At 35.2% G+C, this 118,290-nt stretch overlaps 11 protein-coding genes, 1 long non-coding RNA gene and 2 pseudogenes across 18 annotated transcripts; 6 read left to right on the top strand and 8 right to left on the bottom strand.

Annotated features, from left to right (window-relative positions):
* The first annotated feature begins 8,483 nt into the window (after positions 1-8,483).
* Positions 8,484-10,504, top strand: LOC140827478 (uncharacterized). The gene is made up of 3 exons (XM_073190152.1): positions 8,484-8,982; positions 9,091-9,375; positions 9,636-10,504. The coding sequence occupies exons 1-3, from the start codon at positions 8,484-8,486 to the stop codon at positions 10,502-10,504; spliced, it is 1,653 nt and encodes a 550-aa protein (XP_073046253.1).
* Positions 10,505-11,458: 954 nt separating this feature from the next.
* Positions 11,459-12,793, top strand: LOC140827477 (uncharacterized). Its single transcript, XM_073190151.1, has one exon. The coding sequence runs from the start codon at positions 11,459-11,461 to the stop codon at positions 12,791-12,793; it is 1,335 nt and encodes a 444-aa protein (XP_073046252.1).
* Positions 12,794-21,382: 8,589 nt separating this feature from the next.
* LOC140827923 (serine/arginine-rich SC35-like splicing factor SCL28) lies at positions 21,383-25,517 on the top strand. 2 transcript variants are annotated; one of them, XR_012117063.1, is made up of 8 exons: positions 21,383-21,611; positions 22,424-22,501; positions 22,608-22,772; positions 22,882-22,940; positions 23,146-23,185; positions 23,999-24,199; positions 24,292-24,547; positions 24,805-24,888. XR_012117063.1 is itself a non-coding variant. In XM_073190878.1 (7 exons), the coding sequence occupies exons 1-7, from the start codon at positions 21,475-21,477 to the stop codon at positions 25,289-25,291; spliced, it is 750 nt and encodes a 249-aa protein (XP_073046979.1). In that variant the 5' UTR covers positions 21,383-21,474; the 3' UTR covers positions 25,292-25,517. The 2 variants fall into 2 exon arrangements, 1 of the variants encoding a protein (XP_073046979.1); XM_073190878.1 differs by lacking the exons at positions 23,999-24,199; positions 24,292-24,547 and adding an exon at positions 25,285-25,517 and having other exon boundaries at positions 24,805-25,068.
* Positions 25,398-29,054, bottom strand: LOC140827924 (uncharacterized). Of its 3 annotated transcripts, XR_012117066.1 has the most exons (5): positions 28,541-29,054; positions 27,626-28,437; positions 26,929-27,503; positions 26,614-26,675; positions 25,398-26,112 (listed from the first exon to the last, which is right to left on the bottom strand). It is a non-coding gene; the product is annotated as an uncharacterized lncRNA (long non-coding RNA). The 3 variants fall into 3 exon arrangements; XR_012117065.1 differs by lacking the exon at positions 25,398-26,112 and having other exon boundaries at positions 26,119-26,675; positions 27,381-27,506; XR_012117064.1 differs by lacking the exon at positions 25,398-26,112 and having other exon boundaries at positions 26,119-26,675; positions 27,381-27,503.
* Positions 29,055-29,320: 266 nt separating this feature from the next.
* Positions 29,321-77,304, top strand: LOC140827922 (uncharacterized; annotated as a pseudogene).
* On the top strand, positions 31,901-35,249 carry LOC140828452 (glutamine synthetase leaf isozyme, chloroplastic-like; annotated as a pseudogene).
* LOC140827921 (protein FAR1-RELATED SEQUENCE 7-like) lies at positions 35,627-39,656 on the bottom strand. Of its 4 annotated transcripts, XM_073190875.1 has the most exons (4): positions 39,553-39,656; positions 38,802-38,902; positions 38,533-38,635; positions 35,627-38,172 (listed from the first exon to the last, which is right to left on the bottom strand). In XM_073190875.1, exon 4 carries the CDS (start codon positions 38,162-38,164, stop codon positions 35,870-35,872), a length of 2,295 nt encoding a protein of 764 aa, XP_073046976.1. In that variant the 5' UTR covers positions 38,165-38,172; positions 38,533-38,635; positions 38,802-38,902; positions 39,553-39,656; the 3' UTR covers positions 35,627-35,869. The 4 variants fall into 4 exon arrangements, with proteins under 4 accessions (XP_073046976.1, XP_073046975.1, XP_073046978.1 ...); XM_073190874.1 differs by lacking the exon at positions 38,802-38,902; XM_073190877.1 differs by lacking the exon at positions 38,802-38,902 and having other exon boundaries at positions 35,627-38,152.
* On the top strand, positions 59,331-77,304 carry LOC140828448 (uncharacterized). Its single transcript, XM_073191414.1, has 8 exons — positions 59,331-59,384; positions 59,657-60,043; positions 60,547-60,664; positions 65,678-65,972; positions 66,353-66,425; positions 66,581-66,671; positions 66,752-66,831; positions 76,887-77,304. The coding sequence occupies exons 1-4, from the start codon at positions 59,331-59,333 to the stop codon at positions 65,914-65,916; spliced, it is 798 nt and encodes a 265-aa protein (XP_073047515.1). The 3' UTR covers positions 65,917-65,972; positions 66,353-66,425; positions 66,581-66,671; positions 66,752-66,831; positions 76,887-77,304.
* LOC140828585 (uncharacterized) lies at positions 63,418-65,405 on the bottom strand. Its single transcript, XM_073191526.1, has 2 exons — positions 64,233-65,405; positions 63,418-63,912 (listed from the first exon to the last, which is right to left on the bottom strand). The coding sequence occupies exons 1-2, from the start codon at positions 65,110-65,112 to the stop codon at positions 63,878-63,880; spliced, it is 915 nt and encodes a 304-aa protein (XP_073047627.1). The 5' UTR covers positions 65,113-65,405; the 3' UTR covers positions 63,418-63,877.
* A 449-nt stretch (positions 77,305-77,753) lies between the features above and the next one.
* LOC140828584 (acyl carrier protein 1, chloroplastic-like) lies at positions 77,754-79,782 on the bottom strand. Its single transcript, XM_073191525.1, has 4 exons — positions 79,589-79,782; positions 78,573-78,665; positions 78,221-78,343; positions 77,754-78,066 (listed from the first exon to the last, which is right to left on the bottom strand). The coding sequence occupies exons 1-4, from the start codon at positions 79,652-79,654 to the stop codon at positions 77,944-77,946; spliced, it is 405 nt and encodes a 134-aa protein (XP_073047626.1). The 5' UTR covers positions 79,655-79,782; the 3' UTR covers positions 77,754-77,943.
* A 2,795-nt stretch (positions 79,783-82,577) lies between these two features.
* LOC140827920 (uncharacterized) lies at positions 82,578-84,597 on the bottom strand. Its single transcript, XM_073190873.1, has 5 exons — positions 84,270-84,597; positions 83,834-83,934; positions 83,018-83,667; positions 82,740-82,937; positions 82,578-82,637 (listed from the first exon to the last, which is right to left on the bottom strand). Exons 1-5 carry the CDS (start codon positions 84,425-84,427, stop codon positions 82,599-82,601), a joined length of 1,146 nt encoding a protein of 381 aa, XP_073046974.1. The 5' UTR covers positions 84,428-84,597; the 3' UTR covers positions 82,578-82,598.
* A 1,694-nt stretch (positions 84,598-86,291) lies between these two features.
* Positions 86,292-87,206, bottom strand: LOC140828583 (uncharacterized). Its single transcript, XM_073191524.1, has 2 exons — positions 86,860-87,206; positions 86,292-86,742 (listed from the first exon to the last, which is right to left on the bottom strand). Exons 1-2 carry the CDS (start codon positions 87,120-87,122, stop codon positions 86,382-86,384), a joined length of 624 nt encoding a protein of 207 aa, XP_073047625.1. The 5' UTR covers positions 87,123-87,206; the 3' UTR covers positions 86,292-86,381.
* Positions 87,207-88,305: 1,099 nt separating this feature from the next.
* Positions 88,306-92,236, bottom strand: LOC140827919 (E3 ubiquitin-protein ligase MIEL1). Its single transcript, XM_073190872.1, has 12 exons — positions 91,679-92,236; positions 90,894-90,981; positions 90,667-90,723; positions 90,539-90,571; positions 90,367-90,444; positions 90,164-90,207; positions 89,995-90,035; positions 89,314-89,396; positions 89,148-89,239; positions 88,978-89,047; positions 88,734-88,775; positions 88,306-88,643 (listed from the first exon to the last, which is right to left on the bottom strand). The coding sequence occupies exons 1-12, from the start codon at positions 91,732-91,734 to the stop codon at positions 88,518-88,520; spliced, it is 810 nt and encodes a 269-aa protein (XP_073046973.1). The 5' UTR covers positions 91,735-92,236; the 3' UTR covers positions 88,306-88,517.
* A 7,119-nt stretch (positions 92,237-99,355) lies between these two features.
* LOC140827918 (serine/threonine-protein kinase PBL27-like) lies at positions 99,356-103,635 on the bottom strand. Its single transcript, XM_073190871.1, has 5 exons — positions 103,136-103,635; positions 102,142-102,338; positions 101,417-101,606; positions 100,602-100,993; positions 99,356-100,502 (listed from the first exon to the last, which is right to left on the bottom strand). Exons 1-5 carry the CDS (start codon positions 103,272-103,274, stop codon positions 99,921-99,923), a joined length of 1,500 nt encoding a protein of 499 aa, XP_073046972.1. The 5' UTR covers positions 103,275-103,635; the 3' UTR covers positions 99,356-99,920.
* Between the last annotated feature and the right edge of the window lie 14,655 nt (positions 103,636-118,290).

Raw genomic sequence — 118,290 nt, 5'->3', positions numbered from 1 at the left:
GCCTGTTTTTTTATTTCATTGTTAGGTTCTAACCATATTCCAGGAACCTGAGACACAGTAGGTCTGTTAAAAACTCGTTGGTCAGTAACAGGATCGACTTGCAAATCAATTTTATATTCATCTAAGTTGTCAACATTATTTAGACCACGGAAAAAATTTCCATATGGGTTTTTTTGATAAGATATAAATTAATTTCTATATGAGAGTGTCCTTAAATTTTGAGCTAATGCACAGACGGTTAGATAGTTCATGTTTAGTATCAAAGAAATATATTTGTAGGTTTGTGGGTGTTTCATTGTCTGACAATATTAATTGGCCAATAAAATGATAAAGTTGACCTTGTACACAAAATGTATAAATACCAGCATTTCTTTTAGCAAAAGATGTATCACAATGTACTCCCATTGATGTGAAGGCGAACATGTTATTATAGCTACGAATACATGTGTTGAATTCTTTTGCATCATCGACATACAGTTGTACTAACTCAGAAGGCATTTTTTAAGGTAAAAGATTTATTTCTCCTAACGAACAGCAAAATATTGGTGGTTTAGCATATAGTCGCGTTGCACCACAAAATTTACAATCCACCACATTAGGTAATACATCAAGAGCATTCGTTATATACATCAATGGATCAAGCTTAGTTTTTTTTACATCAAGCCCTTGTGAAACACATGTTTTATTTTTTTGGTTTCGACGCATATTTTTTTGCAGCCTACGATCTTCTAAGCAAGCATATTTTCGTTTACAAGAGTTTTTATTCTTGTTGATTTCTATTGTATTATATTTTCTTTCTCGCGGCATCATTTTTATTTTATAATAGCAAATAGATCAAAATATCTAATTTTTGTTGTGAAAAAGTAAAAATTTATGGTAAAAAGTAAAAAATATCAAACTCTCAAAATTTACGAAACTACACACTTTATAATATTTTTCTCTCTACTCAATTGTGATTTTCTTCACAAATGAGAGATCTATTTATAGAGTTTCATTACACATAATCCAAAAAATAAAATACATCATTGCCTACATCATCACACACAAATTTCTAATTTTACAACTCTTATTTTCAACATTCAAATATTCAACTATTACTTTTCAATATTCAAATCATTTATTTTCAAAACTCCCCCTTGTGATGATGATCATGATACGATGATGTCTTCATTACGTGTTTTGTACTGCCTCGTTAAAAACCTTACTTGGAAAAACCCATTGGGATAAAAACCATAGTAGGGGAAAAAGAGTGCAGTCACATGAACAATTCTTCACAAATTAGAAATTTGAATGTTGACATGAACAATTCTTCACAAATTTCGTAGATTGCGCATCCCAATATTATATATGTGCTTTCTGAATATTGACGTAGGAAGTGCATTTGTGAAGAGATCTGATGATTTTTCACTTAATTTAATGTGACGAACATCAATACATTTATTCTTCTCAAGCTTCTTGGTGAATGCGAAGAACTTAGGAGGAATATGTTTAGTTCTGTCGCTTTTTATGTATCCTTCTTTCATTTGAGCAACACATGCAGCATTATCTCATATAGTATCACAGGCTTCTCATCGAATGATAATCCACATGAAATTTGGATATGTTGGGTCATTGATTTTAACCACACACATTCACGACTTGCTTCATGTAGTGCAATAATCTCGACATGATTTGATGAAGTTGTTACGAGCGTTTGTTTCTGTGAACGCCAAGATATTGCAGTGCCTCCACGAGTAAATACATATCCAGTTTGGGAACGTGCCTTGTGTGGATCAGATAAGTATCCAGCATCAGCATAACCAATTATACTTGGATTAGCATCTTTTGAATACAAAAGTCTCAAGTCTGTCGTTCCTCGTAGATAACGGAATATATGTTTAATTATGTTCTAGTGTCTCTTTGTTGAATATGTGCTAAATCTTGCCAACAGATTCACGGCAAAAGATATATCAGGCCTTGTACAATTTTTAAGGTACATAAGGGCACCGATGGCACTTAGATATGGTACTTCTGGACCAAGAATATCTTCATCATCTTCACATGGACATATTGGATCCTTTTCTATGTTTAATGATCTAACAACCATTGGAGTACTTAAAGGATTTGCTTTATCCATATTAAAACGTTTAATGATCTTTTCTGTATAATTTGTCTGGTGAACAAACATTCCACATTCTTTTTGTTCAATTTGTAAACCTAGACAATACTTGGTTTTTCCAAGATCCTTCATTTCAAATTCTTCCTTCAAGTATGATACAACTTCTTGAATTTCCTTATTCGTTCCAATGATGTTTAAATCATCAACATATACAGCAATAATTACGCATCTGGATGTTCTTTTCTTAATGAAAACACAAGGGCATATTGAATTATTTACATATCCCTTTTTCATCAAGTGATCACTCAGTCGATTATACCACATTCGACCTGATTGCTTTAACCTATATAATGATCTTTGTAATTTCACAGAATAACATTCCCTGGGTTTTGAACTTTGTGCTTCAGGCATCTTAAATCCTTCAGGGATTTTCATATATATATATATATTACTATCAAGTGATCCATATAAGTAAGCTGTAACAACATCCATAAGACGCATTTCTAAATTTTCAGATACCGCCAAGCTAATCAAATACCGAAACGTAATTGCATCCATCACAGGAGAATACGTTTCTTCATAATCAATCCCAGGCCTTTGAGAAAAACCTTGTGCAACAAGTCGAGCTTTATATCTAGAGATGTAAACAAACCAAACCGTTCGCGAACTATTCGGAGCTCGGCTCGATAAAAAGCTTGTTTGAGTTCGTTTGTTAATCATATCAAACCAAGCTCAAGCTCGATTTTGAGCTCGACAACTTAATCAAACCGAGCTCAAGCCTAAGCGTATTCGGCTCGTGAGCTCGCAAACATGTTCGTTAATAGGCTCGTGAGCTCGAACTCGGCTCGTTTAGGTGGCTCGTAAGCTCGAGCTTGACTCATATGTTGAGTTGACAAATAAAAATATTAGTACGAATAAAAGTTAAACTTTTATGTCTAATATAAAATTAGTTCATAGATATATTTAGTTTAACAAGCTCGAATCAAGCTCAAATTCGAGCTCAATTGTATGTTTTACGAGCTCGAAAACGAGCCGAGCTCAAGTCAGACTTGTTAAATATGATAAACGAGCTATTAATAAACCAAGTTCGAGCCCGACTTGATTAACATGATAAACGAGCTTTTAACGAGTCGAACTCGAGCTTTTCACAAGCTTAGTAATTTCAAGACAAGTCGAATTCTAGCCTGATGATAAAAGATCGAATAAAGCTCGAGCTCGAGCTCTATCAATCTTAAACGAGCCAAACTCAAGCCAGATTATAAAAGCTCGAATCAAGCTCGAGCTCGAGCTGGAGCTTGAATTATTCTTAAACGAGCCAAGCTCAAGCCTGATACTGTTCGGCTTGGTTTGGATCGTTTACATCCCTATTTATATCTTACTATTTCATTTTTCTCATTTCGCTTTCGAATAAAAACCCATTTGTATCCAACAGGTTTTACACCTTCAGGTGTAAGGACTATAGGTCCAAAAACATTACGTTTATTTAGCGAATCTAATTCAACCTGGATGGCATCTTTCCATTTTATCCAGTCCTGCCGATTTTTACATTCACCAAAAGATTTTGGTTCATGATCTTCGCCATCATTTATGATGTCGATTGCCACATTATAAGAAAATATATCATCAATTTCATCTATATCTTTCCGGTTCCATATTTTTCCAGTATTAATGTAACTGATAGAGATTTCATGATTCTCGTCAGTTTGTGGTTCTGACAGAACATTTTCATCATCATGTGTTTCTTCAGGAACACCATTCTCTATTTTGTGATCATCATGTGTTTCTTCAGAAACATCATTCTTTATTTTGTGATCATCGTGTTTCTCTATGAATTTTCTTTTTCGAGGATTTTTATCCTTGGAACCGACTGGCCTTCCACGCTTCAGGCGTTTAATGACATCATGAGTATCTTCCATTTGTTTCTTTGGAATTTCAATTCGAGCAGGGGCATTTGCAGCATGTATATATGATTTAGTTACCCCTTTTGTGTCTACAAATGCATCTGGTATTTGATTTGCTATTCTTTGCAAGTGTACAATTTGTTGTACATCTTTTTCACATTGTTTTGTTCTTGGATCCAGATGTAACAATGATGATACATACCATGTAATTTCTTTTTTGATATGTTTCTGTTCCCCCCTAATATTGGGAAGATTTCCTCATTAAAATGACAATCAGCAAAACGTGCTGTGAACACGTCGCTTGTCTGAGGTTCAAGATATCGAATGATTGATGGACTATCATAACCGATATAAATTCCAACCTTTCTTTGAGGTCCCATTTTCTTTAGTTGTGGTGGTGCAATAGGCACATACACCATACATCCAAAAATTCTGAGATGAGAAATGTCTGGTTCTTTACCGAATGCAAGCTGTAATGGGGAGTATTTATAATATGCACTTGGTCTGATACGAATTAATGAAGCGGCATGTAAAATTGCATGCCCCCATATAGAAATAGGGAGCTTTGTTTTCATAATCATTGGTCTATCAATCATTTGCAGACGTTTAATCAATGATTCAGCCAATCCATTCTGTGTATGTACATGAGCAACATGATGCTCAACAATGATTCCCATAGACATACAATAATCATTGAAAGTCTGGGAAGTAAATTCACCAGCATTATCAAGTCTAAAATAAACATGGTGACCATCTGCTGGAGGCATCAATCAATACCATAAAGTATCTGAATGGTCCACATGGTGGATGGATTGGTCCACAAATATCACCCTGAATACGTTCAAGAAACATTGGTGATTCAGTTTGGATTTTGACTGGTGATGGTCTTATAATAAGTTTTCCAAGAGAACATGCTTTACATTGAAACTTATTATTCTGAAAGATCTTCTGGTCTTTCAGTGGATGACCATGTGTATTTTCTATAATTATTCCCATCATTGTTGAACCAGGATGTCCCAATCGATCATGCCAATTGGTTAATATCGAAGAATTATCAACTACCATGTTTGATTCAATGGGACTTATATGTGTATAATGCAATCCAGTAGGGAGCATTGGTAGTTTTTCAATCACATATTTCTTTCCTGATTTATATGTGATAAGACACATATATTTCTCACTCCCTTCATTAATTGTTTGAGTATCATACCCATGGGAATATATATCATTAAAACTCAACAAATTTCTTTTCGATTGTGGTGAATATAAAACATCATTGAGCAAAAATTTTGTACCATTAGGTAACAAAAATTGTGCTTTACCACATCCTTTAATCAAGTCTACAGGACCTAATATTGTATTCACCGTTGTTTTTGTTGGTTTTAGTTCCAGAGAAATCATTCATAAAATCACCAGCATCAAAATGAGTTGAATCACTCAAACGGTCACTGCGTTCAGTGAAGTTGGTCTCCTTTTCTTTCCCCTTTAATGATTCTTAATAGAGTTTCCAAAGGTGTTCAGGGGCTCGACAAACTTTGGACCAATGTCCTGGAGTACCACATCTGTAACAAAAACTTTCATATCTTTTTGAGTGATTCTCATTAACACTTGTATTCTCATGATGCCTTTTCAGTGGATGGTTTGGGACGCTCTTTTGAGATGAGTTATAAAAATAACTATCTTTATTTTTTTCAAAACCACGGCCGCGTCCACGACAACGACCAATTCCACGTCTACGTCCACGACCTCGACCAAAACCTTGTCTTTGAAATTGATTTTGGTTTCCAGGTTTAAATTCATTTTTACTTACAGCATTTACTTCTGGAAATGCTGTTGATCCAGTGGGTCGGGACTGATGATTTCTCATTAATAGCTCGTTGTTTTTTTTCCGCCACAAGAAGACAGGCGATGAGTTCAGAATAACTCGCGAATCCACGTACAATATATTATTGCTGTAGAGTAATATTTGATGCATGAAACGTGGAAAATGTTTTTTCAAGCATCTCAGATTCTGTGACCTCATGTCCACAAAATTTTAATTGCGAGATTATTCTATACATCGCCGAATTTTAATCACTGACTTTTTTAAAGTCTTGGAATCTCAATGTATTCCATTCATCCAGGCGGTCGGAAGTATAACTTCTCTTATATGTTCGAATCTTTCTTTTAATCCCTTCCACAAAGCCATGGGATTTTTTTTAGTCAGATATTCACATTTCATTCCATCGTCGAGATGTCGACGCAAAAATATCATGGCTCTTGTCTTTTCTTGTGACGTGCATATGCCATTTTCTTTAATGGTTTCGCTTAGACCCAATGACTCAAGATGCATTTCTACATCTAGAGTCCATGGCATATAATTCTTTCCCGTGATGTCGAGCGCAACAAATTCGAGCTTTGTTAAATTTGACATGGTGGTACTAAAAAAATTACGATGCATTTTATTAGTTAATAAATATTGCAATAAAAAGTAACGGATAAACAACAAGTACAAGAATTTGTAAAAAATAAAGAAAACGCACGAGGAGGATATTCTCCGATAAATACAAGACTCGTGAGTATGATAACCAAAATAATTAAAAATATCCTTGAGAAAACCATCTTCTTTTTTCTTCGAAAAAATTGATGATGAATAATTTTTAGAGAAGAAGAGAAAATTGGAGTGATTGAATGTGTTTGTGAGATCATATTTACAGGGCAAAAACTAGCCGTTTTTTTACCATTTATGACCGTTGGTGTACAAAAAAATAAAGGTATGCATTTGTATAATTTTATGGTAATAATATGGTATATATAATATTAGACATATTTAAGTATATATGTATATCATATCATAATATTATAATGAGTGTCATAATTTATTTTGTTTAAAAACCTTATAGGCTTTTATACTTGTCGTATCACTTACCGGGAGTGTGGGATGTCGTCTTAACATCCTCCCAGGATTTATAACAAGTTTATGAAAAATTTATTTTTATTATTTATAATAATAACATTATATTGTATATTAAATAAATACACAATAAATAAATAATAGTAAAATAAATATTATTACTTTTGTTACATTTTTCTTCTGTTTGGAGCTTGGAAAAGTATGTAGGACTTTTAGAGCTTCGTGCTGATAACGTGTTGTGAAAAAGTAAAAATTTATGGTAAAAAGTAAAAGTCTCAAACTCTCAAAATTTACCAAACTACACACTTTATAATATTTTTCTCTCTACTCAATTGTGATTTTCTTCACAAATGAGAGATCTATTTATATAGTTTCATTACACATAATCCAAAAAATAAAATACATAATTACCTATATCATCACACACAAATTTCTAATTTTACAACTCTTATTTTCAACATTCAAATATTCAACTATTACTTTTCAATATTCAAATCATTTATTTTCAACAATTTTAATATTACTTGGTTTACTGATATATATAAATTTTAACTAATGCTAGGTATGACACTTCTTAAAAAAAAAAAAAAAACAACCACACAAGAATGAGCTATAACATATAGTTTAACACCACAAAAGCTAATAGCTAAAATCTGCTTCCACATAGGGTGGCGCGTTGCTTAGAGAGAGATGCTCTCCCTTCTCACTACAATGACAAGGAGTGACACGCTTTTGCTACTGTGCTTGCGATAGTTTCTTGGCCTTTGCTACTGATTCTATTACTACTGTTGGTTCAGTCTAAGTTACTGATATCATCATCTTAATTTAGCTGCTACATTTCTCCACGCTGTCTCTCGTTTTGCGTTCCCTGGCTTATGGTTCGTTGTGTGAACGGTATTCTTACTTGCTGAATTTCTGAGCTATTTGTGGTGTTATTTCTGTGGGCTTTGCACCTTACTCAATTCTTTTACTGGGTTCTGTGATTACTGAGTCTTCAAATCGACTATTGTATTGGTTTAACAAATCTCACTCATCTCTGCCGGCCAAGTGTTTGACATATTGCCACAATGAGTACTTCAAGCACCAACACAGATGGTAGAGATGTGCTGCATAACACCAATGCAATGCCTACTGGTAAAGATAATGAACAGATGATGAATGAACAGTCTAAGCCTGGACAGAATGATGATAGCATTGACAATATGGATCAACAAACAGCAAATAATGGGAATCAACCACTCCCTAATCCGCAAAGAGGTAATGCTGGTATGGATACCAGAAAAACGCGTGCTTCCTATGCTAGCTTATTCAGGAATAATAGGATGGCAAATGTTAATTATAAGTTGGATTTTATGGCAACAGATGACTCCACGCTCACATTTGAAATGGATGATATTGACTCTATTGAAAAAACTTATGGCATTTGCTTATTGGGCTTTGTTCTTAGTGGAAAACCTCCAACTGCTGCATTATTTGATTTGGTTAGGAGGTGGGCAAAGATATACATTTCCAAACACATGATAGTGGATGGATTTTATTTACTTTCCCTAATGTGGAAGCTAAAGATCGAGTTTTGAATGGTGGTTCCTACATGGTTTTCGGGTATCACCTTTTCCTGAAAGAAATGCCGAGATGCTTCAGGTTTAGGGAGGATGATATGAATTCGTTTCCTGCGTGGGTTCAAATACATGGGCTGCCACCGGACTGTTGGAATTATAAAATTTTGAGCAAGTTGGCTTCTAAGATTGGTAATCCAATTCATATGGATATGCTTACGCATGATAGAAAGCGAGTTAAATATGCTAGAGTGTTGGTTGAGATTGATACATCAAAGCCAAAAATAGCAGAGTTAAATGTCCGGTTGCCAATTGGAATAATTGCTATCAAGCTTGAATATGAACATGATATCCCAATTTGTGACAACTGCCATCGTGCTGGTCATGCTACTAGCAACTGCAGTAGGATTGTGCACTCAAAAGTCCAGAATGAAACAGTTATTGAGGAAAACAGTGGTAAGAACAACAAACGTATTAGATCAGCTAGCACAGCAGGGAGGAAGACCACTTCTAGGGGGCGTTCTCATATGGGCCGTAATCATAATCATGCTCCCCCACGTTATGCATCTAAAAATCAGAAATCTGTAGAGAATCAGAAGGTGCCTTTGGATATTAATGAGGGCCAATAGAGTGGTCAGGAAGGAATTAAAGTTGATGGTTCTTCTCGTAGTGCAGAACCTAAAGCCCATCAATCTCCACTTAAGGATGCATCTACGGCAGCAGACAAGGGCAAATCACCTATGCTAGAAACTATTGATACGGCTCATGGTAAGTACTCAGAGCCACCAGTCATTGACGAGGGATATAAAGTAGTGACGAATAAAAAGAAGAACAAAAAGACCAATAAGAAAGAGAGTCAAACCAGTGCTGCACAAAAAGCAGCAATGCAGCAAAGAGCAGCGTTCTTCAATGACATGGAAGATACAGGTACTTGTGATACAGAGTATGTTGACAATGAGAATAAAAATATGAGATATTTTGGGAACCAAGAGAAGGGGCGACAACCCAAAATTGCCTCTAATTCTCAATGAAGCTAGCATTTTGGAATATTAGAGGTTTGCACAAACCTCTAAAACAAGGGAGTGTCCAATCTACAATGTCCACTCATAAAGTAGATATTTTTGGGATTTTGGAGTCTAAGTTTCATGACAAGGACTTACTGAATTTCGTTCGCATTCAATGTACAGGTACGCAATTTGTTCATTACTTTGATCTTAATAGCAAGGGTAGAATCTTTGTTTTGTGGAATCCTTTGAAGATAAAAGTTGATATTTTGCGAATTACTGAGCAATCCATCCATGCTAAAGTTGAATGCTTGGTGACTAAGAGAAATTTCTGTACATCTTTTGTGTATGGCTTTAATACGATTGTGCAAAGGAGAGACCTTTGGGATGATCTTAAATCATTTGGAACATTGTGTAATCTACCATGGATTGTGATGGGCGATTTTAATAATGTTTTATCCCAACATGAAAAGAAAGGAGGTTTGCAAGTTAAGAATTATGAAACTAAAGATTTTGTGGATTGTGTAGCATCTTTAGACTTGCTTGACCTTCAACATACGGGCTGCTATTTTACATGGTCCAGCCCATCTGTTTGTAGTAAGTTGGATCGTGTTCTAGTGAATCAAGCATGGCATTCTTCGAATTTTCATGGGTTAGTTGAGTTTGTTGCTCCGAGTTGTATATCAGATCATGCACTTGCTCTTGTTTCGGTGTGTGAACAGAGAAAACAACAGTCCAAGCCATTTAAGTTCTTCAACATGTGGACATTACATAATGATTTTCAGAAATTGATCAGGGACAGATGGACATTTTTTGGGTATGGAACCGCGCAATATGTCCTCAAACAGAAATTTGTAGCTCTCAAGAAGCCTCTGCAATCGATGAACAAATATTCTTTTAGTAGTATTTCAGCTAGAGCTACGGCCATGAAAAACAAACTGGAAAATCTGCAACTTCGATTACTGAAAGATGGGATCAGAACAGATGAATATGCCGAAGTCAAAAGACGCACCGAAATCTTGCTAGAGGCGGAGAGAATGTTCATAGCGTAAAAAGCAAAGATAAATTATTTGAAGCAAGGTGACCGATGCACTAAGTTCTCCCATGATGTGATCAAGAGAAATAAAAAACGGAATGCTATCTTGACAGTTATGCGAAGTGATGGCAGCTCATGTACTGTACAAGAGGATATCGCAGATTGTTTTGTTATACATTACAAGGGTCTATTGGGTACCAAAATAGACAGATCATATTTCGATCATGATATTCTCAATGAGGGTCAGTTTGTTATGGAACAAGATTGGGATGGTCTCACCAAAAAAGTAACAGTAGAAGAAATCGAAGCGGCCTTGTATGATATTGATGATGATAAAGCACCGGGCTCGGATGGGTTTGGGGCTAAGTTCTTCAAGAGTTCATGGAATATTATCAAAGAGGATGTTTGTTCAGCGGTTCTAGAATTCTTCTCCTCCCGGAAATTACTAAAACAATGGAATCATGCAATCATTGCTCTAGTGCCGAAGAAAGTTGATCCAAACTATGTCAATGACTATCGACCGATCTCTTGTTGCACGGTCTTTTACAAGCTTATATCTAAAATTCTTGTCAACAGGCTGTGCGTGTGTATGGATGCTATTGTAGATGATGCACAAGCGGCTTTCATTCAAGGAAGATCTATTGTTGATAATATTCACTTAGCTCAAGAGTTAATGCGCAAATATGCTCGTAAGCGTGGATCGCCGAGATGCATTTTCAAAGTGGACCTGGAGAAAGCTTATGATACAGTTGACTGGGAGTTTTTGCATGAGGTTCTTTTGGCACTGAAATTCCCTTGCTTGTTTGTAGACTGGATTATGGAGTGTGTCACAACAACATCTTATTCTATTGCCATTAATAGACATTATCACGGTCTTTTTTAAGGGATGTGTGGTCTCAGGCAAGGTGACCCTCTCTCACCCTTATTGTTTACTTTATGTATTGAGGTGTTGTCTCGTATGTTGAAGCGAATGTCTAGATCTCAAAATTTCAGATTTCACCCTAGATGTTTGAATCTTAGAATTACGCATTTGGCATATGCTGATGATTTGTTGCTTCTCTCTTATGGTGATCGAATTAGTGTCTCAATGATTATGCAATGCCTTCACAACTTTGGTAATACAGCGGGTCTTCGTGTCAATGCTTTGAAATCTAATGTCTTCTTGGCTAGCGTTGATGATAATATCAAGCAGGATATATTGTACTCCACAGGGTTCACGGTTGGGACACTACCATTTAGATATTTGGGTATACCAATTGCAGCAAAGAGGCTTTGTGCGGCAGACTACGGAGATCTCTTGGACAGTGTGACACGAAAGGTTAGTGCTTGGCCTCGTAACTCCCTATCTTATGCAGGGAAAATTGAGTTGATTAGATCGGTCATTCAAGGTATTGATTGTTTCTGGCTGTCTATTTTACCCATTCCGAATTGTGTTATTAGCTCGATTCAGTCAATATGCCGCAAATTCGTTTGGCCTACAAAACACCCACCGATTGCTTGGTCGTTCTTATGCAAACCACTTGCGGATGGAGGGCTTGGTTTGAAAGATTTAAAAGCTTGGAATCGTGCCCTATTAGCAAAAATTTTATGGAATATACATTCTAAGAAAGATAGCTTGTGGATTAAATGGGTTAACCACATTTACAGTTGCTTTGGTGGGGTATGGAATTGGAGTTTGAAAAAAGATGACTCACCCTTGGTCAAGAATATACTTCTCATCCGTGATGAAATCATTAGTGCTGAGGGTACTGTGGAAGCTGCTACTGCTCGGCTTCATAGTTGGTTCGGTAATAATGGGGGAATTGGGAGAGCATATGATTACTTTGTACATGCTAAAGGGAGGTGGCCGTGGAAACCTCTCTTGGCTAAGGCTTGCATTCTTCCAAAACACCGCTTTATCTTTTGGTTACTTGCCCATTCCAAACTCTTGACTCGTGATAGATTGGGCTACCTTGAAGATCGTAAATGTGTTCTATGTCACACCGAGGATGAGACAGCCCCGCACTTATTTTTCCAGTGCAAGATTTCCAAGCTCATTTGGGACAGTGTGCGCGCATGGTTGCATATGGATAGAGCAATGACTTCTCCCACTTCGATACTTCGTGCTTTCAGAGGAATTTACAGTGGGAACTCCATGCTCTCAAAGATGAGAATTACGGCATTATCAGCAACTATTTATCATGTTTGGAATCTTCGTAACAGAGTTATGTTTGAGAATGAGAAGATGGATATTGATGCTATCGGCCTTAAGATCAATATTCACACATACAGATGTGTTCCAGGGGCGACAACTTTTTGGGTGTAACTTCGATTTCTCTATGTAAACAGTTTTATATGACTAGGTGTATTTGTATTTGTTGATCTATGATCTTATCTATCTCCTGGGGATGCCCAGAGTATTTGTACTTCTAACTCTTTTTACCACTTAATTTGAATGCATTTCATTCAAAAAAAAATAAAATCTGCTTCCACTAACGAAGAGGGGGGAAAAACCACGGCTATACTAAAAAAAACAAGAATACTAAAAGGTAAACGAATGATAATGTAGATAAAGAGCGAGAGAACGAGCTCGCCATAGCTCTAAACTGTTTAAGCTTCTTATTGATCGCAAGATGTGGCTATATAACAAAAATACAAGAAAACAGAACAGAAGCCTATTTTAACGAGAAGCATGGGCATACACATCCCCAAAACAAAGGAAAACTAAAACTAAAACCAAGTAGGTCATAGTTAATAAAGCACAAAAAGCAAATCAGCCTAAAGGAGTTTCAAAGAAACCTTTAATTGTCCAGGCAAAAAATTATCAAATTAGTTTATTTAGTATATCAATTATATTAAATAACAAAAGGCACAAAAAAGAAAAGCCAATTGCTCCACTTTCAGACAAGGGGAAGACGAAAGAGCTCTACAAAGGCACAGGGGAAACGACACGGAGATAAGGTGGAGGGAGGGACGGAAGAAACTCGCTAAAACAATTACTGTAGCTGGAAAGAAGGGGGAACAAGAACAACACCACCAAACAAATTCGAGGGAAACACGCATCTAATCTACAACCAAAAAAAGAAAAAAAAAACAAAGGCTCTCTGTTTGAAGGAGGGCGAAAGGGACCTCGACAAAGAGGCCGTGAAAAAAACGGCAAAATAAATCATTCCGGGTTATCGAGCAACACTTCCCAGCACGATTAATACAGGTAAGAGAGGGAAAATATACACGAAGAACAACATAGGCAAAAAGAATGAAAGAGCGCACTCACTTGTTGAAGTGTTCAGGGTCTCGGGCAAGAAGAACAAACAGCAAACCAAAATTTCAAGGAAGAATGAGCACAAACAGATGGAGAAGTGAAAAAGCCCAAACAACAAATACAATTACCGGAGGAAAAGAAAAGCAAAAAAAGACAGATGGAAAAAAAACAGAAAAGTGGACATTGTTGGGAAAAATCCATAAACCGCAGAATCCATCACGTTAAATCATTAAGAATTTGACTGAAAACTTAAGCGGAAGCGTACCTGAAGCCATAATTCTGAATTGTTTAGAACGTGTCTTGATCTTCCAGATCTACGCGCTCTTTCCTTGAGAGAATCCTTTAGTTTTCTCTTCAGAACTATTTTCTTAATGGGGGAGAGAATAGTGAAAGTGATAACGCGAGATCTGGGGACCATACCCTTATTTATAGATAGTGTTTACCAATATCTTCTGATATTTCCGTTTTAGCCCATCATAAAAACAGAAATTACACTTATGTCTCTACACATTAAAGGCCCACAACCCATTAGATACATTAAAGCCCAATAACCCGAAACATTAATTGATCACTTTATTTTGGGCTTAACTTAATAGACAACCCACAACACATAATTATTCACATATAAGCCCATATAAATAAATTGATCCAACAATCTCCCACTTGGGCTATATGTGCAACTTTATAATTATGTTTGTGAAAATAACCTTATGAGCTCAAAATTGTTGTCATTCCGAAATGTATCTGTAACCAATCCGGTCCATCAATCACATCAACATAGGATCAAAGCAGTCTTCGCTACACTCAAGGTAACTAGACCCATCAATGGTCACATATGCCAACACAACTGAATGACATGGATCATGAAGTGGATGTGTAGCATGGAAATTTCATGCAATGTGACCGTAACATGCCTATTTCCAACTGGTCCTCCTTTTAACCTTATTGAGATCAAACTTTAAATAATAATCAGAGTATGACTTAACTTGAAATTTATTTCTGCAGAAAATAAATTTACATAACTGTAACTGAAAATGTCTACAACTAAAAAGCATTTAAAATAACAAACTCCCACTAAAACTGAATTTCCTCAATTGACATAACACACATACTAGCAGTGTGCTCATGAAACTGTTTGGGTGGTAGTCCCTTAGTAAGCGGATCCGCAACCATGGAGTTTGTGCCGATATGCTCAATAGACAACAATCCACTCTGAATTCTTTCTTTAACAACCAGAAACTTGATGTCAATGTGTTTTGACTTCGTCGAGCTCCTGTTGTTATTGGAATACATAACTGCTGATTTATTGTCACAATGTAATCTTAGTGGCCTTTCAATGCCATCAACAATGCGCAGTCCCGTGACAAAATTTTGCAGCCATATTCCATGATTGGATGCCTCATAACACGCTACAAATTCAGCTGCCATGGTGGAAGAAGCTAGAAGAGACTGTTTAGCACTCTTCCAGGAAATGGCACCTCCAGCAAGAAGATAGATGTAGCCCGACGTAGATTTCATACTGTCTTGGCATCCAGCAAAATCGGAGTCAGTATACCCAATGATCTCAAGCTGATCCAACCTCCGATATATGAGCATGTAATCTTTTGTTCTCTGTAGGTACCGTAAAACCCTTTTGACTGCTTTCCAATGTTCCACTCCTGGATTACTTAAATATCGTCCCAACATTCCTGTCACGTACGCAATATCTGGACGTGTAAAAACCTGAGCATACATCAGACTCCCCACTGCAGATGCATAGGGAACCTTCTTCATTTCTTTTTCCTCAAAATCATTCTTTGGGCATTGTTTGAGACTAAATTTGTCTCCCTTAGCCACAAGAGTATCTGTTGGTTTACAATCTTTCATCCCGTATCGCTTGAGAACTTTCTCGATATAGCCTTTCTGAGATAATCCAAGAATACCCCGAGAACGATCCCAATGTATCTGAATACCCAGTACAAAAGATGCATCACCAAGATCTTTCATCTCAAAATTCTTTGATAGAAATCTGTTGGTTTCATGCAACAACTCTATATCGTTGCTAGCGAGTAGAATGTCATCAACATATAAAATCAGAAAAATATGTTTACTCCCACTGAACTTATGGTACACACAATCATCGACCAAATTCATCTCAAAACCAAACGAGATGATCACTTGATGAAATTTGAAATACCATTGTCGAGATGCTTGCTTGAGCCCATAGATGGATTTATTTAATTTGCAAACCATATTATTTGTGTCTTTGGACACAAAATTTTCTGGCTGCACCATATAAATCATTTCAACAATGTCACCATTTAGAAACGCAGTCTTTACATCCATCTGATGAAGCTCAAGATCGAAATGCGCCACCAAAGCCATTATAATCCTAAAAGAGTCTTTCGAAGAAACCGGAGAGAAAGTCTCTTTATAATCAATGCCTTCTTTCTGTGTAAAGCCTTTAGCGACAAGACGAGCCTTATATCTTTCCACATTGCCTTTCGAATCCCTCTTGGTTTTAAATATCCATTTGCAACCAATGGGTTCGTACCTTTAGGCAATGGGACAAGATCCCATACGTCATTGTCCTTCATGGAATTTATCTCTTCATTCATGGCATTATTCCACTTTTGAGAGTTAGAACTTTCCATGGCTTGACGGAAGTTAATAGGATCATCCTCCATCAATCCAATGTCTGCCTTATGTTCTTGAAGAAATACAATGTAATCATCTGGCACTGCATTTCTCCGCTCTCTAGTTGATCTCCTTAATGGCATAGGTTCTGGAGGTGCTTGAGTTTGTTCATCTGGAATGGGAGGATCCTAATATTGTCTTCCTGTATTGTGTCTTGGTCAAAATGAGGAATATGATCCTGATCAATGTCCAAGACACCCGTGGGAATATTTACATATTCATCTTCAAAGACAATATCCCTGACTTTATCTCCCCCCGCAAACTCAACATCCTCAAAGAACCGGGCATTTCCCGACTCAAAAATCGACTTACTTGTGGGATCATAAAACTTGTACCCCCTGGATCTTTCAGAGTATCCAATAAAATAACAACTAACCGTCCTTGAGTCCAGTTTCTTTTCATTAGGCTTGTAAGGCCTTGCCTCAGCTGGACATCCCCAAACGTGCAGATGCTTAAGACTGGGCTTTTTACCCGTCCAAAGTTCATAAGGGGTTTTGGTCACTGCCTTATTTGGAACCCTGTTAAGGATATATGCTGCGGTCTTTAGTGCTTCTCCCCAGAGTGATTCTGGTAAGGTAGAATGACTGATCATACTCCTCACCATGTCCTTAAGCGTTCTGTTTCGTCTTTCAGCAACACCATTCATAGTGGGCGAACCCGGCATAGTGTACTGTGGGACGATACCGCATTTCTCTAGGAATCTAGCAAAAGGTCCTGGACGTTGTTCACCTGAACCGTCATATCTACCATAGTATTCACCACCACGGTCAGATCTAACGCTTTTAATCTTTAAGCCAAGTTGATTTTCAACTTCAGCTTTATAGTTTTTGAACACATCCAATGATTGTGCCTTTTCATGAATGAGATAAATGAAGCCATATCTTGAAAAATCGTCTGTGAACGTTATAAAATACTGTTGACCATTCCAAGAAGCCGAAGGGAATGGTCCACAAATATCAATATGTATAAGTTCTAAGACGCCTGAACACCTATTGGCTTCAAATCTCCTTTTGTTGGTTTGTTTTCCCTTCATACAATTAACACAATTATTAAAATCTGTGTAATCTAAAGGTTCGAGAATTTCGTCTGACACGAGTCTCCTTATTCTCTTTTCAGAGATATGACCCAATCTTTTGTGCCATAACGCAGCTGAATTCTCACAGGTTAATTTTCTTTTAGTGCCTCTACTTGTTTGCAGGGATTCATTAAATGAAGCAATAACATTCAAAGAATAAAGATTATCGTATCCTGATAAAAAACAAGAATCAACCAATTTTGAATCGAGAAACAAACTGAATATTCCATTTTCAAAAGAACAAGAATAACCAAATTTGTCCAATGCAGAAATGGAAATCAAATTCCGTCTAAAAGACGGAACAAAAAATGTTTCATAAAGATCCAAATATATTCCAGTCTTTAACAATAATCTAAATTTTCCTATTGCCTCAACTTCAACTTTTTGCCGTCACCAACATAGATGAATCTTTCAGCATCATTTGGTTTTCGGCAATCCAGGCAACCATGCATAGACACATTGATGTGAGTTGTTGCACCAGAATCTATCCACCACGTGTGTCTAGGCACTGAAGTTAAATTAAGCTCAGAACAAACCATATTCAGAAGCATACCTTTCTTAGCACGCCAAGCGTGATAATTACTGCACTGCTTCTTCATATGCCCATCACTGCCATAGAAAAAACAACCAGAACTTTGAGAATCACTAGGATTTTTCTGTTGTTTCTTCGGAGGCTGTGTATCCGCAGCTTCCTTATCCTTCCTTTTCTTTCCTTTATCCTTCGAGGTAGAGGCATAATGAGCACTTTCTGTCTTGTCTTGCTTCAACCTTTCCTCTTCCTGGACACAGTGCGAGATGAGCTCATTCAGAGACCAAGTCTCTTTCTGACAGTTATAGCTCACCTTGAACTGGTTAAACTGATGAGGAAGAGATATCAAAACCAGATGCACCAGCAAGTCCTCAGAGAGGTCAAGCTTCAGTGCTTTCAACCTTGAAGCAAGATGAGACATTTCCATAATGTACTCCCTGATGTTACCTTTACCCCTGTACCTCATTGAAACTAGGCTTGCCAAAAGTGTACCAATTTCAGACTTTTCACTTTTAGCAAACCTCTTTTCGAGGTCTTGAAGAAAAGCCTTAGCCGTAGCAATGTCGCTAGACATTGTGCCCCTGAATGTTTCTGGAATGGCCCTCTTCATGATCATCATACACATGCGATTCGATCTCTCCCACCTTTAAAACTCCCTCTTTTCATCAGAGGTACTCTTATCCGTAATGACGGGAGGAGAGTCAATCCTTATCGCAAGGTCTAAATCCATGACTCCGAGAACTATCAACAAATTCTCTTGCCACGATTTAAAATTAGAGCCATTTAACATAGGAATAGAATTTATGTTGGAATGAATATTTGCAGGAGTCAAATCTGAACAGAAAACAAAAAAAACCAAATATACATGCTCAATCAAATATCCAAATAAAATAATCAATAAATTCAAATAATGTAAACCCCCATAAACAGAATATCGAGCACTCCATTAATGTTTCATCTTTGGACAAAAGATTAACTTGTAAGTGATATCCTGACGCAGCAGTCAAACACTGATAGTAACTATCATGTCAAATAGCAACCTTCCTTTGGGTCGATTTATTATTCACATGAAAAACCGAACAAGTATCACATGTTTACCACCACAATTGCATATGTGATTATATTAAATATTAACCTTCTTTTGGGCCGATCAATATTCATATAAATCACATATACCCAAAATCCTTTTGTATTTCAAAATAAAATTAATTTCCATAAAAGAGGTCACTTTGGCGACATTTTATTTCAATTAATCAATTTTAGAACATATAACATTATCATTATTTGAATGAATGAATATTTAACCTTAACCGAATAAACCTGAACCGAAATTATTTTTTTTTAATTTTCGGAAATTCCGTACGGGTCGGCTCGGATCCGTACGACCCGACCCGGATCCATACGGTTCGAGTCGGACCGGGTCCGTACGACCCGACCCGGATCCGTACCTTTTTCTTTTTTTTAAAAAAAAAAAATCCGAATTTTCGATTTTCCTCTAAAATATTTTGTTAAACAAAAACCGGAATGAAAATCGAAATCTTATACCAAATCTTTACATTTTACAATCAAATCTTTTTACCAAAACTGAAGCTTTAAAAGATTTGGTTTTCAACCAAAGTATTTTCCAGATCTGAAATCTTTTCAAAAAAAATTTTCAAATCTAAACCAAAATAATTTTCAGATCTAAAATCGTATCAAAATATTTTCAGATCTGAAAACATATCAATATATTTTTCCAGATCTGAAGCCATATCAGAAAAATTTTAAACAAAATTTTATTTTTCAGATCTGGATCCAAATAGTATCCAAAAACTTTAAACAAATCTCAATGATTCAAACATGAATGACTCTGATACCACTTGTTGGGGAAAATCCATAAACCGCAGAATCCATCTCGTTAAATCATTAAGAATTTGACTGAAAATTTAAGCGGAAGCGTACCTGAAGCCATAATTCTGAATTGTTTAGAACGTGTCTTGATCTTCCAGATCTACGCGCTCTTTTCTTGAGAGAATCCTTTAGTTTTCTCATAAGAACTATTTTCTTAATGAGGGAGAGAATAGTGAAAGTGATAGCGCGAGATCTGGGGACCATGACTCATATTTATAGATAATGTTTACCAATATCTTCTAATATTTCTGGTTTAGCCTATCATAAAAACAGAAATTACACTTATGTCTCTACACATTAAAGGCCCACAACCCATTAGATACATTAAAGCCCAATAACCCGAAACATTAATTGATCACTTTATTTTGGGCTTAACTTAATAGACAACCCACAACACATAATTATTCACATATAAGCCCATATAAATAAATTGATCCAACAGACATCACTGCTTACCCTCCCATCGACATCACAAAGTTTTGATTGTTAGAGAAAGAAGCATGCGGCACGCGAAAAAAACACTAAATAAATACATAATTAAATATGAATATTTTTTAAAAAATTATTAAAAATTCAAATTTGAATTTGATTTTTATGAAAATATAAAATATATTTAAATTTTTATTTAGATTATATCATTTTATTTAATTTCGATTATGATTTTGAGTTTTGTGTTATTTTAATTTCAATTATATATAACATATTAAATAAAATATAATTTTTATAATAATATTTTTTCAACTTTTAAAAAAATATGGTTTGGAATTTTGATATATTGAATTTTCTTAAATTGTTCTTATTATCGTTATTATTATTTATTTTAATTAGAATTTTAACATAAATATTTTTTAACATGTTCTAAAAAAATAATAAATTTTTTTAATCAAAATTAGTTTATCTAATAAATTATAAAAATTATGACTTTCTGAAAAATATTTATTTGTTATTTAAATTTTGATAAAAAATAGCATATTATTTTTAATTATTTTTTAATTTATTTAATAGTAACCATTCTACTCAAATAATATAATAAAGTCAATTTAATGATAAAATATTGATATCCTCATTTAAAAACTGTCTCAAATGTCATAAACATTTTCATATAATAATTTATTAAATAATATTTAAATTTTAAATATATGAATTATATTATATCAATAAATTTAATTTTTCGATAGTTAAACGAAAAATAAGCTAGGAACAAGAAATTTATCGGTAAGGTTAAAATATTGGGCTAAGCCGCAATCTGAGTTTACATGGTCTATCTATTGTATTAAATTTCAATTTATTTATAAATTTTAATTAATCTGAATTACGTTGTTTATTGCTTATTTATTTATAAAATTTAATTAATTTGAATTACATTGTTTATTGTAAATTAACAAATATTGTGGAAATAAAAATAAAAAATAGCTATTGGGCCATTTTGAGATAGGCCCAACTAACTAATAATAGGTCGTGTGGTTAATATAGGAGCCTCCCCTTTGACTTACTTTGTCTTCCTAGGTTTAGGGTTTCCAGATTGCCTAAATTAGTTATCGGGGATTTTGAATAACTGCAAAATCAACAGTAATTATGCCGAGATACAGAAGCCGCAGTCGCAGCCCCGTGAGGCGTAGCAAGCACTACGACGACCCACGTGACCGCCGCCGCGAACGGCGCTCGCCCGCACCCTCTGGTCTCCTTGTTCGAAACATCTCTCTCAGTGCGAGGTCTTATTTTTTCGGTCCAGTTAGCCATCGTCATTTCTATGCTTCTGCGAATTTGTGCTATATGAATATTGCTGGTGTATTTTTTTTTTTTTTTCATTTTTCTAGTTAATTGAAATTTCGTTTTGGAATGCTTCGAAAACTTTCCTGAAATACAGGTTGTCATGAATTCGAATGGGTTTTCAATTTTTTGATTGGTGATCATTCAATTTATAAAAAAAGCTATTTTTTGTGGTGTAATCATGCGATTGGTGTATATTGTCATAGTTGAGTTATTCAGGGTGTTCGATTCTCTTTGTACACAATTTTCGGGCTCGCATTAAAGAAAATTATTTCGTTTGATTCTCTATATTCTTGTAGAATTTAAATCTTTGTATCATGTTGGGAAATAACGAATATTTTTTATTGTACAAGAATATAGAGAATATAGAGAATCAAACGAAATAATTTTTCTTTATTGGAACAACAACAACGAATATTCTTTATTGGAACAACGAATATTCTTTATTGGAACATTCTTTATTGGAACAACAACAACGAATATTTGTGCACCGTTGCCAACGTATAGATAGTTTATAATTTAGATATTTCCCATCGAAACGGTGCACGAATCTGTACAACAAAGAATATAGTTTACAGATGCACCATTGCCATCTGTAAACTATATTCTTTGATGTTCTTGTTCCCTAGTAAGCATGTTATTTTATGAAAGTCTGCCAGAACTGTTTGCTCTTCATTTGTTTCATTTCATTAATTCATTTCATAAATATGTATCTGCGAGAAGTGGAGAATTATCTTTATTTACTTGTTGGCAGGCCGGAGGACCTCAGAGTTCCTTTTGAACGCTATGGGCCGATAAAAGATGTTTATTTACCCAAAAATTACTACACTGGGTATGCTTTCATCTCTTGATGGCTTTACATGCTTCAGTCATCCTTGCTCCTTTTTCGTTTCTCAAATACCATATAAAATCTCCCACACATTTTTAATGAAATGTAGGGAGGCACGTGGCTTTGGATTCGTTAAGTTCCGTTATCCTGAAGATGCAGCTGAAGCAAAGAGCCAATTGAACCACACGCTTATCGGTGGACGTGAAATAAGAATTGTTTTTGCTGAAGAGAACAGGAAGACTCCTCAAGAAATGCGTAGGGTTTCACGAGTGAGGTTGGTGTCCATGTTGATGTTTACTGTGTTGATGGTTGCTTCTTTTTCCTAATCTGCAGACATGTACATCTTCGTTGCTAAGTCTTTTTACTTTTATCATCTGTTGAAGCTCTCGTGGAAGTTACCGGAGGCGGAGTCCATCACGATCCCCTAGGCGGCGATACCACTGTTAGTAGAATTTATACTCCTCTCAGTAGGCATTTTACTCCAAAAGTTTTGAGTAATATTTAATAAGTGCAATCATCTATCTGATTAAATTCCGATTGGACAGACAGATTCATCTAGAACATCTAAGAGTACAAAGAAAGAACGAAAATTAATACTCTTATGATATTGTTATCCTGCTGAAAGAGTTGTGTTTCATATATGGCAGCTGAATCACGCTCCCCTTCTCCAGCACGCCGTGAGCCAAGGTCTGCTTTATAATACTTAAATGTTATTTTTTCATCTGGTTTTTGGCTTCTTTCAACTTCTTTTCACGTCTTGTGCTGAGTTTCGAAGTTTAGAAATTTTTCTCATCAATCTTCTCTTTCTTTATCTTGATCTCGAGTTTTAAAATGTCTGACATGGTTCCACACGATGGCAGGTAAAATAGAAATTATTTTTGTTCTCGCATATTAGCTTATTATTATATCGTGGATCAGTCTGTTTCCATAACCTTTTTTTAAAATATATAGTGCCGTTCAATTGGAATTGGATGGCTATGTTTCTTATCAAATCACAGGACTTGAGAAGAAACTAGTGTACACTCTCAAAGCTTAATATTACTTAGTATTTCATTTATGTGATGAGTGAAGCTACTGTAATCCCCTGCATATCCTTTATAGTTTGGAATAAATACAAGTCTATCTGGAGATTTTGATAATAGTATGACATTTATCATATTCTTCTACTGGGAGGAAGGTGGTAAAGAGTTTTTTTTTTAATCTATTTGTTTGATTTAATTTATATTTGTTTTTATCTTTTGAAGACTACCCTATAAATAGGATGCAGGATCTATAGCATTGAAAACTATATTAGTGCATTAATACAGGAACACAAGCTACTGCTTGTTTTTTGTTCCAATTTCTGTGCAAAAATTGAAATTAATTCTTAGTTCTTTTACCTGGTTGGAAATTGATCTTTTACTCTTCATTTTCGTGAGATTACTATTTAAACTATCTCAAGCATCTGATGGATGACTTCCGGTAGAATTGAATGACGTGCTGATGCCCTTATCTATGCAGATCTAAATTGACAAAGACAGACATAAAGAACTCGAGACTAATAAAGGGAAATGAGAAAGGGATGAAAAGTCAACTTGCTTTATATTTTTGTGAATACCTTCCAAAATCATCATGGATAAATTTCAATTTGAAGAAATATTGTTTTATTTTGCTTTCCAGCTTGTAAGGTTTCTGCCTTGCATTGGACAACCAACTGACTTGGTATGGAGTATCACTGTTATTACAAGGAAAACAAAACTTTATTTGTTTTTTGTTAGCTTTTTAGTTTGATATCTATGTTGCATAATATCCAGTCAAAGAAAGAACATAGAGCATATAGTTGCCAAAGAAAGAAATCATCTTCAAAGAAGCAAAGCCTTTCAAAGTTATTACTGATTGAGATGATGTGAAAATGTCCAAGAAAAGATAGTGTGAGGTTTCTAATTGTTGGGCGCAAAGACAGCTATGAAGTTTTGAGATGCTGATGTACCTGTATACTGCTATAAAGCCTTAAACAGTGTGTGGATCAAAATATCCTTGTTTTTCCGAGAAATTCTGAAAAAGTTGCAGGTAAAAGGGTAATGCTTAAGTCACTAGATATTTCAAGGGAGATTCTCGTCTTGGTGCTGAGAATATTATATTGTTATTAAATTTTTTACTTGTGATTTTGTTATAAATGGGGGTTCTGAAATGCTTTCTGGGAAGGCATTCCTTTTTATTAGAATTTGGTATTGCTAGGCTATATTAGCTAGTTTGATGTGTTTACAGAATTTATTATTGTGCAGTGAAAAAGTTGCAGCAAATTATTTTATTTTATGAATTGGCAGGGGCCATGGAGCTAGGGATGATTACTTATCACCCGGCAGATCAAGATCTATTTCTGGATCAGTTCCTCCCGGGGATGATAGAGATCACAAGTATCATGAGAGATCTTCCCGACATTCCAGATCAGTCTCTCGTTCCCCTTCTCCACGTGGTGAGGAAAAACACAGCCCAAGTCACAAATCCTTGAGTCCTACAGCAAATGGTCGGACTGGTTATGCACCAGCTAGCACATCCCAGAGTCCTAGGAACTCCAGGAGTCCAGCCAGGTCTCATTCTCTCGATCTTACAGCTGTGTTGCGTTAAAATTATTAACTCTGAGAAAAATATGCTATCATGTACCTAAAAATGCTTTGAGGCCGGTTTGAATATGAATTTTTCTACTGCATTCCATGCTACTCTCTTCGGTGACAATTCTCATTTTAATGTATTTTATCATATCCTGCAGTTCAGTTGGAACTGATCACTATTTTTCTTATGTCCAGTCGTTGAAGCTCCGTGGGCCGCTGTAGTGCACTCGCAAGTGTTGTGTGAAGCATCATTAACCGAAAATGTTGGAGGGTTGCGCATGGGGAACTGCTTGATTTTTTATACTTCAATACTTCTATGTTTGATGTAATCATCATGTGCTAGGCATTGGGTTGGAGCGTGTAATGTTCGTGATTGTTCAACTGTTTTAAACTTTGAAGCCCTATCTATTTCACTTGCTATTCTGCTATGTTTGGGTTAAAATTTGTTACCCTTTAGATTTGGCGAACTGTGATTTGCTTTATCTGAAAAGTTGCGATCGCAAGAGAAGTTATAGTGTAGGATAAGGCAAGGCAGGTGCTCTATTTCAACAAATGTCCCATAATTTTTCTATATTTTCGTTTAGTGAATATTATTTTTTTAAAAACCGCGCATCCTCTCATGTTTCAGGTACTTGTCCATTGATATGGGTTCATTGAACTATATTTAAGAGTTTTCTTTATATGTGAAACAAATCACTGATGAGTACATTTGACTTGAAACTAGAAGAATGCTTATTGTCTTCTCAGGTGACTATCGCAGTTCAAATGGTATTTCCATGCAAGGTAACCTCAGAGTATTGTTAGTACGAAACTCCACATACCATCTGATAAAACATCCATCATAGTTGGCTAGGACAAGCCATATTCCCCTGATCATCTACACTCACTTTAAATTATCTTGTTCATCTAACTGATCGCTTTCTGCAAATGAACAAAGAAAAATGACAAAAAGACGAAGAAGAAATCATCAACGCAATGGCATTATCCATCTCTTCACTCAACTTTCAACGATTGCACAAACCCCTACATAAGGTACAAAAATAAAATTCCATTAGGCAGCAGCTAATTTTGCCTATATCGATGACATGTAGGTAATATATGCTCAATGTGTCTCAAGATTGTTTGCCTACTCCAAACATCCATTCAAAGGAGCTAACTCATACTCCTAGACGATGGATCTTCAGTGCGCTCAAAGGTTTGTCATTTAAAATTCAATAGTTCCAAAAATAATAACAATAAAAAAACAGGGTGACGAGGCAATAACACGATTAAATTATATACATGCTATAGAAAATACACCATGGAAACAAAACCACACTTATTTAGGTGAGCCTGATAACCAGATTCAGATGTGTTTTTCATATAATTCATCAACTTATATATTAAGAACTTCTTATACTAATTAAACTCAAGTAATTTCAAGAATGGAACATTGGTGGACCGGACCTTTGAAAACTGGCCCTACAAGCTTTTCTTGGCTTGTTTACCATGTTCTCTCCGGGGATTGAGGGCATCTCTAATTACCTGAGCTTCGGGGGTGCTCTCCCAAGACCTCTTCTCTGCTTCCAAAACTGTCACTTTATCATCTGCAATTATCCACGCAGAAAATCAAACAAAGTTGTGCATCTCAAGTGATTGACCTGACCAAACAAATGAACATTAATCTGAACTTGATAATTCACCCCAAGAATGATATTGCAATTATAAACAATCCTAGCCCTTCACAACGAAAAACAAGAAAATGGAAGTTTAAAAGAATGACATCCAAGATCACTCAAATGAAATCAATCTTAAGAGAGGCTCGCAGCTGCTATAGGGAAAAAAAACGTTGGGATCTACCTCGTGGCTAGAAGGAAGGTCATCAATTTGCATCACCCAATTCAGTACCTCAAAACAAATAATGCTATTTTTGACTCCTGATTATGAAAACAAGTATTATCTTTGGACACAGCAATTAAGCCGTGACACATTGTCTCATCTTCAAGTTCAAATCTAGTCCTCAAAAATGGGTTCGGGAATCGATGTTCAGATATAATGTTTTCAACAGGACCAGCATGAGTGAGCAATATCAACAATATTTCTAACATGTTATCCTAATATTTATGTAAGTGACACCACCGAGCCTCAATCCTGGTTTCACCTCTACTTTTTTCCAAGAACACTCAGTTACAGCCATAGTTTCGATGATACTAGAGATGGGTTCACATCATTAATGGGTAAAGCACAAAATCAAGAACTGAAAAATGGAAATCTGAAATGTGGAGATTGGATGTAAAAAGGAGGATTCTCACACAGAAACCAGTTTTGATCATGAAGTACTCCATGGAACCTCCAATCATGGCCGAAACAATCGCTATCTCAAGTACCAATCCACAAACTTCATCTTTTTTATTCTTCGAGCTTCCCACTAAGCTCTGCTGAATTGGGGATGAAATGCAATTTTATTAAGAAAATATACAATAATTCAAAATAGGATTTGAGTAAAGCTTTGAAATTTAAAATAGAAAATGGCAAATGTAAAATCGATTTCACTCACTCGGCGTTGTTGGTTTCAGACTCGGGATTGATGATGGAATGCAACCCTTTTTCCACGCAGTGATTAAATAAGGTGAAAATGTAGCGTTCTGGTGCAATTTCAGTCAATTCAGGATAAATATTCTTGATTGGTATGAAATTTGCATTTTTTTATTCTTTTTCTAATATTCTTGATTGGTATGAAATTTGCATTTTTTTATTCTTTTTCTATATTGTTTTTTGCCCGACTGACTGATTCTGGAGAGGAGGATCGTCCCATGATTCATGTTCAGGGTCAATACAAATGTGGTAATTGGAGTGGACTCTAATTTATTTTAATTTTTTTTTATGAAGTGGGAATTCGTTGTGTTTTTTTTTTACGTGTACTTATTAACGTTCCAACTACAGTTTGCAAATCATGTTATTGGGACAAACTTATCTGATGTTGGTAACAAAATCAAACTAGTGGTGCTTAAGTTATCATCCAAATGTTTTTGCCGTGGCAGTGTGCAAAAGGAATTTTTTTCTCTCTTCTTATAAAACATTATTGTGATCATTTTTACCAAAAAAATACTGTGAGAAAAACGACAGCCGCTGTCGTGGTGCCTTCGTAACCATCCAAACAAGACCAGAGACGAGATAATTTCACGAGACTGCCCATGTCCTACAAGTTTACTGTCGATCGTGCAGTCCAAAGTCTTGATTGTATTTTTCATTTTTTTCTGGCTCTTGTTCTGTGAAAATGGAGAATCCAAAAGAAAAGGATGGAGTGGATAATGCGATTTCGGAGGAAAAAATAGCAGAAACGCCAACTACAGCAACATCATCGGTTAGCTATTTAGATTTGATTGATGGGTTGTCTGGATTTTTAAGATATCTGTAATTTCAAAAGTAATATGTATATAATCTTTCTATATATGTACACATACAGATAAACAGATGATATCAAAGAAGATTTTCTACATATGAAGTTCCTGTGTACTAATTTGGAGCTAAGGCCTCTACTAGTTATTTTTGGTGAATATAAGGCTGCACCCATGTTTTCTTTACAGGGAAAGCTAAGAGAAATCATATTACATGCTGCCAAGCGATGACTTCTAATTTTTTTCCCCCGAACTTAAAGCATGCTTGAAACTTGTATCATCTTCCCGTATGCACCTTATGCTAACTATTTTTTTATTATATACATCTCCGTGAATGTCGTGGTAAATCTCATGTTTTTTAGTTTTACGTATGTTAATCGTGGTCCAGATTTGAATACAGTGACGGGGTCTTATGGTTGAAATAATTGCCATTTTTGTGTGCACTCAAGCATCAATCTTGTCCCTTGGAATGACAACCATGTCAAGATTATCATTTCTTGACTCTCTTCTAAATTTATTTATATTTGATTATGTCATGTGAAGTCAAATTTATATTAGGGAAAAGTTTCTTTTTCACACAGGCCGACTGTCTTGGCAAGGAATCCAGGAATACGAAGGCGAATGCCGGGTCTATCAACCGTTGTTCGGATTTAATTCTTCAAATACCTCCAAGAACTTCAAATACTTCGGGCGTCAGAAGTGGCAAGGATTTGCTCCAGTCACCAAGTGTCGTAAATGGAAATACTTCAGCTGGAGGGTTTTTTCGTGGTTTAAGCTTTAAAAAGAGGACTACGACATTAGATGGTGAAAGGAGTCATCTTCTAAATTCAGATGCTAAGGCAACTCCTGAAAGTCCCATCTTGAAAAATACTATGCGAAATTTTACTTGGAAATGTATGTCCCTTCCGGTGACTCCTGCATCAAACTTGTCCCCTTGATTACCACCCCTTCATCGACCACAACATTTAGTGAAAGAAAAAGAACTGAGGTAATATGAGTTATATACCTCTTTGTGGTTGATGTGAACATTCTCGTTCAAGTTTGGTGTCAAAGATTGATGAAAAGTTCTATTAGCGTACCTTATTTTCAAATTTGTATTCAGTATATGTGGAATATGATTTAAATTTATTTTTTCAAGATTGGATGCCCAATCTTCGTGTGATTATAATGTTTCTAATTCTTGTTTCCATTGTTGAATATACCTTTTAAAAGTTGTTGTTCACTCAATGGACTGTGGAATGTTAGTTCGATTATTTTACATTGTTGTTCTGGTTAACCTCATTCAATATTTTTAGATGGATATAACAAAAAAGAAGTATCTTTTGCTCTTCCTTATGGCTGGCTTTCCTTCGAGTCCATTCCCTCTTTCCATGCCTATTTGAGCGTTAAGAAAAAGAATTTACTGTTTATATATCTTAAAATTGACTAGAAATCAATTAAGAGCTGTGCTGAACCTTCACATTATTTGGCATATTTTTTACCATAGGCAAGCACATCTCAAGCTGCTGTTTCACGATCTCTCTCTATGCCTAGGAAGAATTTTGTCATTATAAGATCTTCATCTTTTGCCACCAAAGAAAATCTTGCTACAGAGAACGATGTTGGTATGTTTCATAAATATGCACTTTGTTATTTATCTCTCTTTTAGCTGTCTTGGTAAATTTCATGCATACTTTGTTAATTAAAATATGATTTCTCCAGGTTTATTTTATTTTGATATGACACTTCGATTTTTTTGCTAAAGCTTTCATTATCTTCCATTTGTGAAATTGACGGCTTTGTGCAAGTTAGATCAAATAACACCTGCGCTTGTCCCGGAGGATCAAGAGATTGAGATTCCAGAAGAGGAAGCTGTCTGCCGAATCTGTCTTGATACGTGTGATGAAAGAAATATACTCAAGATGGAATGCAGCTGTAAAGGTGCCCTCCCAACTAGTTCATGAAGATTGTGCAATCAAATGGTTTAGCACGAAAGGAAACAGATCTTGTGAGGTCTGTGGGAAAGAAGTTTCGAATTTACCTGTTATAATACTTCGAGTGCCAGATGCTACTCAGAGAGAGAATCAAGAACAGAGCCAACCAAATTCAATTAGGTGATCTTTATCTATCACATAAAGGCTTATACTTCCAGATTGTCGCTATTCTTGTTTAGTTTTGACAATTGAAGTTCATCAAATTCGCTATTTTGCCATGATACAGATTATTTTCGCTATATCAAAAGCTGTTGATTTTTTCCAATAAAAATCAGATTATTTTACTTGGTTCAAAATTAATTTTATTTATGATAAAAGAAAATTTTAAGTTCTAACTGTCTATATAAATAAAAAAGTAAGGATATTTTGATAAATTCGATCTTTGAGGAACCAAAGATATCAAAGAAAACCTTTTGCTTGATATGTAGCATGAATGCTGGTATTTCTAATCATTAAACTCACGTTATTGAAAAGTGTCTATGGTATTTTGATAATTTTATATATGTCACACCAAAATACACCAAATTTCTTCCTCTTGTGTGACATACGGTTATAGAAAAATGATTGAGGAACTTGACTATGCTTATTCAACATGTTCCCAGCGCTTGGCAAGACTTTGTGGTGCTCATCTTGATTAGCACAATTTGCTATTTCTTCCTCCTTGAGCAGCTATTGGTAAGTTATTTAGCAATGAGACGCAAATAATTTGGTTCACTTACATATTTCCCCCATCGAAAGATGGAGTAGAAACTAAGCCATCTGACAATGCATATTTGGGGTTGACATTTTTATGTATTTTTACTGTATAAGCATTCTAATTTATGTCACAGATCCCTGACTTGAGGACTAACACACTTATAGTTTCTGCGCCATTTGCTTTCACATTGGGATTTACGGGATCTGTCTTTGCAGTTATCCTAGGTATGCAAATATTCCATGACGTTTTGTTTGGTTGGTACATCGACGGCATGTATTTTGGAGTCTACCTGTTTTTGTTGCAGCTGTTAAAGAGTACATATGGACATATTCAGCTGTTGAGTTTGCACTTGCAGCCTTGTTTCTCCATATTTTCTATGCACTGGTGAGAATCATTTAATTACAGCTCTAACTCGATGCCTAAAATCAGTTTCAACGTGAATGTCAATGTTTTTTCCCATTTGGAATAATCGTTTGGAGGATTGTTGGTCCCTCAGGCCAATAATTTCTCTCTTTGGCCTCTGGCATAATAACAGAGACATATTGAAGTGAGCTAAATACTTCTCGTCCGTCTAAATTTGATCTCGAGCTCGAACTTTCTTTGGGAGCTCGGAATTTAGCTCAACTCAAACTCAAACCAAGGATTGAATTTTACTTCAAGTTGAACCAAACCCTTAGGTTTAAAAGTTACTTGAATTCGTAAGCTTGATTAATTTGAAATATGTTCATGAATGATAATTTGCTGAAGCTCACGAGCTGTCGAACATGATAACTTTGTCTCGAATTTGGTTCGAAATATTATCTTATATCTTGCTGGATTTTGACAGGATTGGAGGATCTGGAACTGATGTTCGTAGTAAATCAAGGGTACGGAAAACAGTGATACACTTCTTGATCTATGCAGCATTTGCAAAACCTAAGTTGCGTGTTAACCATGTTTAATTGTCAATTTGTCAGACAATATCAAAGCCAGTCGAGCACCCTTCTGAGCTACCAAAATGGAACTATGATGGATCCAAGTACAGGGCAGGCCCCTGGAGAAGATAGTGAAGTCATCCTATAGTAAAAATCATCCAGCAAAAGCTAGAAATATATAGAAACATTCCATTTAATATTTCTGATGAAAACTTGAAACTGTCATTTTTCAATGTAGCCCTGAAGCAATCTTTTAAGGATCCATTTCGTGGTGGCAATAACATCTTGGTGCGTCCAATAATTTGATTCATTTTGCTGCTCTGCTTCCTAGTTTTCTTTAAGTGTCTTTTTACATGGATTTAAGTTTTCCATATATGTATGTGGCTTCAAACAGGTCATCTGTGATACATATACACCTGCGGGTAAGCCTATCCCCACATACAAGCGCCACAAAGCTGCTCAGATATATTCAGTGATCCTAAGGTTGTTGCCGAAATTCCATGGTAATTACTTGGGACATTTGGTAAGAGAATCTTATGGACTTTATCCGAAAATGCAGCAGACATTCCTCCGACACTCAGATGGATAACTAGAAGCCGACCAAAAAAAAACTTGATAGCCTTTTATTGAAATCGAAACCCTAACTAAGCGAATAAGGTTTCGCCTTAAGTTAGAAAGAGCTCACTATTATTTGTTTTTTCAGTTAGTTTCTTACTATAGAGGTTCTTGCTCAGTCTCCTTTTCTTGTACATGTTACTCGATCTCCTCTAAAATTTGGCAATCTTCAATTAGGCATGGCATTGAGCAAGAGTACACTTTACTCCAAAAAAATGTAAAATGGCCATTGGGCTGGCGGCTGGCCTGTCGGAGGCTACCCCGGCCCTCAGGTATAATCTTTCCAGTCTAATACTCTCCACGTAACCTGAAAGAAAAGTTCAAGTAAATCATAAGCAGGCTTCACGCAGTCCTCACGTCCAACGGACATTCATAAACTTGGTTCCTTATTTTTTTGGTTCAAAGCAGCACACCGTGCTTATAAATCAGCAATTCAGCTCGGATATGCCACATCAGAGACGTTTACTGATCCTAATGTGCCGTGTTTAGGGACCTTACTACTGTGGAGCAGGGGCAGACAAGTCATTTGGTCGCGACATATCCGATGCTCATTACAAAGCTTGCTTGTATGCAGGAATAAATATCAGTGGCACCAATGGAGAGGTCATGCCTGGACAGGTATCTTCCCCAGCTCGTCATGTTTCAGAAATGAACATATATTTTTAGTCCTCCAGTTACAGGATCGGCCCTTGATTGATGCATCTTGCAGTAGGAATTTCAAGTAGGTCCGAGTGTTGGAATCGAAGCCGGAGATCACATCTCGTGCGCAAGATACCTTCTCGAGGTAGACCATATTTTCACTTGATGGAGTCAAATGGAGATTTTCTTTTTTTTTTTACTTTTTCTTTTCCAAGGACGAACTTTAACAAAGTAATGCCAGAGACATCAGGGGAATGCAAGAAGTTTGGTTAGAGAGTGCGCAGAAGAAATTAGCTCTGATTGTCATGAAGTGAAAATGGAAGCTTGTCACAGAAAGTTAAAAGAGAGTTTTAACAAAGAATCTTGGTTAAAAAGAGAGACACCATAATTTTAGGGACAACCGCCTTTTTAACCCCGCCATGCTTGGTCCTCCACGGATCATATAGTTTCATCACTTCAATAGAAGAAAAGTGGCAATCCCCGTAATAGTGATTTCTGTGAATATTATATTCAGAAAAATATAGAACACGAACAAATGTGTAATTATATTTTAGATATGTTATCTATCCAGAGAATAACAGAACAAGCAGGAGTTGTTCTCTCGCTTGACCCAAAACCAATAGAGGTACCATTTACATTAAGATAAACATGAGATTTCTTTCTGGGAAAAAGCAAGAAAATCTAAAGTAGTTTCTTATTGGATCATTCAGGGTGATTGGAATGGTGCAGGATGCCACACCAATTACAGGTATCCACTAATTTTATTAAACCTAACAGCCCTTCAGCATGCTGAGGTTATTTGGTTTGGACACGGGTAACAAACAATATGTTGGTATTTTTCAGCACAAAAAGTATGAGAGAAGGAGGTTTTGATGTAATAAAGAAAGCGATTTTGAACTTGTCGTTTCGCCACAAAGAGCACACAAGTGCTTATGGAGAAGGAAAGCATGAAACAGCCAGTATCAACACATTTTCTTGGGTATTTGTACTTAAATTACATATGTATACGGAATCGAACCCAAGATTTAGGCATTGTGAAACCAAATGCTTTACCAGCAAAAGTTCCACCTTGAATTCATACAAGATGGAACACATTATCTTGGGGGTGTATGCTTATATTACACATGATACACCGGATACCTACAGTGCTATGCCATTGCATATGACTCGGATCCATGATTTAAGCATTGCAAAACCAAATTCTTTACAAGCAAAATTTTCATCTTGAATTCATACCCATCTTGCTTTATATTTATATGCAGGGTGTTGCCAACCGTGGATGCTCAATCCGTGTGGGGCGTGACACTGAGAAGAATGGCAAAGGTAATAGACGACACACCCTACATTTACCTCAGAGAAAGCAAATCGATATAGATTTCATTTATGCCAAAGTTAGGCCTAAGCTTTCTTTAATGGAAAATAAACCTTTCATCTACCAATCCTAAGGTTTAGAAAATTTTAAACTGATATCAAATGTTAACTATTATTTTCTGATAGGTTATTTGGAAGATAGACGTCCAGCTTCTAACATGGATCCATACGTTGTGACTGCACTGCTTGCCGAAACTACGATCTTGTGGGAGCCAACACTTGTGACTGCACTGCTTGCCGAAACTACGATCTTGCTGCTCAAAAGCTCTCATTGAAAGTCTAAGCCATCATATTCAAGTAAAATGGCATGGAGTTAACAGGGTTTATGGGCCAAGGTGCAAAATCGTGTTCTGCTGTTGACTGATCCCTTATGTAAGATATTTGTAAATAGGGGATTGAAATAAGGGTCATGCTAATGTGCTAAAGGTTCCTTCAACTTGTATTGTTTGAATTGGTTTACAGGAATATCTTGATCTTGGACTGTTTGGCACAATTCATTCTTATTTGGTTACCATAATCAATTGTGTTTAAAACCTAAACTGTTTTGCAGCATCCCCTGTTAATTGCTCTAAGACCAAGTGAAACTAAATTGGTGCCTCGTGAAGCTTAATCTAATTACATGAGAATTATTAAGGTTAGAATGAAACAGACACCCTGTCATGGGTGGTTAATCTTACATTTAAACTTATTGTAACTTCACAAACAACATTTTGAGTGATAGTAGTGATTATTAGGCATTGACAAGTGCTTATGTAACACCACACTCAACAGATTGCCTGACGTAATTTACCCTAAAGAATACTACGGTAACGATGGGAAACAAGGAAAGAAAATAGTGAAAACAAAAAATATGGTAAGATGGAAAGCAAATAAATCATCCTGTAAACAGCTTAATGCTACAAGTTTCTTGCCTCTGCATCCAAAAAAGAAAAGGAAAAGAGCCCATTGAGGTTGACACAATACGTTCTGTAGTGATGATATATTCAAGATCAATGATACATGAGATATAAATCAAGCCAGCTAATTTGTTTTTAAAGAAGAGAGAAAAAGAGCTACAATCAGTGATATTACATGGTGTCATGGCTGAAAATGTGCAAACCAAGAACATTACGTAAGAGTTACCATGTTTGAAGATCAGATGAATATTTTATTAGAATGACAAAAGATCACTCTAAACTGTTTTTGTGATATTCGCTAGTTCTGCCAACAGAAATTCCTTCTACCCTCCTGCATGATCTCGAAGGCAAGTTTGTATCTTTCTAAAGATGCAACTCCTGCTTCGATATAATTCCGGGCCTCTTCTCTTAAACTCCACAGCATCAAAGGTTTCAAATCTTGCAGCACACCTCCTGAATCGGTATCTCTTATTATACCATATTTTGCATTTTTACTCCATCGATGCAAGATATAGCGAGACGGAAGTTCCTTTATATTCATTATTTGAAACACCTTCAAAGCATGCCTACAAAGAATACCTTCAAACTCAAACATTCTACAGCTACAACTGATATTCATATTTGACACATTAAAGGCAATCGTGTTCCTCTCATCACCATTTCCACACTTTTGCACCAGATATCTATTAATGGATCCTTCAACATTTATCTTTATTCCAACATAACTAAAGCATTCCAGAAGCTCTTTCTGAAAAACTTTGAACATTGAGACTGTGTAAAGAGTTCTACATTGCTCTTCTATCGGGTCTTTCGTGTGCAGAATTGCTTGCAAATTATATGAATTGAAATCTTCCTTTTTTTCCTCTTCACGGCAATTTTCCAGAGCTTTCTCATACCGTACAACAAATTCACTCAGAGGTGTTTCTGCAGTCAAAAGTGTACCAAAATATGACTTTAAGCTTCCGTCCACTGGGATTCCAGCAAAGAATGTTCCCTTTATGTACAAGGGAACCCAACTTTTACGCATTCTATACATCTCTTGAAGCCATGCATTCTCTCTCAGATTATATTTGTTAATAATCATGTTCCAAGCAGAATCAAACTCACTGGCTGTCTGACTTTGGAAAATGCAAGTTTCATATTCATATTTGAACTCAGTATTCATGGAGAGTAATGCACCCAAATTCTCCTGCTCTTTAGCGAGAATTTGCCAGGCAGAAAATCGATGATGTGTCCCAGGAAAAACTTGTGCAATTGCACGTTGAATGTTCGTGTCCTGATCGGCTATTATAGACACAGGGCGGCGTCCCAGCATTGCTGTAAGCCAAGCCTTGAAGATCCAAGTAAACGACTCCTCGGATTCATCAGCAATTAAAGCACAACCAAGAAGAACAGGTTGGCGATGATGGTTGACACCAACAAATGAAGCAAATGGCACCAAATAATTACTTCTCTTGTATATTGAATCAAACACAATTGCATCTCCAAACTGAGCACAGGAAAACCTAGATCGAGCATCAGCCCAGAAAATATTCATACCTTTACCATGACGGATTTCCACAGAGTAAAAGAACCCTGTATCTTCAGATTGCCGAGATTGAAAGTATTCAAGAAGCGTATTATACCAATCATTTCCAATTTTGCTTTCATGAACTCGTTTGACAAGGCTAAGGCCTCCATTTGTTTCGACTAAATCCAAGTTTTCCAAAACGCTGCTTCCTTCCTCTCTATATCCCTTCGATGCCACAGTCACCATTCTACTAGGAGCTGTTGGACTGTCAAATTCATGATTGTGTTCTTTCTGGAGACGATCAACCATCCACCTTCCCGATTCTTGTCTTTGAATTCTCATGTATGCTCCACAGCCAACCCTTGAAGGATGCTGACGCCCTTCCTTTGAGCACACAAATCTTCTAGATGTAATTGATCCATCATGTTTAGAGCGGAATAATTGGCCGATCCTGACTTTGAACCCAGCACTAGCAGCAAAAGTGTTGTAGAATTTGTATGCTTCATTGGCAGAATTAAATTCAAGACCTTTGTAAGGTTCACAGGAGGAACCTACATATTCATCCATCCCTTCATTTCTGCGCCTTTTTACATCAACGTCAGATAGATCATCATTCTCATATGATCTAATTCCTGTCCTACTAGCTCCACCAGCAGATGATCGTGGAGTTGGAAAACTCTTCCTCTGTACCTGTGGTGGAGAAAGTTCTCCAGAGACTTCAAACTCATGATTGTGTTCCTTCTTTATATTAGCTAAGATCCATTTCCCAGAATCTACCTTCTGCACTCTTATGAAAGCCGGACAACCAGTTCTTGAGTTCGTTTGAAATCCCTCCTTCGAACACACAAATTTCCGGGAAATGATAGCACCATCAACTCTGGATCTATACAGCTGCCCTATCCTGATTTTGAACCCCAATTGACTAGCATAGGTATTGTAAAATTCTTGTGCCTCTTCAGCCGAATCAAACTCTAACCCCACATAAAGTTCCATCTTAGATTCTCCATCATTCCGATGCCCATTAACTAGCGGTGAAAGCTTTGTTCTAACAGTCATGATATTTCCCAGTACCTCCAAATTCATATCAATTTCTGCAAATGTCAGTAACATAAGAAATTATAAAAGCAAAATATGCTACGTGCATATGTATTCAAGCTTATCTAACAGTAGACTGCTTTTGAAAAACGAGTGCAATCACGGAGGTAATAGGCAGATACGAAAACAGAAACATTACCTCAAAAGGCCAAAATCCACATAAATGCAGGAACCATACAGTGTTATGCTAAGGACTAAATAAATAAATCTTAAAGCAATTTAACCTTAGTAAAGTTCAACATGATGATTTTGAACAGAATAATCAGTCTACACACAACGAGTTAACAAACTTCTTAGAAACTGAAGAATGAAAGAAAACCAATTCCAGAGAGGTCATAGGGTTCAGGGACACGTACCAAATTACACCCAGTTTGAAATCCACATAAACTGAAATTTGTTATAAAGAGTGCAAGATTGTATATCAGCAGAAACTGGCCACCACGTTTTCTGGAGGACTACCTGCTCAGCATACAATATCATCAACTTACAAGTGTAACAGGGAATAAACTGAAACTGACATCAAATATAGTAGGTGAAACCAAACTTTAGAAATAAGGATTGCTGATTTGGGTGCCAGCAGATTAACTGAAATGTACAAGTGTAACAGGGAATAAACTGAAACTACCATCAAATATAGCTGGTGAAATCGAACTTTAGAACAAGGGTGACTGATTTGGGTGCCAGGAGGTTAACTGAAATTGTTGATGGAGTTCAACTGTCCGAAAACTACATGATAATTATTATGTTACAATTTAAACCTGGAGTTCATGCCGAGTTGCCCACCAATAAAATAAATTTCAATTCACGGATCCATCTTGCAGAGGTAACAATAATAATCAATAAAACAAATCTTTACGCCCAGAAATTGACATACAAGATGGAAAAAGCATAAACCCCGTGAATTAGATCCCATCACAGAATTAACTACAAAAAACTTTCATACACTAAATAGATTCCAAAGCTACAATTTACATTTCTTCTTTCCTCCCAGCTAAACTCTACCAGTTAAAAAAATATAAATCATAACGGCTAGCCATAGACTCAGCAATTGGCAGACCTAAAAGAAATCAACCAAATTCCAAAATCCTGACCAACCAGTTCAGTACATACAAGAAGCGTCACAAATGCACAGAAAACAGTGACGATCAAATGTTTGGAAACAAATGAGGAACACCGAAAAAACAAGGAAATAAGCAATCAAAGTTCACAAATAGCCGTGTACCCACTAGAAAGGAGTTAAAAATCCAAACTTTTCAGTTCCCAAAAAAAAAATGAAGATCGATTCAATTTCATCAAACTCCAAAAAAGATCACACACATAGGCACAAAGATCAAGAAAATACATGAGTACAAATTAAGAACCAATTAGGGATTTACCTATTGCACACCCAAGGAGCTGAATCAAACTCGCATACAAAGGGTTCAACCCATGTCCAATATCACAAAAAAAAATGGGCAAGCAAGTGAGCCACTCGCTCGCTATATATATATATATATCAAAATTAGGAAAACAAAAAAGGGCAAAGTTGGAAGATCAAAATTATATTTTTGTTTTTATTTTTTTTATTTCAAAAAACATTTTGTTTTTATTTTTTTTTTTAAATTACAACTATTCAAATAGCACTTTAATCCCTCGACAATTTGTCGAATTTCACTTTAATCTATAAATAATTATAAAAAAATGTACACACATGCACCATATATATATATATATATATATATATATATATATATATATATATATATATATATATATATATATATATATATATATATATATATATATATATATATATAAAATTAAGAATCTGTCTAATAGAGACAAAATTGTCGGTCTGTTTTTTGATCGTCCAACTTTGCCCTTGTTTTCCCAATTTTTCCTCTCTTTGGTCTCCAAATTACATTTTTGTTTTTATTTTTTTATTTCAAAAAACATTTTTGTTTTTATTTTTTAAAAAAATTACAACTATTCAAATAGCATTTTAGTACCTCGATAATTGTCGAATTTCACTTTAATCCATAAATAAATATAAAAAAAATATACACACGTACCGCGTGTGCAAAATAGCTAGTATATATATATATATATATATATATATATATATATATATATATATATATATATATATATATATATATATATATATATATATATATATAACAGAAATTACTATTATTAAGAATATGTCTAATAGAGACAAAATTGTTGGTCTGTTTTTTGATCTTCCAACTTTGCCATTGGTATGTTTTTTGTTTTCTCAATTTTGCCCCCATTTGTTCTCAAAATTACATTTTCGTTTTTATTTTTTTATTTCAAAAAACATTTTTGTTTTGGTTTTTTTTTAAAATTACAACTATTCAAATAGCACTTTAGTCATATATATATATATATATATATATATATATATATATATATATATATATATATATATATATATTTAACTCCCAAATTTCCTTACCCACGTACCACGGTAAGAAGCTTCAATTGAGCGTAATTCTGGAGATCTAGTGCGGTCTATTCCGACATCAGAAGATAAATCGATGTAGTTTTAAATTTCATATTCCCAAGATATTTCCAATTTAGGATTTTGAAGGTAAATCTTGTGTTTGAAAGGTAAATCTTGTGTGTCATTCTCGTGAAGAACTACTAATCTTTTTAAAATAAAAACAAGATTGTAGATTACTGGTGAACATGTTTAATTTGTGAGTGCGTTCACGTCACCTGAGTTTATTATTAATTGATTTATTGGAATAGTGCGGGCAATAATGGAACCCAAGAAAGTTATCTTTATGGTTTGTGAATGAAGTCAGCTTTCAAAAAGTTGGTCTAGTGGGTTCGTTGGTAAAAAAAGAAAATACAATAAGTTTTGTGAAAGAAAATTGAAAGTGGGGGCTTACATCTTGAATCATTTGATCAAGAACAGGCAAGGCAGGACCTTCTCCGAAGTCAATTTTGATAAAAGTAGTATTGAACGCAGTCAAAGTAGAAAGAAGCTGGGAGAGTAAATAGTCACACCCTTTTAAGCAGGCAATAGAGTACGTTAGATGAATTGTTTGCCGAGCTAGCCAGCATGTTATGTGTATCAATTTTAATTTTGTTATTTTCATATTTATAGAATGGACGAAAACAGCGGCGAAGAAATGTCATACATTACCCAAGTTGGAGACAATTAAAAGCCAAAGATAGGGATGAAATTCGAATCTTTAGAGGAGGCGTTTTCGTTCTACAACCAATATGTATGAGAATCTGGTTTTAGTGCAAGAACGAGCAATAGCAAAAAAAAGTAAAAAAACAAAAGAAGTTATCTGGAAAAAATTTGTATGCTTTAAAGAAGGACATACAGATGCAATCAGATGGAGTAAACAATCAAAAAGTGATGAACCAATAGAGGAAAGAGCTCGTGGTGAGATTAGAACTGGATGTAAGTCAAAGATTTCAGTTGTAAAGGAACAAACTGGTCGTGGTTGGGTTATTAGTACATTCATGGAAAGTCATAATCATCCACTATCAACTACTTCAAAGGTGCATTTGTTACGCTCACATCGTACTGTTTCTGCAGCAAAGAAAGCACTGAGTCAACAGTATGCAGAAGCGAATGTACCTATTTGTCAACAAATGCGATGGTTTGAAATAGAGTCTGGAGTGCCTGAACATGTAGGTTGCACAGAAAGAGATATAAGAAACTACGAGAAACGCTTAGGGATGAGCACAAGGGTATTGATGCCGAAACATTGATTGATTTCTTTATGTCTGAGAAAGACAAGAGTTCAACTTTTTTTTGATTACGAGACTGATTCAGACAATAGATTTATTCGGTGTTTTTGGGCGGATCCTGTTTCAAGAAGGGCATACACTGCATTTGGTGATGTAGTGGTGTTTGATACAACGTATAATACCAACAAATATGGGATGATTTTTGCACCATTTGTAGGAGTTAATCATCATCATCAGACCATTGTTTTTGGTTGTGGATTTTTGAGTGATGAGAAAACTGATTCTTTTGTTTGGTTGCTTAATAAGTTTCTAGAAGCCATGCCTAAAGGAGCACCAAACTTGATCGTAACTGACCAGGATCCTGCTATAACGAAAGCCATAGCTGAAGTTTTACCTAAAACAATACATCGATATTGTTTGTGGCACATTCTAAACAAATTCCCAGATAAATTGAACCTGGTGACTTTCCGTGACCACTATCAAAGCATAAAAAATGTCATCGTACATTCTACGACTTCTATTGAATTTGAGAGATCATGGGAAGATGTTATGAATTGTGCTAACTTGGTAGAAAATGATTGGATGTCATTGATGTATGAGTTGCGGCATAAATGGGTGCCGGCTTATTTCAACCATGTATTTTCTGCAGGAATATCAAGTAGTCAGAGGTCTGAAATTTCACATGCATTTTTTAAGAGGTACGTCTGTAGCAAGAACTCATTGATGGCTTTTATAATTCGTTTCAATAAGGCACTACGACGCCAAAGACACAATGAGTTAGTTGCCGATCATACTGATATGAACGAGCGGCCAAAGGTTAAATCGAACTGGCCAATGGAATTGCAAATGGTGAATGTATACACGAAAAACAAATGGTTGGAGTTTCAAAATGAAATTAGTATGAGTCATGGTTATTATGTGCAACAAGCATCTATCGGAATTGAGTTTGGGGTTTACAATGTCATTAATTTTCAAGGTTCTTCTTCTGCCAAACATAGGCTGCTTACGCATGACATACAAAGAGACGATATATCATGTAGTTGCATGAAATTTCAATTTGAGGGTATTCCGTGCATGCATATGTTAGCATTCTTTCGTATCAACCAAGTGTTCCACTTACCTGATCAAAATATACTGAAACGGTGGACAAAAGATGCAAAGATTGGCGTATTATACACTATGGCTGAGCAAAATGTGGTCGACGATCCAGAAATGTGTTTGATGTCTAGACATATGAGATTATCTTGTAAAGCTTCAGCTTTAATTGATGTTGCATCTTTCAGTGATAAGGGGACAAACTTCTTGGCTGATGAGTTTGATTCTATTGATAGCAAAATGAAGGAGATGAATATTAATAGAACATTAAGCAGTGGAATTCAAAGTAAGGGTACCTTGGATGGAGCCATTGGTATCATTAATCCTTCAGAAATAAGAACAAAAGGACGTGGGAAGAGACTAAAATCATCGAAGGAGAAGTCAATATCAAGGGGCAGACAGTGTCGTGGATGCGGGCGTCGAGGTGTGTCACATGACAAACGCAACTGTCCAAATTTGAAAGACGGGTATGTATTGATTAATTTTTTTAAAAGTTAATAATTTCTTTAATATTAGTACGGATGACAAAGTTCGTTTGTCAGGTCAACTGTAAATAATTATAAAACAGATGAGAACTCAGATGAAGAAGATTTTGGATCAATAGATGGTAACTCAAATACATAAATTATTTTTTGCATTTAAATTTTGTTTCTTTGATTATATATCACTAATCATCGTTTTCATATTTACAGGTTGTACAAACATGTGGACAACTGGAATGGACTTCGATGACTGAAATTAATCTGTATGTATTTATGTTGGATGGTGCAAAATTTTAATTAGATAGTGCTATGCTAAAATGTTTGTGCTATATTAAAGTTAAACTTTAATTACATATTTTGTTGAAAAAACATTGTGAAGTTGTGTTCATATTCCTTGAATAATAATAACATAGTGCTCTGCTGATTTCTGAAGCAATATTTTCTGCAGGAATGGGGCTGATCGAAACTAGCAAACTAGGAACATATGTGCCTGGAAAAATGCCAGGACTTGCTAGTCATTCATTTTCATAGTAGAGGATTCCTTTTGTAATCAGAATATACTGTGTTGGTCTGAGAAAGTGCGAGCTATACTAGATGCTCGGAAAATTTAGTCGACTTATGGGAGTTCAGCTACCTATTTTGATATTGCTGGTCATTTTGTGAAAAGATGTTCAGGAAATTTTGTGAAAATTTAATTGACTTATGGGAGTTCATCTACCTACTGAAATTCCACGCAATGTTCATTTTATGCATTGGATCCACTTGTTATTTCTGGAGAAAAGAATCCTCCAGGCAGAGACCTTATTGAAGCATTATCAAAAAAATTGATAGTAGAGTTGATTGAACTTGGCGAGGACCCCTATCAGCCATGATATTCCAAATTTGGTGGTCGTGACTCCTCGACAGAAAATACAGACTCTTAATTCATTTGACAGAGGAAGCTCACAAGATGTTTAAATGACACCAGGAGATTAGGTGTGTACCATGAAATGTGGCCATAAAATGCAACTTCACTAATTTTGCAAGACATATAGAATTGCATAGCTAATATTGATATTCCATAACATGAGTGCCACAACATAATAGTTAAACATGGGAACAGAATCAAACATATATTGTAGTAATCCATTGAGTAGATGAAATTTGGATGAATTAATCATGGTCACTAATTTGTAGAGATTTCAAATTCTCTACAATCGCTTCCAAATTCTTCTTTATCTCATCCAAGTCCTGTTCTATCCCTTGCAACTTCTTTATTTGTTCTGTCTACGAAACGTTACCCCTCGTATTTGAACTTGAAAATGTAGTTGAACTTGAACTTTCATTTGCACTAGAGTTGGAAGAAGTGCATGCAGCTTGTTTTAGCATAAATGCGTCATAAGCTCTTTCTACCTCATCTCTATTTTTGAAAGACTGGTGGATCACCCTTATGTCCGGTAACTTTAGAAGATGCTTCTCCCCACGTATCATAAATACTTGGTTCACGTCCAATAAAGACAACATATGTTTTCCCCTAAAATGTACAAAAATTCACAAACTTTTTCAACACGCAGACAAAAATATTATAACTAACAACAATTAATAATTTATAACTCACCATTGTCAAAACTCAGCAAAACAAGTACAACAATGATTCTGGTCCTGTGCATAGCAAAATGAGTTGAATATAGAACATGTATAATATTTCAATCCAATCATGTAATCACACGTAAAAAAAAATTGCATGGGCCAAAAGAATTCATACCATTCAAATTCCACCTTAAATCAAATTAGAAAATGTCAAATCTTCCATTTAAGATTTTTAAATCTTACATTTTGACTTTTCATTTCTAATGACCTTAAATTTTGTTTTCTTTTTCAAATTATATATAGTTTTTTTTAATATTTAATATTCCCCAATTACTTAAATTCTATATTCCTATTTTTTTCAACCCCACCCACTCCATAATACAAATGTTTTTAGGAGACTTTATTATATTCTCCGCCACAAAATGATTAAATCATTTAACTTTTTGATACATTTTGATTTATTCTATGATGAGGCTGAAACTTCTACTGCTATGTTCATGTCAAGTCATTTCATTTTCCCTCCAAGTCAGCATGAGAATCTGCCTTTGAAACCTGAATATCTTGTAATGCCCTAGATTATAAATTGAACAATGAGATTATGAAATGTGGCATGAGACAAGGACCGCACCTGCGCCTAGAGAAGGAGTGCACCCGCGGTCATTAAATGTGAATTTGTGAAGGTGAAGCCGAGGGGACACCGAACCCGCGGTGCTAGAAGGACCGCACCCGCGGTCGATGTCCAGTAGGGTAGGAAATTTTATTCGAAGCAAGACCGCACCCGCGGTGCATGGACATAAAGTTGGCAAATTTTACCGAAGCAACACCGCACCCGCGGTCGTTGAATTTTGGAAAATGAATGGATTGCCGAAGCATGAGCGCACCCGCGCTAAAGACGTTACCGCACCCGCGGTCATGCGTGTTACTTGAAAAATGATAACACTTGTCCCTTTCTATGCAAGATATATATAGAGGTGGCTCTTTCCCCTTCCATTTCAGAAGTGAAAAACGAGAAGAGCTTCAGAGTTCTTTTAAACTTGCATCCTAGCTTAGATTGTGAGTTTTGAACGATCCGGCCAACCGATTTTCCATCCGAGCATAGATTTGTAATCCTTGTGCTACTAGCTTCAAGGGAATGTAAGTTTCATTAAATTCCAGCATGTTTTGAATTGTTGACGTTGGGGAAACTTTGTTATGATTGTAGATATATGTTCTTATGATTTTAAGTAACGGTTATTCGCAACCGGATCGAAGAATGGATATTGTATGCTATTGCTACTATTTCCAGCATGTTTAGAGTTAAAGAAGGCAGATTTTGAGTACTATCATATGCCTATGATGATGATTATGCGTTGAGAATTAAGATGCATTGATATATGTTGAGATTTAGGATTGAACGGTATTGAGAAAGTACGTCGTTACGCCGTCAAATTGTACCGAGATCAAGTATTGAATTGGATATGTGTTGATTGAGTTAGAGATTGATAAAATGTGTATCAACATTGCCATTTCAGATTGAAATTGACAGATTCGTCTTCGAGACTTCGACTACGACAAGACTACAACAAGAAAGGTATAATTCATGTGATTGTGGGGAAGATACGACTCGAATCAGATTTGATTGGAGTTTCCCAACAAAATCACATACTAGATTTGTTATTGTATCTTTTGATATGATTTGGATTTGTTTATAGATTTATATTCAAATCTCTTGATATGATCATGCTTTGTCTATAGATTTATATTCAAGCATTTAGATAGGAGAGTCATTGACAGATTTGTCAAACTAGACGTTCGGTGTATCGACGCATAGGAGCAGACTTCCTCCGATTGTAGACATTCGATACAGACACGGCCGAAGTCTAGGAGTAAGACGTACAGTTACCCCGACTGGGAGGGTAGGTAACAGACAGTGATGTCTTATTCACCCCGGGATCCCTAGAGTAGAGTCGAGTTGAGTCAAAACATGAGTTGATTTGCATTGCATGTTTTTATAGATTGGTTTCATAGACTATGGAACCCATGATTTATGTTACATGCATGATATGGTGTTTTATGATTTTATTATGCATATGCATGTATACATGTTTTATACTGGGATTTGTTCTCACCGGAGTTTTCGGTTGTTGTTATGTCTGTATGTGTGCATAACAATAGGTGGGGCAGGATCTGGGTCACGACAGAGATGAGTTCGAGATAGAGTGGTGACTACGGGCGCAGAAGATCACTAGTGGCTTTTATTAGACTTGGACTACTTGTATTTTGATATTTTGTATTAAACACTAGTTGGATTGATGTATTAGAACGAGACATGTTTGTATGTTTGTAAAATAAGTAAAGACCTTATGCTTATTTATATACATTAGAATTAATGTTGAAAAGCGAAAATTTGACCCACATTTTCTCACAGATCCACTTAATCCCAGACAGAATTGAGTTAGAGCCCGGGTCCCCACATATCTCGAGATACAAAATGAAATGGGAGGTAAAAATGATGTTTCTCAGTAGATTGTGGAGGAAGGGAAAAAATCATATATGAAGGATGAAGAAAACTTGAGTATCAAAGGATTGATGCCCGATGAATATTCTGGAACTCCAATACATGAGTAGCAAAAGAGGCAAATACATTTTGGTCTATCTGCATTGTTGTGGCTGTTATGGGGCTTGTGATTATTCTATGATTATTATCGTTAGTATATGCTAATTCTAATGTTTGTGCAATATTTTGCTAATGTATATTTGAACAAACGAGGAAGAATTACAGATAACAACAACAATAACAAAAAATGATTTCCAAAAGGACTTAGTTAATTTTCCATTTAAATATGTGATTTGGGGAATATTAAGCTCTAAAGTCAACTCCTTCCAACTCTAAAGCCTAAACGCGGCGTCTCAAATATACAATGCTACCTCAACAGCAGCTTTGCAAACAAGACCATGCGCTTCAGAATATCCTGCAAAGATAAGCAAAAATAATATCAATATACCGGAAACCTTAAACTGTCGAAAGAAGTGATTCTGTATCCATACTGTAGATAAATTGAGATCAAACAACAAAATGCAAAATTTCTCAGATGTGCAGGCTGTTTCATTGTTCGGTAAAATTTGTAAATCAACCTTTTCTATCGGCATTTTTTATTCATCTTTCATATTTTTGTTTGAGCTTCAAACAGTGGCACAATTGTATAAAAAAAGGTTTCTATAGGTTGTTCATGATTTATAGGACAACCACCGAAACCGGATTTATTATCCAACAACGCGACCCTTGATTTTTCAAACACAAGATTTACCTTCAAAATCCTAAATTGAAAATATCTTGGGAATATGAAATTTAGAACTACATCGATTTAAATTCTGATTTCGGAATAGCCCGCACTACATCTCCAAAATTACGCTCAATTGAAGCTTCTTACCGTGGTAGGTGGGTAAGGAAATTTGGGGTAGGGAAATTCGGGCGTACAAATTACTTCTGGTATGTGGGTTATCTTTCATTTTCTTGTAATTTTGTTTATAAATTTTTTTTAAAAAAAAAGAAAGAAAGATTCCAGCTGGGCACCTAGCACAGCGCCAGCTGTGCAGGCGCCCATGTTACCCTGCATCCCAGGGTAAAAAGCCTCTATCTATAATTAAATATGAATATATAAAAAAATATTTTAAAAATTCGAATTTGAATTTGATGTTCGTGAAAATATAAATTATCATTTTATTTAATTTCTATTATAATTTTGAATTTTGTGTTATTTTTTATATATTTAATTTTAATAATATATAACATATTAAATAAAATATAAATTTTTTAATAATACTATTTTTTCAACTTTAAAAAAAATAATTGTGAATTTTGATATATTGAACTTTCTTAAATTTTTCTTATTATCATTATTATTTTTTTATTTCAAAAAACATTTTTGTTTTTATTTTTTAAAAAATTACAACTATTCAAATAGCACTTTAGTCCATCGATAATTTGTCAAATTTCAATTTAATCTATAAATAATTATAAAAAAAATGTACACACGCACCGCGTGTGCAAAGTAGCTAGTATATATATATATATATATATATATATATATATATATATATATATATATATATATATATATATAGTCTGTTTTTTTATCTTCAAACTTTGCTCTCGTTCTGTTTTTTGTTTTCTCAATTTTGCCCTAATTTGGTCTCAAAATTAGATTTTTGTTTTTATTTTTTTAATTTCAAAAAACATTTTTGTTTTTACTTTTTTTTAAAATTACAAATATTCAAATAGCACTTTAGTCCCTCAATAATTTGTCGAATTTCACTTTAATCCATAAATAATTATAAAAAAAATGTATACACACGCACCGCGTGTGCAAAGTAACTTATATATATATATATATATATATATATATATATATATATATATATATATATATATATATATATATATATTATATATATATATATAAACAGAAATTTAAATTTCTTAATATTAATAAATTCACATTTTATATTAAATATTTGAAAAAAAAACACTAAATAAATACATAATTAAATATGAATATTTAAAAAAAATATTTTAAAAATTCAAATTTCAATTTGATGTTTGTGAAAATATAAATTATCATTTTATTTAATTTGGAGTATAATTTTGAATTTTATGTTATTTTTATATATTTAATTTTAATAATATATAACATATTAAATAAAATATAAATTTTTTTATAATAATATTTTTTCAACTTTAAAAAAATCATTGTGAATTTTGATATATTGATTTTTTTTAAATTGTTCTTATTATCATTATTATTATTTATTTTAATTAGAACTTGAAACTAAATATTTTTTAGGATGTTCTAAAAAATAATAAATTTTTTTAAACAAAATTAATTTATCTAATAAATTATAAAAATTATGAATTTCTGAAAAATATTCATTTATTATTTAAATTTTGATAAATAAAATATAAAATTATTTTTTATTTATTTAATAGTAATCATTCTACTCAAATAATATAATAAAGTCAATGAATCTGTCTAATAGAGACAAAATTGTTGGTCTGTTTTTTGATCTTGCAACTTTGTCCTTGGTCTGTTTGTTGTTTTCTCAATTTTGCCCCCATTTTTTCTCAAAATTACATTTTTATTTTTTATTTTTTTATTTCAAAAAACATTTTTGTTTTTATTTTTTTTAAATTACAACTATTCAAATAAAACTTTAATCCTTCGATAATTTGTCGAATTTCAATTTAATCCATAATAATTATAAAAAAAATGTGCACACACGCACCGCGTGTGCAAAGTAGCTAGTATATATATATAAACTGAAATTACTATTATTAAGAATCTGTCTAATAGAGACAAAATTGTTGGTTTGTTTTTTTATCTTCCAATTTTGCCCTCATTTGGTCTCAAAAAAACATTTTTGTTTTTATTTTTTTTTTAAATTACAACTATTCAAATAGCACTTAGTCCCTCGATAATTTGTCGAATTTCACTTTAATACATAAATAAGTATAAAAAAAATGTACACACACGCACCGCGTGTGCAAAGTAACTAAAAAAAACTATATATATATATATATATATATATATATATATATATATATATATATATATATATATATATATATAAACAGAAATTTTGAAAATTTCTTAATATTAATAAATTCACATTTTATATTAAATATTTGAATAAAAAACACTAAATAAATACATAATTAAATATGAATATTAAAAAAATATATTTTAAAATTGGGCGCCTATGATGTTGGACAGAACATTGGGCGCACATGCACGACCTGTATACTCGCACATGCGCGAGAAGTCCAGAGAGTTGGGCGCACATGCGCGACTTAGATTCGCGCACATGCGCGAGGGTACCCGAGAGGTCTGAAGAATTCCTCGCGCATATGCGCGGAAGAGGTGCGCGCATATGCGCGAGCTGCCGTGTTGGGGACGCGCCGAGACAGAATGTCTCGCGCATATGCCCGGAAAGTGGTCGCGCATATGCGCGAGACGTGCAGTGTGCACATTGAGCCACTCGTCCATTTGCATGTGCTTGTATATATATATGTATATATATATATGTATATAAAACAGAGATGTCTTGATTTGAATAGAATATTGATACAGTATATTGTCATTTTTAGATTAGACATTGACAGACTTTGAATCGAGACTTCGATTGTACCAGAGCGACAGAACGAAAGGTATAAATTAATGTTGAGTTGGGATTGCACAACTCGAGGGAGATGTGGCTCGAGTTTCCCTAAATCACATACTTTATTTTATTGCATTGACATTTGCAAATTATCAGATTGATATGTTTAGTCTATTGAATTATAGCAGAGCAAAAGTTTGAGTCTAGGGCAGATCAGCCTAGCTAGGGCAGAACCGCCGAGTCTTTGACAGATCCGCTAAGACTCTAGACTTACGGACAACAGGTGGGACAAGTTCAGGGTCACAGAGGTGAAGAAAGATCGAGATTAGAGTGGTGATTCCGGACTTGGATATAGATAGGTTTCATTACTTGATTGTAGTAGTTGAAGCTTAGTTCTGAACTAGATGTACGTTATACAAGATTTGTATTATTATACTCGTTTGTATAATAGAATGATTCCATTACCTTCCGCATTTTAAAAAAAATAATAATTTTAGACCCTGTTTATTCTAATTGATTAAATTAGTCCCAATGACGATTAAGAAGATGATTAGCGTCCGGGTCCCCACAACAGGTGGTATCAGACCGACAGATCTTTAGATTGAGATAGAAGAGACTAGTGAGCGGGGTAGATTGAGGTTTTCTTTCCTGCTTTTGAATGCTAGCATATCTTACTGCTTTAATACATGTTACTTTTTTTATCTGATTTGAATATAGTAATATGTTTTATTGAGACTGGATCAGCACCGATTCTAGATCAGCAGTAAGATGATCAGAGGAGGATTGAAACAGAATTGTGGTATTTGTTACTAATCTATTTGATTATCAGATATGCCTCCAAGACGAGTACCAGAACAAGGTATGTACATCAAATCCTCCAATGGATGTAACACCGACTCCAATGGATTATGGAAACGTTACTGAAAAGATTTCAGTCATTTCACCCGCCAACTTTGAAAGGAACAGAGAACGCTGTGGAGTGCGAGAGTTGACTTGATGATATTGAAATGATGTTTGAATCATTGGCGTATACAGATGAGCGGCGAATTCGATTGATTGGACACTAGTTACACGATGTTGCAAAGAACTGGTGGATTACGATAAAGAGGGCCTTGGAGCATAGAGGTACGACTATCACCTGGAATGTATTTAGAACTGAATTTTATCAACGATTCTTTCCAGTGTCATACCGAAAGGACAAGGGGGCGGAGTTTGCCAATCTAAGGCAGGGACAGATGAACATAGAAGAGTACGTGTCCAAGTTCTCCACCTTGTTGAAATTTGCTCCACATGTGGCTGACAGCGAGGAAGCTACTGCTGACCAGTTCATCAATTGCTTGAACCCAGAGATTTTTACATTGGTGAACACAGGGCGACCGAAGAACTTTACTGACGCCCTGAACAGAGCTAAGGGAGCAGAAGCCAGTCTGATGAGACAAAAAGGGGCTTCATTTGTGCCTCCAGCACCGAGACCACAGCAACCACCTCCCAGATTTGAGAGTGGCAGCAGCAGTGGAGGGAAGAAGGAATTTTTGAAAGCCAAAGGAAAGCAATTTAAGAAATCGGGCAGCAGCTCTTATAGCTCCGGTGGTTCCAGACAGAGCCAGAGTTACACTGGAGTTTACTGTAAGACTTGCGGAGGAAGACATGCAACTGAGCAATGCCAGGGAGTGACTGGTAGTTGCAACATCTATAAACAACCGGGACACTTTGCTAAAGTATGTCCACAGAGAGGTTCTCAAATATCTCAGGGAGCCGAGTCATCAGGATCAGCAGCACAGACTGAGAGACGATCAGCTGCTGTTCATACATTTCAGCCAGCGCCAACTCAGTCACAGCAAAGGCCAGGAGGTAGCCAGACTGTTAACCAGCCTCCTAGACAGCAGGCCAGGGTATTCGCTTTGACAGAGGAGCAGGCCTAGGAAGCACCAGATGACGTTGTGGCAGGTAACTATTCTTTATGTGGTTACCCTGCTTATGTATTGATTGATACCGGTGCTTCACATACATTTATTTCTGAACGATTTGCATTAAGTCATGTATTTCCTGTAGAGTCTTTAGCTACTGTAGTGTCTGTCTCTTCGCCTATGGGGACGGGTTTGATATCTGTAAATTCTGTTAAACATTGTGTACTACAGTATGACGGGCATGAGATTGAATTAGACTGCTTCGTACTTGGGTTGTCTGATTTTGACTGTATTATCTGTATTGATATGCTGACCAAGTACAGAGCTACAGTTGATTGTTTCCACAAGATAGTGAGATTCAGACCAGATATGGCTGAAGAGTGGAAATTTTACGGTAAGGGTTCTAGATCGAGAATTCCTCTAGTATCCGTACTATCTATGACTCGATTGTTACAGAAAGGAACACAGGGCTTCCTTGTATATTCAGTAGATTTACTGAAGTCGAGTCCATCATTAGCTGATTTGCCAGTAGTACGTGATTTTGCTGACGTCTTCCCAGATGAGATCCCGGGATTACCTCTAGTTAGAGAGATAGACTTCAGCATTGAATTGATGCCAGGTACAGTGCCGATTTCTAGAGCTCCATACAGAATGGCACCAGTTGAATTGACAGAATTAAAGGATCAGCTGGAAGACTTACGGGCCAAGGGGTACATCAGACCGAGTGTTTCTCCTTGGGGTGCTCTAGTACTGTTCGTAAGAAAGAAAGACAGTTCGATGAGACTCTACATCGACTATCGGCAACTAAACAAGGAAACGATAAAGAATAAATATCATTTGCCTCGTATTGATGATTTATTCGATCAGTTGCAGGGTTCTTCGGTATATTCCAAAATTGATTTGAGATCGGGATATCATCAGCTGAGAGTCAGAGATTCTGATATCTCAAATACAGCATTCAGAACCAGGTATGGACACTATGAATTTATTGTCATGCCATTTGGTTTAACGAATACTCCAGCTGTGTTTATGGGATTGATGAACCGTGTATTCCAGAAATATCTCGATGAATTTGTGATTATATTCATCGATGATATTTTGATTTATTCAAAGAATATAAGTGAGCATGCTGAGCATTTAAGAACTGTGTTGCGAATTTTAAGGGCTGAGAAGTTATATGCTAAAATGTCGAAATGTGAGTTTTGGTTAAGACAGGTAGTATTTCTGGGTCATATTATATCCGGAGACGGGATATCAGTGGATCCCAGTAAAGTGGAGGCCGTGATTTCTTGGCCAAGACCGACGTCCGTGCTCGAAATTTGCAGTTTTATGGGTTTAGCGGGATATTACCGTCGTTTCATTAAAGATTTCTCAAGTATAGCTAAACCAATTACTCAGCTGACTCAAAAGAATGCTCCATTTGTTTGGTCTGAAGAATGCGAGACCAGTTTCTGGAGCTGAAGAAGAGGTTGACCAGTGCCCCGGTGTTGACTATTCCATCCGGTACTGGTGATTTTGTGGTTTATTGCGACGCTTCTCACAGAGGGTTGGGATGTGTTCTGATGCAGCGAGGGCATGTTATTGCTTATGCCTCAAGACAGCTTAAACCGCATGAGACCCGTTATCCAATTCATGACCTTGAATTGGCAGCTATTGTCTTTGCATTAAAGATATGGCGACACTATCTTTACGGTGAGAATTTTGAGATATATTCTGATCATAAAAGTTTGAAATATCTGTTTTCACAATCTGAATTGAATATGAGGCAACGAAGATTTCTTGATTTGCTTAAAGACTTTGATTGTGAAATCAAATACTATCCAGGAAAGTCTAATGCAGCAGCTGATGCACTAAGTCGAAAGGTATGTTCCTTATCCTTATCGACGATCGGTGTTTCAAATTTGATAGAAGACTGTTGTTTGTCTGGATTAGCATTTGAAACAGATTATAGACCGTTGAGACTCTATACGGTACAAGTGGAACCCGAGCTGATATTAAGAATAAAGGCAGATCAGAAAGTTGATCAGAATGTACAAAAATCAGTATCGTTGGTCAGAACAGGGCATCGATCGGAGTATCAGGTACGTGATAACGTCTTGTATGCGAATAATCTTCTGGTTGTGCCGAATGTTTCAGATTTGAGACGACAGATATTATCAGAAGCGTACAACAGTCGATTCAGTATTCATCCCGGTGGCAGAAAGATGTATAATAATTTGAAAAGACAGTTCTGGTGGAAACAAATGAAGATTGACATTGCTGAATTTTTTTCCAAATGTCTAAATTGACAGCAGGTGAAAGCAGAAAGAAAGAAACCAGGAGGATTATTACAGAGTTTGTCCATTCCTGAATGGAAATGAGATCGCATTTCCATGGATTTTGTGACACAATTGTCGCGTTCCTCCCGAGGGTGTGATGCGATTTGGGTCGTAATTGACAGATTGACCAAATCCGCATGTTTTATTCCGTACAAGATGACGTACAGATTTGATCAGATGTCAGAGATCTATGTCAGAGAAGTGGTCAGATTGCACGGAGTACCGAAGTCAATTGTCGTGATCCTCTATTTACTTCGCACTTCTGGCAGAGTTTGCAGCAGGCTCTCGGTACGAAGTTACATCTGAGTACCGCGTATCATCCACAGACAGACGGACAGTCAGAGCGGACTATCAAGACACTGGAGGATATGCTGAGAGCAGTAGTGCTTGATTTCAGCACTAATTGGCAAGATGCATTGCCGCTTTGTGAATTTTCGTACAACAACAGCTATCAGACGAGTATTGAGATGGCACCATTCGAAGCGTTGTACAGAAAGAAGTGTTGATCCCCCTCTCTATTGGAATGATATTTCTGAAGTGCCTGAGGTTGGACCTGACATGATCAGAGATATGACAGAAAAAGTGAAGCTAATTCGAAAGAAAATGAAGGTAGCGCAAGACAGACAGGCCAAATATGCCAATGTTCGACGTAGACCGTTGGTATTTGAGGTAGGAGACCGAGTATTTCTAAAGATTTCACCTTTCAGAGGAGTTGTCAGATTTGGCAAGAAAAGAAAATTGTCTCCACGATACATTGGACCTTATGAGATTCTCGAGAAGATAGGAGATCGTGCCTATCGACTCGCCCTACCGCCTTCATTATCCGGGATACATGATGTCTTTCATGTATCGTTATTAAAGAAATACCTTCCTGATGCTTCACATGCTATTCAACCAGACGAGGCCGAACTGGATGAAACGTTGAGCTATGTTGAAAAACCGATTCAGATTATTGATCGTAAAGAAAAACAGCTCAGAACGAAGACTATTCCACTTGTAAAAGTTCAATGGACTCATCATGGCACTGAAGAAGCAACCTGGGAAACTGAATCAGATATGAGACAAGAGTTCCCAGAGTTATTTCGATGATGTAAATTTTTATGCAGTTTTTGTATATATACTCCTTATTGATACGATTGATTGCCTGTGATTTCGGGGACGAAATCGTATCTTAGGGGAGGAGAAATGTAATGCCCAAGATTTTATATCGTGTTAAATTACGATTATTGATTTTTAATCAAGACAATTATGAAAGGGCTAATCGAGACACGAATTGAAATTTTGCATGTGAGATTGTTGGTGCGAGTGCCGAAGGTCTCGCGCATATGCGCGAAGAGTAGGCGCGCATATGCGTGAGTAGTGCGGAAGCCTATGATGTTGGACAGAACATTGGGCGCACATGCGCGACTTGTATACGCGCACATGCACGAGAATTCCAGAGAGTTGGGCGCACATGCGCGACTTAGATTCGCGCACATGCGCGAGGGTACCCGAAAGTTGTGAAGAATTCCTCGCGCATATGCGCGGAAGAGGTGCGCGCATATGCGCGAGCTGCCGTGCTGGGGACGCGCCGAGACAGAATGTCTCGCGCATATGCGCGAAAAGTGGTCGCGCATATGCGCGAGACATGCAGTGTGCACATTGAGCCACTCGTCCATTTGCATGTGCTTGTATGAATATATATATATATATATATATATATATATATATATATATATATATATATACATACAACAAAGATGTCTTGATTTGAATAGAATATCGATACAGTATATTGTCATTGCCAGATTAAACATTGACAGACTTTGAATCGAGACTTCGATTGTACCAGAGCGACATAACGAAAGTTATAAATTAATGTTGAGTTGGGATTGAACAACTCGAGGGAGGTGTGGCTCGAGTTTCCCTAAATCACATACTTTATTTTATTGCATTGACATTTGCAAATTATCAGATTGATATGTTTAGTCTATTGAATTATAGCAGAGCAAGAGTTTGAGTCTAGGGCAGATCAGCCTAGCTAGGGCAGAACTGCCGAGTCTTTGACAGAACCGCTAAGACTCTAGACTTACAGTGTATCGATGAGCTTAGATATAGATCGACTTCTATTGTAGACATTCGATACAGCATGCCGAAGTCTAAATTAGATCGGGATCCCTAGATTAGAAATGAGTCCTTGATTTTAGTACAGAGTTGTATTGATTCATGTAGTCAGATTAAATATATGTTTTAATGTTTATTTATGCTCTTATATATGTTTTATATGATTGCATTGATACATTGTTTATACTAGGATATTTATATCTCACCGGAGTTATCCGGCTGTTGTCTTGTATGTATGTGTGCATGACAACAGGTGGGACAGGTTCAGGGTCACAGAGGCGAAGAAAGATCGAGATTAGAGTGGTGATTCCGGACTTGGATATAGATAGGTTTCATTACTTGATTGTAGTAGTTGAATCTTAGTTCTGAACTAGATGTACGTTATACAAGATTTGTATTATTATACAGGTTTGTATAATAGAATGATTCAATTACCTTCCACATTTTAAAAAAAAATAAAAATTTAGACCATGTTTATTCTAATTGATTAAATTAGTCCCAATGACGATTAAGAAGATGATTAGCGTCCGGGTCCCCACAGATATCCTCATTTAAAAACGGTCTCAAATGTCATAAACATTTTCATATAATAATATATTAAATTATATTTAAATTTTAATTTTTCGATAGTTAAACGAAAAATAAGCTAAGAACAAGAAATTTATCGGTAAGGTACTAAAGTTAAGATATTGGGCTCAACTGCAATCTGAGTTTACGTGGTCTATCTATTTTATTAAATTTCAATTTATTTATAAAATTTAATTAATCTGAATTACGATTGTTTATTGCTTATTTATTTATAAAATTTAATTAATTAATGTGAATTACATTGTTTATTGCTTTATTTTGTTATTATAATAATAATTAATTATCATAAGGAAACAAATATTGTGGAAATAAAAATAAAAAATAGCTATTGGGCTAGTTTGAGAGAGGCCCGACTAACTAATAATCGGTCGTCTGGTTAATATAGGAGCCTCCCCTTTTACCTATTTCGTCTTCCTAGGTTAAGGGTTTTCAGATTGCTGGGTCAATAAAAAATATATTGCTGCGTCAATAAAAAATATATGACTCCTTTAAAATTTAATTAAATAAAAGGGATCTTGACTTTTTTAAATCGAAAAAAGGGAGTTGATTGTTGTTAGTTAGGTGATAGTTAGGTGAGTTCATTAATTAGTTTGTTGGATTTTACTTTTTCAAAAAATATTTTTTAATTGATATAGTTCTCTAGTCCCATTATTTTTGTTTTCTTCATGACAAAATAATCAAAAATCATTTGAAAATTTGTAGAAAATTAAGTACTCGAATACTGTATTTCTAGATTTGTTGATGTTTAATTTTGGTTGTTTTTTGTTAGAGTTTTTGTTAATGGAATTTGTGTGAGTATTTAAAGTGAAAGGTAGTATGAGTTGATTGTGTGGGTCGAGAAGATGAATGCAGTGTGCTGGTATGAGTCGAGCATGATCGTATTTGCTAGATAGTGTGTTGGTGAACACGTGTAGGTGTATATAGGCGAGTCGAGGTGCACATGTGGGTCGAGGTTCGACAACATTTGGGTCGAGGTGTGTAACATTTGGGTCGAGGCAGACACCTCGACCCACATTCATCTCTACCCACAGTTGTGAATATTGATGTGTGGGTCAAGGGATATGATATGTTCTATAATATTCTTATATATGTTTTGTAGGTTATGCTTTTTTAATACAATAGTGAAAGGGAAATTAAAGAAGATAATATATTTAAATGACGTTCATGGCCGAGTGGCAAGTGAGCAGCTATTCCTTTCGATTCTTTTGGCTTGGGCTGTTGTTGATGTAGAATACATTGCTTCATGGAGTTGGTTTTGACAAAGCTCTTGGAAGTAGTGGTTGATGAGGAAAAGTTGGTGATTATCTCAGACAGACATTCGGGCATCATTGCAGCAGTTGCAGACGTTTACAAAAATGCACATCATGATCATTGTATATGGCATTTGTCACAAAATATGAAAATTTGTTGCAAAAAGAAGGGTTGTACCAAAATGTTTATGCGGTTAGCAAAAATTTAGAAGCAAATTGACTTTGACTTTGAGTACGAAAAGTTTAAGAAAATATATCGAGATGGTGCAAAGTTTTTAGATGAAAGTGATTCATTAGATCGATGAACTCGAGCATATAGCACAGGAATACGAAGGCGAATGCAGGATCTATCAATCGTTGTTCGGATTTAATTCTTCAAATACCTCCAAGAACTTCAAATACTTCGGGCGTCAGAAGTGGCAAGGATTTGCTCCAGTCACCAAGTTTCGTAAATGGAAATACTTCAGCTGGAGGGTTTTTTCGTGGTTTAAGCTTTAAAAAGAGGACTACGACATTAGATGGTGAAAGAAGTCATCTTCTAAATTCAGATGCTAAGGCAACTCCTGAAAGTCCCATCTTGAAAAATCTTATGCGAAATTTTACTTTGAAGTGTATGTCCCTTCCGGTGACTCCTGCATCAAACTTGTCCCCTTTGATTACCACCCCTTCATCGACCACAACATTTAGTGAAAGACAAAGAACTCAGGTATTATGAGTTATATACCTCTTTGTGGTTGATGTGAATATTCTCGTTCAAGTTTGGTGTCAAAGATTGATGAAAAGGTCTATTAGCGTACCTTATTTTCAAATTTGTATTCAGTATATGTGAAATATGATTTAAATTTATTTTTTCAATATTGGATGCCCTTTTTTGAAATCTTCTTGTGATTATAATGTTTCTAATTCTTGTTTCCATTGTTGAATATAGCCTTTAAAGGTTACTGTTCACTCAATGGACTGTGGAATGTTAGTTCGATTATTTTACATTGTTGTTCTGGTTAACCTCATTCAGTATTTTTAGATGGATATAACAAAAAAGAAATATCTTTTGCTCTTCCTTATGGCTGGCTTTCCTTCAAGTCCATTCCCTCTTTACATGCCTATTTGAGCGTTAAGAAAAAGTATTTATTGTTTATATATCTTAAAATTGACTAGAAATTAATTAATAGCTGTGCTGAACTTTCACATTATTTGGCATATTTACCATAGGCAAGCACATCTCAAGCTACTGTTTCACGATCTCTCTCTATGCCTAGGAAGAATTTTTTCATTATAAGATCTTCATCTTTTACCACCAAAGAAAATCTTGCTACAGATAACGATGTTGGTATGTTTCATAAATATGAACTTTGTTATTTCTCTCTCTTTTTAAAAGAAATCTGAGACAACATATGCTCTTGAGAGTTACTTTTATTATTCATCAATCAGAGTTTAAATACAAGAGGAGCAACAACTAAAAAGCTAGAATAAAGGAAACAAACTCACAACCCTATGGAAACAAACTAACAACCCTTGATAATATCAAGAGCTTAAAAACTTAAATACACTATCGGTAATTCCTAAGATAAGGAAACTAGAATCTGATACATATTTCTACACTCCCCCTCAAGCTAAACCATAAACATTCATGAGGTTTAGCTTGCCACACAAGTTATCAAACATAGGACGGAGTAAGGCCTTGGTGAGAATGTCTGCAACTTGGAGACGTGATGGAACATAGTGTAATGAAATATCTTGATTCTCAATCTTCTCAATAATGAAATGTCTATCAAGCTCAATGTGCTTAGTGCGATCATGGTGAACTGGATTCTTGGCTATGCTCAGGGCTGCTTCATTGTCACAGTGGAGATGGATGGAGTGTTCAAATGGAATTTGTAAACTTTTGAGTAGGCGTTTTAGCCAAATCCCGTGAGCTAGAGCTCTATATTCAGCTTCTGCACTACTCCGAGCAACGACTGCTTGCTTCTTGCTCCTCCATATAACCAAATTAACCCAAACAAAAGTGCAATAACCTGAGGAAGACTTCCTGTCAGTTTTCGAACCAGCCCAATCAGCATCTGTAAACACTTCTAAGCTTCGACTGGTGTTCTTTCTGAAGAATAAACCTTTGCCAGGTGAACCCTTTAGGTATCTAAGAATTTTGAAAACAGCTTCCATGTGAGATTCCTTGGGATTGCTCATAAATCGACTGACAAGGCTCACTGCAAAGCTAATGTCAGGTCTGGTGTTAGCTAGGTAAATAAGCTTTCCAACCAACCTTTGATATCTCCCCCTCTCTACTGCAGTTTCAGAGTCTCCAGCATCAAGCTTCAAATTCGGCTCCATAGGTGTTTCAGATGGTTTACATCCAAGCATGCCCGTTTCTTTTAGAAGATCAAGAGTATACTTGCGTTGAGATACAGAAATACCTGTCTGGGAACGAGCTACTTCCATGCCTAGAAAATACTTTAAATTTCCTAGATCTTTCACTTGAAATTCAGTAGCTAGAATCTGCTTCAAGCACTTAATCTCCTCCTCGTTGTCTCATGTGATTATAATATCATCGACATATACACTCAATATGGTAATCTTTCCACTGTGTGTATTCTTAGAGAACAATGTGTGATCAGCCTAACTTTGAGAATAACCATATTGTTTGAGTACTCGTGAAAATCTATTGAACCATGCACGTGGACTTTGCTTTAAACCGTACAGAGACTTCTTCAATTTACACACCTTGCCACGAGTGCGTTGATTTTCAAATCCAGGAGGGATATCCATATATACTTCTTCTGTGAGATCACCATTTAGGAATGCATTCTTCACATCAAATTGGTGAAGTGGCCAGTCCAAATTTGCTGCTAAAGATAAAAGGACTCGTATGGTGTTGTGTTTAGCAATTGGAGCAAAAGTCTCCTGATAATCAATCCAATATGTCTGAGTGTAACCTCTTGCAACAAAAAAGTCGAGATTTTAGCCTTTCAATTGTACCATCAGCATTGTGTTTCATCGTAAATAGCCATCTGCACCCAACCGTACGCTTTCCAGGAGGCAATACATTGATCTCCCATGTATTATTTTTCTCCAGTGCTCTAATCTCTTCATAAGTAGCCTTTTTCCAATCTGGAATGGCAAGTGCTTCGTACACTGTATTAGGTATGTTCACTTGATCCACTTGAGAAACATAAGCTCGGTATTGAGATGACAATTTCCCATAGTAAACATGGTCTTCAATATGATAAGGTGTGTGAGTACGAGCTGTTTTTCTCAATGCAATAGGCAAATCTAGTTCATTAACAGTTATAGAGTCAGTATTGGAGTTGCTACCAAGTTCAGATGTACCTGGATCATGGTCAGGGGACCTTGGAGTTGTGGTTGATTCTTGGCAGCCCTGAACTTGTGGCATTCGGCTATCTGGTGGAGCTTGAATTTGAGTTGTAGGAACAGATGCAGTAGGAGCATTAGAAACACATGTGGTTATCGACACAGAAGGAACCACAGAAGGAACATCAAATTGATCTTGGTATGTGTACTCCCAATTCTGATATTCGCTCACATTCTCCCCCTGAATGGAAGAGTTGGGGTAAAAAGGTTTGTGTTCTAGGAAAGTGACATCCATAGTTTGAAAGAATTTTTTGTGAGATGGTGAGTAACATTTGTAACCTTTTTGGGAAGGAGCGTACCCTAAAAAAATACATTTAAGGGACTTTGGAGCAAGTTTACTTTGGTCATATAGATGGACAAAGGCTGAACATCCAAAGATTTTTGGTGATATATTGAGGAGCAACCTAGTGCTTGGAAAGGTTTTGAGTAATATTTGACACGGGGTTGAGAAATTTAGTACCCTGGATGGCATTCTATTGATGAGGTAAGTTGCGGTGAGTACAGCCTCCCCCAGAAGTGGTTTGGAACATTGGACGTGATCATAATAGACCGGGCAACTTCTAAGAGATGTCTATTTTTCCGTTCTGCAATTCCATTTTGCTGGGGAGTTTTGACACAAGAACTAGTATGAACAATACCATGAGAGAGGAAATAATCACCAAGAACAGAATTGAAATATTCGCTTCCATTATCAGTGTGATCAATTTGGATATTGGTATTGAATTGAGTTTGAATCATGGCATGGAATTGTTTAAATATTTTGCTAGTTTCTGATTTGGCTTTCATTAAAAATACCCAACTTAACCGAGTTTGATCATCCACAAAGAGTAAGAACCATTTGGTATTAGTTACATTAGGTACTCTAGATGGACCCCAAATATCACTATGGATCATAGAAAAAGGATGAGTAGCTTTGTATGGTTTAGGGGGATAAACATTACGTGTATGCTTCGAGAGTTGGCAAATATCACAGTGCATTAACTTGGCATTCTTATTCAAAAATAATGATGGAAATAATCATGCGAGATAAACAAAATTAGGGTGACCAAGTCTACAATGAAGCATCATAATTTCTTGATCATTATTACCAGAAATTGAACTAAAACTAGATGCCAAGTTTGAAGTTGGAACTGGTGGTGGATCAGGGTGTTTGAGAAGATATAATCCTTCTTGAAGTTCAGCACTGCCAATCATCTTCCCCGAGTCCAAGTCCTGAAAAACACATGAGTTTGCCGTGAATTGAGTGAGACATTTTAAATCTGTATTTAGCTTATGAACAGACAGTAAATTACAGTCCAAGTTTGGAACAAAAAATACAGATTTAGGTTGTAATGTAGGAGAGATATTCACGGTCCCAATACCCACAACGTCTGACTTAGAACCATCAGCTATACTCACTGTAATTGTCTTATCACAAGGTGAGTATGCTGAAAATAGACTCCGGTTACCAGTCATATGATCAGAGGCTCCAGATTCAACTATCCATGAGGATGAATAATTTGATCTGGTGTGAACAGCCTGAGATATGTTACCTCTTTGAGCAACATTAGCACCTCCAGTAGTTGAAGAAGACGGAGCCAGTGGAGCTTGAATTTGATGTGACTGGTTGATTAAACTCTGGAGAAGTTCTAACTGATCCTTGCTAAATAGTGTGGTTGAGGCTGCATTTCCTTGGGTCTCTTGCTCAATGGATCGAGATGACTTCCAGTCATGAGGCTTGCCATGAATCTTCCAGCATGTTTCTCTCGTGTGTCCTGGACGACGGCAATGCTCACAATAGGGACGTGTTTTGTGGTTCTTTTTGTCATTTGAAACCTTGGTAGCATGTATCTGATTCTTTGTTTCAACAGAGGCTGCCAAAGCAGAAGCAACTGAGACAGGTGTTGTGGAATCACACATCATAATTTTCCTTCGACTCTCTTCATGTCGAATAACAGAGAATACCTCTCTGAGTGAGGGTAATGGCTTGATGCTTATGACACGCCCGCGGGCCTCATCCAATTCTTTGTTGAGTCCAGACAAGAACTTAAAAACACGCTTGGTTTCAACGATTTGTCTGTAGAGTTTACCATCTTCAGGACAAGTCCACTTTTGAGTGTCGATGAGATCTATTTTCTGCCAATGTCTCGTGAGTGAGCTAAAATATTGAGTGACAGAAAGATCACCTTGCCTTAGCTCATAGAGGAGGCTCTCAGTCTCAAACACTTCGGAAGTGTTTTCAGAACTGGAGAAGGTTACCTTGGCTGCTTCCCATATCTCGGCAGCAGTGGCATATAGTAGAAAATTCTCACCAATTTCAGGAGTCATGGAGTTGACAAGCCATGACATGACCATATTATTGTTGGCTTTCCACGCTTTGAATGTAGAATCATCTTTCCTTCGGAGCTGTAGATGCACCTGTGATATAATCATCTTTGCTTTTACCACAAATGAACATTAAGACAGATTGAGACCACTGCAAATAATTTTGCCCGTTGAGTTTGTGACTCGTGACTTGGGCAGAGAAGTGATATGTGTTTGGTTGGGAGTTTGTGATAGGATCAGATGAAGTCGAGGCGAAGCCATAATTGTTTCCATATTTTGTCATGGCTCTGATACCATAAAGAAATCTGAGACAACATATGCTCTTGAGAGTCATTTTTATTATTCATCAATCAGAGTTTAAATACAAGAGGAGGAACAACTAAAAAGCTAGAATAAAGGAAACAAACTCACAACCCTAAGGAAACAAACTAACAACCCTTGATAATATCAAGAGTTTAAAAACTTAAATACACTATCGGTAATTCCTAAGATAAGGAAACTAGAATCTGACACATATTTCTACACTTTTAGCTGTCTTGGTAAATTTCATGCATACTTTGTTAATTAAAATATGATTCTCTAGGTTTATTTTATTTTGATATTACACTTTGATTTTTTTGTTAAAGCTTTCATTATCTTCCATTTGTGAAATTGACGGCTTTGTGCAAGTTAGATCAAATAACACCTGCGCTTGTCCCGGAGGATCAAGAGATTCCAAAAGAGGAAGCTGTCTGCCGAATCTGTCTTGATACGTGTGATGAAAGAAATATACTCAAGATGGAGTGCAGCTGTAAAGGTGCCCTCCAACTAGTTCATGAAGGTTGTGCAATCAAATGGTTTAGCACGAAAGGAAACAGATCTTGTGAGGTCTGTGGGAAAGAAGTTTCAAATTTACCTGTTATAATACTTTGAGTGCCAAATGCTATTCAGAGAGAGAATCGAGAACAGAGCCAACCAAATTCAATTAGGTGATCTTTATCTATCACATAAAGGCTTATACTTCCAGATTGTCAATAAAAATCAGATTATTTTACTTGGTTCAAAATTTTATTTATGATAAAAGAAAATTTTAAGTTCTAACTGTCTATATAAATAAAAAAAGTAAGGATATTTTGATAAATTCGATCTTTGAGGAACCAAAGATATCAAAGAAAACCTTTTGCTTGATATGTAGCATGAATGCTGGTATTTCTAATCATTAAACTCACCTTATTGAAAAGTGTCTATGGTATTTTGATAATTTTATATATGTCACACCAAAATACACCAAATTTCTTCCTCTTGTGTGATATACGGTTATAGAAAAATGATTGAGGAACTTGACTATGCTTATTCAACATGTTCCCAGCGCTTGGCAAGACTTTGTGGTGCTCATCTTGATTAGCACAATTTGCTATTTCTTCCTCCTTGAGCAGCTATTGGTAAGTTATTTAGCAATAAGACGCAAATAATTTGGTTCACTTACATATTTCCCCCATCGAAAGATGGAGTAGAAACTAAGCCATCTGACAATGCATAATTGGGGTTGACAATTTTATGTATTTTTACTGTATAAGCATTCTAATTTATGTCACAGATCCCTGACTTGAGGACTAACACACTTGTAGTTTCTGCGCCATTGGCTTTCACATTGGGATTTACGGGATCTGTCTTTGCAGTTATCCTAGGTATGCAAATATTCCACGACGTTTTGTTTGGTTGGTACATTGACGGCATGTATTTTGGAGTTTACCTGTTTTTGTTGCAGCTGTTAAAGAGTACATATGGACATATTCAGCTGTTGAGTTTGCACTTGCAACCTTGTTTCTCCATATTTTCTATGCACTGGTGAGAATCATTTAATTATAGCTCTAACTCGATGCCTAAAATCGGTTTCAACGTGAATTTCAATGTTTTTCCCCTTTGGAATAATCGTTTGGAGGATTGTTGGTCCCTCAGGCCAATAATTTCTCTCTTTGGCCTCTGGCATAATAACAGAAACATATTGAAGTGAGCTAAATACTTCTTGTCCGTCTAAATTTGATCTCGAGCTCGAACTTTCTTGGGGAGCTCGGAATTTAGTTCAACTCAAACTCAAACCAAGGATTGAATTTTACTTCAAGTTGAACCAAACCCTTAGGTTTAAAAGTCGAGGCTAGAATATTACTTGGATTCGTAAGCTTGATTAATTTGAAATGTGTTTGAAGGGAAATAAGTTTTCTTTATTTAATTGATATAATTTCTTATCTTAAATAATTTCCCTAATATTATCTTTCCTTGTTGATTTGATTGAGTATAATATTTAATTGTGGTTTTGTCTTTCTAGATAATTATGTTAAGATTTTATTGTGATATAATATCATGTGGAATATTTTGTTTTACTTTTCTAAATATTATTTTTGTGATAAATATCTTCTAGTTATAATATTTATGATAGTGATTTACATGATTTGGTATTATTGATTTGTTTCTAATAGAATTCTTGTTTACCATATCTTATAGATTTCTTTATGGAAGATAAACTCGAGGAGAGATGAAAGATATACATAAGAGGTATCAACGTGAGGTGATAGAGAGTGAATAGAGAGAAGATTGTAGAGAGAGAGTTTTAGTGGAGGAGTTCACGTGTAGGATTTTCGTGGATGTGATTTCCTTGGGAGCTTAAAAGAAAGAATTTTCGTGGGAAAAATTCAGAGAGTTTGTGTGTAGAATTTTCGTGGAGATGAAGTGTTTTTCGTGGAGAGTTTTTCTAGTGCCCAAAAATTCAGTACACGTATAACCTATGCATTTATTTAATTATTAGATCAATTATTTACTTTTAAATGAGTTTTAGTCATGCATAATTTATTTAAATGCATTATTTTAAATTATTTACGTTTATGGGATGCACGTTAAAACATTTTTTCAAGTTTCATGTTCCAGGCGATTATTCGAGGCGGGATCGAGGAGGAGACCGGTGACGATTTTGGAAATTTTATGCGGTGTTTTATTTTAAGTTAGGAAGGGGCATTTTAAATAATTTATTTAGTTTAGCATTTTAAAATCCTTATTTATGTGCTTAATTATTTAAGAGTTTGAAACTTTTAAAATTAGCACTTTTGTGTGTGTTATTTGAATTAGGAGTTTAATTGAAATTAGTGTGTATTTATTTCTAAGGAGGATTAACTATTAATTATTGGTTAATTCATTTTTAAACAATATTTTAACCCCCTAATCTAGCCACACACACACACTACACGATTTTCACACTTTTACACACACCTAACACACACACACACACACACACACACCGATACACACACACTCACACACATTCAGATTTTATTATTTTGAAAAAGAAGAAAGCTAGGGTTCTTGAGAGAAAAGCAGCCGCCCCCTTCCCCTTATCTTTCCATCGAGTTTTTGGTGAATTTTATTGCAAGAAATCGGTGCCACGTTCGTCCCGGATCAACCTCGCTTCCATCTCCGCTTCGGTGTCGTCGTACGGTATTTTTAATATCAAAAGGCACGTATAATCTGTTCTTTCTGTATCGATCATGTCATATTAAGCGTTGCGTTGTTTTATGCGTAAAAGTATGTGTGTGACGTTCGTCGTTTGAACGGAAATTGATTCGGATCGGTTTTGAATGGATTTTAGATCTGAAAACTCGTTTTTACTGTCCTTTCTGAATACTGCGAATTTGCAGTTCATAATTTGAGAAAACTTTCAACTAGAAAATTGTAGAACGTCTCGATACCTTCGATTGGATATATAATTCGAAATTTTTGGATGAAAATTGAGTGAGTTAGGATGCTTTTCGTGGAACTGCTCAAACGGTGACTTTTACGAAAATTGTGTTTCTTTAAGTTTCTGTTGCAGGTTTCGTTGGAGATCGACGGGCGATTGTTGCTGCTTACGGGTATGTTAGTAGTGATGTTAAGAGTGTCTTTGAGGTTTCGTTTCATGTCGATAGGCACTCGAAGTAATTAGAAGTCGTAGGAGACGGTTGATGTCATTGGTCGTATTTTGGGTTGTTTGTGTCGTAGAGCGAACGTTATTGCTTTGGAACGTTTGTACAACTTGTATTGATATTATGGAATGCTAGGATGGGTCTCGAGGTGTCGGTGCATGGTCCGTATAACCGAGTCTAGAAGGATAAATATTAGGTGTTCAGAATTTTCGTAAGTTCGCGATTACAGTGGGTACACGGACCCGTACACGGACCCTGACACGGGGTCCGTGCCTTTGTTTTCTTCTCGGAGTCTTTTTCTAGTATCTACACGGACCCCTACACGGATGAGGGCACGGGGTCCGTGCCTTTGGGTTTCACTTAGTGTATATTTCAAGTACCTACACGGACCCTCACCCGGACCCTGACACGGGGTCCGTGCCTTTGCTTTCCTTCGGTGTCAATTTCCAGAGCCTACACGGACCCCTACACGGATGTAGATACGGGGTCCGTGTCCTTCATTTTTGGGGAAAAATAATTTAGTATGCTTTGAGGTTAGACGTCATGGGTTAGTACAATGATTTACAAAGTCGAGTCATGGGAATTGTAGAACGTCCTAAGGAATTGAATGAACTCGTAAGTGAGCATGATTACCTACGTCTAAGTATGCAAGTTAAGCATGTCAATTCATGATCAGTATGCGCAGCAACGGCCCCGATCGAAGTCCAACGAATCCCTCAACGCCAAGTAAGTATGTAGGACGTGCAAAGAAAATATGTTTAAGTTTTTGAGGTATGCTAATTGACTTGTGACCAAATTATGAATGGGTTTGGAAGTCGGTGAACGTGGCCGAGGACCTCTCCGCCCCGTTAAATTATGAACGGGTTAGATCGTGGTTGGGAAGCGTTAAATTATGAACGGGGACCAACCAGCCCGTTAAATTATGAACGGGGATCTCATGTATGCGGCAGTGGATACGTCCCTGTCAGCCCAGTACTGTGGTGTGTCTGATCAGGCGTTTATTATGTATGGGTCACTTGCTTTGAAACATCCTCTATGCAAAATGAAGTCATGTATGTTTTAGTATGCTCAAGTATGCAGTTATGATCATGAAAGTTTCACGTTATGGCACGTCTATATATGTATGCAAGTTCAAGTTATTATGCAAGCTCAAGTTTCAAATTATGTACGTCCTATTTTTAAGATGAATGCAATTTTATTATGTAGTACTCGTTATCCCAGTTTATACGTGTTGAGTCTTTAGACTCACTAGACTTGATCGATGCAGGTGACTATGTTGAGGAGACCGGAGGTGCTGACCAAGGGGCAGGCTTGGACTGAGTGGGAGGCTAGACCCGAGGACCGCCTACGTTATTTTAAGATTTTAAGCATGAAAACATTTATACTCTGATTTTATGTTCTGGATGTGAGACAGCTTTTCTTTTAGCAAACTTTAATTGTGATGGTTGATTTTAAAGATATTTTATGAATGATGGGTGACGACCGTGTGGATGTTTTTATTTAAGAAAATTTTTAATTTTTCCGCAAATTTTAAGTATGAGAAATACGGTTCGTTACAGTTTTCGTGAAGAGTTTTCACGTGATGTGATTTTCGTGGGAGTTTTTCGTGGGAGATTTTCGTGGTGCTCTCCTCTCTCAATCATACATACTTACACGCACTTGTGCACGTCGTGAAAAAGTCAGAGAAATAATCCTTCGAGGGACATGCTGTTTTGAATAGTGCAGAAACCGTGAGTTGTCTTGAATGTTGGGAACATCTGCAGACAACATCCGTAACGAAGTTGGTTGAAGATCGTTTCTGTTACTCCAATCTTTTGGCTCACGTTTTTAGCTTTCTTGATTAATTTTTTATTATGGTTATTTGTTTTAGAAAGCATTTGTTTTCTCAACTTGTTGAGGAAATTGATTTTAGTCTTAATCACTAGTGATAGATTTTTGTGTAAACAATTTGGTTTTCTAGTGATTAATTTTTGCCATAAGGCACCGCACAAGTATTTATACTTGTGCATATTTAATCTTGTCCATCTATTTATTTAAAATCAATTTGTGGTATTAATTTTCCGCTGCGTGTAGATGTTGTCCGAGATGTTGTAACATCTGGCACAACATTTAATTCTGATATAACACGAATTTACTATTTTATATCATATTCTGATATTTTCATTATTTTTAGCATCTGTCGGACAAAATAATCCTAACAGTGTTCATGAATGATAACTTGGTGAAGCTCGGGAGCTGTCGAACATTGTCTCGAATTTGGTTCGAAATAATCCTAACAAGTGGTATCAGAGCCAACTCTTGATATACTAAATGCTGATTCTGGTTTTTATTTTGTTTTGACAGAAATATTTAATGGACACTTCACTTGCAAACAGAACACTTCGACCACCAGCTCCTAAACCTCCTGTCCAACAACAGTTTCGACCAAGGAATGAAGAAAAACGCTGGTTGCAAGTGAATCCTTTAGGTGTTGACCTAGGTGTTGCCACACCGGGCCTCAACATTTGCAAAAATTCAGTATGTTTGAACTCCACAACTTCTGGAAATTTAAGTGGGGATGATGGATCAGAGACTGATTATGAAGAACTCAATCTTGAGAGTGTGCAAAAGCTTTATGAAGAGTTGTTTGAAGATTGAACCAAGTGAAACAAGTTGAACTCAAGTCTCATGAAGGAGAACGTTGAACTAAAAGCCGTAGTTGCCAAACTTGAAGTACTTTTGAGCAAAAAGGATTTGGAACTTGGTAAGACCAAAGAAGAGCTTCAAAAGGCAACAGAAACTTTGTCCAAATTCAATTCAAGCACATCCAAGCTTGAATCCATACTTTTGATGGGAAGAGATGACAAAAATGCTTAGACTTCAAAGACAGTGTGTTTGAGATTGGTGAATCTTCCAAGTCGACTATCTTTGTGAAGGGAAAGGATGATACATCCATACAACCACAATCCAAACCGCCGATCAAAAGATCTCCTCCAAAAAGACAACATGCCGCACCCGTGCCTAAGAAAAGAAAACGCAGGTATGTATGTCATTATTGTTTTAAGCCTGGACATATCAGGCCATACTGTTTTAAACTCAGGGATGACTGCATGAATCGAAAGTCGAGCAGGATGTTGCCCCGAATGTTGTCCAACATTTCCCGCAACACCTCCCACCATCGACCTACAGTAAGGCAAATTTGGGTACCAAAGGTAAAAACTCACTGTAATGTTGTCTATACTTCATTGAAAATTAATACTGCATGTCATTGGTACTTTGATAGTGGAAGCTCACGCCACATGACAGGTTCAAGAGAACATCTCATCGATTATGTTGAAAAAAATTGTGGTAGAGTGACCTATGGAGGGGGAGCTAAAGGAAAGATTGTGGGAAAGGGAACTTTGAATGTGGAAGGACTACCAAAGCTCCACAATGTGCTTCATGTTGAAGGATTAAATTTGAATTTGATAAGCATAAGTCAATTGTGTTATGATAATTTGCTTGTTAAGTTTGATAGACATACTTGTGAAGTTTTTGATGAAACTAATATGTGCATTATGACAGGTACAAGGTCTTCGGACAATTTCTACCAAATATGTGAAGAGTTTTCATGCAAACATGCAGAAGTTAGTGAACTCGACCTATGGCATCAAAAACTTGGACATGCTAGTTTCAAAACCCTGAAGAATTTGAGTAAGTACGATGATGTACGAGGTATGCCTAACCTATCATCTAGTACACCATATGTTTGTGGAGACTGTCAAAAGGGTAAGCAAACTCGCGTGTCACATCACATGTTGCCCCACTTTGGGACAACACGTTGCCTCGAATTGCTACACATGAATCTTATGGGTCATGTGGAAGTGGAAAGTTTTGGAGGTAAGAAGTATTCATTTGTTTGTGTTGATGATTTCCCACAATTTTCATGGATAAGTTTCATTAGGGAGAAATCAGACACTTTCAATGTATTTAAAAAATTGGTCACAAGGATTACAAACTTTCATAATTTGAAGGTGACAAGGATAAGGACTGACTATGGTAAGGAATTTGAAAACTCCTCATTCTCATCTTTTTGTGACAAGAAAGGTATTTCACATGAATTTTCCGCTCCAAAGAAACCACACCAAAATGGGATAGCCGAACGTAAGAATAGAACACTTCAAGAAATGGCAAGGGTGATGTTGACTTCAAAGTGCATTTCAAAGCGTTTTTGGGCAGAAACCCTTAACACCGCATGTCATATTTCAAATAGGGCGTATTTGAGAAGTGGTTCGACTATGACATCGTATGAGATAATTATGAGAAAGAAGCCTAACCTTAAATATTTTCATGTTTTTGGTTGTGTGTGCTATGTTTTGAATGACAAGGATAAACTTGCAAAATTTGATTCAAAGAGTGATAAATGTTTGTTTTTGGGATATGCAATTAATAGTCGAGCTTACCGCATGTTTAATTTACGAACTAGGACTATTATGGAATCCATTAATGTTGTTTTTTATGACTGTGCAGATTTGAAGAAGAAAACAGCTGAAGATGATGTGGATGAGTTTCTGGAAATTCCAATATCACTGGAAAATGCAGATGTTGCCCCAGATGTTGCAACATCTGACACAACACTTGACACTGAATCCACTGAAGCTGAGGATGAAACGAATAACGATGATGGACAGAATATTCCAAGTAAAATTCAGAAAAATCATCCATCATCTCAAATAATTGGAAGTATGCATGAAGGTGTCCAAACTCGACAGAAAGAAAAAGTGGATTACCGAAAGATGGCTGGACTTATTTGCATGAGCTCCTTATACTCACAGATTGAGTGAATATCTACTGGAAATTGGCTTCAAACGAGGTGAGGTAGACAAAACCTTTTTATTCAGAAATCTAAAGGTGAGATTCTTATTTTTTCAAGTCTATGTTGATGATTTCTCACAATTTTCATGGGTTAGTTTCATTAGAAAGAAATCGGATACTGTGATAATTCTAGTGCAATTGATATTTCAAAAAAAAAAATCCAGTACAACACTCTCGAACTAAACACATTGACATTAGAGACCACTTTATTCGAGATTTAGTAGAAAAAAGATTGATTCGAATTGAATTTGTTGGTACAAATAACCAACTGACTGACATATTCACAAAATCATTAGACTTTGAGAGATTCTCTAACCTTAGGAAATCTCTTAGCATATGTTCAGCCTAATCATACATTGATGTTGTCTCAGATGTTACAACATCTTGTACAACATCTAACATGCATGTGCATTTTTAGGCATTAGACATTCTGCATTTTTCATTCATACTGTTATATGATGTGTTATCACTATGTTGCATAAATCTTCTGGTGCACTTACAATTTCTTGTTCTATCTAAAATTAACAAACTTGGATATGCTTAAAAATCTGATTAAATCACAACCCATGACATTGTCTCATACGAAAAGTGACTTGAAAAGATTGAGTAAAAAGAAAAATCAATTATGCATATGCTTTGTATCAGAAGAAAAGATGGGAAAAAGCTACCTAAAAGAGTCCAATGAAGACTGTGATTTTAGTGTGAGAACTACCTCTTCTGAATTTAATACAAAGGGCAAAAATAGAAAAAAATGGAAAAAGCTACCTAGAGGAGTCCTAAAGAATATCGTTCTTCTAGTGTGGGAGCTACCACTTATATGATCAGAAAGTTGATAAGTCTTTTCAAGTGTGAAGAAAATAAAAATTGTTTTTATGGAATTGTGCGTGTTGTCAGAAGATGTTGCCAACATTTGTGAAAACACTTCATTTGTGAACATATCTCATATTTGTTTTCATGTTTCTATTTCTGTTACATTCTGTTATTAGGCATAAATAGGTCATGCATAAATATAACATTGTGAATATTATTGGTCCAGAGGGTATACGTATTTCAACAGAGAAAATTCGATGAAAATCCGGATTTTGCTAAAAATTGAATATTTGTGATTTTTGATGGTTCAGTGGTGTTAATTCGATGTGGGTTTCAATTCTGGAATTTTTTTAAAATGATTCTTGACGCAATTATTCGGTAATTTTGGATAGTGATTACTCGTTAAAGCTGATCTTGTCTTCTGTAAGAACTTAGTTTTTGACTATCATCTGGCTATGGAGGTGGATGTCCATTCTGGACAAAAAGAGGGAGAAGATGCGACTCAAACTCAAGGGTCTGTGAATTGAAAGGATCACGGGACTGTGAATTGAAAGGATCACATGATACCATCTATCTGATATCTTTACTTGATTTCATTTTTAATATTCTGCTATGTTAAAGTTCTGCTTCCCTGATATGATTCTGTTTTAATGAACTATTAATGGTTTTTGCAGGTGTTGTCTCAGGTGTTGCCAACACGACGAACAACACCCGTACTAACTTGATTTTATTCAGGGGGAGAAAAATTCTCATATTGAGGGGGAGTTAACTGGAGCTTAACTGAGAAATTGAGTTTGATTTGATTTTGTCCAGAAAGGCAAAAAGGGGGAGATTGAAGGGAAATATGTTTTCTTTATTTAATTGATATAATTTCTTATCTTAAATAATTTCTCTAATATTATATTTCCTTGTTCATTTGATTGAGTATAATATTTAATTGTGGTTTTGTCTTTCTAGATAATTATGTTAAGATTTTATTGTGATATAATATCATGTGGAATATTTTGTTTTACTTTTCTAGATATTATTTTTGTGATAAATATCTTCTAGATATAATATTTCTGATAGTGATTTACATGATTTGGTATTATTGATTTGTTTTTAATAGAATTCTTGTTTACCATATCTTATAGATTTCTTTATGCAAGATAAACTCGAGGAGAGATGAAAGATATACATAAGAGGTATCAACGTGAGGTGATACAGAGTGAATAGAGAGAAGATTGTAGAGAGAGAGAGTTTTAGTGGAGGAGTTCACGTGTAGGATTTTCGTGGAGGTGATTTCCTTGGGCTTAAAAGAAAGAATTTTCGTGGGAAAAATTCAGAGAGTTTGTGTGTAGAATTTTCGTGGAGACGAAGTGTTTTTCGTGGAGAGTTTTCGTGAAGAGTTTTCACGTGAGGTGATTTTCGTGGGAGTTTTTCGTGGGAGATTTTCGTGGTGCTCTCCTCTCTCAATCATACATACTTACACGCACTTGTGCACGTCGTGAAAAAGTCAGAGAAATAATCCTTCGAGGGACATGCTGTTTTGAATAGTGCAGAAACCGTGAGTTGTCTTGAATGTTGGGAACATCTGCAGACAACATCCGTAACGAAGTTGGCTGAAGATCGTTTCTGTTACTCCAATCTTTTGGCTCACGTTTTTAGCTTTCTTGATTAATTTTTTATTATGGTTATTTGTTTTAGAAAGCATTTGTTTTCTCAACTTGTTGAGGAAATTGATTTTAGTCTTAATCACTAGTGATAGGTTTTTGTGTAAACAATTTGGTTTTCTAGTGATTAATTTTTGCCATAAGGCACCGCACACCGCACAAGTATTTATACTTGTGCATATTTAATCTTGTCCATCTATTTATTTAAAGTCAATTTGTGTTATTAATTTTCCGCTGCGTGTAGATGTTGTCCGAGATGTTGTAACATCTGACACAACATTTAATTCTGATATAACACGAATTTACTATTTTATATCATATTCTGATATTTTCATTATTTTTGGCATCTGTCGGACAAAATAATCCTAACAGTGTTCATGAATGATAACTTGGTGAAGCTCGGGAGCTGTCGAACATTGTCTCGAATTTGGTTCGAAATATGTTGGAACGTGGAGTTCAATAATTATCATCAAATCAAATAATATTGATGTTAGCTCAAAAACCACGTGCTATTGGTTCGAACCTTTTGCAAAACCCGAAAAATAAAGCAAGTTGAGTCACACGAGAATGAAACCAAGCATGCTTATCCTCTAACATGCATATTTGCTACCAATGTCTTTTTTTCTTATCCTTCGTTTCATTGTTGTTGGTTTTGCAGCTTCAGTTATCACCAGTTTTATCAATTCTGCTAGCATCAGGACTAGGATTTGGACTGACTATGTTTTTCAACACTCTGTTTATTCGGTTCCTTTCGTGGCGGCGCGTACAAGTTGCTCAAAACAGCAATCTGGTATAAGTAACTGGATAACAGAATTATGAACTGGTGGCTCAATGATTTGGTTGCTCGATATTAGACGAAATGGGAGCATATAAGACGATGGGATCACTAGCAATGAGTTGGGACGATATGCAGGACATTGCTGAATTCTTTTTATGCTGCTGATGGAGAGGCCACATTATCAGAAACTGGTTCTATCAAGTAAATTTTGTATTCATTATCATGTAACGCATGATGGAAACACGATTTCTTGAGTCCAAATTCATTGGATTGAATTAAATACACTGTCTATTTCTGTCGTTTATATATGTGAATGAAGTTACCTGTATAAACTTGTGAATTGTTTATTGAGCTATTGTGTGGTTTGGTTTAGAATTCCAATTGTTATTGTTTGAACTTTTCATCACTTCGATTAATCCAAGGATTGAAACGATCAAACTTTTTTATGTAGAATTCAACTATTTAATAAAGTTATCAAGATCATGTTCAATCATAAATACTTCTACAAATATGATTATGGTTAGCCTCTAAAGTCAAAACAGTGGCCTTAATTAAATCAAATCAAAAAGGGAAATCAAATAATTTACAAATAACGATGGATCACATGATAACATTTGAATTTTAAACTTAAAACAAAAAATGAAAATCGATTCTGGTGGTGTTACTGTTATGACATTATTAAATATTTGTGTAGAAAGTTTCTGCCTCGTATTCTTATTTTAATGTAGCTAAACATAAGAAAACAAGTTATTCAAACTTCAAACCAAGCAGGAAGAGCAGGTATTATTAGCTATATTTTAGGCATGGCCCAATTCAAGTCTAACATGAAAATGTAAACAAAACAAGCTAAGCAATCTTTGCAAACTAAGTAAAAGTCTCCAAAGATCTGAGGTTGTTAAGAAGCTTTTCCTAAGCAAGTTGTCTCCTTCGAGGCTCATCAATTTTTCGCCATGAGTTTCTCTATGAGATCTGCAGCATCTTGAACGGTGGTGATACTCTGGGCACTTTCTTCCTCCACGCTTATTCCGAATTCCTCCTCGAGCCCCATCACTATCTCAACCTAAAAATGTCGAGAAAAACCAAGTTTTCTACTGAGTTATCACCAAGAGATCCTCGTTTCATTTATTAAATGCCATCTAGCTATCATGCAAAAGGATTAATGATTATATAAAGAAAGTTTGCCTTGTCCCAAGTAATTTTGAGCCAAGGATTACCGTGTCAAGAGAATCAGCACCAAGTGTTGCAAACTTTGAGTCTCCAGTGACGTCACGATCAGCAGGAAGAGCCAGTTGCTTTCTCACAATTTCACACACTTTGTTCACTGTTTCTGGTTTGGCCTGCTCAAACAAATCATCAAGAAACTAATGTAAGAGATTCACAAGTGCATACTGAAATTACTTCCCATCCAGATATTCCCCTCCACTGGATTCCTACTTCTTTTCTTGCTAAAACAATTCAATCGACAGAGAGTTACAGCAAGAAGCTTAAGCAAGCGATAAAGAATATAATCAAGCAAAACATGTTAATATGATGAAGAACAGTGATAATAGTCATATAAAAACATACTGCGCAGGAAACTCGGAAACGGAGGGCTGGACTTTTCCAATTCAGGAAGCCCTTTCCACTGAACGAAATTGATGCCTTCCTCAGATTTGAGACCTGCTCAAGCCCGTAAACACAATCAGTAAAACAAGATACGGACATACACAAATACTACATTCAAGAGACTTCTTGATCAAATGAAACCATCTTAAACAGAATTGACAGAATGAATATTGCTAGCTCAAACAGCCTGAAAATAATGCTTCCTAGACAAAAATTCATCAAGAAAATCAATAACAACAGAGCCAGTGAATTTTCTAAAAAAGTTGGAATGAAGCTGCAAATTCCCAAGAGCATATTCCAGCTCTCGTGAGTTGAGATGCACCAACTAAGTTCTTTTTCGACAGATAACAAAGATGGAATTGAATCAGTTGGACGAAAAACACATGACTCCTGAGATTGCGAGATACTCTGCACCATCAAATTAAACCAGAACTCGAGAATCCTAGATTATAAATAAACCAACTTGGTAAGCTCAAACTTATAACCAAAGCCGTCATCGACTCATCGAAGAAAGTTAACTTTCATGCAGTAAACAACACATCACAAAAAAAAGGCCGTTAAAATACAGAATAGAGATCATGAAACAATTATGCCCAAGCTCAATAAATCTCCGAACAAAGAAAAAATTGATTTTTTGTCCAATAATCGAGAAGCAATACTAATGATCAGGCATAATATATAAGACGTAATAAAAATAAAACGCTTAAAAATGCATGCCTCATTCCCAAAAATCAATCGTTCAAAAAAAGGAATGGTATACAAATAATAAAATCAGGATCAATGACACGCATCGCCTAAAAATCTGTCGACAGATACCCGATTCAAGAATATCATATTTTCATAAGAAAATGACCCAAACAAGAGCAACAAAGTTCAAAAATCAAACAGACTTCTCTCGTACCAATGTACCATGAAAATAACAAAAAAACCACAAACAAACAAAACAAAAGCTGCCGCAGATATCGCAAGATTGTAACCTGATTCTGCTTAAATGAGCAAGAAACGGGAGAGATGTTAACGATGGAAGCAGCGAAAGACGCCATTTTTGTACGATCAAAGGGAAATGGATCTCTGAAATTCAGCAACGGGAACGAGAAGAGGGTGGCGGAGAACTCAAAGAATGTTATGTATACGTAAACAAGCGGAAGCACTCCACTTTTATAGACACTCCTTTTCCTATTCAATCCAATTATTATTTTTTAAATATTTCTAGTATATTTTTTTTAAATAGCTATTATTCTGTCATATTTTAATTGGACTTTTAAAATTTCAATCTAAATACTAATTTACATGTAATTTACTAATATTTATCAAACAAAATCTGACATCCTTTTAAAAATATTTTTTTTAAATAATGACATTGAAACCTAATAATATTTAGACAACAATCAAAGCAAGACACTTGAACTTGTGATGATATAAATATGAAAGTTAAACTATTATCATCGATTATATCTTTTAATAAAGTGAAAATATTTGATCTTAATATTTTATAATTGATATCAGAGTTTAGGTCACGTGTTCGAATCTCATAGATATCAAAGATCACAATTATTTGGTTGCACATGTACCACCCTCTATAATTATTGAAACATGATGTTTGAACTATTGTTACCACCACCAGCCAGGGACGGAGCCAGGATCTTGGTTCAGCGTAGACAACCATATATATAATTAATAAAGCAAAAAAGAGAGCAATAATTAATCGACAGCTAATTAATGTGTCATAAAATTTGAACACAAGTTACGCACATCCAGTTGCATTGATAATTGATGGGAAAACGTCAGAAAAATGATGAACAACGACGTGTACAAAATCCAAAATAAAAAAAAATTATATAAAATATACGTTCGAAAAATAAGCATTAATTCATTATCGATTGGAAAAAACATAAAATTATAAAACAATTGAATGATCGACAAACATTGAATGAAACAACGAACCTAAAATTTGGTAACATTTTGAATTTTTTAGAGATTATGAAAGATTAAGCAGTAATTAAAATGAATTGGAATGATTGTTACTCAAAGTATATGACGTTCGTGACTCGAGAAAAGAAAACACATACAAAAGACTATATAGAGTGTATACTTAGATACTAATAACAAGTAAAAAATTGAGTCTAAAATTTGGGTCTACAAATTATTAAAAAAAAATTGGACCAGTATAGACAACTAAACATATAATAATAGCATACACAAATTAAAAATTTAGATATATATATATATAAACATATAAAAAAAATAAAAATTTGGCCCAGTGTGGGCGCCTATGCTGGCTCCGCCCATGCCACCAGCTATAAATTTTGTTAAATAGCAAACGTCCAGATCTTGTAAAATGTTAAAAAGTATACCAAACATCGCAAACTTTCTATTAATTTCTTCTACATGGTTGGACTCTTTCATATAAAAATGTCATCATCATAGATAAAACAAACATTGAGCCTCATTTTATAAAAATAATACAATCTTCATGATCAAATTATGAAGATAAATTTATAACATATATTCATGTTGTGTTTGGTTTGGATATTAAATTACGATGGAGACTTTCAATTGCTACATAGAGCTCTGGTGTAACTTTGCATTCAGACATTAATTAAATTAATTGCAAGTGTGAATCATATTACCTAATTTTATATATATATATATATATATATATATATATATAAATGCATCTTTTATGTGAATAAAAGTAAAATACCATATAAATTTTGATCATATATCAGTATTATCAACTTGCATTAAAACCTAACTAAAGCATATAAATGTAGACATTAATTTGCGACTCCAACCTAAGAAAAAGTAGCACGCACATAAGACATGTTCGAAACGGCGTTTCTCTATTCATCTTATAAATATATCTATGAACCTATATCTTTTTTTCAAAAAAAAATTATTAACAGAAAAACTTTTGTAAAATCATATTAGTCAATTTTATGATACAGATATTTTATTTGGATCGCTTATTAACTTTCATGTCAAAAATATTACTTATTATTATGAATATTTGTATGATTGACTTGTTTCACAGATAAAAAATCTATGAGACTGTCTCACAAAAGATCTACTAATTTAGTTTATTACTTTATTATCGCTTCTCCCCTTGGATTATTTTCTTGAAATGTTTTTTGAGTGACAAAAACTTATGTGAGACGAACTAACGTGTCATATTTTGTGAGACGGATCTCTTATTTAGTTCATGCGTGAAAAAATATTATTTTTTATTGTGAATATCGATAGGATTGACCCGTCTCGCAAATAACAATTCGTAATATCGTCTTACAATAAACCTAATCTTTTTGAATTAGTGGAGGGTGATGATTTAGTATTTTTTTAAAAAAAAGTACAAGCTTGAATGTTTTATTTTTCCTTGAAAAATATATATGTAAAAATTAAATTCAAAAATTTTCATTAATTTGTGGGTATGTCAAGGTATTGTCCATCACATGGATGAAATTAGATGTACATTTATTTATTTTAAATAATAAGTTCAGTTTTTTTAATCTAAACTATATTAAAACAAATTAAATAAAATTATAAAATAATTATTAATCTCCTTAACAATAAGAAATGTAATTTAATAACATAAAAAAAACTCCCCAAAACTTTTGATAAAATGACTAGCATGTATCCAACTGGATTAGGGAAGATCATACATTGACCATTTGCTCTGACGTGGCAGTGATTGGCTTAGGAATGTCCCGCATGATTATGTTTGTGTTGGGCTCGACAACTTGATTGACTTAGCAGGTCTCCATTAGCCCTAAACAAAACTCTCTAGTACTCACCACTAGAATACAGAGGTGTTTTCAGCCATGGACACGCACACCTACAGCTGCTCAAATATGTCGGACCAAACTATTGTTTATTTTCATTACAATATTGTACACTGGTAGTGTCCAAAAGTATGAGCAAGTGCAAGAAAGCATATGCCACCTTTACTGAGTCATGCTACCAAGAATAGAAGCTCCTCGCAAGCAAATACTACACGGAAGTAGCAGTTTCAACTGCTATAGCGATTTCCTGAAGGAGATTTAGTGATTGGCAAATGAGTGATTTAGGCAAAGTAATGCAGAAACCGTTATTTATAAGATCACAATAGGAAAACAAGTGTATTTAAATTACCATGACCTCCGCAGCACTTGAAAAGGTGCATTTTGAGGTGATGGCTTGTCCTTGATCCAACAACCAGCCAACTTCACAATAAGTTTCCTTGTTTTCTCCTCTCTTGATTGAACACCAAAGATTTTTTGGCAGCAATACGAGGTCTCCTTCATCTCTAATTGACTTGCATAAATATTCATCCCCGAGTTGTTGGATCATCTGTGAAATAACAACACAACTCCATAAGGTTCGTGTAAGATTGGAACATATAAAACAATGATCGCGTGAGCAGTTATTACTTTTTGAGGATTATGGAATGCGGCGATACCACCGACCCCTTGCCAAGACCCGGTAACTTTTGAACCACTCAAGGGCTGTGTAGTGGCAAAAGCATAATTGCTTATAGCACATCCACCTAGTTGATCACCATTTCTAAAGGGGCCATACCATTGCTCAACAAACACCTTTATATTCTGCAACCTCAACTCAGAGTTATTAAACCGAAGGTCTTGAATGACCCTCACTCGAGACTCTTTGTCCCTAGGATCAATCAAGCAGTGCTCCAACTCCAATACTTCATTCACACTTTTAATCTCGTCCTTGGAAATGGGCCACACAGAAACATAACATCCACTAGATTGATAAGCAAAGGCAGAATGATGGGGTGGAGTTACAATCCTTTCTTGCACACTGTACCTGGTAGCGGCATCAGCTTCACATCCAACAGTGGGAAGAAGCTTAATGGCTTTGTACATGAAATACGGGACGCTATGATTGAAGTGAGCAAGAGTTGGACATTGGGTTTGCCAGTCGAAAACCTTAACCTCCCATTCTCTGTAAGCCTCTGGGACCACTGATTCTGGCAATTCAACAGGCTTCCCCTCCAAGGTGAAATCCGCTCTAAATCCATCCCACTCACCGGACACTCGTTCGGCAAATTCTGACCAACCTGTATTAGCCGATGAAAAGACATACCCAATAATTTAGAAACATCTGAACCTATTATGCACACAACAAATTAGTTTGAATTTACTTTTGGCCACATTATTACACACCTCGCATACCTTCCAAGTAGCAAGAAGTAAGTTAACTAATGAACTAATTACAGAACATACCAGTGTTGGTGATGCTAGTGCTAGGACTAGTTAATGTTGTTTCCGCAGAAGTTACTCGTAGGCCAGGGTGATTGGCCGAAGCCATAAAAATTTGAGCATCCCTGCAAGTATTGAAAGTTGATCCCACATCACAAAATTTAAAAACCCAGCAATTAATATTATTTTATTTATATAAACCATTATTTTTTTACCAAATTAAGGAGAAAATCGATGTCAAATTAACAGTTACTTATCAAAATTAAAGACTCCAGTTTTATTGAGTCATTCCAGAAAGGGTAGGGAAGGTAAAAAAAGAAGAAAGGAAGATAAGCAGAATACCACACGGACCGAAATAATTCACATCTATTTTCTGCTTTTATTAGCAAACGAAAGGGCTGAAAAAGCTAAAGCTTAACACCCAAAATCGATTAAATTAACAGTCTCAATGAAAAATTACTTGCTGAAGGAAATTCCGCTGTTCTTGGAACGGCGGAAGGCGTATGATGCTGCTGCGGACGAAGAAAGCCTCAAGTGGCGCTCCTGCTCATGAGTTTTCGGCAGTGACACCGGAAGCGATTGCTTACCCTGAATCTGGAACATCGACCGGCAGCTCATTCTCCGATTCTATGAGCTAGGACTCTTTAGGCTATAAATATGTGGAACAAGTTCCGTAAGCGGAAGGCCAGAATTCCAGATGTGGCGGTGGAGTGGCGGCAGAATCCAAGAATAGGAGGTCTGACGATAGAGAATATTCTTCTACGCACGGTGCGTATTTATATCCAATGTAATATCACGGGCGGCTCGGCTCTAAATTTTTTATTTTATTTCAATGTCACTCTTTAGACCTCTTTCTGCTTAAAAATAACTCCATTTTTAATTTTTTTTATATTACTTAAATACCTTTTTTTATATTTACTTTTTAAAAAATTGAATTTTATTAATGCAAATTAAAGCATTTTTTTTGTCAATTTTATACAAATAGAAACTTGTATAAATAAATTAAAATTATATGAACAACATTTATAATAAAAGGTTAAATGGAGAAAATTTTAAAAATTTAATTACGGCTAAATTCGTTAAACGAACACAAAAAGGAGCTAAGCTGCATAATAATCAATTAATGGGCATTTTAATTTTATTAACTTGTTTTTATGATTTAAGAGACAAAATTACTTATATGACATTGTTCTGGTGAAAGGGGAGGAATGGTTTTAAGAGTAGGTTTCTTGTAAGACGGTCTAATAAATCTTTATCTGTGAGAGACGGGTCAACCAGATCGATATTCTCAATAAAAAGTAATACTCTTAAGATAAAAAGTAATTTTTTTTCATGGATGACTCAAATAAAATATTTGTCTCACAAAATACGACAAATGAGATCGTCTCACATAAGTTTTTGCTTGGTATGGGATGGAATTAAATTTCTAACCTTAAATTCAAATATCTCTACTATTTTATTAAAGATGAGCACATTATATAAAATGTCAATGAGGACACCAAATTATTTATATCCAATTTTGCCCCTCAGATATGTTAACCGTAGACTAGAATTTAACCCTCTTTCTCTCATTTCACGTCTAAAGAAATTGATTCAATTCCAAAATATCAATTACTTTTCAAAATCAGCACTAATCTTCGCATATTATCTCAATTCTATTTTTGAAATTTCAGTCCATGTACAAATGGCCATCTACTCAACTTTGCAGCATCTAAGGTTTAATATTTTATCTATTGTTCCTTTTTTTATGCATAAATTAGTAATTTTGAATTCCACTTTTCTCTCTAAGATGTATACTTATCATATTATTGCATAAATTTATGTTTTAATCCTCCAAGTTTGCTTTTCATAGTTGCTCATAAAATTGCTCGATGAAATGTGAGAAAGAAGATTATTTAGTAGAAGATGTAAATAAGTATTAGCAACAACGATGCATTATCCAAGGTATGAAATATATCAGAGATTCAGAGTCATTTTCGAAAGTGTTTGTTTTCAATATGATGTATTTAATTATTTGCATAAATATACAGTGTTATGCAAGGAAATAAATATTTTGATTCATGGAGAATTTTATAGTCATTTTGAATTATTTTGTGTTATCTATTTCTTTTTGGTTATAATTTTTTTTCTTACACTCGTGTTGATCTAATAATTTCTTTAAATTTTAAATGTTCAACATTCATTCTATAAATTGATTAAACAACATTCAAATGTCTAATATTATCTTACACACGAAACGCTATAAATTGATTAAACAACATTCAAATGTCTAATATTATCTTACACACACAATGCGTGTGCATCGGTCGCTAGTGTAAAGAAAGTGAGCAAGATAATTTATAATTTTCAAACTACTAATTCTAATTATTATAAATCTCAATAAAAAAAAAATAACACTCATCTTCATTAATTAATAATTTTTCCTTGCAAATTGAGGAAATAAATATATTTTTAGTTCTATGATGACATATTATTTCTTATTTTATATATTAAATAAATAAAACATATTATATATCTCAAATAAACAAAAAAAAATAAATAAATAAACACGTTATTTGATATTCTCTTCACTTCAATCTTTTCTGAGAATGTTGAAAGCAGCAAACAGCATGTTTCTAAAGAAAGCATTGCTCTCACTCACATCTTTGGCGATTCGGACGTGTTCTTCCCCCGATTTATCGTCGTCGGAATGGAAGGATTTGATCTGAGAATCGCAAGACACGATGTTTGCGATCGCGGCGTCCATGAACTTCTCAGCGTCGGAATATACGTTCGCCAGCACTGCATTGATCGCGTCCTCGATCAGATCATCCACGGGATTGTACTGATCCATGCACTCGCTCAGCGCGGATTGAAGAGTTGGAGGAAGATATGGAGTCGCGGCGAATTTTTTTATCTTGAATGAGAGATTGGCTGCCCGATCTTCCACGAACCTAGGAAATCAAAATAAATAAATAAAATTTAGTTATTTAATTTAATGTATATTTCCCGGTTGAAATGCATGCATGGTCTTTTTAATTCAATATTTGTTCTGAATATCAGTACTTTACCTGAGAATGAAGAAAGCCAATCCATTGGGGTCATTTTTTTGATGGGGAGCCGAGGATTGCAGGGTGGATAAGCAATCCGATTCATAATCGCCTAAACCGTGGCACGCCTTTTGAATGAGAGTGGTTTCTTGGAGGTCGGAGGTTCTTTGGATGTGGCTGATATGGGGGAGAAGGTGGTGGCGAAGGGCTGCAGCGACCGGAGGAGACTCGAGGCCAAGGCAAATGAGGAGCAACGCCAATGGCAAGAAGTGCTTGGAAGACATGGTCGTGTTCTTTGTCTCCCTTCCACAAGTATTGTAGGAAAAGAGAGTCAAGAAAGTTATGAGGGATTTGTTGTGTGTATAATAATTATAACTGATGGCTTGAAATTATTGGCAAATGAACAATGGACATGAAATTAAAATGGCATGAAATTTGAAGGGTGTTGGTTTTTCTTTTCTAATTTTTATTTTATTTATTTTTTGTTTGTGGATGAAATTTGATTCCAATTTCGAATTTATCCCTATATTTTAATTTCTTCAGATTATTATTTTTGTACTTGTCATCTTCAATACAAATCCATGTTTACACCGTCGGCTTACATATACAAAATATTATTTCAGATATTTAATTTTACTATGCCCCTGCATACATATTATAATCTTTTCCGATTAAATATTTTTTGTATGAAAAAACTACTGTAATATAAATTTTTTCATAATATTAGTCGCATGATCATTTAAAAATTTAGAAGTATAGAAAAATATAAGGACGTACTTCATGGGAATATATATATATATATAGTAATATAGATTAACTAATAAGAACCAAAATAGGTTTTTATAATACTTTTTATTAATGAAGATTGATTACTTTCATGATTAGAGAGGAGTATTTTTGGTTACTCATTGCCATGCAAGACATGTTTGTGGGAACGAAAAGTTGGGATCTTTGGCGTCAGACTTGATATATGTACTGATGCTGGGTGACTGAAACAGTTGCAAGGGAACGAGTTTGGGAGCCCCAGGTTAAAAGATGCAGAATATTATCAGAATGCAGCTTAAGAGTGGATGAAGTTGGAAAAGCTGGAATTGGATGTCTGGAAGCTATGACCTTAAGAAGATCAAGCCTATGTGATCGGTCTCAGTCGTATGCTAGCTTAGGAGGAAGTCCACGAAATTGTAGCAAATGGAGCTCTACTAATTCTATCGAGTTCTTCGACAAGTTCTGTTCAAGAAAGTTGCTTGTTGAACTGAAATTGATCGCGGTGGCCATGGGCACAGGTATACGTGAATGTTTATTCGCACCACAGTTTGTTTGGCTAGTTCTATTGTGGGGAAAAATGTGGCCATGAACAAACATGTTAACGTCAGAATACCCAAGCATGGCTTTTCTACTTCCATGGATGAATATATAGATATACTTGTGGTTTATCCAAATGAAGAACTGAGAAAGTAGTCCCCGCAGATGGTCGAGTAAACAGAATATCTTTTGTTTCCAATATATGTAATAAAGTGCACACTGTAATAACAAGAAAAAAGGTCCGGTGTCCAACGAACTTATATAACACATACACATTGATTTCGAGTCAGAAAGTGTTCGTAAGTCGTTTTCTGGCTCGCTGCACTAGCTTTTAGTGCAACAATACAAAAGAATCCAATCCGATTAACGACAAGGGCTTACTGTGGAAGAACTGGAGGCGCGATTGTGCGTGTATTGTATGATCCACAATGGCTGCATTTTTGTCCAATTATGTGGAAGTTAACCTCGGTAGTGTCGTTGCAGTCGTTACAAAGAATCCAAACCTGTAAAGCATTGGGAGATGTGTTTTTAAGGAAATGGAAGCTTTCATGAGATTTTAGAGTAATACAGCAAGGTTGCTATGAGTTAAATACCTTCTTGTGTCTGTATTCATCTGGCATGACAGTTGATTCAATCTGTATATAAGGGAACATTTTAAAGTGAGACAGCAAAGAGCGGGCATAGTGCTGGAAGTAAATTGAGTCGATCAAGTCCAACATAGTTTAGCTTTTGAAGATCGAGCCAGCTCGATAAATTTGAATATCTTAATATAAATAGGGATCGGATCGATGTGATTTGTTTATACCCTTGATTTTAAAGACGAATAACACGAATTACCTCCTCGTCTATCATCTCCCATGCTCGGGACATATCCATGATGGATCTTGAGCATATTGGGCAGCAGTACCTACGTCCACATTCCATGAAAGATCCAGCAAATCGTGTAAATATGATTAGTGGATCGTAAAAATGTTCAAAAATAATTCTCCAAGGAGACTGCACTTTACTTCTCACGCTTTATCATCTCATGGTAACATTCACAATGCATCGTGTGTCCACATTTCATGACAGCCGTGTCTTTCAATGAGTCGAACAGATACTGCAAATATGATTTTTCTTTTAAAATCGCGAGTTAGATTATATACCAGACATTTAAGAAAAATAGAGGAAGACCTCGTAGCATATCGGACAATGATGCCTCATGGAGTTCTCCACGCACAAGTGATTGTTCCGTAAACTAACTGAATAACACGACCCTGCACAAGTAAACTTCAAATGGGATGAAAATAGACCTTATGGAAAATACAGTTACATGTTACGAAAGGGTAACCTCAATGCTCCTTGAAATAAGCAAATCTCAAAATTTTAAGTTTTATGTGACGAGAGATCGAAGAACGAGTTAATTAAATATAAACTTTAACTACAGTTAATATGTTGGAAATTGCTTACTAAGAATAGTAATTTGTGAGCACAATATTATTCTCAATCTTTTCAAACATCATCAATAGAGCTGGAGTTCGAGTTTGACGTTACATCAATAAAAATACTCTTTTCGGCAGTAAAGTATATGGCTGGAGAAATAGAAAAGCAAGCAAGCTCGATTCAAATTGTTACTCAAACTTGACTCAGCTCTTGATCGAGCTGCCATAAGCAGTTTGGTTCACTTACCGTCTAGGTTTAGGGACTGTTTAGCTTAATTACTATCACAGAATCATGATATTTGTTTTAGGACGAACTAATAAATATACAAACTTAAAAGAAGAGAACATAATCAGGCATTGTTCCAACAGATTCTGACAACACGTGACAGGAAATTTAGTTAAATCGATCGAATAAGTAACAGTTGAAGCATACCACATTTGTTGCAGTGAAAGAAGTTCTCGCGACCACCAATTCTAACAAAAAAACACATTCGATCAATTTTCAGCACTCCAAAATCACAATTCTAACAAAAAAATACATTCGATCAATTTTCACAAGCACTCCAAAATCAAACATCCGTCATGTTTGTCAGTTCACTAACCTGCAGATTCCACAGTCATCACAATGAAATAGTCCTTTGTCTATCTGCACCAAGTTAACACAAATTTCATTGTTGAGATTTCAAAGGTCGTAAAAGAATTCTATAAACATTTTGAGCTCGACTAAAAGGTATGAAAATGGTGAAAAAGACTAAATATTGAACTACTTTGGTTATCTGTTTCTGTAAGGTAGCAGGTTTATTACATCATCATCAAAAAATTTGCACACTTTGCAAAAGTATTCTCCCATGTTTACGCCACAATTTGTACAAACACGCGCAACCTGGATCAACACGAAAGAAGATAATTATCTTTAATCACTCTGAACATAGGATTATAGAACAAAGAGTGTCACGAAACAATGGAAGAAAACCTACGGGCTGCTCTGTGTCACAAACAGAACAAATAACCTGCAATATTAGCAAGAATTTAAATCAATCTTCAATAAAATCCTATACCAAGAAGATTGCACAATATGAAATTAAAATTTCTTTGAGAAACATACTTGCTTCACATCGTACCGGACTACTTCATGGCGATCAAAAACATTACGCAGCATATTCTGATGATTCACACAGAATGAAATCCATAAAAACCAGATCAAAAACAGTCTTTGTCAATCATTCAAATATACAATTTCTACAAGTTGAATTAGGAGGTGTATTTCCACAAGGAAGATCCATTGCCGCCCAAGAATTGGAGACCGTAATAAAGAGAAGAATAATAGGTTACCGCTTCTTCATTGTGGCAGTGGCGACAATCATAGACTTCGTTGCAGCATGGAGTTCGAATCTTGCATCTTCTTCTATAATGCTTGCACCTACAACAAGATCAATTTTTTTTAAAAAAAAGAAAAGATTCAATATCTGGATTTTTGATGGTATATCAAATGATACTTGTAGAATATATATACTCCGCAGCTGGATACTGAAAATTTTATATATATCTAGCCCCAAAATAGCTAATCGGCTAGCTTCATCTCTTGTCCCAAAAATCTTATGCTTTATCAGAGAAATCCAGACTTATGCGGGTCAATAATATCAAATCGAACTATCAATAACGAGTAAAACATGAGCTTACAGCAAATACCACAGAACCCTTTCTCGCTAAAGAGGATAATAATGGAACTTAAAAAAACAAGAATACTACACATCATAACCAAATAAAAGAAATATGGGCAAAACTAATATTTTTAAACAAATTACAAGAGGCCCTGAACATAGCTGTGAAACAGATAGTCGAAAAGATTCAATTTTCATGCATAATGTATCACCAGAATACAAATTTGGCTCCAAGAAAAGTGGGACAGTATCTGAACACACAAGCAAATATACGCCAAAATACTAGCTATTTAAACAGCCAGATGATTCATTTCTTTCCTCAATGATGGAAGGCTTTCATATATCACGAGTAATTCATGAACAGAGAAATTATAAAAAAAACAAAAAAAATCCCATAAATTATCTGAACACACAAGCACGTATACATTAAATAACAAGAAAAAAAACAAAATTTACCCATAGCCCATCTTCCCAAAAGTTAGGCGATCTTTCGAGGCGCCTTCCATAAGCATTTCCAACCGATAAAACGAGAGCACAAGCCGAGGCGCAAAAGTGGATTAGGGGAAGATGAGATGTGCCCAAAATCCCAAATTTTCTCAAACCAAAAATACCATCATATTTTTATACAAAACGGGCAGTGACCCTTTATATACCCCTTCATTTAATGGCCTGAAACAAAACAAACCCCCCCATTTTTTTAATTATTGTGGCCCTTAAATTACTATATTTGGAAAGTGTTGCACGATATCTTTAATGGAAAGAAGATAAGGTGGCGTGATAGAGACTAAGTAGTTGGTGACAAGGGGGACACAGCACCGCATAGATAGGCCAATGAGAAAGCAGTCTCAAGAAAATAGTGCTGATTTTCTTGATTTCATGCTGAGAGTTGAAATCGTGTGGCCCGTACTTTTTTTCATGTTTGTTTTTTGAGTTGAAACTGAAGCGATGTGGGGATTGATTTCTCTATAATTCCTCCATCTTTTTGGTCAATTCTCCACCTTTGTTTGTGAGGATAAGTGTTCCAGACACTCACCACATTCATATTTCATAAACAACAATAAGTTCTTTAAAAAAAATTTGTAATAGAGATTTATTAAAATTGAATATCGAATATTTAAATTAGATATTTTGGTATTAGATAAGTTATAAATCATCGGCCACGGAATTTTTTTTATTGTGTTATCTTGGACATATTGGGATTAGTTAAGATTTTCATAATGGTTTAGCGTTATATTGAATTATGATATTCTTAGATTATTGTTTTATATGACATAGGGTAAATCATAATGAAAAAAATTTGAGTATGATATAAATAGTAAGTCTCTTGCGAGACGATCTCACGAATATTTATATATGAAACAGGTCGACTCTACCGATATTCACAATAGAAAGTAATACTCTTAATATAAAAGGTAATATTTTTTTCATAGATGACCCAAATAAAATATCCGTCTCACAAAATACGACCTGTGAGATCGTCTCACATAAGTTTTAGCTTAAATAAATTTTCAAATTAAATCATCTTGACGATAGTTTGGAACGAGGAACAAATAGATGAATCCGAATTAATTGAAAAGAAACATTCATCAGAAAAATTTCCCTCCCCACGTTTAGTTGATGGTCGATAATCGATTCCCACTAATTTGATGCAGTCGAGTCATTTGGTTAAATCAAAATTTTATACGTACATATTAAGTGGAATGATATGTAGACAAACTTCTCCAAAATAAATAAAATATATGGATGGAAATTAGATATTTTTTACTCTTTCAATAATTTATACGTCGTTGACACGTTTCTTCCCATACTTTGCAGAAAGCGCAACACGATTTCGCTAGAAGTCCTAAGAATGATGTCAACTGAAATGGGGTGTTGCCCATTCCCAACATCGTACTTTATCATCTTCTACTGCAAAATGCTGGAAAATAAACCCTAATAAAATAAAATAAATAAATAAACTTTCTTGGATCTCTTTATTCTATTCACTCTCATGGGTTTTATCATTTCACAAGCTTTATTTTAACTATTTACATGTCATCAAAGATATAAATGAATAAAATCGCTCGCAAGCTATTCAAATTTCGATTCGATGAAAAAATTCATTCGAGATTGTTCGTTAAGTCTATCGAGCTGAGTTTGATAAGCTCGAAAATTTTATCGAATCAAACTCGAGTTCGATGATATTCGACTAGTAAGCTCGCGAGCATTTTCGTGAACTCGAGCTTGAGTTCAACTAGTGTTGGATCTTGAGTATACAATAACTTGCATTTTCTCACGTCGAAATAGAGTGTAAGAGAATTGATTAAAAGACTGTAAAATGAGAAGTTTACTCTGTTAAATTCTCATATCTTAGTTGATCTTTTTGACTAAGAATGTTCGATGAGTTCGAAAACGAGCTCGCTTAACCAGTTGAGCTCGAGTTAGATTTATTAACATGATAAACGAAATATTAACGAGCCGAATTCGAACTATTCGCGAGCTTAATAATTTTAAAATAAGCCGAGCTTGGACATGATATTGTTCGACTCGACTCGTTTACATCCATAAATGTCTCATGCATAATCGCGATACAAAAAAAAACAGTTTTATTTAAATTGAAAAAAATGATGAGTCATTATCTCTCTATCTTTGAAATTGAAAATGAAGGTTGTGCTTTGAAATTGATCACACCAAAAAGACAATTCAATTATTATGTTGACTTCTTGCTTAATAAAATAGAGTAGCTTTATTATTTGCATAGCACACCATGCATTATAAATAAGAATAATTATAACTAAAGAGAAATAAGAATAATTTATTATTGTTATAATCACCAAAAAGCGTGGTTTGATAATGGTTAATTGAATAAATGTAAATAAAATCACACCAAACCAAGAACACAATTAATCTCATTTCATTTTTTATTTAGAGTTGACTTCCTTTCTTTAATTTCTTCCCCTCCAATCCATCAGCAATTGTTCAAAAAATTGTGGGAAATCCAAGAAGGCCGTTAATGTCACAAAAAGCACATTTCCAAGAACAGGAGTGAAACGTCCCGTGTTCTTTTGTTTAAAATGTACTAAAAAAAATTTTTTTTTTTTTTTGGTCCACCCATGAAAAGATTTTAATAAAATATTTTGCCCATGATCTAGAACTTTCGCTAGCTAGCATTTTAAAATCAAGTGAAATCGTCATAAAAATTAAAATCATCGCATGAGTTACCAAACCTAAAAAGCAATAAACATAAAATATATACTCCTCTCCAAAACCACTCTAAAGCATAAATAAATGATCTTAAAAACCTTTTAACGTACAATCATAAATGAAATCATGAGTGCGGAAATAGTAGAAGCGCTGGTCCTCGGGTTGTGTGCACCTTCAGTCCGGTCATCTCATACGTCAAGTCCTCCCTCAACCTCACCTGCATCCATCACACCTAGTGAGTCTAAAGACTCAACACACCGAATCTTTGTAACGAGTAATAGATATAAAATCACATGCAACAGTGAAAATACTTTTACGTAAAATAACCTTTTCGTGATATTCATGACATGAACCTTATTTTTACCTTTTCCTTGAGCATAACATAACATGATAACATGACATAATAGCATGACGTGATTCTTTTCATGATCATAACTTTATCTTTTTCTTGATTCGGATCGTTAATTGTGACTTTCCTGACGTGACATGACATGACATGACATGACGATGGTACCATCTACATGAAACCACAGTACTGGGCGGCGGGGACATCAGCGACACAGGATCGTCAACTGAGCCTTGGCCTATTCTTGATCATAACCTTAAATCCTCAAATCCTCATAGTCACAATTACTTCACTTTCATCAATATTTTCATGTTTTCATCACCTTATAAAATCATGCATGAATATATTTTCTTTTGAAACCAAGCATGCACCATGTATTTTAAATGTCAACTTTAATCATAAAATTTCATGGACATTTAAAATAAATCATAAATAAATCATGAACATCTCATAAGCATTTAACAATGATCATAATATCATAAAAACAGCATTTAGGGCACTGCCATGACCGTTACTAATTTTAGGTGTAAAAAGACCGTTTTACCCCTAATCGTGCCATTTTACGTTTCTGACTTTTTTCTTGATTTCTTGACTCTAACATGTCCCAAATAAATATTTAAGCTTACATGAATTTTTTCGTAATTTTACTTAGCTTAAATAATAGACATTTTCAATTATCTTTTCTTGATTATTTTAACGGTGTTTTAATCCCGAAAAATACCAACTTTAATATAAAATTCCTAAATTCAAAATTTAATCTTTTTATATTATTTTAGCCCTTATGGATCACGACCCGACCCCCGTGAGCCGTTTTCCAACTTTTCTTCATTTTAAAACTCATTTTGACACCTAAACTTCGACCCCGAGCCATCTCTTAATTTTACCGAGTTACCCCCGAACCATATTGGCCCAAAACTTGCCCAACATGCCATAGTACCCTACTGGACCCTAACTTCATCAAGCCACCCTGCCCAATACCAAAAACGAAGGTCTCCTCTACTGCCCAAAAGCTGGCAGAGAGTTTCACGTGAATGTCCCTCTCGTTATTTGGTGTCTAGACTCTAACCCATGGCTTGGCTCTCTAACCAGCCTCTCCAGCACTCGCCTAGGACCCTGAGGACTTGCTGTAACCCCGCCCACGAGCCCTGGGCCGAGCCCCTACCCTCTCCCGATCGCATGAAGTCTGCACAAAAATTGTGCAGCTTCTCGGGTGGCAAGGACTCCTCACTGCCCTTCCAGACCGAGTCCTAGCATGGCTAGGACTCTCCCCCTGACACCATCAGACCCTAGGCTAGCCATGAGCCCCAGCCCAGGCCAGTCCTCCCATTAAAACATGAACACCGAACCCCTAAAGCTTCTTGACAGCAAAAACCGATTTTCTTTCTGTGTACAGCTTGTGGTGCAGCCATTTACGTGAGTTTAGGGCCTTTCAAATTCATGTAAAAACATCTCTTGATCATGTCCTAACATCATGGCAGCCCCTTACATGCATAAAACAATTTATGGGATTCAAACTCATGAGTTCAACATACATATGTGCAGAAATCCGAAAATTCTGAAAATTTTTCATGTTCTTCAAGCATACAATAAATCAATCAATAATATGATATGATGGGTGAGAAAAGGAAGATTAAGGTGTGCCTTTGCGTCGTAAATGCACGAAATACCGATGGCGATGAAGAACGGAGAGAACCGAGGCTTGCTTCCCTTAAAACTTTGAAGGAAAATATGCTTCCCCACGGCCGAGACCTGCTGCTGCGCCGAGGGAGTATTTTTGATTTGCACAAATAGTGTGGCGTGAGTTTTTGAGAGTCTAGCTTAGGGTTTGTCACTATTTTATATGCTAATTATTTTATTAATTAGGCATAAGGCCTATTAAATTTTAATTAAGCCCACTAGTGCAAAAATAGGCTTGAATAAAATTATAAAAATGTTTTCATAAAAATAATTAGCGAATTAAATAGCCGGGCTGCTTAAAAGATCGAATTTTAGTTGAAAATCCAACACCGATAAAAATTTAGTCTCGGTGTATAAAATCACCCCGAAATTCCTTGATTTCAAAAATATGAGAAACCATCTCTCCTAAATTAAATAATTAAAATTAATTATTTAATTAAAACATTTTTCAGCCTCCGGTCTCCGTTCCTCGATCGTCACTCAAATAACCTTTTAAAAATACAGTTTAATGCAACCATGCAGAAAATATATTTTAAACATGTCAGAATGCACCACATAAATAATTCGTGCAATAAACATTTAATTAAAATATAAAGGAATTTAATAATTGCATGCATATGGTTCGCGTGGACTTTAAATTTTTGGGGCGTTACAAGGAGCCTTTCCAAGAAAAGTGAGTCTAAGGGGGTGTATTCAACGTGGGAAATTTATTGACTTTTAATGACTTTTGTAGATTTTAAAAATCTAGAGGTATTCAATCAAGACTTTTGTATACTCTATAGAAGTCTTGTGGTATTCAAAATAGACTTTCATGGAGTTTAAAAAAGTCAAGTGATATTCAACATTGACTTTTATAAACTCTATAAAAGTCTACAAGTATTCAAATTTTCCATGGACTTTTAATAACTCCATGGAATTCATTGACATACAAACATTAAAGCCTAAGGTACAACTACAAATTGTAAAAAATTGTATTTGGTTCACCCCAAAGATTTGAATGGATTTTTAAAACTTCTAACTCTCTCTCTGTCGCTTCACATCACATATCTTCATATCTTCTCTCCTCTCATCTATTTCTATTACTCTCTCAAATTTTCGAAGTGTATCTCTATATATATTTTCATCTTTCTTTTTCAAATTTTTCATTTTTTGGCTGATTGTTCATTTAATAATTTTTTATTTTAATAACACGGAGAAATTTTGAATTATAGAATTGATTTTGTGATTTTTAATTTATGATTTATACAAATTAATGTAATATTCAATAATAATAAAAGATGATCAAAAAAAATGTTGTTTAATTCTTAATAATTGAATAGTTTCGTAACAACAATGATTTTTTAAATTCATTTTCGTATTTTTAATTAATATGTAAGCTATGATATTTTTATACAAAATTATATTCACACAATAATAAATAATATTATTTTTACATTTATATTATCAATTTAAAAATAAGATTACATGTTAATCAATTGATGTATTTCAAAAAATTTACAAACATGCATATAAACCCACATATATACATGTAAGGATTAAACGATTTGACTTTTAAATAAGTAAATTTATTTATTAATATAAATATTAAAAATAATTTCAAATTGAATATGTTATATATGTCAATTAATTATTGGTTCAGAGAAATTAATAAAAAATCACATGTTATAGTTAAGTACAAAATTTATAAAATTCTATTAAAAAAAATCTACAAAAGTCTATAAAAATCTTGCAACAAAGTCTACATAAATCCACATAAATCTGTTTATAAATATGTGAGATTCCATAAAAGTCAATAAAAATTTATCAAATCCATAAAAGTCTATCATTTAAAAAAGTCATTAAAAGTCATCAAAACTCTGAATTGAATACACCCCACTAATGTGAGACCATCTCACGGATCCTAATCTGTGAGACGGGTCAACCCTACCCATATTCACAATTAAAAGTAATACTCTTAGCATTAAAAATAATACTTTTTCATGAATAACCCAAATAAGATATTCGTCTTACAAATACGACCCGTGAGACCGTCTCACAGAAGTTTTTGCCTTCCAAAAACCGATCTCAAGAGAACCAAACCCTTTTATTTTGAGCTCGAGGTTGAGTTTAATCTTTTATAATCGTGTATGATCATCTCCTCGACTCGTTTTCACTCTTAGTTTTTACCCTAGACACCATGGTAATGCCTATGTGTGCCTAAGTTTATAATTTGTTCAAAATTTTAAATAATTAATAAAGTTTTAGCAAGTGTTTGTTTAACTTTTTTCTGGCAAATATATAACCTAATATTTAAGAATAGGCCACTAAGCTCTTATAAAACATTTTTAAAAAATAAAATGGTCAACTTACTTTTAAGTTTTATTTAATCAAAATTATCTGAATACTTATTATAATTCCCCAAAGTTTATTTATGCACACCTTTTACATAATAATTTTGTTTTAAAAAGTTAAGGTTTTTGTTCTTCCATAGTTGTCTGTTGGTTCTTTAAAAAGTCCATATACCAATTCAAAGTGGTTCATGCACCATGGAAATATGTTCATTGATGAAATAAATAAAAGCATTTAATTGACACAATTAAATCCATTAATTACAATTCAATTCATTCGGCCAGAACCAACCTTATTTTATTTTATTTTTTTGCAAAAACTTGTGTGAGACGATCTCACATATCGTATTTTGTGAGACAGATATCTTATTTGAGTCATCCATGAAAAAATATGACTTTTTATGCTAAGAGTATTACTTTTTATTGTAAATATCGATAGGATTAACGCGTCGCACTCTATTTTTTTTTATCTTATAGATCTTTCCTTGTATGTCCTAGCTAATATTTAGCGTTTGCAGTTTATCCATGGTGCATGTTTTAATGCCATCTTCAATTCTTTTCTGTGGATGTTTTTCTAGTGAAAAACTGAAGGAACGAGACTAAAGAGACAAAGCTTGCTTTTATGAAGAAATGACAACATATTACTCTGGTAGAGCAAGTATGATTTTACAAAAGGGTAAATTCCTATTTCACCACAATATTCCGGAAAGCCGAGTAAGGGGTTGAAAGGTCATTTCGTCATTGAATAAGCCGATGACAGAAGAGACTCATTCGACTCGAATATCCACACACAGTGTAACTATACAACACAAGATTAACATCCCAATTGGTTCTGTCACCCAAAACCAAAGGAAGCATCCACATGTAGTGGACAAGTAAAACAAGGATCACAAATTTGAAATCTTCCCTAACTTCTTTAAATACATATATTTAACACATTCCATACACCCGTTCTTCAATATAATATCGTAAAAACCTCGGTTTCTGTGATGAAGTTACTGAACCATTCAGCCTAATATCAAACTACAAGAATGATGAGAGGACAAGTAAAAAACAATGCATGAAAATTGGATAATGAAGCTTTGCGTTTTAGATAGAACCTGAAGCTCAGTTCTTGGTGTGTCATCCTCTCCAAGGAAATGGATCCTTAGACAGATAAACGATGTCATTCATTCATGCGCTTTCTTTCCCTCCAATTCTCACCCCAAACTTTGGCCTCAGCAACTGCACGTTCCCTGTCTAAGTCCCGGTTTCTTGGAGTCTCCCTTGCCTTGCCACCAGGGCTATTTCTCTGAGAATCGGGTTGTTCTGATTCTTCCAAACCCCATTTACGACCTGACCCATATCCAGTTTCGACCCTTCTCAACTCTGCCCCGTTGTTGAACTCCCTCTTTCTCAAATTGGGAGAGTTTTTATGACTGGATGGGGAACCTTGGGTGGTGGACTCATCTAGGTTATCAGTTCCATCAGATATACTCCTCTGGTCAGCCCGGAGTCTGGTTGTGGGTCTAGATGGACCGATCTTGTTACCTTGTGAGACGGGTGTATTAGGATCGTAACTTTGGGATGCTAAATAAGTCAAAGCGGTCACGACGTCTCCAATAAGAGGTCTTGTGGCAGCTTGCTCTTGCAAGCACATGGCTGCCACTGCCAATGCTTGATAAAGCCCACGAATTGGATATCGACCTTGCAACAGAGGATCAGCCATTTTCGGAAACTTTCTTCGATCTTTGAAAAGAGGCCTTGCCTAAAAGTGAACAAAAAACCATTATAGGCCATTTCAAGATATACTAATTAAAGAATTAACATGTAATTTCCCCTTTGCAAGAATAGTTTATCAACTTACCCATGCAACAAGATTATTCTCCCCCGCTCCCTTGGTGTTGTCAATAGCCTTTCGGCCGGTGATGATTTCAAGAAATACAACTCCAAAACTGTACACGTCAGACTTCAGTGTAAGTTGGCCGGTCATGGCATATTCAGGAGCACAATAACCATAAGTCCCCATCACCCTCGTTGAGACATGAGTTTTATCCCCAACAGGTCCGAGTTTTGCAAGTCCAAAATCTGATAACTTGGGGAAGAATCCTTCATCGAGGAGAATATTTGAAGATTTTAAGTCTCTGTATATAACTGGGGGATTCGCTTTGTCATGCAAATACTCCAATCCCTTTGCTGCACCAGCAGCAATCTTCATTCTTGTATTCCAGTCCAATGGTTCTTTATCTGGTTGAAGATCTACAGAGACATGGAAATAAACTTGGATAAATCACTAAATAGTATCATCAGATGAAACGATGGATGACAAACATGGCCGTAATCAAGGATTTTATCAATAACAAGTCCAGAAGTGGTAAAGAAGATGATATGTTAGAATTTCGAGTGTAGCAACACTCATGAACGAAAAACATTTTGCAATATTAGTGGTCTTGCTCACTCAAGTTCCATAGTACTCCATACGAGCCAAGAAATCACATAAAGTCGTTCATTTTTCAGTAAGCTTTTGCATTGATATCTAGCTGTTCATGCATTTAAAACACAGTAATATCAACCAAGTATTCACAGCCAAAGAAGCTGATTTTGGGTTCAAATTACTCTCAACTTCTTGAGATTTAATGTAGACGAATAGATTTGTGATAAATAATAAAATTTTATACTAACCATGTAAATGGTCCTCTAGCGATCCAAATGGCATGTACTCATAAACAAGAAGCCGTTGGTCGCCATCAGCACAATATCCTATTAAATTGACAAGATTTTGATGGTGTAAGAGGCTAAGCATAAGAACCTCCACCAAAAATTCTCTATTCCCTTGAAGGCCATTCCTGTCAAGCTGTTTCACCGCAACCACCTGCAAAAAAGCATAGGTTTTCCCACTTCAAGCAAATAAAATGACTCAGCAGCATCGTGAGTAAAGTACTAAGACATCATATTTATTCAAAGAATTTTTTTTAAAAAGTCAATATTTCTTGGCTGGGTAGAAATAATTAATCCCATTGTTATGTGTGGCTACCTATATTAAACACCCAGCGAACCATGGTCTCTAGGCTGTTTTGGAATCCAAGACATTCATGTCAGGGCTAATGTCATATGTTTGATTGCCATAAATTTCAAGTAGATGCAACTGTTGTGAAAACAAAGGTTGGATAGCAATAGTTATCACACATTCTACGGGATTTCCTATGTGCCATAACGACCAAAAAGTGGTGGATGAGTTAGTGTACAGTTAAAATATTTTAACTGCATCATTGCCACAACTATGATTTACTACGGCCAGATGCGATTGATCATAAGTCTTGACTAGTTCAACTTCAAACTTGACATAAAGAAGGGAAATTTTGAAGTAATAGCAATATGATTTATTCATAATAACCAAAACAATCTACCTGGCATGTGCTTTCCAGTCGACCTTTATAAACACGTCCAAAACCACCTTCACCAAGCAAACACTCTGGTCTAAAGTTCTTTGTGGCTGCAGCAAGTTCACGGAAAGTAAATGTTTGTGCAGCAATATGGGCTATTGGCTCTTTGGCAATGGCAGTTTCCTTCTTAGACTCATTGCCAATCCGTGATTTTGATTTGTCTGAAATGCGTTGAGGCAAATGCAAAATTAAAAATAGATTATTTGAAGAATCTCGAAGCCAAGACATCAACACATGCACACAATTTCAAAAAGGAAATGAATCATGACTGCCTCTTGAATAACATACCATCTCACATACCTAACCTACACTAATCAAAATAATTCAATATCCTGAACCAAACACATTCCACTATCTACATCTGATTTAACTCAATATGCATCTCAAATCTCATAGGGATCCAACTCATAATAGCAAGTCACCTGCATTTACCCTACCCACTTCACCTTCTTTCTTATATCAAGATATAGCTCAATTCAGGAAATTATGGGTCGAGCAATATAAACTGTTACCAGTATCCCCTTTTATCATGTTCAATTAGAATTCAAAATAAATTAAAAACCAAATAAAACAGAGAATCTGTCTCCAACAATCCAATCTAAGGCAACATTTCAACAAAGAAAGGCAAAAGTTCAAAGACACGGCATAATTGATAACCTGATAAATATTACAGCAAAATGAGAAATAAACCAACAAGCCAAAATTTTAATTCTTGATAAAAAAAAAAAACAACAAAAAACCATGTGCCTTTGGACCAGCAAATTCAAATCACTAAAAAGAAAAAAATACAAAAAAACCACGGATCAAGGCTGTGAAACCAACCATATTGCATCACATCGCAAAGAAAATCAAACAAACAAAATAACTCATATTTAGACATTCAAACACACTCGTGAACCCCCAAAATTCAAGAAAATATATAATTCAAAAATTGGAGAAAAGGGTCAAAATTAAATACCAGAGCTAACTCCCTTCAAATGACTGTTAGACTGAGGTGCTAATCCTTCTTTAACAGACTCCTTAGCAACTTCCTTAATTCCATTGTTATTATCACACCCTTCTTCTTTTGATGATCCAAAACAAGGAAAACACCCCATATCACCTCCAGAACAATAAAACAACCGCAAGATTCTCACACTGAATCAATATACAATCTTCCAATTACATAATTTTGAACAAATACAGTAAATTTTAACAGCTATTCCAAGTATCCCATCTCATAAAAATCCCACCTTTAGATAAGATTTTGAGGAACCGGCAACTCATAACGATCACTCAGAACAGATCAAGACAAGAGATCAGTACGTACACAGCTCGTTTTAAAAGCAAAAGCAGATCAACAAATCGAAGAAAATCTTGATTCTTTAAGACAAAGGTAAAGCAAGAAAAGGAAACATGAAAGAATATTGCAATATATAGTGAAGAAAATTGTGTTGATGCATAAATGTGTGCATTTTTCATGTAATAATGGAAATAAAATAAAACGTGAGTGGTGAAAAGTCAAAAAGAAGATATTTTATCTCTCTCTTTTGTTTTTTTTTTTTTTTTGGTTTAAATTTTGCGTGATCGAAATTAGGTGAATGGAGTGTGCGTAATCGCCGTCGGCAGTCTTCTTGGAACAGTACTACTATGTGAAATCTATGTCCAGCTTAAAATACTTCTTGGGTTAGACTCAAATTTTAATAAATTTTAGGGGCCAATAGGCAATTAACAATTCATTTGAAATTTTTATGTACAATTACTCTAAAATAAAGAGGACGATGTAAAAGTAAATTCTAACAAAATTTTCAGTTGAGATTCCGCCATTTACTTGTCTCCCAACATTGAGGAATTGATCATGTAGAATTATATTTGATCCGAGTTGGAAAATAATAAAATACTCAAAGTTCAAGTTGAAACTCGACTCGATTTAGTGAAATTTATGTGTTAAATCAAACTCGAATAATTTTTTTACGTATAACTGGATCTCAACTCCAAAAAATTCGATTTTTAAGAATATCAAATCAAACTCGAACATGAACATTAGTTTTAATCATTTTTAAGTTAAAATTTACCGTTTATTCAATTTATTGATATCTATACTATATATATAAGCAGAAATATATGAAAACAATAGAATCAAAATTTTTTTGGCCTAAAATTATTACTGAAAATAGTATAGGAAACATAATATTAAATATATGTATCTAATCAATTAATACATTAATGAGAAAATATCATATTAAATATATGCACCGAATGCATTAATGAGAAAACATCATATTAAATGTTAAAAAGTAAAAATATTATTTTATATTTTAATCTCAGTAAATCTTAAAAACATATTTATAAAGAAGACAGCTCGGTTTTTACGTGAATTATGTCTTTAGAAAAATCATTTTGTAAAGCTAAAAGGAAAAAATCTTATTAAATTTGTATTTTAATCTCAAAGCCATAAAAATATATTTAAAATTAAATTGTTTTTATATAAAGTCTTCAATGAATAATTCTAAATATAAAAAAACCTAACGACAGTTGACCAAGAACACAACTACATAAATTTGAATTTTAATAGATGGCTGTCATCTGAAAATTTAAATTTTCGAATTTTCAGATTAGCTAAAAACCTTTCCAATGCTTTTTTCTTCATCAAACAAAATTTACTTTTGCTTTTAATAGGTTGGTTGTTTTGTCTATACATACACACATATATATATATATATATATATATATGACAAAAACTTATGTGAGACGGTCTCACGGGTCGTATTTTGTGAGACAGATCTGTTATTTGGGTCATACATGAAAAAATATTACTTTTTATTGTGAATATCGATAGGGTTGACACATCTCACAGATAGAGATTCGTGAGACCGTCACACAATAGACCTACTATATATATATATATATATATATATATATATATATATATATATATATATATATATATATATATTCAAAATATACAACAACAAATTCTTTTTTCGGATTCACTTCGAAAAAATCAGCCTAAGATTTAGAAGAATGGTACAACTGTTCAGTGTAATCCATGAGGTTTCACTATCAATTAAGACATTGTTTGGTATATGGGATAAGGGTGGGGAGTAAGTCTCATGTGAGACCGTCTCACGGATCTCAATCTGTGAGACGGGTCAACCATACCCATATTCACCATAAAAAGTAATACCCTTAGCATAAAAAGTAATACTTTTTCATTGATTACCCAAATATAGATCCGTCTCACAAAATATGACCCGTGAGACCGTCTCACACAAGTTTTTGCCAAGGGTGGGATTGATAAATAATCCCTCTTATCCCATGTTTGGTACCTTTTTAAAAAGTATCATGGGCCCTTGATAAATAAATTTTGAGAAGGATAAAACATCTTTTGTAAGAGGTGTGATAATTTTAATTTAATGATAAAATATATTACAAATGACTTAATTACCCTCAATTTAAATGCATTTAAGTTAATGTTAAATATTTATTAAATACATACGTATATACAAATATATAGATACATATATATACACACACACACACATATATATATATATATATATATATATACACATATATATATATATATATATATATATATATATATATATATATATATAACGTTGAGATATGCATTTGATAATAATAAAAATAAGTTTTTATAATAGAGTTAATTTTGTCATTACAATTCAATATATAAATTTAATCACTTTTGTTAAAATTATACCAAACATTCAGCATATTATCTTATCATTATATTTATCTTATACTATATAAATTTATCCATTACTTATCATATCATATATATCAAACTGTACCTAATTAAATTGTGTGTCTTGAAGCTCAAATTGAGCTCGGAGTGCAAGACTCCAATCACAGAAGTTTAGGCCTATTCAAATGGAAAATGATGTTCGTTCCCGAAACCTATTGTCGTAAGTTTAGAGTAATTTTCCAACAATGATAAATCTGATATGGATAAGCAAAATTGGGATGATTTCATATGTTTATAAAGATATAACTCGGAATATTTCACCCTATCTCATGGGATACTGTCCCAATGAGAAGATCAAAGGCTCAGTTTTAACCACACATATACGGGGTCCACCAATTCATACGTGGGGTCCACAAAATTCTTTAAAATCAACGGCCTAAATCCTGTGGGGTATTCAGAATTCAATGACGTATTTAAATCAAAAAGTATTTATATATCACTTAGTATTCATTTTTTAATAGTAGATGAATTCTCTTCTACCGTTTCAGATTAAAAAAAAAAAAAAAAATTGAAGGTTGCTATCAAGCATGAAAAAGATTAATATATTACTAGATTTTTCATTCGATATTTTTGAATTTGCATTGTTCTATTTTGGGATGTGACTTTATTTTAATTTGTACGGTTTGATTTCAGATTATTCCCTGCATCACTTTATTCTCAATTGGTTAATTTTGACATCTGATATCCTATAGATGAGCCCACTATCCCTGGCTCTTCCCTAGCTCGAATGGAAGGCATGCCCATGATAAGCCCAGATATTTCGCTATAAATACCAGGTTTGAGTGTTTAATTCATGAATTCACTATATTACTTTTCAGCAGCACCCTTAGCTGCTCTCCACTTGTATCTCCAGTCTCTGACTTGAGTATCGGAGAGGCTACGTCGGGACACTCTCTTGGCCCCTTTCTAACGGTCTTATTCGGAATTTCAGGCTCAGGACAATTTCAAAACCTGCATCTGAACTAGTGACATTTGCAGGAATTGAGCCCTAAATTTCTTGTGAGTATCACCATAATAATCAAACGATTTCATGCATTTGATAATCAAAATTTTAGGAATAGTCCAAACATTCAACATAGCAGACGAAACATTCAACATCGCACGAGTTAAATACTATTAAAATAATAATAATAACAAAATAAATGGTGATATTAAGAATTTTTAGAACTTTTGTACTCAAATTTGTGAACATAAAAAAGAAAAAAGAAAAAAGAATACTTAGTTATATTTCCATTCAAATTTGTACAAATATTTTATATAAAATATAACTGTGAAATGATATTTTCAAAGTTGATACAACAAAGTTTGACATTATTTATTTAGAGTGAGTCTCATGTGAGACCGTCTCACGGGTCATAATCCGTGAGACGGGTCAACCCTGCCCATATTCACAATAAAAAGTAATACTCTTAGCATAAAAAGTAATACTTTTTCATGGGTGACCCAAATAAGAGATCCGTCTCACAAATAAGATCCGTGAGACCGTCTCACACAAGTTTTTGCCATTTATTTATTAATCGAAAACATGAAATCATAGGGAAGTTGACTTTAAAACAGAGATGAAAAATTGTGATTGCATCAATATTAATTAGTTTTTCAAGATATTTAATTTATGATATTACATTACTCAAATATGTTTTTGGAGCTTTTAGAATGCATAAACCGTAGAGAAGGCATCGCCTAATTTGCATGACCAACTTACTTTCCACGCTCCTCAAATTAGATGTCATTATAATTGTGTGACATTTTTTTCCGTTTCTTTGAACTTTGTGAAGATGACACATGAATTCCTATGAAATTATACATAGTGAATTATGATTAACTGAAAACACCACAGTCTTGACATGGGGTGTGTATATGTGGAGAAAATTACATTTTTGGTTTTATATGATATCAAAATTCAGTCATTTTTCGTTTTTTTTTGTTTTTTGTTATTTTTTTCAATTTTAGTTCTTTCCGACATGACGTTTGTACGTATTGAATATATTTTGTTTAACATAAAGTGTATAAAATATATAAATATTTATGTTTATCAAATTTAAATATTGTTTGATCAGATGTTATAACACCTAAAGACAACATGCAGCGGAATTAAATAACATACAATTAAATAACTTAAATTAAAATAACTCAGAATTAATTATGCTCAAATATAAATACTTGCGCGCTGTCTCATGGCAAAATAATCACTAGAAAACCAATTTCAGTTTACATACACTAACATTAGTGGTTTTAACAAAAACCAATAGAATTACTTTCTAAAACAAACAACCAGAGTAAAATTTATTCAAGATAGCAAAAACACGGTGCCAAAAACTAGAGTAAGAAAACGTGATCTTCAGCCAACGCTTTCACACATGTTGTCTGCAAATGTCTCCAACAATCATGATAACATGTGAAACAGCACTCTTCAAAACAACAACATCCTTGTGAATTATCTTTCTCTGAAAACCACGGCGTGCAAGAGTGCAAAAGTGAGCAGCCATCGAACGTCCAAGAAAAAGTTCAAGAGGCAAAAGTCAAAGTGTCGAATAAGCTCTTTCTTTAGCTTGCTTCCTATATTTATAATTTCCTCATCTCCTAGGGTTTATCTTCAAAAAAAATCTACAAGATATGTAAATCAAGAGTTTTATTACAAATAAACTTTTTCATAAAATCCTTATCATAAATATCATATATAGAAAAACAAAATCCTTAATTCAATATTTCACACAATGTGTTATTAATAAGTTAAAATTAAAGAAAAGATTATTTCAAGGATTAAATTATATCTTGGAAACCAAGACTACTTTTTCTTTCAATTTCTTTCTTTTTGCCTTTCTGAAAAAATCAGCACAAACACCATTTTCCATATTGATTCCATTTGGTCTCCCCCTATATATGAGAATCCTTTACCCCCTAAATTTGATCAAGTTAGCATACGTGTTGTCAGAATTTTTAGCAACACATAAGGCAACGCAATAGAGAAACAAACATTCACTACATATCTTTGAAGCAGTGGGTGTCTCGGCAGACTTGGAGCAGTGGGTGTCTCAGCAGATGTTGCGGGAGCATGAGAAACATCCTACCTATGTCCCATTTCATTTCAAATGTCCAATGGGTCGTAATTGTGTCCTGCCATTATAGAATTCAGAGGTGATTGAACGATAGAAAAATATATTTGCGAAGGAAATCAGAAGGAATAGCAGAAAATTTGGCCGAAAATTTTCAGAGAACGTGAGTAAAAATGCGAGGCGTCATGGGTTAAAAGAGAATTCGACAAACTCGATATAATGGTAACAAAATCAAGAACCCATCGAATCCTAACAGATCATTCCCAACAATAAAATTTCATGGGTGAAAAATAAATCCTCTAGTGTGGAGCATCTGTTAGGATTCAATGGGTTCTTGATTTTGTTATAGTTATACTGAGTGTATGAAATTCTCTTTTAAGCCATGACGCCTCACATTTTTATTCACGTTCTCTGAAAATATTTGGCCAAATTGTCTGTTATTCCTTCTGATTTTCTTCGCGAATATATTTTCAATCTTTCAATCACCTCAGAATTCTACAATGGCAGTATACAATTATGACCCACCGGACATCTGAAGCGAAATGAGACATAGGGAGGATGTTGCTCCTGCTCCCGTAGCATCTGCTGAAACACCCACTGCTTCGAGTCTGTAAATTATCCCTGTTACAGAGGCGTCGATCCCTCTCGAAACAATATCCCCAAGCAGCCGGGAAATTAATTCAATGTGGACAATCCTCCAAATTATACTACTATAAACCGAGAATTTCCATCAACTTCATGGGTCAGACGATCAAAGAGGCAGGCTGGTTACTACCCGACCTCACCACCAACAAAAGATTTCGCCACAAGGGTGAGCCCTCAGCTCAACCCTCACTTGTTGATCTTTACAATACCTCTTGAGACGATTCAGACGATGTGGACTACAAGCTGGTGGTCCGTAAGAAGACCACATCAAAAACTGTGAAAAGCTCATTCTCATCCGATGAGGAAGCATCGAGTTCTGCTGATGAAGCACCACAATACCTCTGGAGACGATTCAGACGATGTGGACTACAAGTTGGTGGTCCGTAAGAAGACCACATCAAAAACTGTGAAAAGCTCATCCTCATCCAATGAGAAAGCGTCGAGTTCTGCTGATGAAGCACCACAATCAAAACAGAATGAACCAAAATCCTCTGATGATACCTTCAATTTTGGTAAACTTGTCTTCAAGACAATATTTCAATTTGTCGAGGGGGACTCAAAATTGTAAGCTACCGTTCCTCTTACTGATTGATGGGATCCTTGAGTCTCAAGGATTCATTAGAGACATTGAAGAATAATTGTCTGATGCAGGTGAGCTACTACAAAATGATCCTGCCTTTCTCAAAGGCAATCGAAAGATAGACCTTCCATTGTCCGAGTCTAGTATTGCCTCTACTGTCTCTGATTCTGTAGTAGCCTGAATTCCAAATTGGGTAATTAACGGATTAATGGTGATTAAGAAGGTTTAATGTGTAATTTTGACCATGGTCATGATCGGACGGACCGAAGATGGTTCGGTAGCACCGAAGAGTTCGGACGATCCGAAGTGGGTTCGGTGGATCCGATCATGAGGTGTCAAGAGTTGATCGACACGTCAGTTTGCATGCAAGTTCGCATGATCCGAAGTGTAGGTTCGGTGGATCCGATCATGAGGTGTCAAGAGCCGATGGACACGTAGGAGTTCGGACGTTCCGAAGTGTGTTCGGTGGATCCGAACATAGCCTATAAATAGTGCTCGGAATTCCTCATTTTGGATTGCAAATTCTTGAAGTTGTGTCTCCTAGTTGAGAGGTTTGGAAGGTTTCTAGGGTTAGTTGTTGGTCGAGCGATAGCCAAGAGCTGCCAGGATTGGTAGCGTAGCGACGCCTGAGTTACGAGGCAATCGACATCAAAGGGCTGTCGACGGACGAAGGTAAACCCTAAACCTTTGGTAGTACTGGTTTTGCTAGTCTAGCATGGTAGTATTGTTCATTGGGTATGCTTTTGATGCGTAGGCTTGTTCTAGACCTGATTAGCGGTGTTGCGTAAGGCTAGGCTTGCTGTGATAGAGGTACGAAAGTACTATCCGAGATATCCTGGTCGAGTATACATTCTTATATGTGTTGCATGATTATGTGGTGCATTGATATATGTCATATGATGCATGCTATTATGTCACGCTTTATGATGCATGCTGCATTTCATGTTGAGCCGTATCTCCTTCGAGATAGCCTTTACTGTTGAGCTGTATCTCTTTAGAGATAAGCTATATCTTGTGGGGTCGCTCAGCCCTGTCTTGTCTTGTGGACGCATGGACACCGAGAGTACACAGTGGCCGACGGGTCGGGAGGGCTTCGGTGATCCGGGACATTTTAGGTCCACGTCTGTTCTTGTAGTGGATGCAGTGACCCAGAGGAGTACCGCGCGGCACTATCCACTTGGCGCCTCTAGACTGAGCATTTTGAGATCCTTTGTTACTCCTGTTTCTTGACCTACCCTGGTATCATATCATAGCATGTGCATTTCATATAGGTTTGTATACTCATGCTTTTGTACTGGGCGTTCTTATCGCTCACGTCCTCGGTTTTGTTTATCTTGGACACCCCATTCCCACGGGGCAGGCCTCAGGTTGGACAGCTCAGGAGGAGGAGGAGGAGGACGTTGAGTAGCTGGTTGGTTTAGTTCTTCGGTATCTTTTTGTTTCGATATGGTTGTACCGTATATTTCAGTTTAGTTGAGTTGTTCTGGATTTTCGATTGGGTTGTATATCTATCGTTTGGTGCCAGTTTTCCGCTGTTATCTCTGATTATTATTAATTAAGTTAATTGCATGCTTAGTTCTTCATTAGTAGGTGATTCTGGAACGGGTCACTACAGATTCCCTCAAGGCACTCCTGATACTTACACACCCACAGGATATGTGATGATTTCCACTGTTGCCATCCAAGACCAAATAGATCATGCCCTTGCAAAGATTCTTCAAGCCAAGGTTGATATGGCTTACTATGAGAATCTCATTGCAGACTATAGGCTGGTGTTGGAGGTCGTTGTCTATTCTGGACAAAAAAGGGGGAGATCACACTGGAGCACAAACTGATGAGGCTGGTCCGTCCGGAGCAAGAGAAGGAGATGACACTGATAATGATCAGTGATTAATCACCTTGTTTTATTCCTATGATATTTTTTTATTCTTTCTTTTGTGTGCCTTATGCTTTTGTTAATATGTTTTAATGTTATGTTTTCATGCTCTACCTCAAAGATATGTAGTGAATGTTTGTTTCTCTCCTTTGTTGCCTTATGTGTTGCTAAAAATTCTGACAACACGTATGATAACTTGATCAAATTTAGGTAGAGACATGTTATCACATTCAGGGAGAGAAGGATTCTCATATATATGGAGAGACCAAATGGCATCAATATGGAAAATGATGTTTGTGCTGATTTTGTCCAGAAAGGCAAAAACAAGAAGATTGAAAAGAAAATGAGTATTGGTTTCCAAGATATAATTTAGTTTTTGAAATAATATTTTCTTTAAATTTAATTTTCTTATTGTAAGATGTGAAATATTGAATTAAGGATTTTGTCTTTCTAGATATGATATTTATGATAAGTATTTTAAAAAAAAGTTTATTTCTAATAAAACTCTTGATTTTCATATCTTGTAGAATTCTTTTTTGAAGATAAACCCTAGGAGATGAGGAAACTATAAATAAGGTAAGCCAGCTAAGGAAAAGATTATTTCGAGAACTAAATTATATTTTGGAAACTGGTAAGGCCAAATCTTATAGAGATTTTAGAGTTTTTATTTTATAATATTTGTATTTATCTGTAATTATTATCCCTAATTTTGTGCTAATCTGAATTAATTTTATAATATTTGTAGATTTGAATAAAAGATTAAAAATACCTAATTTTGGAGATAAGATGATTTTACAAAACCAAAAGAAAGTAAATAAAATATTTTATATTTTATTATTTTGAGAATATTGAAGATTTGAAAGAAAATCTGTGCAGATCTTGATAAATAAAATCTCTACAATCTTATCTACAAGTTTTAAAATTGACATGGGCTTCAAAGAGTTGGAGGATTAGGCCCATAAAAAAATATAAAAAGCAGTGTACGTGAGCAGAGATTATAGGGGTGGTATACCGTACCGTACCGACCATACCAAAAATTACGTATAAGAAAATTCATATCGATACCGTACCGAAAATAGCATACCGATTATACCGAAATTGTACGGTATACCGAGCTTTCGGTATGGTATCGGTATATACCGTTTTATACCGAATTTATTGTTTTAAAATATTATATATTTTAAAAAATTTGTATTTTTTTTGGTATTTTGCTATTCCGGTATATACCGAAATTTTCAAATTGCATATCGTTACCGTACTGCAAAATTCGGTATTGTTACCGTACCGTACCGAAATCTTCAGCATACCGAAAATTCGGTGAATTCGATATTTTTCGGTACAGTAATATCGATATACCGTATAATTCGGTATTTTTTCTCATCCCTATTAGAGAATGAAGAGGGTGCAAAAAGAAGAAAAAAGTAGCGCAGAAGAGAGCAGAACACAGGAGAAGAGGGAAGAAAGGAGAGAGAAGAACGTAAGAGAGAGGAGAAAGAAGAGAAGGAGGATGATGAGTGTAATGCCCGGAAATTTAATCCTAATAATCTGTAATTATTGAATTATAATTTAATGTGATTATGAAAGGATTAATCGGTACACAAAATAAGATTTTAATGTGCGAGGACAGTAGCTGTGGCGCACATGCACGAACCAATGCGCGCAGATGCGCGTAATAGGCAGTAGGCTTCGCGCATATGCGCGGAGTGAATGCGCGCATATGCGCGAAGGAGGCAGTAGGTACCCCAAAATCGCACAGGACCTCGCGCATATGCGCCGATAGGTGCGCGCATATGCGCGAGGCGAGGTGTGCAGCACGCGCCGAGACAGAATGTCTCGAGCATATGCGCGGAAGGTGGTCGCGCATATGCGCGAGATGTGTTTGGCCAAGAGTGAGCCATTTGCCATTTTGCATATATATATATATATATATATATATATATATATATATATATATATATATATATATATATATATATATATATATATATATATATATATATATATATATAAACATGCAAGCTTTCCTCAAAAAAGGGAAAAACGGAATAGAAGGGAAAGCTTTGATCCTTGATTCCAGAAATTAAGTTACGATCAATCCGTCCGTCTGATTTTAAATCCGACTTCGGTACCGAGTTCCTAGCAACGTAGGCTACAACTGGACGTAAGTTTTACTACGTTTTGACATGCTTTGAAATTATGCTATTGTCAGAATTGAATAGGATTCATATATGATGTTCTTGATATGTTAGACATCGTAGAATCGAAGTCAGATTGAGAAACGGACTGATTATGGAATTGTTATGAATTGTTAGGGTATATTGATTTATACCAGACATATTTGAATTGTGATTGAATTACAGATTGTAATGGATATGAGTTATGATTTGTAATTAATATCTGGTGATATGGTATTGACGGGAATACTGAGATTGTACCGTTATGCCGTTGATTTTGAATTAAATCCAGATTGATCAGATTGTTATTGATTTGAGAGATATATTGATATGAAATTATTGGTATTGTCATTGTCAGACAGACTGTGAATTCAGGACTTCGACTGAGCCAGAAACCGACGAAAGAAAGGTATAAGTCAATGTGGTGTTGGGAGATCGACTTGAGTTGGTTAGACTTGAGTTTCCCTAAATCACATACTTTACTTTATTGCATTGATATTGCATTGATTTGATTGATATACTTGTTCTCTTGATTATGGATAGCAGGTATTAGACGAGTAGTCTTATGACAGAAGTGCCTGATAGTGGTGGGATCACCACGGGCACATTGCACGATGTCATGAGATAGTGTATTGGCGGAAATGCAATAGTCTGCTACTGGATAATTGGCTATCGATGTGGATAGAATTATAGCTCATTCTATTACTGGTGATCAGTATTGTACCGATGTGGATAGAATTATAACTTCTTCTATTACTGTTGATCGATGTTATATCGATGTGGATAGAATCGGAGTTCTTCTATTACTGGTGATCGATACTATACTGATGTGGATAGAAACAGAGCTTCTTCTATTACTGGTGATCGATAATATATCGACGTGGATAGAACTGGAGTCTTTTCTATTACTGTTGGTCGATACGGAATGCCAATGTCTGGAAACCGGGATCCCTAGGCTAGGATTGAATCTAGTCTGAGTCGTGGAGTCACGAGCCTTTGTCGACAGTTTGATATTGATTATGTTTCAGATATTGATACATATCTTTGTTACATGATTACATGCTTTATATTTGTTTATATGATTGCATGTTTCGTTGATTTATACTGGGATTATATTCTCACCGGAATTATCCGGCTGTTGTCTTGTCTGTATGTGTACATGACAACAGGTGGGACAGGTTCAGGGTTGAGGAGATGAAGAAAGATCGTGATTAGAGTGGAGATTCCGGACTCTGATTTTGATGTATAATAGGGTTTGAACACTTGACATTAGTTGTTAAACCTTAGTTTAGTTTGAATGCATGCAGTACAGGACTTGTATTGTATTTTATACTGATATGTATATGAGTTTGATTTCACTACGTTCCGTATTTTTTTTAAAAAAAAATTTAGACCCTGTTTTATAATTGATTAATTAGTCCCAATGATGATTAAGAACTTGATTAACGTCCGGGTCCCCACAAGGAGAGTCATGTAAAGAAAAGAGAGAATATAAGAGAGCAGAAGTGTCCACCGAATACGGAAGCACAAAAGAGAAGAAAGATAAATGGGCGGAGAGGAAGGAAGTGAAGATAGCAATAGTGCAGAACATGAGGCTACAATGAAGCATAAACATAGCGTAGGAGGAATTTAAGGAAGGAAGATAGAAAGCAGAAGCATGAGGAATTTCTCAACACATGTCATAAAATCACTGAGAATTCCTTTCATTCCTTCTTAATTATATTTTCTTCATTGAATTTAAACATGAGTTTGCACTTTTGTTTTGAATTTATGGAATAAATTTCTTTAGGTTAAGATCACGATAGGGTCAAACAATACTTTGTTTGATATTTGATTTATAATATATTATTTTTCTTAATTTTAATTATTGATTGATGTTAATTTAATATTTCTTGTTAACAGCCTGATCAATTATTTACATGTTTGTTGATTAATCACGAATCGGAATATGATTGGTTAAATATAGCAAAAAAGACATCATCAACACATGGTTAAATTGACTAGGAATAGTATTCGGTCTCAGTGTGCGGTTTTAGGTGAAAATTAAAATTCCACGAAGATTTAATATATTTAGATCTAATTAAATTTAATTAAAATAATTTACTGTTAGATTTAAATAGGTTTATTAACTCGAGGAATCGTTTAATAAATAAAATTGAGGATTTCACCGTGATTGTCAAGAAATTAAATAATTAATTGAATTTTAACACATGTCAACATAGTAGAGTTTGATATGGTTGTATATCTTAGTTCTTTATTTGAAGTTGAATCTCTCATTGATCGTTGAATTCGTCATTTTTTTTTTTGCAATTATTTTATTTAATAGTTTATATTAATAATTCACATATCATCTTTTTATTTATTTTATCTAGCTTAAGTTAAATGATAAAAATTCTAGTAATTATATATCAGTCTTTGTGGGATCGATAATGGAATTGTTGGGTGCAATAATTGTCCCTGCTTGGTAGAGCGATCGAACCGTGGTGCTTGAACTGCTGTGCGTTTAAAAGATTTGAATTGCACCATTACTACTAGCTATAGCTTTTGGTAAAGTGGCAAGCGCTCGGTCCTACAATTGGTATCAGAGCCAATGTCACGGGTTGCAAGGAGTGCAATTATTGGGAGGGAGATTGTTGGGTGCAATAATTGTCCCTGCTTGGTAGAACGATCGAACCGTGGTGCTTGAGATGTTGTGTGGTTTAAAAGACTTTAGTTGTACCATTACTACTAGTTATAGCTTTTGGTAAAGCGGCAAACGCTCGATCCTACAGGACTCATCATCCATTTATTATAACTTGACCTTGTACGCTTGCTAGATTTATTCACAACCAAAATCGTCGATTAGAAACCAAGACTAATTTTCCTTTCAAAGTTGATGTGACAACGATGTGGCACTGAGTTGACACTAACATGGTGATTACGTGTGCAATCAGTGCTCCCGATGAAATATGAGTAAAATTGCTAAAAATTAAAATATACTCTATTTAAACTAAAATTGGACAATATAGAAAGCAAAGTCACAAAAAAACAAATATATTAAAGCAAAAAATGTAAATTCTCAACATATAATTTGATAAAATAATCAATTTTACTCTCATTTAATTTTGTTGTTTCTGATCTTTATATTATGCACTAAATCTCTGGTTTTGAAAATCTTTTAATTAGTCTTTTATTACATCATATCTTAATTTTAACATTCTTTATATAAATATTAAATATATGCACATGCACAATAATGTAATATGTATGACCAGTTGACCACTATTGCATAAAGAAATAAGCTTGTTTCACCAATAATCTCGCAAGAATAATGGTCATCCTTAAAATGGTGAAAACGACTCCTATGCCTAGCAATAATCTCCCCTTTGAAGATCTTAGATATAAGCTTTGTAGCATGATGGCAATTCCCACAAACCCTTAAATTTTTCACAATTCTTAAGGTTATTCTTGGTTTTGTAGTAATTAAACCAAAGGCAATGGCCAACATCTTAAAGCATTTCATTTAGCACCCTCACTTGATCGAATATTAAGTTTGCGCGTGTGAATGTATATATATGTAGCTAAGTGAGCTAACATTTGAAGTTCTTGTTTTCTAATTATATTTGGAGGTTACATGTGGCTGTGATGACTACTTTTGATAAATAGAGAAAACCAGGGAACATAGAATTAAGCAATTGTCAGACGATGTCATATCTTCTATTATATTGACCAGAGATGTTGTTAGCTTGACACAAACATCCAGTCAAGGAGATGAACGCATGTTTACGCCCTTATTGACCAAGTCGGATATTATTTGCTACGATAAGAAGTGGGGTGTTGCTGCTTTTTGTCCTGTTGTTGGGGAGGAAAAGTCGATACATTGTGGATACGTTTTTGCAACATCATTCTGGTTCTAAATAACATCCTTTAGATTTTTTTGTTGTTTTCAAGGATAATTTTAGAAAATTGATGAATTTTGTTGGCACGTCATATCGCAAGTGGAAAAGCTTACCCTTGAATTCTGTTGGCTTCACAATTTGCTTGAAAGTTATCAT

The sequence above is a fragment of the Primulina eburnea genome, chromosome 3 (assembly GCF_022965805.1).
Source record: "Primulina eburnea isolate SZY01 chromosome 3, ASM2296580v1, whole genome shotgun sequence".
Lineage (NCBI taxonomy): Eukaryota > Viridiplantae > Streptophyta > Magnoliopsida > Lamiales > Gesneriaceae > Primulina > Primulina eburnea.
This window is presented reverse-complemented; position numbering and strand designations above follow the sequence as displayed.

What these genes read in the sequence shown, in the direction of transcription:
- LOC140827918 (XM_073190871.1), bottom strand. Translation starts at nt 103,274, where the DNA reads ATGGGGTGTTTTCCTTGTTTTGGATCATCAAAAGAAGAAGGGTGTGAT. An exon ending in GCTAGAGGACCATTTACATG is followed by an intron (nt 100,994 to 101,416) that starts GTTAGTATAAAA and finishes ATGTCTCTGTAG; the next exon opens with ATCTTCAACCAGATAAAGAA. An exon ending in AGAATAATCTTGTTGCATGG is followed by an intron (nt 100,503 to 100,601) that starts GTAAGTTGATAA and finishes GTTCACTTTTAG; the next exon opens with GCAAGGCCTCTTTTCAAAGA.
- LOC140827919 (XM_073190872.1), bottom strand. Translation starts at nt 91,734, where the DNA reads ATGCTTATGGAAGGCGCCTCGAAAGATCGCCTAACTTTTGGGAAGATG. An exon ending in TTTGGGAAGATGGGCTATGG is followed by an intron (nt 90,982 to 91,678) that starts GTAAATTTTGTT and finishes ATCTTGTTGTAG; the next exon opens with GTGCAAGCATTATAGAAGAA. An exon ending in GAGATGATAAAGCGTGAGAA is followed by an intron (nt 89,048 to 89,147) that starts GTAAAGTGCAGT and finishes ATGTGGACGTAG; the next exon opens with GTACTGCTGCCCAATATGCT.
- LOC140828584 (XM_073191525.1), bottom strand. Translation starts at nt 79,654, where the DNA reads ATGGCGTCTTTCGCTGCTTCCATCGTTAACATCTCTCCCGTTTCTTGC. An exon ending in GCTCATTTAAGCAGAATCAG is followed by an intron (nt 78,666 to 79,588) that starts GTTACAATCTTG and finishes GGGCTTGAGCAG; the next exon opens with GTCTCAAATCTGAGGAAGGC. An exon ending in GTGCTGATTCTCTTGACACG is followed by an intron (nt 78,067 to 78,220) that starts GTAATCCTTGGC and finishes CGACATTTTTAG; the next exon opens with GTTGAGATAGTGATGGGGCT.
- LOC140828583 (XM_073191524.1), bottom strand. Translation starts at nt 87,122, where the DNA reads ATGTCTTCCAAGCACTTCTTGCCATTGGCGTTGCTCCTCATTTGCCTT. An exon ending in TTGGCTTTCTTCATTCTCAG is followed by an intron (nt 86,743 to 86,859) that starts GTAAAGTACTGA and finishes TTGATTTCCTAG; the next exon opens with GTTCGTGGAAGATCGGGCAG.
- LOC140827921 (XM_073190875.1), bottom strand. Translation starts at nt 38,164, where the DNA reads ATGAATTTGGAGGTACTGGGAAATATCATGACTGTTAGAACAAAGCTT.
- LOC140827920 (XM_073190873.1), bottom strand. Translation starts at nt 84,427, where the DNA reads ATGAGCTGCCGGTCGATGTTCCAGATTCAGGGTAAGCAATCGCTTCCG. An exon ending in AGCGGAATTTCCTTCAGCAA is followed by an intron (nt 83,935 to 84,269) that starts GTAATTTTTCAT and finishes CAATACTTGCAG; the next exon opens with GGATGCTCAAATTTTTATGG. An exon ending in CATTCCATAATCCTCAAAAA is followed by an intron (nt 82,938 to 83,017) that starts GTAATAACTGCT and finishes GTTATTTCACAG; the next exon opens with ATGATCCAACAACTCGGGGA.
- LOC140828585 (XM_073191526.1), bottom strand. Translation starts at nt 65,112, where the DNA reads ATGATTATATCACAGGTGCATCTACAGCTCCGAAGGAAAGATGATTCT. An exon ending in TGCTAATGTTGCTCAAAGAG is followed by an intron (nt 63,913 to 64,232) that starts GTAACATATCTC and finishes TGTGTTTTTCAG; the next exon opens with GACTTGGACTCGGGGAAGAT.
- LOC140828448 (XM_073191414.1), top strand. Translation starts at nt 59,331, where the DNA reads ATGGAGTTGGTTTTGACAAAGCTCTTGGAAGTAGTGGTTGATGAGGAA. An exon ending in TGGTTGATGAGGAAAAGTTG is followed by an intron (nt 59,385 to 59,656) that starts GTGATTATCTCA and finishes TCGAGCATATAG; the next exon opens with CACAGGAATACGAAGGCGAA. An exon ending in TGCTACAGATAACGATGTTG is followed by an intron (nt 60,665 to 65,677) that starts GTATGTTTCATA and finishes TGTGCAAGTTAG; the next exon opens with ATCAAATAACACCTGCGCTT.
- LOC140827477 (XM_073190151.1), top strand. Translation starts at nt 11,459, where the DNA reads ATGTCTAGATCTCAAAATTTCAGATTTCACCCTAGATGTTTGAATCTT.
- LOC140827478 (XM_073190152.1), top strand. Translation starts at nt 8,484, where the DNA reads ATGGTTTTCGGGTATCACCTTTTCCTGAAAGAAATGCCGAGATGCTTC. An exon ending in GGGGCGTTCTCATATGGGCC is followed by an intron (nt 8,983 to 9,090) that starts GTAATCATAATC and finishes GTGGTCAGGAAG; the next exon opens with GAATTAAAGTTGATGGTTCT. An exon ending in CAATGACATGGAAGATACAG is followed by an intron (nt 9,376 to 9,635) that starts GTACTTGTGATA and finishes TTCAATGTACAG; the next exon opens with GTACGCAATTTGTTCATTAC.
- LOC140827923 (XM_073190878.1), top strand. Translation starts at nt 21,475, where the DNA reads ATGCCGAGATACAGAAGCCGCAGTCGCAGCCCCGTGAGGCGTAGCAAG. An exon ending in CCCAAAAATTACTACACTGG is followed by an intron (nt 22,502 to 22,607) that starts GTATGCTTTCAT and finishes AATGAAATGTAG; the next exon opens with GGAGGCACGTGGCTTTGGAT. An exon ending in CCAGCACGCCGTGAGCCAAG is followed by an intron (nt 23,186 to 24,804) that starts GTCTGCTTTATA and finishes ATGAATTGGCAG; the next exon opens with GGGCCATGGAGCTAGGGATG.